The sequence below is a fragment of the Daphnia magna genome, linkage group LG7 (genome assembly GCF_020631705.1).
Source record: "Daphnia magna isolate NIES linkage group LG7, ASM2063170v1.1, whole genome shotgun sequence".
In the NCBI taxonomy this organism is placed as follows: Eukaryota; Metazoa; Arthropoda; class Branchiopoda; order Diplostraca; family Daphniidae; genus Daphnia; species Daphnia magna.
Genome location: NC_059188.1, coordinates 8,476,294 through 8,618,783, shown reverse-complemented (window position 1 = coordinate 8,618,783; position 142,490 = coordinate 8,476,294). Strand labels below are relative to the sequence as shown.

Genomic DNA, 142,490 nt, shown 5'->3' with positions numbered 1-142,490 from the left:
TATAACATGCAACAACGATTAATTTCATGTTGCAGACGACATATTATATACTTTGTATTTCATTCATTTTTTAAAGTTTGTAGTGTGTACATCTGTGTATTGGATTACACATATTTTGAAGGTAATTGTTCGTTGTTAATATTTTGGTAATAGAGTAGTGGTATTAGAGTAGTTTTTTTTTTAATTTATTTTTTTATTATTTGACTAATTTAATTACTTAACTTAATTATACATTACTTTATAAAGTTATTATTAACTCAATAGATTTACTTTACCTTACTGATTAGCAGAAATGTTACTTTTTACTTAACTTAAATGTGTTAATTTTACTTAATATTAAGAGTATTTAACCTAATTAGTTAACTTAACTTTACTATTTTACTTTATTACTTTACTATTCCATTACTTTACCCACCCAAAACCCTATTCCCCCTATTTCGCCTTGCATAGCTCGGGCTTGGTCCCGCTTAGTTACTTAAGTATAGTTAAGTTAAGTTATTTTAGTTTACTATTTTACTTTATTACTTTACTATTACATTACTTTACCCACCCAAAACCCCTATTTTGCCTCGCATAGCTCCGGCTTGGTCCCGTTTAGTTACTTAAGTATAGTTAAGTTAAGTTATTTTAGTTAAGTAAATATGGTCGGGTAAAATAGACTTTTACCCAAGTTTCTTTCACGTATATCTCTAGTTCTCTACAAATCGGATTGTTTCTTATTACTGTGCGTTCTGAAGAACTTGTATAATACCCACGGTTAGTGTTTAAGTTATTGAACATTCTTAAAATACGTAATGGCATAAACTAATAACTTGGCATATCCTCTGATTCAATGACAAGAATGTCGGCAAGACAGAACCTTGGACAGACAGTTAAAAATAAAGGAGTAAGAGGCGAATAAGAATAAAGGAAAAAAGTATTTTGTATTTGTGTTTGTATTTTATTTTATTTGGTATTTGAGGTTTTGGGAGAAAAAATGTATTTTGAAGGACGAGTATTTTAAAATACAGCATTTGTATTTTTAAAATTTCTCTTTACAAAAGTGAGTTTGATAGCAAACAAATGTGACTATTAAAGACAAGTAAATAGTGAATATAAAAAAAAATTCAGACAAAGAAAGAACAGTGAAGTGAAAATTAAATATACGCAATGCCTCTGCTAGAGTTGAAAGATAAAGGTAAGTAATCATTTAATACTGTTTTTACATATACGTTGTTTTAAAATCATGTATATTTATTAGAAGCATTGGCTTAGTTGAAGCGGGTTTGACTGATAATACAAAGGTCAGAAGTTCGAATCCTTATTCAGCTTTTTTTTCCTTTTTTTTATTATTATTATTTTTTAGTTTCTACACTAGAACTACACTTCGACAAATTTCCCGTTGTAACGGAAGAAGATTTTTTGTCCCTGTGTTCGATTGCTGGTACTATAACCATGGTCTAAGATTTGGGAGGTCCCCGAACTGTCGTCTGCTAGCTGTTTCGTCTGCTATTTTTGCGGACAAATTTTGGGGCACTCGCTAGGGGCGCTGACTGTCCGGATCAGTCATAACATTTCCCTCCAAAACGTTGTGAACAATAGGGAAAATAGTCGCTTTTGAGTTTTTCTACGCTGTTTTATTGATGATTAAAATTACAAAACAAAAAAAGAAACTTGAATCAATTCCTCTTTGTATTTCAAACGTTAATATACATTAATACAAATTATTTTACCATTTTAGACAGTTTGCGCAGCTTAAGGTTAGGGGTGGCCAATGTTTTTCCCTTTTTTAAATGGTATATGAAATATGAGATTTTCCAATTGTTTTAGATTAACTTACAACTATTTTATCTAAACTTTGAAGGATGCTCGTTATATTGCGTCAGTTGCTTCGCACTCGGCGAACCTCACTATTCGTCAACTTAAACCCCAAGATTGTGGGTCTTACATCTGCGAAGCGAAGCGCGGGGTGCAATAATTCAAAGTTCCATTGGTCAAGGTAATAACAGGATGAAACGACTCATAAATCGTCAAAGATGACCAGATGTTCGTAACTGTATCTCTGTAATGCAGCGTGGAACATTCCCGTCTTGCTGAAACATTTCTCTTTTTCTTTCGTTCGCATAGAAGGGAAAAGTTAAACAGATTATATCTTATTGCCCCAGAGAAAAAAAATCATCTACGGAACGTGTTCCACTGATTAATAAAAGGACTGAAACGTTTACAATTACACCCAGGCCCCATTCACCATTTTTTAAGCATCATCAAAAGAATCAATTTATTAATTGAATGGCTTCTTTCGTGGTGTTGACTTGAGGCATGAATGGTAATATTTGCTGTATTCTACAACACGTAGAGTAAACATTCTCCGCCGACAGCGGTGTCTTGGAGAAAGTGTTGGAGAAAGTTAAAATCTCCGGGCTGTGTCTTCTGACTTAAAAAGTCTTCAAAAACGTAATAGCTTCTAGGTGTCTGCCATCTATAAACATAGCCTTTAGCCAGAAATGGAAAATACCTTTTGTTTCACCAACAACAACAAAAATATGTTGCCATAAGACATAGAGAAGGTCGCAATCTTCTTTTTTGTCTACATTTTTTTCCCTCGCAGCTTCAACGTTGAATCAGGCTAGAATCCCTTGCAGCAACTTTTACACCTTTGTTAAAAATGGATATATTTAATAAATATTGACGAATTCTATTTATAATGAATTCTGCACTAGAGAGAAGACAAACGTGTTTAATATAATGAAATAGGCAATGTTGCGAAAGGCGCAAATTTCAAAAAATTTTGAATTTCAATCATAAATTTAACGTATAAATAATTGCCAAATCTAGATGAATTAGGTATTTAAGGATAGGGAATTCAATTAAGCTTAAATGAAATCAATTTCTGGACACATTGATTGGTAATTTTATAGATAACGAACGAAAAACCCCAATTTTTACTATACCCCCGATAGGCGAGGGGCCTCCTATACTAGCGAACCTGGCGGGGAATCTTGGGACCCTTTACTGAACACCCGCAGGTCTTGGGGATAGCCGAGAGTGTACCTTTCCTATTATATCGTGCTATAACATTAACCGCAACTATCCTAGAAGGCCGTGAACGCAACGATAATTATGGAAGCCTACCAGATTTCACCAACGAATCAGATTCAGAGCTAACAATGTCTGGGACTGGGGTCGATATATCTTTGAAGGTATCTGTATTTTAGATTATCCCATGCATTTTGTGTGCACTAATTTTTTTATTTCTAGGATTATTACCCTATTCGTGACATCATTCAAGGAAACGGTTGGGATAAAAGCCGCGTAGATACTTTATTATGCCGCTTAAGTATCGTTCACACGAGAGCTCTTTTCTGCGTATTGCGTACAACGTATTACGTTCTTCGTTTACGTCTTTCCTACGTAAATTTCATTTCGTTTTTTACGAACCAAAATTTAAGTTAAAATCTTCGTAGTCTGTTCACACTACAGCACTCTGCACTTACGTAAGTCGGTTTTTAACGTTAATTCAAACTTTCCCTTTCTACTTATAGATGTAGTGTTTGTCAATTTGAGTCCTAGTTAATAATATCAACATCAAAGAATAGAATAGAATAGCAGAATTTGAAAATTGAGATAACAGAAGTAAACAGTGGCGAGATTTAAGGTATAAGAACAGACTATAAACAGTAATAATACTGTAACAGTATGTTGTATTGACGATTCACAAGACTAAGACTGACTGCTGATACACGACTACAGGGGACAATATATGGGGGGGGGGAAACACTGACGTCACACGTCCGGTAGCATTGCATACCGGATCACATAACGTGGTCATTGGCCACGTGACATCCCCCCCTCTAGCTGCATTCTTCCCCGAATGCATTACTAAAAAAAACAAACATTACAAAAAAGACATACCGAAAGAAAACCGGGAACATTGCTACATGATATAGGACAAATGACCCCCCCCAAAAAAAAAAACACCATCCTTTTTCGGCGGTACTCCACCGTCGCGCACGTCGCTTCTTAGCTTCTTCTTCCACGAACTCCTCCACTATCCGTAGGCGTTCCCGAAGGTCGGCCCTATTAACGTCTCCTTTTCTCCCGCGGCACCACTGGATGCTGAACACAGCCACATTGGCCATAAACAACGCTGCTCCCACACCCCATAGCTCGGATGGGTATGTATGACGTTCCACCGCTCGTTTTTCCCTCTCCGAGTCGTCTACTGAGTCGTCTACCGACCGCAGTTGAGTAGGTGGGAAAAGTTCCCCCATCCGCGGTCCCAGTAGTCCTAGCAGAAGTAGAAGAGCCCCCACTGCCACCTGCGGCATTTGTCCGTATCGTACCGGTGGCATCCGGACTCGTGTCGATCGACGCACCTGATCGTCCACCCTTTCATTTCGAGCTTCTTGCACCTCCTCGTCCAGGGGTATAGTCTCTCTAGTTTCAGCCTCTTGGTCACGGATGTCCTTTCCCCTGGCCTCTATTGTCTGCTCTGCTGCCGTACACAGTCCTAGTTGGTCTCCTGGCCACGAAAAATAGTCGCCGTATTCCACTAACACTTCTCGGATCTTTTCTCTGTCTGTCGGCATTAATCCTTCTCCAATCCTGCTGTCAAATTTGTGCTCCCGACGCGCTTTCTTCTCTGCCCCTGCTGTCGCGACGGCTACTGGCGTTTCTCCCTCCTTGATTTCGGTCACTGGCTCGATTATTCCTAATCCCATCCCCTCTTCGATCCATTGTTTGTGGTCCGATAAGTGGGTTATCGCCATCTGTCCGATTGTTCCCACGCCGCTAACTAGGACCTTACCCGTCGACACCCTTTTCGTCCTCTGCAATGCCTGGGATGGTTCCACCAGTGCAACTTCGCCAAACCCATTCAAATCTAGTGGTTGAGTTGCGACCACTTTCCTCGATCGGGGTGGGACCCAGCATCCATCCCGGACTACTAGTTTCGGTGCTTCCTCCGTCATCTCTTCCACCAGTGCTCCCATGGCAGTGTTTCCAATGAAGATCTCCGGTAGCGCCCCAATCTTCATCCGCGTTCCCAGTTTTTCCAACATGTCCTTCCCCAGAAGTAAGTCGATGTCGCCGTCCAGAACCAAAGCCTCCCCCTCGACGGTCATCCTCCCATCTGATACTGACAGCATTGCGGCTCCTCCCGGTTGAATCTCCTTGCCGTCAACTGATACTAGACGATTTGCGCGCCATGGTGTCACTGTTATCCCTAGTTCTCTTACTAATTTGGGCGAACACACGGACACTCCCGCCCCTGTATCTATCACGGCAGCCACCCGTTTTCCCCAGCACCACACATCCAGTACTACCATCCTCTGGATGTCGATTTTCAGAATTGGCCATGCTAGCACCTCCGGGTCTACATGCTGTGTCCCTACTAGACCAATTACTTGCCTACCCTCTCCAGCGAATCGCACCTGCGTTCCTGTTGTGGTGCCCCTCCTTCTCGCTGGGAGCTCGGGCAGTCGCGACGTACCGATACTGTTGACTCTCCGCTCTTTCTCCTTTCTGTGCGGCTGCCCCTGATGCGTTCCTTAATGCAACGGCTCCCATCAGTCCCTCTAGCAATTTTTCTATTCGATTCATTCTCTCACTTCCCGCCGTTGGTGTTTGTTTTCCGACCACGCCCATCGCCCATTCCTCGTGTCTTGCTCGGGAAGTCATTTCCTGATACCGCTTAATTTCTTGAAGGAATTCGTCACATGAGTTGGGTTTCAAACTCCAGAGTTTCTCTAGTAAACTTGGCTTGAGTCCTCTCCATAGGTGCGCCAATTTCGTAGCTTCGGACATATTCGGGTCCACTCTGCGGCATAAATCCAGGATGTCGTAAAAATACTTGATCGTGGATTCCTCGATTCCTTGTTTGCGTTCTCTTAGTTTCGCTTCATTGAATCGATTCTGATTGACTGGCTTGAATTGCTCCAACAGCTGTGTTTTAACTCCTGGTACAATTGGCGGTCCTGCAACATCCTCCCATTCGGCTGCTAGTTGTCCCGCGGCCTCTTTGTATGAGTACCACTTCTGCGCTGCCCCGGACAGCGACAGCTCCACGTGGTCACGAAGTTCTTCATCTCCCCATCGATTATATCTCCTGATTCTTTCGTATCGATGCATCCACTGCACGACGTCTTCCCCGTCCTTCCCCCCCAAGGTGGGTGGGGATTGGAATTTTATCTGTGCGGCCATCGCGTGCCTTGCGCCTACTTGCTGTTGAGCTGCTCTGAATCCCCGGGTATAGCTACTGATATTCGATGATCTTCTTCTCAAATCCGTGAAATCCCACTCTGGCTGTTCTTCTCCGTGTTCTCCCGATCCTTCTTCCTCTTCGGCGTCCTCCCACCGCTCAGTTTCCTCCTCACTGAATGTGAGATGATACTCCTGCCGAACGGATGCCGGTCGCTGCTCCTGTTGGAGTTCGTTAGCCCCGTCCTCTATTTCTCCTCGCTCTTCAGTTCCGCTTTCCCTCAGCGGTCGACTGCGCGTCCTCGCCCGCCCCCAACTACCCCATGCCACGAACCGTCCCCGAGCGTCCCGGATTCTCTCCCCGCTCCTTACGTCCTCCTCTCCTATCATCTACTTCCCGCAATCCTCGAACCGCTTGTTTCTTGCCGAACTCTTCGGCTCCCGGTTCACTTCTCCGCTTCTTGCCGAACTCTTCGGCTCCCGGTTCACTTCTCCGCTTCTTGCTGAAAACTTCGGCTCACGGATCACTGCCCCGATTCTTGCCGAACACTTCGGCTCACGGTCCACTGCCCCGATTCTTGCCGACAACTTCGGCTCACGGTTCACTGCCCCGATTCTTGCCGAACACTTCGGCTCACGGTTCACTGCCCCGATTCTTGCCGAACACTTCGGCTCACGGTCCCTTCTCCGCTTCTTGCCGAACTCTTCGGCTCACGGTTCACTTCCCCGATTCTTGCCAAACACTTCGGCTCACGGTTTCCGCTATCCACGTTCCCTCAATGTACCCGTCTGCCCAACCTTAGCCCTTTTCACCGTTTTCCCCCCGGCGTCTCTCCTTCGTTATGCTTCCCCCAATTGCCCTACGGTCGGAGCCATGACCCCGTACCCCAACAATTTAAGGTGCTAAAACCAGTTGGGTCGTCGATTCTCAGGGGTCCCTGACAGCCACCGCCTCCGCAGCACAGAATCGAACAGAAACACAACCACAAAAGAGACTTACCGGAGGTTCTGCATCTCCACCATGTAACAGTATGTTGTATTGACGGTTCACAAGACTAAGACTGACTGCTGATACACGACTACGGGGGACTATATATGGGGGGGGGGGGAACACTGACGTCACACGTCCGGTAGCATTGCATACCGGATCACATAACGTGGTCATTGACCACGTGACAATACAAAAAAAAAAAGAATGAAGACAAGCGTATTAGATTTTGACTACGTAGTGCGTAAAACGTTCAAAAATCTTATGTAAAAATGAGATCAATCTCATTTTTACGTAGTTACGTTTTGACTTCGTTTTCACTCCGTTTTGAGTTAACGAATTACGTTCTACGTAGAGCGTTTTGTGTGAACACTTAGCCGTTTCTACAAACGCAATTTATAACGCAAAAACGCAATACGTATTACGTAAGACTGTACGTAAGACTGTCGTGTGAACTTACCTTTAGATGCCAAGGACGTGGAACTCAGTAAAAAAGATCGTTCTGCTATTAACATTGCAGTCGAAAAATGGCTTTACAAGCATAAGGGGATGTAAGTAAGGTTTTCGTGTACCGATTTTATCTCCATGTTTTTAATTTGATAAACATTATTAACAGGAATGGTATGCCCAAGCCCGCTGAATTCGACATAGTTGCTCAATCGGTTGTAGCACATTTTCCCATAGCCAAGGATGCTTCTAGCACTGACGATAACATCATTTACTCTTCATGGTATGACGTAAATTCAAACGTTGTACGTTTAGTCAATTACGTCAGGGATCGCAGATCAAACAATAAGAATAACGGTGCCGTTGTACGGATCTGTAATAAAAGTTACGTAGTTGAAAACCATATTTTTGACTCGGCGCTGATTACTTGAAACTGGTTTACTACCGAAAGGTACTGGCGCGACAAGTGAAAAAAAAAATTAAAACAGTTTGCGTATATGTCGCGCCAATAACTATCGGTAGCACAGAATCCCAGTTATTCATGGTCGAGAATAAACCTATTGAAGTATAAATTTTTTTACGTTATTTTTTTTTTGTGTATAGACAAACTAAAAATTCAGATGATGAAGTCGACATGAGTTTAGTAGAAAAAGAAAGATGATGCAAGAGATGCAGTTTCATCTTGACACGCTCGAATGCCGTAGAAAATGGATAATCCACAAGAAACCTACAGTGACAGATATTCTTAAAAGATTCCCCTGATTCACGTCGCTAAAGGGGGCGGTAATAAATAATAATTTTGTACCTCAAAATTATTTTAGTGATCATTCGGGCTCGGTACCGATTACCTAGATCCAGGCTTACTACCACATGGTACTGGAACAGCACATACACTTTTTTAAGCCGTTTTGTTCAACTTACCGCCAGCACCTTCCGGTAGTAAGCCGGTTTTAAATTATCGGGCCGATCCCTGGTGTTTATTTACAAAATATTTAAGTTTTTCTGATTGTAAATAGGTTGATTGGGATCTGAGATTTGTTGAAGGGTGGCAAACAGACAAATTTACGGAAAGATGGAAAAAAGTAGAAGAAACTTTGGCAATGGAGATATTTTAAAAACACCGGAGAATTTCTTGAGTCGTTTAGAGAGCTTACGATGGATCTACTAGATTCTTATGAGAACCCCCTCTTCGAACTTGGTAAACATTTAATAAATAATATATACATACATCTATTTATTGACATCAATTTAGTACAATTTTAGATTCGGCAAACGACAGGAAACTTGTCATATTCTTATCTCTTCCCATTCTTTTCCCACCTCGCCCATCTAGGTCCTCGAAAGGTTCGTCACTTCCGAATGTTAAAAATATTTCTCAAACACTTGTTCACCGATTCCCGGTAAGTCAAAATTGAAATAAAAATTAACTGACAAGAAATAAAAAATTTGCCTTTATTGCCTTAGGATGGAACTAACCTATCTGAAGCTTTGCAACAGTGTGAATCCGACGGAACGATCCAACTCGGATTAATTACTATTGGAAATCGCCGTTACATCAAAGCGGATCTTATCCCAATCAAAATTTATACTCCGTCGGCTGCTGAATCAGTTTCAATTTTGTTTGCTGTTTATTATATTTTTAATTTAAGTTTTCCCGACAATCTTAACCTAGTGTATAAATTTATGAAAAATATGATGGATTATGGGAGGGAGAAAGAGGCTTTGCCCAACACATAAAGAAAGAGAATCTGTAAATCTTTAGTCATTAAAGATTTTTCTTTGAAAATTCTCCAAGTTTTATCCCAGTCGGAATAAAACTATGCTCGACAAATAAAATACAAGTGTTTTGTTTCCAATTTCAGCCCCTTGAGCTTGTTATATATTCTATGATAAGTAACTAATATTTTACATGCTTGCACAAATCTATTGAATTAAATAAGTTTTATAAAATAACTATCAAATAAATGCAATATCATTATGATTAAATAAATGTTGTGTGATAACAATTAAATCAATTTTATCTAATGAAAATTAAATTAATTTCATCTAATAACAATTAAATATAGTTTATCTAATAACAATTAAATCTATTTTATCTAATAATTATAACATTTATTTTATGTAAAAACAATTAAATAATTAAGCCTTATGAAATACTACAGTATAATATAACAATGAAGGACATCTGCAAACATGCAGACAGGAAGTCCTTTAAAATACGAGACTTGGGGAAAAAGGGACTAGACACATTAACCTTGGAAGTAATATGGGAGGGGTGTTTGCCCTTTAGTCATACGCAAAAACCAATAATTAATATCGGTACAATGAAGCCATACCGAGAAAAAAGTTCGGAATATTTTCCGATTTCAATCTCGGCCAAAAATACCGACATTGAAGTCTGGACGTTGATTACCGAGTTTCTTCTCGGTAAAAATCCCGACATATTTCTTAGAGAGTAACGACACATCTGAACCAATGTGAAGTTCCTCACGAGCAACGAAAAGAGAGGCAATTGAGGTCCGACAGCAGAGTTGGGAGTAGCTCACTGCTTTGAGAGAGCGCTCAGAGCTTTCCGCTCAGTGCTGAAAAGTGAGCGTAGCTCAGCTCTCGCTCGCCAAAAAAAAAAGTGAGCGCGCTCTCGCTCGCGCTCGCGCTCTTCCCTCAAGTACAAAAAAAGCTATATGAAATCTGTATATTTCCGTCTTCATTTTGGCATTACAACTGCAATACAACTTACTTAGAAGATGAATCCTACGGGTTCTTACTGGAATTCCCGTTTTTTTTTCAAAAAAACTAATTTGTCAAAAGTGCTGTCCTTTAAATTTGTACGTTCGGGAACGAAAATTAGTCCCGCCGTGCTGAACAGCCGCTCGTATGCGGCGGATCAATCTCTTTCACCTGTCTTGTTACTTTTCTGATTGGAGGCCATGGATAAATAAAATGCCTGTTTGGGCTGCTTCTGAATTACTTGATTGGCACAAGCACAGAACGAGATGATAAATATGATTAGTGACTGCTGATGCTGAATTGCTGAGCCCAGTATTGAAGCGTTGTCTGAGTGAGAGTATGCATTTGGAAATATTCCGTCATCCAATTCGTTTTAAATATTGACCGCTAGATGGCGTTGCAGTCATTGAGCTTCCGCTCAGAAGGTCTTCGCTCGCGCTCCCGCTCACGTTTTTCCAGTTTGAGCGACTTCGCTCGTCGCTCTGAGCGCCGCTCAGAGCGCGCTCCCCCCAACTCTGTCCGACAGTTCTCTTAAATCAAGTAACACCCGAGGTATTTTAGAGGAAAGATGTATCTTTTGTGAGAAAAAAGACAGAAAGCACAAGGGATGTAAGGAAAAATTGCAGCTGTGCCAGTCAAGAAACATCGAAAGCAGCATAAGAGCAGATGCCGAAGCAGCAAATGATGTCGATTTTCTTGGGAAAATCAGTGCGCTGGACTTTGTAGCGTAAGAAGTTCGTTATCATCAGCTTTGCAGAATAGACTATTCAAACAAGGCTAAATCCGCAGCAAAATCTGAAAACTCAAACGACAAAGAAGAAGGATGGCACCAATCTCGAAAAGCTCACAACGTAGCGTTTGAATCACTTTCGTCCTTCATTGATAATGTTATAATCAAACAAGAGGAGGTACACGCTCTTGATGATCTCTACCGACACTATATGGCTGTTTTAGAAGAATTTTATGAAGGAACCGATATCATCATTGAGAATTATGCAATACATAATTTTTCACGCAAAATGATGAGCTTTTATGGAGAGAAAATAAAAATCGAAAATATTCCCAAAAATGGCCTAGGAAAGATTGTGTTCTCCGCTAAAATAACTTCAGAGCAAGCTGCAGAAAAGGCGATCGATTCGGTACAACTATCTCGCAACAAAACTCGTGAAATAGCATTACTTCTAAGAAAAAAAAATCTACGTGTAATTAAGAAACCACTTCCACGCGATTTAAGATTACAACATGTGTTTGATGGAGAGTTGAAGTTCCAAAATTGGTTGCTGATTTTTTCCAGTATTTGTTGTTGGCCCAAGGTATAATAGCAAGGTTTTATTTGAATTGTATTTATTAATGTGTGTTTCTCTTTCAAATAAATAAGGTACAAATGCACGTCGGACACAAAACAACGAAGAGTAGAAGCTTTATCTGAAGATGCAATGTTTGCCGTATGAAGTGGGAATGTTATGCCAGAAAAACACATTCAACTAGTCATTGCTCTAAAGTCGATAACCAGAAGTAAGAAAGTTATTACCATTCTAAACCGACTAGGATACTGTATTAGTTATCATGCTGTTGAAGAATTGGAAACGGAACTCGTTATCGTTTCATCAAAAACGGGTAAATTGTTGCCAGAAGGATTGAAGACAGCATCATATCTTCGGACAGGATTAGCGTTCGATAACTACGATCGTAACGATAACTCGATACGTCATCCGGAAAAGGTACAATGCACGACACAAACGAAATAGTATACCAGGATCGATTAGCTTGGCTTTCGGATGAAGGTGGGGACGACGATCAAAATAACGAAGACGGGAGAAGCGAAAACGCGATGGAAAGAAGAGGACGTCGACGACGTGAAATGGAGCCAATCCTTCGCATCATTGAGCCATATAAAAAAACAAACAAAAATGATTACGAATTGCATGGCGGCTATTGACGATCCCAGACGCTACAAACATTGTCAAAGTTTGAACGCAGCGAGGATTCTTGATTTTGCCTGGATGTTCTGTTTGTCAGCTGGAGTTCATGACACTTCAATGTGGGTTGGGTGGAACGAAATTCTTTCTCAGTACAGAATAGCAGAATTACCAATGCAAAAAATTTGCTACTAACCACAGATCAACGAGTCGCCGACATCGTTGTCCAAGAAACAATGAAGATCGCAATACAAATCGCTGAAGAATGTTGTCAAGAATACATTTCAGTTACGTAAGACTTTGCAATAGCGAAAATCGCATTTGCGATTCAAGGAGAGGATCCGTCATACAACAACCTCTTCATCCAGCTGGGGTCGTTTCACATACTTTTGTCATTTTTTAAGGGAATCGGAAAGTTGATCGCCGATTCCGGAGCCCCTTTTGTTCTAAATGAAACGGGAATCCTGGCGCAAGGTTCTCTCCTAGAATTTCTGCAAGGAAAGCACTACAACATATGCAAACGGATCCACCCCATCTTTTCCACAGCCTTGGAGACTCTCCACTTGATGGCTTTTCTTGCAACGCTTGATAAAAAAATGTACGAAGAACGATTATCATCGATTACAGCAATAGTAAGCAGCTCTCATTCGCAAACAATTACCTGGCCAAGCAGTGTTTGCCAAACGAACCTGTTCAACAAATACGAAGCGTACACGTCGGAAACTTTACTCGGAAAACATGGGAAAACCGCTCAGTTTTGGATGACTTACATCCACCTAATAAACAATTATCACCTTTTTGAAAGAGCTATCAGAACTGGCGACCACGAACTGTTTATCTACTGTCTTCCTGAAATGATGAAGATATTTTTTGCTCTTAATCATCAAAATTATGCGCGTTGGCTTGTGTATTTCCACCATCGTCTCATTCGTATGGAAGACACTCATCCTGGAATCAGTAAAGATTTTCAAGCCGGATTAATATCCATAAGAAGAACTTCGAAACCGTTTTCATGTCAGCCGATCGACATAACTCTTGAACAAACCATCAATGCGGATGCAGCTGGAAGATGTTCAGGTATATGCTATTGCGTATGCTTCCGATGTTTCAGTTGAGTTGAGTTTAAAACTATTTGTTAATTTTAGCTGGAGTCGCTTCGTTAACTAATTCCTTGGCCGCACGACAACGATGGGCCATGGCTCGTTATCTTCAAACTTCAGTGGTCTCGCATTTACTTGATAAAGTTGGGATGTCAACGAAGGACGATGCGTCACGTGAAAGCCATCCTAGCCGGATCAAGAAAGACAAAAAAGACTTTGACAGCGTCGACGTTTCCTGAGAGAACCTTATGCAAAAACGCCGTTTTTTCGGTCCTCTCAGTGCTACAATTTTCACCCAAATGGTACAATTTTTTGTGTGTACGTTCTCATAAATAGTGAGAACGTCCCTAATTTTTTCCAAACTTTTTTTATGGGAATTCTTCGGTGGGTAACTTTGGGTCACTGACTAGATTAGTAAAACCAGCACGCAAATCCTTTTCTCCAGCAGTGATGTTCGTCCCGTTATCGCTGTAGACTTCCGTTGGCGTCATGCCTCGAACGCGCGAAAACCTCGAAAACCTCGAACGCCATGATAAATGAATCCGTATCCATTTTATACACCATTTCCAGATGGACCGCTCTAGTCGTTAAGCATGTAAAAAGGCAGGCCCATCGCTTCTCCCTTCTCCGACCGATGACGACAGAGTATGGTCCAAAGAAGTCGAGCCCGATGCTGGAAAAGGCTGGCTGAAACGGTACAAGTCTGGGCCTTGGTAGTGGGGCCATCATAGGTGGGGCTGGTCTTGCCCGCTGTATCTTGCATTCTACGCATTTTTTGATTACTCTTCTAATCGCCCGCCTTCCTTTTAACGGCCAGTATTTCGCCCGCACTTCCACTAAAGTTCTTTCTACTCCGGCATGGGCCGTCTGAACATGAGCTTCGGTGATCAGCAGGATTGATAAAGGATGATCCGGGTCTATCACTATTGGATGACGACTGTCGTATAGCTCCGTCGCATTTTCCAATCGACCACCTACACGTAACATTTTATTTTTATCAATAAACGGGTGTCAATTTTAATAGTCGTGAAGTTTTCTTTAATTGCTTTCCAGCTATCAGCGTTTTCACATCTTTTTCGAAGCATGCTTCTTGCATTTTATGGATGAGGGTTCGCCGGGCTTCTTCTCTCTCTGCTACGGTAGTTGCTCTTTCTTGCTTTTCCTGGTCTTTGTCTTCAGTTCCCTTTTTTATGTCGATGACGGCTGAAATGAGTTCTTCTAAGCTCGAACGGTCGTTGAATAAATTAGCGATGGGGTCGGTCTGAATCGAAGTTGATAAGACGACCCTTTCCTTCATTACCTCTAGTTCTTCTGCTGTTGGCTCTTGTCGGTGGTCCTGCTGTGCCCATTGACTGACTGGCCTCTGTATAAAGGGTGGACCCGTAAACCATCGGTGTTGATTGTCCAGCTTTGTTGGGCGAAGACCACGGCTACAATCGTCGGCTGGGTTTTCACGCCCACTTATGAATCTCCATTCTTCATTGCTGGACGTCTCCGTGATTTCGTTAATTCGGTGGTGCACAAATTGAGAATAGCGCCGATGCTCTGATTTTAACCACTTTAACACTACTTCCGAGTCGGTCCAAAACAGGGTTGAATGGATTGGAAGTCTCAGTTCTTTCTTCACCGATACGGCAATCCGCGTCGCTAACACGGCAGCTTGTAATTCTAAACGTGGGATGGATAAACTTTTAATTGGCGCAACTCTTGACTTAGCAAATACAAACTTGGTGTCAACATTTTCTTCACACTCCATCCGTAAGTAACAGCATGCGCCAAATGCAACTTCTGATGCGTCACAGAAAACATGAAGCTCGAAACGAGTAGTTGATGATGGGAAAGGTTTATCACGGAAGCATCTTGGCACACGAACGTCTTCTAAATGCATCAATTCCATTCTCCAAAGATCCCATTTTTTGACCACATGATCGGGCAGCATCTCATCCCACTGAAGTGGTTCCCGTTTTGACGGATCATTCAGGTTTTGGCGCGTCATCTTCCATACCTGTTGGAACAATACTTTGGCGTACGTCGTAGTGGGAAGGAGAAATCCTAACGGGTCGAATATTCTTGCTATTTCTGCCAGCATTTCTCGCTTCGTTCGGACTATTCCTGGCTGGCGGGTGGTGATTTTGAAACAGTCGTGCTGGCAATCCCACAAAACACCAAGTGAGCGCTCAACTGGGAGGTCATCCAGATCCAAATTCAGGGTCTGATGTACTCTTTCACTTGCAGGTATCGAAGAAAGGACTGCACGTGACGACGAAACCCATTGGTTGAGCCTAAACCCTCCATCCGCTAATACTTTTATGACTTGAGAAACAGTCTCTATAGCTAGTTCCTCCGTCTCGAACGAGTCGATATAGTTATCAACATAGAAACTTTTAGCTATGATTCCTCCTACGTACCGGAATTTTTTGTGATTATTTGCTGCGTGCTGTAAAGCATACAAACACGACGTCGGAGACGAAATTAAACCGAATACCTGGACCATCATTTGGTAGGTTTTCGGCGCTTCTGTGCTGCCGGGTCTCCGCCACAAGAACCGTTGGAAGCTTTGATCTGGCGAGCGTACGCGAACTTGATTATACATCGCCTCAATGTCTCCTTATACTGCAATAGGCGCTTCTCTGGATCGTATCAGAACTCCTACCAAGTAAGCCAACAACACGGGTCCCCGAAGAAGACAATCATTTAGTGATGTACCTTCAAATTTGGCAGCTCCGTCAAACACCACTCTTATCTTCTTCGGTTTATTTGGGTTGATCACGTAGTGGTGTGGAAGGTACCACACTCTACCTTCGATTCCTTCTAGCTCTGTACTGGCTCACAGCCGAGCGTGGCCGTCGAGTACGTATTTTTCTATAGCTTTGGTGTACCGCTCTGCTATATCCTTATTCTTCAAAAGCCGTTTCTCCACTGACACCAACCGCTGGAATGCGCAATTTCGATTGTTTGGTAATCTAACAGCCGACGGTTTCCATAATAAGCTAACCTCAAACCGATTGCCAATATTCTTGATGGACGAATTTAAAATGTTGAGCGCTGCGGCGTCGTCTTCCGACAATTTCATATCGGTCACTGTTGTGCCGAATGCTTCCGTGGTGTAGAAACTCTCGACCATTTCCACAAAGCTAACACTCTCCGCACTTTCGATTCCGACTGCAAGGCACCGCATCTCCGTCTTCTTATTTGGACCCTTTAAAATAGATGATGGTATGCGTCCAACCACTGCCCATCCGAACGGTGTCAAAATTCCCTTTGGGGCCCCCGAACTTTCTTGAGACGTCCTAGTAGCTAGCCGAAGGTGAGCCTCGTCTACATCCATCCCGATGAGAACGCCCACGAAGTTTGAATTTATTTCCGGCAAATCCAAATCAGCCAGATGCTCCCAAAGAAACTTCATCTTTGGGCAGTCTATCTTCCTTTCTGAACCTTTGATAGAATGCACGACGATTGCTTCTTCCACGCAAAATTCGAACTTCCTATCCACCGAGAGTATGTCGAATTTTACCAGCTGCGTGTGAATAAGTTTGGACTCTAAGCACGAACCGAAGTACAACGAATCACTTGTTCCACTTAAACCGATTTTTGACGCCAAGTCTTCGAGAATCAAGGTAGCTTCGCTGCCTGGATCTAGTAGGCCCAATGTGTGAAAGATGCGACCCTTCACTCGGATTAGCATTGGCACAAGGGCAATATAAACAGGACGACTTATGTATAGACGATCGGATTTGCCAGTTAAATTACCTTGCCGACGAGGAAACACTCTTCCGGATCCATGCAATAGCGGGTGATGCCATTGATCGCAGTCGGTTACAGTGCACTTTTTTGATTTCTTGCAGCTGGCAGAATAATGATTTCTTCCAAGGCACCTGAAGCAATTATCCGTTTTCACCACCGCTTCAGCTCGTTGTGTAGGTGAGAGGTCAATAAACACCTGGCAGAATGCTAGCGGATGTCCTGGATCTGATTTGCACACTCCGCATGCATTACTTTTAGCCGGCGGTGATTTTAGGACCGTCGCCATGACCGTTGGCCCGAATTTTACTTGGCGGTTACTAGGAGGATGGGGTATTTTCGAACTAGTTGAACCGCCCATAAATTCTTCCGCTCCGACGATTCCTTCGATCCATCGGTCGAAATTTGCCAATCCAGGGATCTTGGGTCTAAGTGGATAGGCAAATCTGCCCCATTCTCTCTGCAGCTCATTCGGGAGGACTTGTACCAATTGGCTCACGATGTTCGAGTAGGACGTTGCGCCCTGCTGATCAACACTCGTTACTGCGTCTTTTACCAACGCGGCCATGTTGATAAGGGCTCTTAAGTCTCCTGACTTAAATGGCTGGAGCGCTAGCAATTCCTGGATGTGCGCATGAATAATCACTTGAACGTTCCCAAATCGATTGTTGAGTGTTTCCCAAGTTTCGTTGTATACGGCCGAAGAACTAAAAAGATTTGATACTCTTCTTCTAACCTCAGGATCCAGATTGTCGCGCAGGGCTATCATTTTCATTAAGTCAGGCATGCGACTATCATGAACTACAGCTTTAAATGATAGTGAGAATTCTGGCCATGTCCGTGGGTCCCCGTTGAACGGCTTGATGGTTATCTTGGGCCAACAACCTGTGGGTATCTTCTCTTCCTCCGGCGCAACATTCAGCATCGTCGATGACAAACCCGGTGTAAATGTAGATGTAAGGCCTTCCAACTGGCGGTGGAACTCGATCTGCAAGGTAAGGTCTTCTTGTTCTCGCTTGCTCCGTTGGCGCACGTCTTCCAATTTACGCTGCTCTTCAATGGCTACTTGTTGGCGTTGATGCTCCAACTCGATTCTTCTTTTCTTGGCATTTACCGGCCCATCGTCGCTGTCTGTCGGCTTGTCCCTCTTCTCCTTTCGTAGATATACTTGTGCTGCATTTCTGCATCCGTTAAACAGCTCCGACACTTCTGACTCCCATTGAGTGGCTGCTAATTGTTGCTCCTTGCTAAGATTCTCAGTTAGCTTGTATTTGCCATTCAATGTAGTCGCTTCAATATATGCTTCTTCTAGCACAGCTAGGGCTACTGCTACCTCTTCATTTGGGGCCGCTTGTTCAATCAACGAGCTCAATTTATTTGCTCTCCGAGTGTGAGCACGTTTCGCCTTCGTGCGAAGTGCCAAAGTTACTTTAGGATCGACGGCACCTCCGTCGCTTTCACTGGATGATGCCATGTTTTCTTTAGTCTTCGACACACGTTTAGCGTAATCTAGAGTTAACAACATGTTAATTTATTTTATCAAAATGAGTTAATCGTAATCGGTGTTACCAGAGCGACTTAAGAATCGATTAATATTACGAGGTCCGTCCACGATTTTCTGAATTTAAATCCAGTTACGAGTGCCCTTGGGCTTCGAATTTCCTGAACCCTGTTCAGAAGCGAGTATTTTATTACTGAGCCACCATGTATTTAGGATTATAAAATACCTCTGTTTGTATTCCGCTTGGGACTGACTGTTGACGAGCCCAACAGCTGTATTTTGACCGAGCCGGAATAGTGGTTATCAGTATTGTCGAATTACCTGAACAAAGTCCAGAAGCGATTAAAATGCGGGTTTATTTTCGAGGTAATACTGTCGAGTCGATCTTTTATATCTTTCGACGTCGAGTTGAAATCACGAAATTTCTGATTAAGACCAACTTTTCATATATTGGTAAAAATGCATACTTCTAAACTCTACAAATTATGGCCATCGACTTAGTATGGAATTAATTTAGAAAGTATATTAGACTTTGTTGGGGATTGAACAATCAACTTTGTAATTCACCAACCACTGTGCAGATCTTTCCGTATTTTACAGCTAGCAACAATATTCTTTAATCATTCATGCGATTTTGAGTTCTCAGTGCGCCACTCGCGGATGGCGTTAGAACCAGAGGTATAAGGGAGGTATTAGAGGCCAAGATAAGAACAAATGGCGAGGATCATTTTAGACGAAGCCGCTTCTGACCCGGCGGGAGAATTGTTCTATCCCTCACAGCAGAATAGCAGATATGAAAATTTCGATATCGACCACCAATCCTTATGACGTTGGAACCAGAGATGTACAAAACTCAATTTCCTTATACCCACTGATTTAGTTCACGTATAGAATTGTATTGCAAATCACAGCATGAATTTAACTTGCTTCAAATAAATTTACTTTAATTTTCTATTGCTAGACGATCCCAAAACCTGTGCGGCCTCCCTTACTAACTAGTGTTATTTACAATCATAATGAACTGACATCGTAATTAATAGACGAAACTTACCGATACGTCGAATAGAAAGGGGCGTATCCCAGCACGTGGAATTTTACACGAGTATCCGTTCCTGGGTTTCGGCACCAAAAATGTAACGAACCACAATAAATTTAGACGCCCGGTAATGCAGCCACGAAATATTTTATTCTCTCCCACGACTTGAACTAGCAAGAAGAAAAAACAGAGCAAAAAATGTGACCCTCTTGCCGCTACGTTTTCTTGTATATGAGCCGCCGCCGCCCCTTCGCCTTCCACATCTGTCCTCTTCCCCGGTTGCCGCATGTTTTATTTTGTGGCCAGCAATCTGGTCCGCAACAGGTGATGATGGTTAACTTACGAGAAATTCTTGTTCATATATAAAACAAATTTTCATCGAGCAATATGTGCTTTTTTTGTTTATTAAATAATTTTAAAAACAATAATCTCCCTTGTTCTAGATAAATTAGTATTCCCAGCAAATTCGAATGAAGAATATATAACGATACCAAATATTTTGCAATTCCTTATTGCGAATCGAAAACTGATCTACGGCGTCGCAATCAGAGGCTCTGCACATATACCTTCGGTATCGACATAGTTGTGCGCAGGCAGCTATCTAATTTATTCGGGTAAGGAGTATTACACAGCCTAAGTCCAACATTTCCAACTGTCGTTTAAAAAAAAACCGCCACCCTGGGGGTTGCAAAAATATCCCGACCTGTTACTTGCCTTTAAGCGTAATACCTTAAGGCGTAAAAAAAATGTCTAGACTTACCCAACCCTGCCCTATATGTCCATCACCCCGTCTAACCTCCCTCTTAAAGAAAAACAAACAAAAAACCCTTTACCCCGCCAATAGGTGGCTTTAAAAATTTAAATCGGTGTTCGGATTTTTGTGAAGGATACTGTACACACAAAAAATTGTACCATTTGGGTGAAAATTGTAGCACTGAGAGAACCGCAAAAACGGCGTTTTTGCATAAGGTTCTCTCAGGCTTCCAAAGACTTTTGGTAGGTACTGTATGTTCTACCCTGGTCTACCAACATTCCATTAACCAACATTGGACTTGTATATGACTGGTAGCCGTCGGGAAACTTGATTGTAATTTGGGTCCCTTTCTGACCATTCGACCCCCTCCCATACCCGACGGCATAGCCGCGGGTAGGGACAACGAATGCAGCACATGTCGGGGGTGATCCAATATTTCAAAATGATCCTTTTTCCCATATAACAACTATACTTTTTACAAATTAAAAATCAGAAAGATAAAGACTAGTTCTTTATCTTTCTGATAAAAAAAAATTAACCTCGTACGAGCAATCTTAGTATTTTTAAAAAGTTCACGCGCGAGACACCGTTAGGCCTATCTCGCGTGGGTTAAAACGCCGTGTTTGGACCGAGGTGATCCAATACCTGGCGTGGGTACTGTATGCGTTTATGCTCTTAAAATATGGAAAATATGCACGATAAAGGAAAAATATGTGCATTTAAATTAAACAATTTAAAAGGCTAAATTATAAAGAAATGACTCAAATTACCAAGGATTTATTAAGGAGACAACTAACAAGCATTACATTTCGTGACATACGTTTCACGAAGTTGTTCGAATGTAATAGACTGCCGTTTGTCAGCAAGTAGGGTTTTGTAAATAGAAAATGATTGCTCTACTTCGGCCGACGAAATTGGGGCAAATTTAAAGCAAGCAAGATCAGAAGGACTTAAATTCTCTTTAATTTCGGTGCGAGCTGACCCCTTCTAAGACTTTAGCAAAGTTTCGAATTGCTTTAAAGCCCCTATTTTTCTCTAACAAATAGTTCCCCTTGGTTTTTACAGCAATCCCAATTTTACCGCCTAAAGGATGATTGTCTTCAATGTTCAAAACTGTGTTAACAGCAGAAACAAGAGGTAGACCTTTTTTCTCGAGCTCAAGGATGGCATACTTGAGATGGGAGAAAATTTGCACAAATATAAGTCAATTGGGATTTAATGTTGGGCTTTGTCAGCATGCCTTGTGCAATCCAATCGATACGGCATCGTCATCCTACAGACTAAAAATAACTTCGTACACGTTGTCTAAATAATCGGCGTAATATTTCGCTGCATCAAGCCAGGTGCCTTTACAAAGTTAAAATATTAGAAAAACTACCAGAGATTTAAAAATTTAGAATATTTACTCCAACGAGTGACTATTGGTCTAGGAGGAAGGGGTACACCCGGAGTAAGTGTTTTAAACTTTTGGATCCTTGAAGGGCTTTTTCTGAAAATCTTTTTTTTTTTCGTTCGAAATTAGTTCGTTTACATCAGAATACAAAAATCTGACTGTTTCGCAGAGACGGTGCAACCCGTGGTCCAAACATGTAACATGGACAATTTTTGGATAAATATTGTAACGCACAAGTGGACAGTGACACTCACGTTGATTGGACTACTAACACGAATCGTTCACTGGGTCGCTGGCTGAATCGACACTACAGCCGGGCGGCAGGTTCACCGTTTGCTATCAGTAGCTACAGACTAATACTATACTGATAGCGCCCACCACCACTACACATAACAAGAACACACGGATCGCACACTACACTAACAATCCTTTAACTACACTCACTAGACTAAGATCAAGACTAAGACTAAGACTGCTACCCGAGTTGAGACCGAAAAGAAGTCCGTTCCCTTGTCTCCGTCCCGACGTTGGAACACATCTTTCTCCCAGAATACAAGGGCAAAATGGACAAATACGTTTGCATGAATACGTTACATATTACAGCCTCCACCATAAACGTTCTCTATACGTGACAATATCTTTGATGGTCTTCCCAAAAAGAAGCATGTAGGCGACTCCATCTGTTATTAAGAGCAAAATTTGGGTTTTGGCGTCGAAAGAATATCCCAAAAGCTTGATAGAGTCCAAAAATAAAGTGCACATTGTAGCGTGGTTTGTGTGCTCAAGATGCACAGAGTTTAGCAAATAAGTCTTGCCTGCTTCTTCAGCTGAAAAAATTCCAATAACCACGGTTCCAATCATTCGGCCCATTACGTCGGTGGTTTCATCAACAGACACCCAAATCTTTTTACCTTTCACTTCGTCAGCAATATTCTTCATAGTTTGATTGTAACATATTGAAAGATATCGTTTTATCAAAGTTGATTCATGCAGAATCGACTGATTAAAGCAGTACTTTTCCAAAAATGTACGCAATTCGGGGTTTTTAATTTTGAAAAATGGTATGTCGGCAGATGTAAGTGTCAGGGCCAAATCCAAATTAAACTGAGAAAGCTTCCCTTGGTTTTCGAATGCAGCATTAACAAACAACTGTTTCTCTTTAGGATTCTTTTGATTTTCGACTGCTTTGACATGCTTCCTTGTTGCAAAATGTTGCTCAACTTGAAATTTTGTATCGCTGGTGATATTGATTCCGCAGGGAACGCAATTCAATTTTATGCCATCAGTTGTCAATAAATTATCCCCAAATTGTTTTACAAATTGCCTTAATTGGGCCGATTTTGGGACTTCGACTTTAGGCATTCTATCTCATGCGACTATATGAGTAGCGAGTGAAATGACTTAATGAGTAGATAACTCTGGGGACTGTTGACAAGAGCCTAAACAGCAGTTCATCAGAGGTCAGTAAAACAAAGCCCTGAAGGAATCTTAAGAAAAAAAGGGGGGAATTTTCCTCTTTTTCTTTCAAGGTCGGTCTTTTTCTTTTAAAGAGTGAGGGGGGGTACCCTGTTCATCATTGTTGCAAAAACGGGCTGTTTTTATGGGAAAACCTCAAAATATGCATTTAAATATATAAAATATGCATCAATACATATAATATGGTCTTAAAATAAATAATCGGAATATATGCATGTATATGTAAAATAAAAACACCGGTTTTCGCATCGCTTTGATGTGAAATGCCGACATTTCTATGTTTGCATAAGTTTAGAGCCAATAAAAAAATATGTAATTACTTGAAAGCCCTAGCTCTGTACATAACACTCGGCATTAACTCAAAAATTGTCTTTTCAGGTATCCAGTTCATCGAAGCAAACCTGTAGTTGAGTTTTTATCTCAACATACCAGCATTTCTGTCCTTGAATGGCCAAGGTAGGGGAGACCGGACCCATCTTGGACACTGTACCATGTTGGACAGGGACGGGAAAATTAGTTTAAAAAGTTCTAAAAATCAAATTTTTACACCGTATGTTCCCATTTATGAAATCTTTAACTGTAGAAAATTTCATGTATCCCCGACTGTTATTTCACTAGATATTTAGAAAAAAAAAACACGCGAAAAAATCACATTTTTTTTGTTCTTTTACTGGCGTTGGGCCGATTTTGAGTTAAAAGGAATTGAGGATTTTGAGGAAAGGAAAACAAAAATTTTAAGTCCGTCATTACACAAATTACTTTCGCACAATATTTTTGAAATGGTTTTTTACATTTTTTTTCTCCTTTCTGGGCCGTGTCTAACCTGAAACAGGGGTTTGTCCAATCCCACCCCAGCTCGGCTCAAAAACACAAAAAAATTAAATTTGATTTAACTTCTACAATTTTGGAGTTACATCGTTGAAAAAAATCAAGGGGTTGCAAAGACCTCAATTGATTGATCCTGAAAAAAAAATAAAATTGCTTTTTAAAAAATGGAGATATAAGGGGAAAACCAGAACTGTTCAAGATGGGTCCGGTCTCCCCTATTTTGCAGACGTCATGCCCCTTGAGCCAGTTTGGTTGCAGATAATGGTTGAATTAACAGCTGGAAATGTCAAAGCTAGCAATTCTAACACCTTATGGAGCGAAGTCTCAGTAATGTGGCGAAAGGTCTGCAGCAATGTGTTCATCAAGAAACTACTTGAAGAAATGCAATTAAAGCTCAACAACATCGTATTAGATGGTTTCATATACGTCAATTAGCCTGGCATTGCAATACTGTATTAATGTCGTCATATTCATTTTGTTAGTGGTCAAAGGGAACAGATAAACTATGTTTGTCTTATATTGTAACCACTTTGTGATGTTCATGTAATGTGAAATAAATACAGAATGGTTAATTTCACAGTCATATGACATTGTATTTCAATGACTAGGCTATTGTAACTTATGCAGGGGCGAAAAAATATTCTGGAATTGCGAATCTATTGAAAGGGTGAATTCCGCATGCAGCGAATGCAGCCTTGATGTTGTCAATGGTAAAACCACGGTCTAACAGGAGAGGTAGACAAACGCCATAAGAGCAGACTGGCTCAGTAGGGTGGGAGGGTTCCATGGCATTCCGCTAGGAGCGCCACGAGCTGAAAAGGGCTAATGCGAAAAGACAAAAAAATATATCGTGCACCTCAACATCGCTCAAGCATCTATGAATGGCGGGTACAGGATTAATACGAACTAGAAAATAGTGTTATACAAAGTTTAAAAAGATTGCGATAGGCTTCAAATCTTGGTTTTATTGAACAGTTGAAAAATTAAAATAGGAATATCACAAATTAAATTGATTACAACATGAATAATACAATTGATATAAAAGTGAACATTGAAATCAGTTATTTTTTTGGCAGTTATTAAAATTGGCATGGTTATAATTTGGACATTTTTCGTGACTGATGTCGCTGACTATTTTTTTTTTCGAAACTTCTTGTTCCTTTTTCCACTTTGCCTGAAAACGAAAGCGAATTACGATATACTCGTATATCAGACTAGGGACAAGAATCTCCCTGTGAGCAGGGCAGCAAATTGAATTTAGGATGAGTTTCGAAGCTTTTGCAATAACCCTTTCAAAGGAATCCCTTATGTAACTCCCAGTCTCATTGAAATGCTTCATGAGCATGGTCTCAATCATTGAAATTACAAAAAACATATTAGGGGTTACTTTTTTTAAACCCCCTTTATCCCTGAGAACGAGAAATTTGTTTGGGGACGTATTTTCCGGCAGGTTTTCTGTTGTAACCAACGAAGCCCAGCATTCGGCACAAGATCTGATCAGATTTCGCCTTGAATGCACAACATACCCAGCAAGATCATAAACGACGTCATCGATGCATTTGTCGTAAGCAACCATATTATAAACACTCCCGTCGGTGATGTTGATACCTTTTGCGAATCTATCTTTGAGAGCTTGCTTCCTATCCTTAGTTTCCTTCTTGTTCTTTTTGAAGCGATTTAACATGCAGTCCTTGTATGATGTTAACAGCGACATGCGATCTTCCTCGACGTTTGAATGGGCTACAGTCGTTTTGGTTGGGTAGTACACGCATAACATACGGAAAAGCGCCAAGAAAGAATGCACGGTTAGGCCAACCGTGCAACACCATAACGGTTATGCCAACTACCATAACACATAACCTTGGGCTTCCCTGGCAGAAACGTCTTAATTGAAGATAACGCAAAACTATTAAGCCCAAATTTACAAGGCATGCAGCTCAATAGCCGACGAATAGTTTCTGCACTAGGAAGAGGGAGAATGTTGTTGGTTCTTAAGTGATTGTAAGTAGATTTGCTCTTAATGCGGAACATCACGCATTCTAGAAGAAATTCTGGATCGTACCGCATAGATCGCTAGTTCTTAGTCTCTGCTTTCCTTAATATAGTTTTGATCACCAGAATTTCCTGTAGATCAAATAATGCCACATTAAATAACTAGACAAAAAAACACATATTCCCAAAATTCAGATTTTGCCTGTATGAACAACATAATAAAGACAGAGAAAAGGCCGATAATCAAAGTTGAAGGGAAAATAGTGATTAAGTCAACTGTAATATAGTGTGAGTCAATGTTGAAGTATTAAAGAAGGAACGGTGTTAATTTAGACTATCCTTGTGTCACGAAAACTATCATCGCCTTCAGAGAATACCATAGAATAATTGGTATTAAAAAATACCTTAGGATTAAGGCTGGACAATTTCTCTTCAAGGGCATTCTCACACGCCTTTGCAACGCTTTTTCGTAAATCCTTTATTTCTTGTCTCAAATCCTAAATACAGAAGAAGCGATTAAAACAAGGATAATAAAAATGTCAATTCACAATTTCTACCTTGATCACTTTTTCTTTTCGGCGTAACTGACGTTTTAACAGACGATTTTGATGACTTGATTTCTGGCTTCGTTCAACGAGTCGTTCCATTTGGCTTGGCTTCGGTGACATACCAGCCACTAACTTATTGAGGTGTTCGCACCTATAGCAGGTCGATCCTTTCTGTAGAATTCGTAGGCAGAATTTCAATCGTCGCTCACCAAGCTGCTTCACTGTAGCTTTTTTAAGGCTAGGTGTTAGAGCGTCTTTACAAGGCAATTTAAAACCACTACAAATATTCGACGAGTCGAAGCGAATCAAGATGTCATTGAGCTCGTCAACTTTGCTGTAGGATTTTGGCAGAAAATTTGGTGTTTTGATTACTACTCCCATCACAGTGTAAAAGACTTCTTCACCAACAACTGTAAGCATCTTGATGGTCATGGTGATTTGATTTACAACACTGAATCTAACTGCAGTTATCTTGCTGTAAGCTATGGGATCGTCTTCTTGATAATCTTCACTAACAGAACACCATTTCCATGAATTTGGGAGCTTTGCTTCCGTTGGATCACAAATTATGTTCTGGACTGCTTCAATTAATGGTTGATCATCGATTTCTTCATTTTCGTTTTCTCGTAGAGAATCTGCAATCTCTTCATCAGCTCGTGTATAGGCTTGATTGTCATTATCTCCTACACACAATCGAGAAAGATGCATTATTAGTAAGAACAGAAACTGAACATTTTACTGATAGTACTTACTTTGGGTACTAGCATTATTTTCTCGAGGAACCAACATCTCTACATCAGCTTCTACATAAACTGTGTTGGGTATTTCTAGTGCTGACTCTTGAATACCATTTCCTTGTAAATGATCTGCAATCTTGACTTAAGCTACCCCGTAAACTGTGTTGGGTATTACAAGTGGTTCATGACTGTCGAGTAGTTGAAGTGAATGAGGACTGACAGGAAATTCCAAATCAACAGGCTCAACTTAGAATTATGTTTACTTCTTGCATTCCTTTTCTTTTTGGCTTGATTGTCACTATCTCCTACACACAATGAGAAAGATACATTATTAGTAAGAACAGAAACCGAACATTTTCTACTGATAGTACTTACTTAGGTTTAGAGTAGGAATGGCATCAGCTGCCAACTTCCAAACCTTCAATGGATAAGCTGTATTTAATATCGTTCTTGTTTTTATTATATATTCCTCTTTTAAATGTTTGGCACAAACAAAGTCCTTTCTGGAAAACTTTCGGTCAATCCTTGGGATGGATTTTTGCCATAACACAAAATTTGTGTCATTCTTGGGGGCCCTGAATATTGGCGTTTTCTCTTTGTTTGACTTATATCCTGTTGAACACCCCGCGACAAAGCACGTTGACACCATTTAAAAATAAACCAGATGCTGACAGAATAATAATTAATAATAATTAGGCAAGAAGCCTGACAGCACGGTTGACAGCTTGAGCGACCAAGCAGCCAAGCTTGCTGACTGCTGAGGTGCACGATATATTTTTTTTGTCTTTTCGCATTATCCCTTTTCTGCGCGTGGCGCTCCTAGCGGTATGCCATGGAACCCTCCCACCCCAGTGAACTATCCTAGCTGATGCCAGGGATAGCGCGTTTGTCTACCTCTCTGTTATGATGCTCGTAAGGACCTTAAGTCAATCCAGGTATGTCGTAAATACTAATTCTCTTTCCCGGATGGAGCCTCATTCTGTCACTGTGGGCTCGTTTTAGTTCTCCTTTCATAGGGCCAAATAAACCTCTGTCGAGTGGCTGTGTCACGTGAGAGGTGTGTGCTGGCAACGTGAAAAGGATGATTCCAACCTCTTTGCAGTACTCGACAACTGGCCAACTGATATGACTTATGTGAGTATCAAGGATTAAAAGTATTGGCTTCTCGGGTGAGCAAGTGATTTGACTAACAAAATGTTTTAGAGAAATCAAAAACAATTCTGCTGTCATCCAGACACTTGGCGTTGCTAATGGTATAAACCCGTCGGGAAGATTAACCATTTTCTTCAAGTTGACTTTCTTAACAGGATAAATGAATGTACCTGGGATGGCACGACCAGCGGCGTTAACAAATGCAAGCATAGTCACATTAGTGCCTATGCTTGAGATGAAGTGCTTGACACCTGAAATAACATTGGACTATTCTAAATTAACTACCAGCAAGAAAAAGTTTTCTGTTCAAATTTTTCAGCCAATACACACCTGTCTACTTCCTCTTGCAGCAACAACTTTAGGTAGGTCCAACACTGTTGGGTTGTTTGTTTCGTCAGTATTATATAGTTCAGAAGGTAGAAAGTTGTACTTTGTCAACAAAACTTGATAATTGTCATAGAAATTGTCGATCACAAGATGGTTTACTGCTGGTGCTCTTGCCTGGCTCGTTCTTTCTGGTTTACGAATCGAAAGGTTTGCGTTCCGCTTCAGGAAAGCAGCGAACCAATCTTCTCCAGCTGACTCGTTTTTATGCCACGGAAGAGGCATTTCGATTGCGTTTGCTTTACCATAAATAAATGCCAATTTCCTCGTTTGCCGTGGTGTAAGGCCATGATTTAACTTTTGGGTGACGATGAGATATAGTGCAAGTTCCTTTTCTTTTTCTGGTGTGAACGTTTGACGACGATGAAAATTCCTTTTCAATTTATATGAGCTTTGGTCACTTTGATTAATCTTGAGAGATAATCGATGAAGAGTTGACTTGGACAGCCCTGTCAAAGCTGCTTTACAAAAACTAATTCCACTCGTTGTAATTCTATGTAATACCCCTTTAGTTTCATATTCTGTAAGTACGTTGCCAGCATGTTTTTTTATATAGCTGCGAACCATCTGTAATAGAATGAACAAAGTCGTTTATAATGTAAAACAAAAAATGTACGTAGCCTATATGTTAAACTGGTTTACCATCAGAAGACTTTCCTTGCACGACAAATGTAGTACTAGTGCACAGTGAACATAACACATGTTGATGTGTACAGACTTGAAATAAAACACCTGTTGTATGAACAAGAATATATTATGAGAAGAATATAGAATATGTAATTCACTGAATCGCTGTGACAAAATAAATAAACATTTCAACAGTAGTTAGGCTTAAATACCATAGTGGGTTTATAATAATTAATTAATACATACCTTGGATGGGTTATTGCTTATCCAATACAATTACACAACGTTACCAACAATTTAAACCTTATCATATAATTAGCCCGTCTTCACGAGAAACATGTGACAAACCAAAACAACAAATGACAAAACATTTATCGATTCTGGAACCATCAATATCTATTTCTTGACAACCGATTTATTACTAGCCCCTCCTTCATGTGGAAATTAGTTCCTGTCCCACAATAATGGTCTTTTTGAAGAACATTTCGGTTTCACGCAGCTTTATACATTGTACTTGTAGTTTTACACGAATTTCGTATAACCAATGAATAGGAAATAAAATTTTTAACACAATGGCTTTCTCAGTTTTTTTATATGTTACTTAATAATAGCTAAAAAATAAAAAAATGCAAGTGTCCCAAGTAACCCAGGCACTCTTTCCCGTACGACAAAAAAAGATGTATTCGTTAAAACAATTGTAGTTAATTACAGAGTTTGAATTAATTAATCCTTAAAAAAAGATATTAAGAGGGGAGAAAATTTCCTATAACATTTGTACAAAAAAAGGGAAAATCCATGTAATTTTGTACTGCATAAAGCAGTTTGAAAATTTCTTTAAGAATTTGTCCCACATAGCCCCGGTCTCCCCTACTTCCGAATACGGTACCTACTCTACATTTTGGTATGGCAAATGCTTTTGGTATGGAGTAGTAAACATAAATTTTTTTCTTTTGTGAAGTATAGTATGGAAATTTCTTTACTTCATTTTATAAACCACTTGTGTCAACATGGAATCTATAAAACTAGACGCAGGTATCGACGCCGTATCCAATCCAAACCTGGCAATCGCTATCTCTATCGAGCCTAATCTAGTGAATAAAACACAAACAAATTCGAATATTGGTAAAACTAATGTCACCCTATTATCTTGCTATTAAAAGCATCTATCAGTAAAATTTTATATTTGTGTATTTCATGTAGTTGAGCTACAAGAGAAAATCCCACTACCAGAGGAGTTTATGAAGAGGCTACGTATGGAGACAACACTTCCTTGTGATGGGTCGTGGACAATTAGCGAATCTAAGGGAACAGCATACTGCCAAAGTTACACTTACGTAAACCACACTTGGTTTATAAGGACGCTACAGTTTGACTCCACCGATAAAGTATTATTTCTCTTGAATGGCAAAAAAATTCTCCCACGGGAAATGATCGGACATTCCAGCAGCTTTCAAGTCTTAAATGAAACAATCAGCAAATTTCATGCACAGAGTATATGCCAAGGTGTCATCGGAGGAAAGGGAATTCTCAACAGTATTTCAAACAATTAGGCATCTACTGTGAAAGACGTCGTCCGTTCAAAAAAATGCTTGCGTCTTTGTTCAACGAATAAGTCCTGCTGTATTCACTGCACGTAAAAGGCGTATTATATCCACAAGCTATTGAAAAACAAATCCGACCCGAAATTGACAGGAAAAATAAAAAACAAAGCAAGAATGCAAACAATAGAGCGTGGAAATCGTCGAGTGATGCAACGTAACAAGGTATTTTCCAGACTTATCAAACACAGACAATCAGTAGTAATACCCAATTTTTATTTTTCCTGTGTAGGAATTATTAAATGTTGTAAAGACGATTGAACAAGAAAAGGAGGAGCTGATGGTTCTTGCCAAAAAGGACAGTTTATCAATCCACCTAAAGACACTTCCAGCTCAGGTAATTTCTTTTAACAGAAACGTTGCTCTTACATGGAGAAAAGACAACATGGACTTTAATCAATTTTATTAATATAATATTTAACTTAATGCTACATAAAGAAAAAAATTAGAAGGAGTTTGGTGTGATCAATAAATTTTTAATGACCTATTTTTTTTTGCTCCATATCTAATAACTGTATTTTACGTGGTGTACAGAGAGAAAATTCTTTCCATACCCATGCTTTTGACTAGAAAATTTAGTTAATAAAGGTATTTTTTCTTTGGTTTTCAATAACTGGACATGAAATAAGTTGATAATTTTGCGAACATGAATTGTTTTTCAAGCAATATCAAATATTCGATTTTTCTATACATTGAACTTGAACATATCATCTAATGTTAGATTCATTTATTTTTTTAAAATTTTGTTAGGCACAACTGGTTGTAAAAATATTTCTAAAGAAGGCCACCTTGTCCAAAAACGATATTTCTGGTAAAGGAATGAGATGGGACAGTACTTATCTTGTCCAGTGCGCAATGATAAAAATGAAGAGTAGTTCTGTGTACAGAAGTTTAAGAGAAAAAGAATTACTCCCTTTACCCTCTGAAGAAACTCTTAGAAAGATTGTCAGTTCCATGGAGTGCTGTTTCGGTTGGAATGAACTTGCTTTGTTCAACGTCGGAGAAGACATGAAGGGTAAACATGAACCTGACTGCTGGTGTTCTGTTATGTGGGACGAAATCAAGCTCAAGCCTGATATGGATTGGGACCAAAGAAGCAAGAAGTTGAGGGGCATTGTGGAGTATGGAGAGACTCTTTTTTCAAAAACAAATTCAGCTATTCACAAAAACTCCGAAGTGTCAAAATGTACTTGAAAACAATAAAAGCAGACGAAAAGAAAATAAGTTTATATTTTTCTTAAGTAATATTATGTAGTCCAATTACACACTTGTTTGGTGGCGCGACTGCCGCTACAACATTTAGTAAAATGAGCGGAGCCCCCCCTTATGGGAACTTTAACATGGAGTTCCATCTCTCTTTACCCCTGCCGTGGACTGCTCTGACTTAAGGAAGGGATTCCTTCCTATCTCGCCTTGTAAAACGGTGTCGGGTGGGCTCTTTTCACGAAAAAAATTAAAAATATACCATTAAATGCAGCTTTAAAAGGCGATTCTAACCACCTAATTTTTTCTTTATAAAACGTATCATTTAAGAAGATATTGCGATTTTAATTTTGGAAGGAGGGGAAAAGGAGGGGCTGCTGGTGCCATCTATAAACCACAAACCAAGCCAAGTTGACAGTGCCTTGAGCCATCCGTATACATAAACACAAACAGATCTCCAATTTCAGAGCTGTAGGTTTCGACAGTTTATTATTGTGGCTATTTGAGGATAGATATTCACTTGCTTTGTTGTATTTACTATTTAGGTTGTACTGCTTCTTTATTGAATGAGCTTTGCAGGTAAAAATACTTTTTTTTTACAAATTCACCTTTCTACATAACATAATGTTGCTCAATTACAGATTTGAAAATTTACTCAAGTTTACATTTAAAACCTTGATCTGTTGGACTGAAGACTGTCTCGAATTCCTTAGCATGAGAAATGCGCTGTTTTTTCCTTGGCGGTTGTACGGACAAATCTGCTGCAGCTAGAGAAATAGCAAACTCTTAGATACCTCAGAACCCAAAAAAATTGATGGAACCGCATTAGGTCGTAATTTTTTTTCGGACACTACATCGTTTTGAAAACTGTCATCACCCTAAAAGGTTTTCCGCAGACTACCGCTCTTTGCAAATAGCAGTCTTTCCGCAGAGATCTTAGCCCACTACGGTCCTCTATTACTTTCAGCCACGATTGCCTTCGTTTTTCATCCAAAGGTAATAGGTGAAAAGTAGTTTGTTTAACATTTCCTTTGCCCTGTACAGAGCCGCAACCACTGACAATACACTTTGGAGGCCTAATTGCTACTCACCAAAGTTGCATTTTTACGTTATTTGCTGCTAAACGTATTTTTGCTTTCTTTGCGTAGATTTTGGGGATGGGTTCGCAATAAGAAAGAAAAAAGGTCAAAAGGTTTTGTTTTTCGAACATTTATTGGTGAAACATCGAAAATTATGGTAATGATCATTCCGAAATAGTGGATACAAAAAAGCAATGGATTATGATTTTGGCTCCTAGATGGCAACGGCAACCCGCCCTATTTCCCTATTTTCTGATAAAAAATAATTAATATTTCGTTAAGGGTTAATTTTCAATCTGAACATTTGGTTGATAAGTCAATAATTATTTTTAAAAATTAAATTTAATAAAAAATAAAAAATAAATAACATGGCCGACATAGGAATTGTCGAAGATTCCCGTCCTTAAGTTAGAGTAGTCCATGACCCTACCACCTTTCTGTGTACTCTTGAAAAACGATAGGGTTCACCCCAGCGACCGAGATCAAGTTGCAAACAAGCATGGTTCACAGTTCACAGGTTTTATCTAAAACGGCAACAAGGCCAACCGGTGGAAGACTTATACTTTTTACATGTGATTTAGCACTTCACTTTACAGCAACGAGAATGGCGTCTATAGATAAGCTACAGAAACGGTGTGTATTTGTAGAAGTAATCAACGGTAGAGCTAATGCCCCATACGAAATTATTTTAGAAAATAGCTCAACTGAGAAGGTGACTTACAACACTGTAAAGAACGTATGGTGGCTAAAAATAAAGAGTTAGCTATAGTGTATTTCAATCAGGGAAATGTAGTTATCAAAGACTGAATGAGTTACGAGTGGGTAAATGGGTTGCAATCAACGAGGAGTCGCCCATAAAACATTTAGCTGAAGTGTGTTGTGTCGTGTCAAAAATGCTACAACTAACTTTTGAAGATACTCTAGTTCCTTTCATTTGTGAATAGCAGTCGTCACAAGATTTTGATGATATACTCAACTGAATTCCAATTCTGAACAAAAATACTTTACAAGAAAGACCTCCTTTTTTAGAAGACTCAAATTCAGGTATGCATAATGAATTATTTTACAGAAAATTTTCACTTAAATTGTGTATGATTTACTTCCGTAGAAAATCTGGTGAATGCTACTACACTTAGGCTTCTAAATACTAATTCGCTGGATTCTGACCATTTATCTAGTGGTAAATTTATTTGAGCTATGGAAAATAATTTGGTCGTAATCATTCTTTTTTCCATAGACTTTGCTGAAGAAGTCAATGGCCAGGAAGTTTTAAGTCAAGTTTTTTTTAGTATCGTCGTATCGATACTTCAACTAACAAATTACCAACATTTTTGGGACAGTCCTGACAACGAAGATGAACGATTCTAAGCCCCTGTTGTCTGAAATGAGTACAAAGCTATTTATCGGACAATAGCTGACTCCATTGAATCACATACACTTCATCCTCATCCAGACTCAATTTGATTTGTTGCCAACACAATGTTGGCAAAATTTCCATTTGCAGGCCATCTTTTACTTGAAATTAAAAAGAATTATGGAGTACAGAAGACGAGTGTCAAAACAGCAATTCAGTTCGAAAGGTGGTCGTGTAACAAATAGAAGCAGCAGTGACAATCACGGACCAGCTGTAAAAAAAATCAAGAAGAGAGATTAAAAAAGACGCAGATAAAGATGCAATAGGCATAAAGGAATATTCAAGTGTTGAATGATGTCATAGCTGACAAATTTTGTAATATGTAGAAGCTGTTGATATGGCATCATATGCCAAAAATGTTAAAAAAAAATTACATGTGTGTCGTACTTTCGGTTTACCTCAAAGTATCAAGGCTCTGTACCTAATAACTTTCAAAGGGAGGAGAAAGGAAATTTTGGCCAATAAGTTTGAAAATGTTGCTTACATTTTACAGAGAGCCTGTCTTGTCTTTAACCATTATTCATACATAAATATTGTTTATCATCTAGCATTTAGCAATCTAACTGATAAAATGTTTCTACTTAAAGCTTCTACGTGAGTTTGAACTCATCAAAGGAAAAATCATTTGCAATGTTTTCATGAAAAACTGGAAAAATATGGTTCTTCGAATTCCCAAATTGGCTAATAATAAGAATACATTGGAGATTAGCAAAGTTATTTGCTTGTACCAAAAGAGAGATCTTCAAGAATCATTCGGTGAATTAATGAATCCTCAATTAATTTCCATTTACTTAATTTTTATTAATTTTTCCAGATGTTAGTACTTGCGTAGCACTAGATGGTTATGTTTTAAATATAGAAATAGATTCTCCACAAATGCGAAAATCTCATTTGTGTCGAAGTTGGTCTGCTGCAGCTGCAGCGTCTTATGGAGAAACCAACTTCTTCATGTTAAAAAATAAGTTTTCATAAATATAATTAAGATTTTCCCTCTTTTCTTCCTAGCAGTTGGTACCCTATTCATTTTATCATTTCCCAATTTTTGTTTTAGCCCTAGTTCTACCTGGTTTATTTTTATTTACCTATTGTTTGTGAATGGTTTTTTGTTCATCCACTTGTAGCAGACGAATTTCTGGCAGAAAACGAAATTCTTCGGCTAAAACAAACGAGCAACTTACAATGAAAAATAAAATAAAAATAAAGTAGATAGAACTGGAGCTAGAAAAAAAATTGAGAAATGAAAAGATGAATAGCCGGTGGCCGGCTGCCTACCGGTTTGGAGGCTCATTGTCAAGAAATATAAAAGAGTAGGAATAAAAAATAGGCCTATCCCTAAGGAGAAATAGGACTGGTCAAAGGAGAAATAGGACTGTTCAAAACCAAAATGTGTTTAAAAATCAGTCCTATTTCTACAGGAAAAATAGGACTGGAAATTTTCAGACCTATTTCTCCAGTCCTGTTTCGTTTCGGTTCTATTTCACCGGCTACCCTCACACACACACAGTACTAACAAACAGTTACAACTAGACTGGGAGGCACTAAGGGACAAATACAAGTATTTATGCACTTTTGTGGACAGCAGCTACCGGGGGAAATTTCCGCAGACAAGACTCCCGGACATCTCGGGTATGGTTACGGTCAATAGCTGATACATGAGTGCCGGACGTTACAACTAGTCCATGGGGCCTCAATAACCGCGACAATAGTTCTGGACAATAAGCCTCCAGGACGGTAGGAAAGATGGGATGAAGATAATCGAAAAAAGCGGGTTGGCTTATATCCTTCAGTCCTTGAAAATTACCGTTGACAAAATTTCAGCGCTTAATTCACTTGCAGATTAAGAACTCCTTATAATAAATTGTTTTTTTCTTCAGTATTTTAACCGAAATTTTTTACAATATAAATTTCATTTATCAAAAAATTAATCATTTCATAAATGTGAATGCGATTTTACTTTGGTTATTATTCATTCTTCTTACGACTTGCATCATAGAGGGGCTACGATGGGTGTGTTCCTCACCCTTCTAGTGCGGGGGATGGGATGATTCACCAAAGGGGCTGAGATTCCAAGATACAAATGAACCCCGAAACCCCCTCTGTGTTGCAAGATGAAAGAAGAATTTACAATAGAAAAAGTTTAACAACATTTAGATTTATTAAATTTAATTATTTGTTAAATGAACTGTATTCAGTCAAAAACGACGGTTAATATTCTGCAATAAAAAGTTAAATAGGATAAGGAATTCTTAACATGCAAGAGAAGTAAGCGTTGACATTTTGTCAACCGTCATTTTCAAGGGCGTAGGCATATAAAGTCAACTTTTCTTGTTGCAATGAATTTCTATTCTTCCATTTTTTTCGGCTCGATTGGAGCTTTGTTAGGGCTGGGCCCCGATCACATTATTATTAGGCAGCCTACAGCGCGATGCATTGTTTTGCACAGCGTGATGCATTTTCCGGTGCACACTCTCCACAGTGAAGTTTTCTGCTGCGCTGCCGTTTCATTGGTTTTTTCTTACCTCTATTTTTATTATGTAGTTTATTGTTTATTATTTATTTTTTCATATCAATACAATGTTTTTATCTATTTTAAATCTTTTTTTTAATTTTATGAATATAATTTATTACACATCGGTGTGTTTTGATTTGATTTACTGTAATGTTACCCAAATGTGAATGGGTCATCCCCTTTCATGGGGATATAAATTTTTTATGGGAAAACTTTAAGTCAAAAATTTTAAACTTTTACAGAAATGGTTATATTTTGATAATATCTGCCCATTTCAGAAAACTCCACTGTGGAGAGTGTGCACCGGAAAATGCATCGCGCTGTGCAAAAAAGTGCATCGCGCTGTGCAAAAAAGTGCATCGCGCTGTGCAAAAAAAGTGCATCGCGCTGTAGGCTGCCATCGCTGGGAATCACCACGAAACGTCTCTGAGAGCAATCGCGATGATCGATATCTAGTTGGGAGTGGGACTAAAGGAGTACGGTATCTGCGAGGGGTAACCGACTCTATTTCTCGAGGGGTTACCCCCTGAGAAAAATCGGAAAAAGGGGTAGAAATTAGGGAAATTTAGGGAAATCGTGGAAATTAAGGGAAGTCGCGGAAATTTAGGGCAATCGCGGAAATTTAGGGAAATCACGGAAATAAAAATCAGTGTCTTTTAAACGTCCGATGAAGTGTTTTTGGATGAATATTTAAGTTAATTTTAACAAATTCAGGTTTATTACAGGTGTATTACTCGTGGATTGTTGGAAATTCTGTAAAATTTTTTTACAAAATACCATTACTTGGAAGCATTCTTTTGATATGTAGATATATGGCAACTCTGTAGTCGCAAGATAACAAATATAGCAGACGACGTAAAGACTAGAAAATGGCGCTATGAAAAATCTAGAATTGGACGTTTTTTGTCTTTTGAGGAAGAATAGACTAAATCTGGCGTCTCACATGGTCAATATCCTTAAACAACTAAGATATAATAACTAGGGATCAACTTTGAGCCAATCGGGGCACTTTTTTCAATCGGGGTTCACATTTCAGTGCATTGGGGTGGGGTATTCGGGGTTCAATCGGGGTAGGTAATCAGCGATGCAACCCCGATTGGAATCAATCGATTTATGGTGAAACCTAATTATTCTGCCCGCCTACCCCGATTTTTTTATCATTTTCTTTAACTTGATTCCATTTTCTCTTGTTTTATCCAGTGGATAATAGTAGAAATCACAAAAAATAGAAAAATCTCAGAAAAATAGGGAAACCAAGGAAAATTTTGGAAAAAAAACGGGAATTGCGGAAATTTACGGTATTTTTAAAAACTTGAAATTACGGAAATTTACGGAAATCACGGAAATAGAAAATAAGGGAAATACAGAAAATTTGTTCGAGGTTGCCCCTGGAAAAGAGTCGGCGACCCCTCAATATCTGATAGTTGCTTAGGTAAAGGACGGCAGGACGGCTGTTGAGGTTAGAAGGCGAAAATGTCTTGTTCAGTTGCGAGATAGTATGTTGAGAAATGTTCTTTTCAGAAGAGGTTCAAGATGGAATTTATACATCCTTTGTGAAAGCTACAAGTAAATTTAAAAACTTTGGCTAAGGTAAAACTCAAATTCTCCAAATTTAATCTTTAAAAAAAAACTTGTATCAGTATCAACTTTAAATTTTCTTCCTTTTTTCATCGTTTTGCTGTGAAGGTGAAAAAAAATAATGTATTACAATTTCTGGTGGTTTACTTTGAATCAAATTTTAATGAAAACCTCGTGATGACCAATAGCGTGGTCATGACGACCACGTCATCTAATCAAACATTGATCATTGAATGAGAGAACTATGGTAAAAATTTCCTTCTCAACAAACTAGATCCTCTAGAAGGAATAGAGAAGACATGGGGGTGTATGGCATGGCCCAGGTAAACCACCCTTTACTGACCCCTCTCCCAGGGGTGCGCGCAGTTCTTCCACCCACTCGACCACCCTTCTGGCCAGCTTGGGCAGCGCGTCAGCCCCGTACAACTCAAAAGTAATTTTGGTTTCGTACTTTCATAAAATTAAATTATTTATAAAATTTTAAAAAATAAGTCCGTAAGAGTTATTTCATCAATTATGTTTCATTTCCCACTTCACCCGAGCACTGACATGGGCATCGGTAGAGGGGGGGAGACGCGTTCAAGGCTGAGCCGCTGAAGGGGGGATCGAGCTTGGGGAGAAAAAAATGGCAAAGAAAGCACGGAAATTTGTTCATTTTTAAAATTTACGATAATTATGAAGCAAAAACGACATTTGTAAAACATGCACTTTATAGTTAATATCAAGGGGAATATGTTCATGAAATAATTAAGACGGAAATCGGCTAACTATCATATGAATAACGAGACGGCAATGTGTGAATTTCACTCATCATGGATTGAGCTATAGCAAAGTATATAGAGGGTGACGGTAGTAACGCGAATCATTCCACCTTTTCTCTCATGGAAATCAGATTGGATATTTTTTTAAAATTTATTTTAGAGATCCTTATGGAACTTAAAAATAAAAGGGAGAAATAGGCCCACTTTGACAAAGATAAAGGACCACTTTAAAAGTTTAAAAAAAGTGGGCCTATTTCGTAGGGTCCTATTTCGTCCATTTCTATTTGTCGGGCCTATTTTGTCGGGGCCTATTGCGCCCGATTCTATTAGTTGGAGAGCCAGCGAGCAAAACTATCAAAACCTTTGATGAGAAGGTTTTGATAGTTCGTTCGCTTCATCTCAATGAATAAAGATTTTAAATGCCCGTCTGTCTGCTGCCAGTGGGGGCGTTCGGGAGTTATAGCCTCCCAAAGGGGTCTAGGTTTTGATAAATAATCAAATCTTTTTACGGTGAATTATATTTACACCAAAAAAAAGAGTGGAAAAAGCTGTAATAGGTGGTATCAAGACAGACGGTGAAATCTGGGGCCAAATATGGATCAGTCGCAGGTGTGTAACGGTTTTCTCACCCCATTCACATAATTTTTTCAAATGGCAACACCGCATCCTAGGCACGAAATTTAAAATCCTTAATTACTATGGGAATATCAATAGTTTTATTTGGTTGGTTGTCAATGATTTTTTAATTCTATCTAATGTGGTTATTAAAGTTTACAATGTAATTAAATAAAATTTAAAGATTGTATTTTTTTTAAATATTTTATGAAAAACTGTAAGTTAAATCTTAGTTATAATATAATGAATAAATTAATTTTGTTGGTTCACTTTTTGGTTGAACATTATAACAGAAAACGTCAATTTCACGCAAAAGAATTATTCTAAGGTTGTTTATAAGGTTGGTGGTCTAGCACTGTCAAACGGAAATACATTGAGTGAATCCTGTAATACCTAATAGATAATAATTAAAAAAAACGACTATTACCGTAAGATCATTTGACCTGAGATAGACTGTAATAGGCCTACCTGTCAATTGGCTAGCAGCATCTGCAGTGATCGTCTGTTCCAATGTAAGATCTATCGGTAACCAAGAGAAAAGTTTCCTAGTGAAGAACTGGGAAACCATGAATGAAATTATTCCATTTTCAAATAATTACGTAATGCGTTTGTCTTCTTTCTCATCATAGAAGTTCGCATTTTGCTGCAAACTGTAAGGTTAGTCTTTATTAAGATAGATGTCCAAGACACTGTCTTCGGAAGCCGTTATGGCGAGAATTTCTTCCTGACATTTCACCATCGGAAAAAGGGTTCTTATAGGAGGACAACGAGTAGCCCAAAAAATAAAGAAAAAATTAAGGGAAGAATTGAAAGATGACGGAAAGGTTATTTGCCAATTGAAGTTAGTTGTTCGTAGGCAAGCTTACATCTTGCCGTAAATCGTAGCCTTCCAGGTGGGAGAAGACGGTCGGTTTTTTTGCTTTGTCGATTCATTTGCTTAATTTTAAGTTGTTAACACCATCCAAGGTTAGGTCAGGACATTCCAAACGAACAGGAAACCCGTCAAGAAGGTCCTTTGCAGCCGCTTTACGGTTTTCTGCATCATCTCCCGATATTGTGAAGTTGTAATCACGATGGACAGATTCTCCCGCTTTTGTCTGTATTCGTAAACCGAATTTTAAGTTGAAGCGATCTATGTTTTTACCTCCTTTTTCAACAATGTGTGGGTAATTTCCCTGGGATACTTTTAGCAGCATCGCCTTATCAAGGAATGTCTCCATTTTTTTTGCGTGGTAACGATTTTAAAATTCGGAGTTGAAACGCTATTAGGATTCGCCGTTTGGGCTCTGGTATTTACTGACACGTTAGTTCTTACGTTGCTGGGCTTGCCTTTTTGTGTATTGTTTGGGCAAGCAAGAGGTCGTTATTCCTCCTGATCAAGAAGCTCCTCTTTCATATCACCTTTGACTTTACAGTCCAACAGGCTTCTTGGTTTTCTTTGCCTTTTCACCACCAAAAAACTTTATGATCTCTGTAAACACAAAACCTTCATGTTCGTCATTTTCTACGGACGGAAGTTGTTTGTCCTCTGATTTCTCACATTCATCCGCCAGTAGTTGAAACGGCTTTGAGTTAACATTTGGCTTCATTGAACCACTACCTTTTGTCCTGGCTTGGGAAGTGGGCACTTTAGGCGTTCTGTTGTTAATCGTGTTCTTAACTTGTTTGACAGGTCGGGATTCTTTTAGTATTTTCTCCTGTTTTTGTGGAACAGGTAACAGTTTTTGCTGTCCCTTGAGCTCTTGGTTAACTTCTTTATGTATCTCCCCGATAGTTATGGGTCCGTTTTCCGTTCGAAGAGGTTTCTATCCAGTTTTGATCTACTAATCTCGAATCATGATGCGGATACGGCTAGATAATTTCCTCTCACCAGCTATAGTCTGTAAAGTTTTGATGTATGAGGTCATAATTTGAGCGTCGGTAAAATTTTGCCTAACTCTATTGTTTGGAAGTGTAGGACTCTCTGATGGCTTGCCAACAGCAGTCAGTAGCTTTCAGAGACACTCAATCGAGTCTTCGTCTTCCTTGTGACTCAGTCACTTTTGAATGTATTAATGCATAACGTTCGAAGAAATAACGTTGACTTTGAATAGTTCGCCAATGAATCTAATGTTTCCAAGCGATGTTCTTCTATTCTTGTCAACGATTTCTTTTAATTCCTCTAGTAACTTATGCTGTTCTGTTTCTGCTTCGGTGTCTTCAAACTGATGTCGTCTGTTCTGTCTTGACTAATCCTGCACAATCCTTTTCAAATTCCCTCTGGCAATGGGATAGGATGAGTTTGCGGCAAATAACCGTTTCCGCAGGATCGGATGAAGATGCAACGTCTTTGGTCGACATTGCCAAACACATTTTTGCGTAGATGGAGGCAAAAATGGATTATTCGGCCGCTTTTGCAAAAAAGATTATAATGGCCCCGGCCAAACCATCTTGGCAGTCAATATCGGTTTCTTGGATCTTTGTTAATAAGCGTTGGTAGTTGGATGGTGTAAGCTCATTTAAGATTCCACGAACAGTTCTCAAATTCTCTTCGCTAGATGGCTTGTTGCCGTCCTTAGATTTTGCAGACAGCCTTTTGGGTATCCAAACATTGGGATTGTTTGCCTTTCTCGGTTCTTCCTGTGAACTCATCAGTCTTATTTCTCGTTTTCTTGGTCGACCATGTTCTGTTGCAGGTAACAGCGGATGATAAGAACGAGTCATAAATTTAACTCCCTGGTTGGTCGGGGTTGATTTTTCACTGTCTGAATCACGAAGAATATCGAAATCTAGCAGACGTTTGGCGTTGGTGGTCCCAACGCTGTCTTTCAGTTCCATGATCGCACGCCAATCATACATGCTTCTCATTGTCTTTGTTTCCGGAAGAGTGTTTGGTTCTGCTTCGATATCCTGTCGCTGTATACTGGGTGGTGCAAACACAGCTACTTCGGGCTCCTTATTCTGCTCTTGATGAATTTGGCCAGCAGGAGACGAATTGGCTTCGGTCTTCGCAAGCTTTCCCGTAAGTTTTTCGTTGGATTTTCGTAGTCAGACAATTTCTTCTTGCATTTATTTAATTAAACGGTCTTGATCTGAAAGCAATGTTCGTGCCCTCTTCAACTGCAGGTCCTTCAAAGCCAATGCCTGAGTTCACTTTTGGTTCAGCAGGGCGTAACGCTGCCTCAAGTTTTCAAATTCCTTCTGATATTCCTCTGTTTGGTGTTTCAGATCGCTACGAAGTTCGGAGATTTTTTTGTGAAGAACATCAATATGGCACGGTTGGAGTTTCCTTGTGTTCTCCAACTCCTGGTCTTTGTTGGACCAAAAGTTGGGTCGTTTTGTCCTCTAGGTCAATTCGACTAATCGTTTTGTCCTTGCCATTAAATGGAATTGCTTGAATTACTTAAATAAATGGAAACAAGTAGGTAATTGGTATTAGAGCAACAACCAAATAAAGTTGAGTTAGTTATTTGACTTCCCAGATACTTATATTCCTAACAGAACTATTTTTTGTGTTTTAAATTCATTAGGTGAAGAAACTTTGCAGAATTGCCAAAATGCCATGTGATTGACAGCAGTATACCTGAAATGCCTCGGTTTGTTGCTGGCATTTTTTGCTACATTGCTAGTTGGAGTATTGGAAACCTTATCCACTTCTTTATTCTTACGTTTCTTAGACAACTTTTGTCGAACACATCATTTCCAACTAAAGGATGGTCATGGCTGTCATCCAGGTTAAGATCCATCTCCATTACCTGGAATCTTACCACTAGAAAGTACACATAATCCTTTTTTGGTCTCTAATAATGCACGTGTATTTTATTCTCAAAGTTTTTCTTGTATTTAATTTTACTGATGAAGGTACTCAATTAAATGCGGTGCTGATCAAGTTTAACTATTTATACCCCTCTTAGTGGATGTCTCTATATTTACCTACAGAAATCATCTTGAATTGAAGCAAAATTATTCTGTGATTGTTGGACTGGTCATTGCCATTTCTTCTTTAAGTAGTCTTTATTTCCCTTTTATACCAGTTTTTCCTTGGTTAATAGTTTTGGTTATTTTTCTTACTCATTAACAGTTTGTTTTTTATAAAGATGTAACAACAGGAAAGCCTATTGTAGCGCCAATGTACAGTATGTTCCAAAAAAATCTGACCACCCTTTTCAAATAAAAATGCCCCCTATTGTCAAATAGCACAATTGCATCGAGTTTTAGGCCAAATTGAAGCACATGGTAAAATGTGGAAAAACCATGTAAGAAATTGCCATGGAAACGAGACAACCATTAGTTAGCTCGCATCCTTACATCAGTGTGTGCTGGGAATACTTGCCGTTAGGCATAGCAAAGAATTTAAAAAAGTTTTATCATTTTTCTACTCTACTGTTCTACGCGAGACAGACCAAAGGAATGGAAGTTTCGCTTTTATGGCAACCAAACATTTGTTGTAGGCGGATTTGCTTAACCTACAAAAACAAAAGAATACTTTAATTATATCATTAGTAAATTATAAAAATATAAACACGGGGTTTCTTCTACCTAATATTTGAGGATTAAACTACCAAATTTTGGGATTTTATCTCATTGTTTTTCAATAAATAGTTGTCACGGAAGGGATTTGAACCACTAAACCTTGGAACTGATGATTGGATTTCCAGCACAGCGTTTTACCACTGAGTTATGTTAGATATATGACTAGTTCCAAATATCTTTTCAAGTACAATTTATGTGCGTGGATGGTAGAAAAAATTTTGCGAAAAGTTTGAAAAGATTTTGAAACATTTGATATTACGTCATAAAATTTTGTTTTCGAACATCACCGTTGGATACAAATTTATATTGTAAAATTTATAATTTTCAATTTACGACTTATTCGAAGGGTTTAAAATTTTTTGGGGTGAAAACCTTTTGCTGTCATTATTTGAAAGTCCGTGAACACAATAAAATTATGAGCAAAAATTATATTTTACAATATTTTTATGTACTATTAGTTTCTTTTCTCTCTATTTGTAAAACACTGATTTTTTGAGTTCTAATTTATGGGGTTTAAGCCCCAAAAATTTCGTGTTACAAAAAAATGTATTTTATATCCCAGTTATTTCGTATCCGCTACGAATTTTTTGTAGCGGGTACGAAAAATTCGATCGGTGACAATTTTTTCGTGGTTACAACCCCCGAAAACCTTATAACCTTTTTAACAGTGTTCGGTCCGCGGTCGGTCGATTCGGAGCTGCACCAGTTAATCACTTCTGAATCTGGTCGTAGACTATCAGCCGCCATGACTATCTCTTTGCCGTAGTTACACAGCAGAGAAGAAATGTACCTAGATGGACTAGACTGGGCGTACTGACTACTACTTTTAAATACAAATACATTGAAGTGGCCCCATACTGAATCTGGATCTTGTACCAGAGACCGACTAACGTGAATAACGCAATGAACACGAAGAATTGTAACGGACGTATCTGACTCGAAACCAGTTCGTAACAGTTTGCGTTATCATCATTTCGGATTCCCCACTTTTTGTTACATTTATATATAAGATAAAGGACAGTGTTTACAGGTCGTGTGGTTGGGAACGAATGGTAACCGAGGAACTGCTAAACAGCAGTTTAACCACTGTGTTCGTTCTTTAGCCACACCTACGTCCATTTACAAGGAAAGAGGCAGGGTTTAAAGGGGTAATTGAAACAAGGTGTTCCAATTGCCCATAGCGTGGGTATTTACGGAATTTAATTATTTTTAGGAAATAAAAAGAAGATAGGAAAAAAATAACTATATAATAACTAAGAATCATGTAATACGTGTTTTTTATCATTTTTTCTAGGGTTTAGGGGTGAAAATGAAAAAAATTGTACGACCAAAAATAGAAATGGACAGTAAAAACCACTTGTTGGAATAACTCTAAAACTTGAATAGTCTAAAACTTAAAAAATTTTCTAAAAATAAGTAGTCTAACCCTTATTCCTATCAGCCCAAATCTTTTGGAAAAATCTCTTTCATACGTCGAGAGGTAGAATTTTTGTTACAATTGTCCCAGGTTCCATTTACGCTCATTCTCCTCTACAATAATAACTTTTAAATATCTTTTAAAATGCAAAATTTGAAAATTTCTGTTATACACTTTATCGAGCACAAATTTATTGATGGAATATAAACCAGTGGATGCATTTGTCGTTTGTTGCCGTTCCACGGTTAGGGATTCCCCGATGTCGTGGACGTTTTATCCAGAACTTGTTTGAGATGATTTGCAATTCCTTTGATTAGATGACAGTGGGACCATGTTGATGCCATTTGCCGTTGTCGTTGTTACACTCAAATGTTTTACAGAGAAAATTTTAAAGCTGCGTTTAAAGAAAAAAATTTGAGCGCCTGAAACTGATCCCAGTGCCCCTGGTGGCGCAAGCACAAATCATAATTTTCTCAGTGAAACATTTCAGTGTAAAAACTTTGGGGTTCTTTAGTTAAAATAATTCAAAAGACATGCACTATATTCTAATAAAGTAAAGAAAAAGGCGTCGTTCGGCATAAAAAAATGTATTTAAGATGTTTTGAAGTATTTAATTATATTTTTGGAATTCCCGGTATTAACATGGCGTTTATGGGGAGAAAAGTGGTGTACTTAATCATGTGAACGATACTTTAGTGCCCTGGGTGTAACTTCTACAATTTTTTCATGTTAAGATAACTTTTAGAGCACGATAGAGGAAAAAAAAATTAGTCCTTATCAGTAAAAAGATATTCAAGTTTTCCTAAACCCCCGTAGCGCCATAAGAATGCACTAAAAAAACAGGGGTGTACCTAATCGTTTGGTGGGTACTGTATATCCAACGATGGAAAGCCATCTGTGGATGGCCGTTAGAGCCTCATGGGGAGGCAGTAATCCAGCCGATTGAAAATTTCGTTTCTTGAAAATGCCACATTACTGCAAATTTATAATAAATCTCTTTTACTTAAAATTACATTAATTTTTTTAAAAAATAAAATAGGATGTCATAAAACAATAATTTTTTAAATATTGAAAATAAAAGTTTTTTTCTAACTACCTGGCAACCGGCTTTGTTACTGCCTTGAACCCCTGAACCTTCGACGCCATTTGCACTACCGCTCAGCCACTACTGAATCGCACGTTATTGAAGGCTCCAGTCTTACGTCTCCTTTCTCAACTGTTTTCTCGCCTTTTCCCACGGCATATCAAGGTAAATTCTTTGTTCGATTGTTTTAGCCCACGGTGGTATGGTATTGATTTGTAAGGGCTCTCAAAATTGTTGTTGAGCTGGTTTTCAAAAGTGGCTTTTGGGTCTGTGCGGCGTGTCCTCATGCAGTTCATGCAGTTCATGGCCCAAATGACTGTTAGAGTAGACACCATTTTGGTTCAAGTGTTTCAACGTGTTGAATTGCTCTTTACTGCTGCTCAGCATCGTATAAAAACTCTAATTGTTTTACCAATTTCATTTAATGTAGATTGGCGTGCCTTGGAACACTATCAGCATCAAGCACTGCTCGATCTCTCCACTGCTAGTTTCTGCAAATATCTTCCGCTGACCATCCTAACACACGAGACGGTTCATTTTTAAAAAATATAGTTCATAAGGTGAAATTTTGGTTAAGCAGTTGTAGGCCGCGTTCCGTCACAGTTTGGCAGTTTGTACTATAGGAATTATTATACAGTGACTGTGTGTGTTAGAACATGGCTAGTGCGAGGCTAGCCAGCGTTAAACGTAGAAAGAGGAGAGACATTCAACGTAACGTTCGAGAATTAAATTTTTTATTATTGGAGGATAAGAGTGAAGAGGAAATTTATACCGAAATTGCTGATATCGTGTTAAACGCAGGGGGGTTTGATCGGGACGCTGAAGTTGAGCTTGACACTGCTGTTGTTATGGAAACTGACAAAATAGCTGAAAATTTTGAAGACAATTGCTCAGATATAAATGATATCAAGGTGATGTATTTTTTAAACCATTACATCGTTTCTTTTATAACTAATCATCAAATTTTTACTCAGATTTTTGTTCCTACGTCAAGCAAAAATTTGAATACATCAAAGTTCATTTAAGACGACGTAAAAACTCGATTGGTAAATTATGTCATCGGCATGTATGGTGTACTTTATACGCAAATACTTAAATTTACCTTTTCCAGGTTCTCTTGCTTGGACTTGTCGGTGGGGATGTCATAAGCAGCACGACTTATCGTGTCATGGCCAAGTTAATGACCAACAGACTTGGAACTGAAATCACTTGGACTGGTCGGTCAAAAACCAACGAATTTAAGCATAAAATGGTGGATATGCCGAGGATCTTGGCTGCCATCTGTGGTAATAGTGCCAACCAAATCTTATTGCCTTTTTTGCCACTTAAATCATATTATTTTTATTCATCAGACGCAGTACGCCTTCATCCTCCTCCTGAAGTTAACACTTCCGTGAAGGAATGGCTGTGCCACTCCATCGATCGATACAAAGTAAGGGTATCCGCTATCCTTCCGTCCATAGAATAGAATTAATCTGTCAAAGTTTCCTATCTTTATAGAAAGAAAAGTGATCGAATTTGTGACCGTTTGATAATGAGCGTGTTAACTATTAATCAATATGAACTAATACCAGATGTTGCTGTGTGATCTTGACTTCGATCTGATAGCTTCTGTATTTCACAAATAGACAGAGATAAAGCCTGTCAGAGAGAAGAGACACAATACATAAGATTGGTGATTGACACCCACTGACTTCACTTGCTTATGGACTGGCAGAGCCAACTAGTGGTCTCTCAAGGCACTCTGACAGATAGAAGGGGGGGGGAAGGGAAGTTTGGTTATAGACAACAAATCAACAAACCCACTCAAACTGAACTGAATACACCAATACTTTGAACAAGATACTGAAATCTTCCGGCTTCCAATCCTTTGGTGAAAAGGTCGGCAAGTTGACCTTTCGTGCTGATATGTGTCACGTCAATGACACCTGCTTCTTGAAGATCACGGATATGATGGTATTTAATATCAATGTGCTTCGTGCGCTGGTGATATTCCGGATTCCGCACCAGACGGACGGCACTTTGGTTATCACACCAAAGTGTTGTTGGAAAAGTTTGTTGATGTCCCACGTCCTCTAGTAGTTGACGAAACCAGGTGATGTCTTTAGCCGTAGAACTTGCCGCCACGTACTCAGCCTCCGTTGTTGATAGGGAAGTGCACTTCTGCTTTCTACTGGCCCAAGCCACAGGTCCGCCGTTTAGAATTAACACGGTTCCACTGATGGAGCGTCGATCGTCGGTATTTCCGGCAAAGTCAGAGTCAGAATACGCCGTCAGCCTGAAGTCGTCACTGCTTCCATAGGAAACACCATGGTCTTGAGTTCCTTTTAGATACCCTAGAATTCTTTTTACAGCTTCCCAGTGGCTTTTGGTGGGACTGCTACAAAATTGTGACACTTGGCCTATAGAGAAAGCAATGTCAGGACGAGTACAGGTCATGGCATACATTATCGATCCGACGGCTTCACGAAACGGGCAGGAATATTCTTCTTCAATCGTGCTGACCCTTTTAGAAAGTCGTGAGTGTGGATCAGCGGGAACACCTCTTGGATTGCATTCTTCCATCTGAAATTTAGTGAGCACTCGTTTGATGTACGCTTCTTGATGCAGATGAATGGTCTTCTTTTCCCGGTCTCTCACAATTTGAATGCCGACGAAACAACCTGCTGGCCCCGAGGTCATCTCGAACTGGTTACTTAGAAACTGCACGATGTCGTCCAGCTTGGAGTGATGATTGCTACACACCAACCCATCATCAACCCAGATGGCCATGATGATGATGACACCGTCGGAATTGAGAGAATAGACACACGGATCTGCTACACTCGGCTTAAGTCCGTATTTTGTTATGAACTCGTTGAATTTTGAATTCCAGGATCGGGACGCTTGTTTTAAACCGTACAAACCGCGTTTCAGGCGACACACTAGTTTTTCTTGACCTTTGCTGAGGAAACCGGTAGGTTGGGACATAAACAGTTCTTCATTAAAATCACCATATAAAAAGGCAGTTTTTACATCCAATTGGGCGATTTCTAAATCCAGGGCTGCAGCGATGGCAAAAACTGCTCTTAAAGAATCGTAGCGAACAACTGGGCTGTAAGTTTCTTCATAATCAATTCCGGCACGCTGAGGATAGCCTTTCGCTACTAGTCGGGCCTTGAAACGTACGACGCCTCCACTGTTGTCACGTTTTAGTTTGTATACCCACCGATTCTCGATGATGTTCCTATTTGGTGGGATTTCGGTGAGCTCCCACGCGTCATTTTTCTTCAATGATGCCAGCTCTTCACCCATAGCAGCCACCCACTCATTTGCTTGAGGGGAATCCATTGCCTCTTGATACGTCAATGGCTCTGATAATTCAGCGTCTACTGCAGCGAGGCCGGCATAGGTTGGCGTTTGAGATTCATCGGCCCAAGAGACGGCCGGTCTTCCTTTGTTCACTCTTGCTGACACTCGAATCGGGTGGACTGGATCAGGCCTATCAACAGGAGCGATGTCCAGTTCTTCTTCACTAATTTCTTCGGAAGGAACAAAAATGTCGTTAAGCTCTCCAGCTAATTCTTCTTCGACTGGTTCGAAAGCAGGAGTAGACGTCGATTCAAACTCGGGAATAGTATCTAAATGATCAGAGGTAAATTCATCAAATAATACGTCTCTAGAAATTCTAACTTTTCTTGCAGACGGATCCCAAAGCCGAAAGGCTTTCTGAGTTTCACAGTAGCCGACCAAGACACATTTTCTTCCAGTGGGATCGAATTTTCCCCTTTCCTTTTTGGGCACATGTGAATAAACTGTCGATCCAAAAATTCGAACGTGAGCCAGATTGGGTCTCTTCCCGTGCCACATTTCATATGGCGTCTTCTCTTCTAGGGCAGTGCTGCTGTAGACTCGGTTAAGAATATAAACTGCTGCGTTTGATGCCTCCGCCCAGAGCTCAGTTGAAAGATTTGCTCCATGTAGCATGCTTCTGGCCATCTCTACTATAGTCCGCATCTGCCTTTCCGCTACTCCATTCTGCTGAGGGGTTTGCGGCACACTAGTCTCGTGTCTGATGCCCATTTTCTTCATCCAGTTTTGTAGTTCATGGCTCTCGTACTCCCCTCCATTATCTGAACGGAGTGTCTTCACCTTCTGTCCTGTCTCCGCTTCTACTCTCAAGACGAAATGTTGAAAGAGTTCTGCAACCTCCGACTTCTTCTTGATGAAACGAATGACGCAGTACCCACTGTAGTCGTCTTTAAAAGTAACAAAAAAACGTGCTCCACCAGGTGATGCCTTCGACATAGGGCCACAAACGTCTGAATGAATGAGGTCGCCGACTTTAAGTGCCCGACTCCTGCCTGTTGGAAATGGTAAACGATGCAATTTTCGGAAAGCACAACCAGAGCAAACATGGTGAACATCTGAACCGGGTGCGATTATTAAATCGTTAACCATACCCTTTTGCTCCATTTTCTTGATGGTGGAAACGCTGACATGGCCAAGACGTTGATGCCACACAGTCATCGAATGAGTCTTTGTTTTGGCCAACTGGGCTACCGATGAAACAACAACTGGTTCAGGTCTCCTTGCAGGTTGGATGTCAAGACGGTAGAGGTTGGTGGACTGGCAGACGCCCACAGCTAAAACATTTTCTTCTCTGGCAATGGTTAGCATTTTTCCAGAAAACGTGCATACCGCCCCGAGTTTAGTGGCGCATCGAATAGAAAAAAGATTTGCCCCCAACCCTGGGACATAAACGGCATCGTGAATGACAGCGTTGAACCAGTTGCCATCGACTCGACACCGAATTGGAATGTCGCCGACGCCATGCACCTGTAATGGATCGTTGTCCAGACCGATGCCCTTCACTGGCCAGCTGCCAGGCTTGACTGAATTGTAGTTCTGGAACTGCCATAACTGATCACTCATATGCTGCGAAGCTCCAGAATCCGCGTACCAATCAGTTTGATTGCACTTCTTGACATTGGACAGCAAAGACAGAGAAGTGAAAGCGTAGCCGGGTGGCCAATCTGGATTGCTAGAGGCGATGTTGGCTCTGGCGTCTCCTTGTTGCCTTTTATCTTTCTTCTTCTTCCAGCATCTTGACTCATCGTGATTATTGCTTCTTCGTCCAAGTCCTTCGCAGTAGTAACAAACAGGAGCCGGTCTGCTGGGTTCTTGTGCACCGGAATAAGATGCCCCTCCAGTTGGTCGATTGACTCTCCTAGCAAAGAAAGCAGCATCAGCACTGTCTACCTCACCGTATTGTTGATTCATGGCTTCCTGCTTCATAAGTCGAGCTCGCAAGAGATTGACTGTCTTTTTGCTGTCGTCCAGATTCTCCCAGGCTGCAATGACGTGTCGGTAAGAGGGAGGAAGAGTTGAAGCAATTGTGGTGATGACCTGGTCGTCCGAAACTGGAGATCCGACATCTTGTAGTTGGCTGGCCATTAATTCAATGGCCGTGACGTGACTGGAGATATCGTGACCTTCCTTATACTGGTAGTTCAGGAACTGTTGAAGAAGAAACATTTTGTTTTCTGCAGCATATTGTTCGAACTGACTGATGACTCGTTTCCACATTTCTGTGGCTGATGTACAGGTAATGAGGGAACGTTGTTGGTCAGAGCAGATGGTGGACGAAATCAGTAACTGTGCTGTGTTGTCTTTTTGCTTCCAACTGGTGATTGCTGCTTGATTGGTGGTGACGCCTGAAGCCACGATTGGATCTGGTTTAGCTTCTGTTCCAATTACTAGATCCATCAAGCTGTGATTGCGAAGCATCAGGCATGTCTGGAACTTCCATACTTGGAAGTTGGCTCCGTTGAGCTTGTCAATGTGGGCAACATCTTTCGCAGTGAAAACTGACATGCTGGTCTTGGCAAGCTACAGGAATGTTCTTGAAATAATAGATGTGCGGTGAATATTATAGCACTGGGCCCATAACCTGTTAACTATTAATCAATATGAACTAATACCAGAGGTTGCTGTGTGATCTTGACTTCGATCTGATAGCTTCTGTATTTCACAAATAGACAGAGATAAAGCCTGTCAGAGAGAAGAGACACAATACATAAGATTGGTGATTGACACCCACTGACTTCACTTGCTTATGGACTGGCAGAGCCAACTAGTGGTCTCTCAAGGCACTCTGACAGATAGAAGGGGGGGGGAGGGAAGTTTGGTTATAGACAACATATCAACAGAGCGGTGTGGTGATTGCATTACAGGCTTATTCAAAATGACCGCGTCTGATTTATAGTTACTGGACGTAATATATAATAATAAATATAAATATAAAATTAAATATTAAACTTTAAATTTTTTTAAACAATAAAAATTACTTTGCATTGCGTTTCTTTTGTTATATTATTCATCTTAGGTAACAAATATTAACAAATTAATTTATATATAGGTAAAAAACAATCTGTATAAGAAAGGTACTGTTCTGGCATACCGGAGGTATATTACAGGGCGGACAGATGGTACAAATCTGGCCTTAAAAAGGAAGGGGTATGGGACGGAAATGGATTGCCATGGGATATCCGTGACATCCAGGTGGGCTCATCTATGGAGCACAATCGGCAGAATTTGTGTTGAGTGGGTCTTACCATTCAACGAATTTTATTTAGGTTTAGTGAAATGCATAAACGTCTTACGGTGTTACTCAGGCAAAGCTTTATATTTGCATTCAGTGTGTTGGACACAGATAAAGAACACTGGATCCTTATCTCCGTATGTTTTAGCCCTATCCCTACTGACGCCAGATGCTACACCTGATTGCACCGCCTCTAGCGGAGAATGTAGCGTACTGCATTGTGACTACAAAAACGGGTGGAGTGGTTTTTGATGGCTGGCTGCAGACCAGCAGATGAATTTGGTAACTTAAACAAGAGTTCCCTTTCATTCTCAAGTTAAACTTATTTCAAATTCGGGTGTATTTTTTTTTAGTTTGTTTGTCTGTTCCTGAAAGAAAGTGTTTTCATAACTACGCTTCTTATTATGCAACTTGAACACTTGTTATACCGTGCAGTGAATTATGTCTCTTTTCTTATGCCCTCTGTCTTGCCTTAATTTCTGATGCTGGTTATGAAACGTAATGATTGAGTCACGAATGAGTATTGTCATTTATATTTTTGTTAATTATTGAATCAGTTATCTTAAACGAACTAATTGCAAGCAATTCGAATTTGAGTCATAATAGTAAGTAGTCATAATCAAAATCATAATCATAATAGTAAATATTTTTTTGATGGAATTTTGATTTTGGTTTGATGGAATGGTTAGGAGAGATGAAAAAAGTAAATGAGTGGTTCAAAGGAAGTAGGTAATCGTGAAATAACAACCTGATGGGGTTGATGTTTAATATTTTCGGTTAGTTCCCAGATAACACACACCTGAGCCAAAGACGTCCCATAGATGTCATGTTGGTACGATTGTGACGTCCCATGGACTCCCCGTTATTTAACGTTCTTGTGTTTGGGACTGGTTTTGGATGTGGCAATATCCGCCTTGCCAGCATCCAATTCCTGTTCCTAGTACAGCCCATGGGACGACTCTTGGACGAGGGATGTACGAACTTTACACCAGTTTTTAACACTGAGTCCACCACTCAATCAGGCCAAAATTGGGGGTTTTGGGGGTTTACGATTTTCGGAAAAGGGTGACGAAAGCATCGCAGCCAGTCCCCGTATAAACCATTTTGTGCGGAATTTTGCGGAAAACACAATGGTGAAATCCGCAATGTTGTAGCTAGCATAGTTTTTAAATTATTTAATAAAAACTAAGGGACCCCCCCAGAAATTGTAGTGTTTTTTCTGATTTTTGACATCAGTTTTCGGGCAAACCAGACCTTTAAAAAAAAATCTAATTTTTTAGAATGAAAGATTTTGCCCCCCTCCAGAGACATCTCGCCCCGTTTTTATTTTAAACGGTTATTAGCAGAGATATTGGCAAATGAAAATCTTGAAAATTTTTCTTCATTTTCTGAAGATTTTCGCCATTGACAGACGTCATTTCGCCACGCCATCTAGCGGCCGATTTTGGAACACATAGAGTTGGCCGAAGTTGCCAGTTCGATGAAAATGTGAAAAAAAATTGGACACGAACTAGTACAGTGCCGGTCCAGTTAAAGAACCGCCTAGCTATGGAACCGGCTCGGTTATCGAACCGATTTTTCTTTGCCGTGTTTCAGCGCCACCGTTGGCCGTATTATGTACTATATCGATTTTCTATGGCGGGAATGAATGGGTTTTGCCTTTTAAAACATGAAAAAAATAGTACTGTAATAGGTTTTATCTTTTTAGGCAATGTTGTACATTGGTTCAATGACCTTACTAATAATAATAGGCGGTAAAGTTTTTCATACCAAATAGAGCAGTAAAACATCCTGCTTTGCGCGTTTTTCACAAATGCGAAAATCTCATTTGTGTCCAAGTTGGTCTGCTGCGGCTGCAGCGTCTTATGGAGAAACCATCTTCTTCACGTTAAAAATTAAGTTTTCATAACTATAATTTAGATTTCCCCCTTTTCTTCCTAGCAGTGATACCCTATTCATCTTTTCATTTCCCAATTTTTTTTCTAGCTCCAGTTCTATCTACTTTATTTTTATTTTATTTTTGTTTGTAAGTTGCTCGTCTCTTTTAGCCGAAGAATTTCGTTTGCTGCCAGAAATTCGTCTGCTACGAGGGGATGAACAACAAACCATTCACAAACAATAGCTAAAATCAGGAACTTATTCAGATGCAAAATCATTGCTTCCACTTTCCAACATATCAGACACTAGAGGTATTTCATTATGCTAGAAATGAAGATAAAGTTTTAGTTTTTCGACTTTCGACAAAGCAATAAAATGTTTCATTAATATACTGTACATCATGTTTGTTGTTTACCACTGCATTGGGCACATCATTATCTTGTCTATTGGCGGCATTCTTTCCATTGTTTACGAAAGCCTAATAATACATGAACAAAAGCATTAATGACTGTTATCACAAACTTTAAATAATAGAATGAATGTCACATTGATCTGTTCCAATGTTCTTGATTTCCTTTCAAGCCTTCTGGAATGTCGACTAATGTTTCTCTGTACAACCCTGTCAAAAATGGAATTTCTGATGTGTAGTGAAGGTGCCCAGTCTGGGTGAGAGTTATCGAAAGAATTCTTACATGGCCTACCTGTTATGAAAATGATATTTAAAACACTGTGATTGATGCAAATGATTATAAACTACATTCATTTATAAACCAGATGCAAAATGACGAGAGCAAACACGAGTGTTGTTGTTTAAGTCACATTCCTTCACGTTAAGCTTTTGAAGCCAAACAATTCTTCGTTCCTTTTTTTTTCTTTCAAAGCAGTTTTTAAACTTTCATTAAATTTTGGAATACGAAATAAAGGTACTCCTTCGGAACCACAACCAGAAACACAACACCTCCAAGACATGTCGAAGAAGAACCAAAACACTTTGTCAGATGCGGACGACAGATGAAAGAGATCACTCAAACAAAATGTAGGACTACAAAAACATTAATAATAAATAAAGTACAGTCTATATCGAGGTCAAATAAAAATTAGAAGATTACCTGATAACGAAGGAATTTCGTAATCCAATTATAAATGGAACGGAAAAAAATTTCAATGGAAAAAATTAAAACTAAAACTACAACGGGCGAAACTCCGTAAGCCGCCATGCAAGAACTGTTACTAGTTCGTGTCCAATTTTTTTTTCACAATTTCATCGAACTGGCAACTTTGGACGTTAGCCAACTCTATAGTATTCTCCGTCGCTTTCACTCAATGGATCAAAATCACTTCCATTAATTCCACTTTCTTTTTCTGTTTTGCCAGAGTTTACGTCAATATTTAAATGGTCACTAAAGTCACTCTCGGGAACCACATCTCCATTTTCCCACACATTTACCAGAGAAATAGAGTTGTTTTCAACAAATACGTCGTTATCATACAATCCTTTAGTTGAAACCAGATGATTCTGGAGTTTTCTTCTTTTTTTCCGTCCAGTTAAAGCTATAGTAGTCATAACGATCACAAGTCAAGGCGATGACGTAAAATAATCAAATTGTTTCGTCGACGACTCCATAAGCTTTACATTGCTCACATGAGGTTGCAAGCAGACGACAACTGAAGTGGAACAGTAAAGAGGAGAAGCGTTGCCATATCATAGCTTTCTATGACCAAAGAAATTGAAATATTTGAAAAAATTATGCGTATAGACCTATACCGTCCCTGATTATAAATTTTGAATATGGAGAAATTTAAAGAACGACGTTGACGAGAATTTTAATAGATGAGTTGTGAAAAAAACTATTGGTTGATGAAGCTGAAGCCATCAAGTGAGCATGACGTCAAAAACGATGGGTATGAAAAATTTACCCGCGTAAAAACAAAGGACTCGATTAGTGTAAACATTTCCTATGTGTTTTGTTGGAGCCCAAATTTAATAAATGGTACGGATAAGGTACATCCACAAGGGACTGTGAGAATTTATCGCAAAACGATGCAAATGACTTTATTTTTGTTTTAGAATGGACCGCTTTGAGATGTCTTATACTTGAGCCTGTCTCAGACGTCCCATTGATACGTCTTTGGGGCTCGATTGGGACAAAAATTCCTATCTGGGTTGATTGGCCGACAGACACTCGATACTGCGACGTAGATGTTGCACTGTAATTCCAGCATTCTTTTAAAAGAATTAAATAATTTATAGAATTTATAAAGAATGAATTGAAAAAATTGGATGTACTTTTCCGTAGGTAATTAATCCCTGAATTCGTCTCTGATTGGCTTTAAGTCTTTTGGTTTGAAAAGCCACCGTTTGAGCCTGAGTCATCTTGATGTATTTGATTTTCCCTTCATCTATTTGGTAGTTGGTACATTACTTCTCGTCCCTGTTGCAGACTTTTTTGCATTTTAATGAACGTAATTCAGTTAAGAGTGGACTCTTAACGTTGCGATAGGAGTACAACGTGTGGTCCAGCATGCCGGAACAGGGATGAAGTGTGTCGAATTCAACAAGAGATCTTTGCAAATCTATGTGTGCCCACATCTTGTTTTTGAGAAATGGAAAGATGAACTCTCTTCCGTTCATGAAGAAGGTAAGCAATGTGCTTGTTATTAAAACGATCTTGTGCACAAACTCCTTCCCAGACATAATCGAGCTGTAGCAGCTGTGGTCGACTGTATCCCAACGCCATTTGCTGGGAAGGTTAACAACGCGTGTTAACAAATCGAAGTCGAAACTCGTTGTGCTTGACTCCAATAATTAAAACCTTGTTATAGTTTAAGGGAAAATCGATTCAACAAAAGCTACTCACCATTCCGAACAGAGGACTCATTTTCGTGTAAAGTGACAGGAACGTCAGAAACGGACTGAGGATCGGCAACACTGAGTGCTGGTGCTTCAATAATTTGGTGGCAACCAGCATCTGTTGCTACGGATTCAACCGGAGTTAACATGTCCGAGAGTGGTTGACCGTAACGAATATCATGGACTGTCACACCTTGCCCGGCTGGAATACTAAGAACAAAAGGAAATACAATTAGCAGGGTGAAATACGAGAAAAAGGTTTCAAATTATTCCTTGGTCGCCTTGAAACTCCATGTTGGTGGAAGGAACTTCATCCATGGGACAACAATTGGAATCTGTTTCTACTTCCTTGGTTTCAGTGGGATGAGTGAAACTTCCACAGGCTGGTTGACGGGGAGCGCAAAGATTACGTTTTGCCACACTCTTACCGGCTTGGATCACTTTTACAAATAAAAAAATCAGCATGATAAAAATGAGATTCAATATAAACTCTTTAAAATTCAATAATAGTTTACATTGGTCTCCTAAAATATAAGTTGCGAGATTCAACTCATCACCTGTAGAACTAGTGGTGTCTTGTGAAACAAATTCAAATCCAGGATTGGCATCGACCATCAATTGGTCATGAGGACTAGAAGTATTACATACACCTGTAGAAAATAGTTCTGTCAATTTATGCTTTTGTTTTGACATACAAGTTGCATGTACCAATCTTAAAAGCTTTGGATGTGACGAGAGGCTGGTGATTTGCAGTGTTGCACTCGGCAAAAGGGTTCCGTTTAGTTAGCACACCTAAGATTACATAATAGTATTATTCTGGGAGTTATGGATTTGAAACAAAGTACCTTTTTTAGTTTTGGAAGTACTGGAAAATCAAGCAAGACGATCATCACCAAACTCGCCTGGATAAAAATAATCAAGTAATGTCTCGACTCTCATCACACTTTTCAAATGAAATAAAATTACTGAGTAAGTGTTCAGGTATAGCTTGGTCTTTAAGCTTCCACATCTTAAATGGATAGAAAACTCCTCCGATTTCTTTCCCTTTCACAATGTCTGCGATATAAAAATGCCGACCACAGATGAGGGAGCCAATTTTCAATCCAGGTTTAGGAATAACTTTCCCCAACTCAGAAAATCTCTTCTTGGTAACTTCAAAACGCCCAAATGTAACACTAACACCATTTTCTTTATCGTCAATTATTCCACAAATAAAACAGAATCTACCGCGTTTCTTCATATTTGTTGCTGACAACGACATTCTTAAGGTGCTAGTCAGACCTCAAGACGCCACAAAATGGCTGATGAACGTTGCTTTGCCCAAGCTAACGCAGTAATCAACTCCTCCACTAGAGAGCAGGATAATCAGGTTGAGCATTCAAAAAATCGTAGAAAGGGTATTTAAAATGTCGGCGTCAGCACCCCATGTTATCCCCCTTATGGAGAGAAGGAACCAGTGTTCTTTATCTGTGGTGTTGGATGTGTTTTCCATCCACGTTTGGAATTACACTATCTGATAAAGAAGGTAATCCATTGTGGCATTATAAAAAAACTTAACACACTTATCAAACAGGTAACTTATTTCAAAAAATTTTTATATTATAGCCCTGATATCACTCTTTTATTTTCCCTTTTCCAGGTATCGGAATCTGGTTTGAAAATGGGGCAAACAACCAATATTTGAATAGTCAGTTGGACAGCAACCTCCCGAGCCTACCATAAACAACTTAGGGTACACTTTTTAAAGCTAATTAGGTACAGTACCTACAAGAACTCTTTGGAAACCTGAGAGAACGCTATGTAAAAACGCCGTTTTTGCGTTTCTCTCAGGGTGGAAACGGTAGGTAAAAATTCAATGAGAAAGTCTTATGCAAAGGACCTTATGCAAATGACGTCATTTTGGCTTGTTTTTTTTAACCAACAGCTAGGGCTACGAAGACGCAAAAGAGCTTTTAAAAAAGAGCTGCATTAGTTGTACTTTTTTTCTTTTTATTCAATGATTTTAGATTAGGTTAAAAAAGGAAATTATGGAAATCCTTTTTTTGCGGCATCAACCAGAGTTCCCGAATTCTTAGAAACCCTTTTTCGTTACGGTTTTGCCAGAGTAATAGAATACTATATATATATAATATAGTATTCTATTACTCTGGTATACATATATAGTATTCTATTATATATATAGTATTCTATTATTATTGGTATGTCATTATTTTAAAAATCGCCTAAAACTTAAAAAACGTCAGTTTTATTTGGAATTTGACACCCTTCGTAGACGAAGCTGTTATCTACTTATTGTGAAAGTTTCAATTAAAAATAACGTTTTTTAGAATTTTAGCAATTTTTATAGTCGCCCTTATTTAATCCGTAGTCTTATTAGGGAAATTGAAGTGCTTCCAAACTTTTTCACTTGCCTTTTCGAAATAACTATAACAACCCGGGATTGAAAAAATTATGGGGATACATTGTTCTTTTGCCAAAAAAGTGTATTAAAAAAATAAGATGCGATTAATAGAAGAAAAAAAATTGCAAAAAACTGAAGGTGCATTATCCCATAAGGAGCCATGGTAAACGCGCGGAAAACCACCGCGCATTTCCAAACTTTCTTCCGGTAGTGTATAGTTTTTCAATATAGTATACTGTAGATATATTTAAATTCCATTAACAATTAAGTACATGTCATACGTCTATACTATTGTAACAGAATTCCCATTCTGCAAGCATGGCTTCTTCACTTTATCTCCTTCACTTGAACCTACCATAAGACTGCAAGCAGCAACAGAATAGACCTTTTTCCCATCGACTCCCCAAAAGACACCTGCGCCGCCCGAAGACATATTCTTACATCAGCCGACTAACACGGGAGCACCCTCATCTAGCCGGAAACTCCTCGAAAATCTTCTTACCTGTTCCCGTTAGAATATTCATGCACCTGCACCACACGCGCCAGAACATTCAACCCCTTTTTAGATTAAGATCACAATGCACAAATAACCGTAGATATAGAAATATTTTTACTAATTATTCACTTAAACCCTAGTTAAGTGACCTGTCCGAACTGTCACCACAGTTCGTGGGTGGCTTTAACACAAGACTATTAAATACAAATTTATACCTCAAACTGACGCTTTCTCCCGTAAATCTCACGACTTAAAACTATAATTCTTCCTACACCTCCGTGACTCATCCTAGCGGATGGGTACCCTTTAACCTGCCTAAAATTCGACTTAAGTGAGTTGACAGAACTGTCAACTCGAGTCGGGGGTGGCTTTGCACGGAGTCTTCTTTCCCTATGGTTTTCTTTATTCAGGTCACGGCCGCATCTTTTCCATATAAAAGGCCGTGACTTTCCTCTCATAGTTCAGTTCTGTTAGTGCAGACAGTTCCGTTAGCTCTGTCCAGCTCGTTAATTCCTTTAGTTCCTCTTGAGCACCTTGCAGCTCCTGCCGGGCTCTGAGACTCAGTTTAAGGTACCAGTCAGTTCAGTTAAGTTAATTCTGTGAATTGGACCCTTCCCTCACGTATTGCTCAACTGTTACAATTGGTATGTCACACCTCTATTTATTTATGTCTGTAGATTAGACTTAGTAGCCAATACACTTGCATTGTGGATCAGCCGTCTCCTTTTTATTTATTTAAACTGCTTTTAATTTAATTATTCCGTAAAGGGAAGAATGAGTAAATCCATGATCCCTTTACACCTGTTGGTAGCGGTATTTGAACTTATCCACAATGTCATTGTATGCGGGTGCTAAGCCTAAATTTTTTAGTAAACCAATAAAGAGTACTGTCTGTCACGGATCTGAACCTTTTTTGCCCACCTTTAATAATCTTACTTCTGTACCTGTCTCTAAAGTAAATCTTGATTTATCTGAACCATCTCCTCACTAAAAGAGATCCACTCGTTCAACTTTTAGCCTTAAAACAGCGAAGTTATTACAGCTTGGGTAAAAAAATTCTAAAACTATTAGGAAACCAAAATCTTTTAAGTGGCAAGATATTAAGAAATCTATTAGTAATAGTCCTTCACTTCTTGCTCGCACTATTGACTAGCTTCGGCAATCCCCTTCTACTTCAAATTTTGAAAGCGACAGCGAAAAACCGCCGTGCGCTTTATTACAGGGCCCCTCTCCACAACTCCCCTTCTCCCTACCGTTAGTTAATGACCCTAAGATAACCTTTACAATTCAACCGACAGACACTGAAATAAATAAAGTTGAAATTCAGGAACCTTTACCCTCGCCTAATTCTAGCGACTTTAATTTTGACAGCACTTTACTTAGCACGTTAAATGAACGTCAACGCGTCGATTCTACAGATATATGTGAAGCACGCGCCGTCATTAAACGACCCTGTCAATTACCAACCGCATTCCCCATTACCTGTAGAACATTTACGGCTAGCCCTATTTGCACTCAAGAAAGCCTTACAATCCAAGCAAATTTTACAGGTTCACGAACAAAAAATTAAAATCAATCAGCCATTATTCCCAACTATCAGACCCGAAACCGTTAAAACCATTGCCCAACCTATTCTCCTTGCTAGGCGAAATTCACTCCCTTCTAAATCAACCGTTAGACCACACACGCCCCTTACGGCCGTTGTCAGCAACAATTATCAAAATCTTTGTCGATCGCTTGACGAACTACACGGAGCATACAATAAAAAATCAGACAGCGATCCTCAAATTTTTGAACGAAGCCAATCGTTACACTCACTTCATCAAGACGCTGACTCCAGCGGAGACTCAGAGTAGCAGGAAGAGACAGCATCCAATTTCTCACGGCATTCTCCGTCACCTATCCTTGGGCCTCATAAAAAAAATTTGCACAGCTCACTCAACGACATTCATCAACGATTTTGTGCAGCTCCCATCCCTATTTCGGCGCCTAATCAACCTTGCAGCCGTTCAGACCTAACCCACCAACAAGTTTTAAATCTCCTCTCACACCTGGAAAACCTAGCGGATCTTCCGGAAGCAATACTAAACACGGTACAATTCAAGGCCCAGCAGCTAAAAGTCCTCATCAAACGAGAAGACCAGCGCACTTTAACGCCAACGTTATCATCCGACAACACAGTACAAGTCAAAGCAGCTGCGAAAGCCTCAGTCCCATTCTCACAGCCCAGCAGGCATACACACAACCACCCTCTGACGGAGAATAATCAAAACAAACTACAGATAAACAAGACAGCCAGCAAATTCTACACAACGCCACATACACCACCACGCGGAGACTTAACGCAACTTCAATCAAATCAAAGCAGCCAGCACCACCCGTCGCGCAATCGACGCCAACAGAAAACAACAAGCAATTCCACAGAAAACAAACAATAAAAATGGATCACTTCAGTATTCATTGGTGACAAATGTCATCCCGATAGGAGATCTGCAAGAATTACAAAAAGGACAACGCACGAAAACTATGCTCATCCAACTGCAAAATTTTACAGGAGGACCATCAACTCGTTTCGACCGCTGGATTAAACTATTCGAAAATATTGTCGCTATGTCAAACTGGAACGAAAAAGAAAAAAATGAATATGTTGGTGACCGAAATGGCCGGCTCTGCTCATGATATTCTACAAAATATCCTAGAAAGCGTCACTCAAGATTATAAAGAAGTAAAACGGCTGCTACAAGAACGTTTCCATGGAAACGAAAATCAAGAATTTTTCCAAACCCAATTTGAAGAAGTAAAACGACATCCAGGCGAAGCTATTCTTGACTATGGTTTCCGCCTCAACAGTACTCCACAAAATTACAACACTCCACCTCCCCATTTTGTGAGCAACCCTCCAAACAGGTACCAGATTAATAACCCTCCACCGCGACCCTTCTCCACATCACAATATTCCGCGCGCTCAGATATGACTACCTGTCATGCTTGTGGCATGAAAGGCCACGTAAAAAGGGATTGTAGAAACAATCGAGAACAAAATACAGATATACGACAGCCCCTCAAATGCTATTCTTGTCAGCAGATAGGACATAGAGCGAATGAATGCATCCATAGACGAATGCAGCAAAAGCCTAATATTCCTGGTCCATCTTATGGACAGGTACCAACTGCAGCTTTGGGTCAGTTGGTAGGCAAACGTCTTTTTATGGAAAAACCCGGCAGATTTCTCACATTACAATTATTTAAAATAGTTCAGCACCCCGTATTTCCCTTTTTATTGATAAGATTCAATTTGATGCGCTGTTTGATACAGGCGCTGCAAGAAGTCTTATACACGAAAAAGTTTATAGATTATTACCGTCGGAAATGCAAGTGGCCAGTGCTGATACCGACACAGATTTATTTGACGTACAGAATAGAAAATTACAGACCTTAGGGAAGGTAAAGCTACCTGTCCAATATGAAGAATATATACTTGAACAAGAATTTATTATTACAAGCGGAATTTCTGAAGCATGCATTTTAGGCGTTGACGCTGCTTTTAAACATGAGTTCGTACTATGTGGGGGAACTAAGACTATTTTTTTGGCGAGAGACAAAGCAGGAAGAGCAGATCTTTATTCAAGCAATAATTTAATGAAATCAGTCAAAAAGGTTACGACGTTCCCATTGACTTGCATGGTTATTAGAGCCAGAATGAGTAGGTCACAATATCAATTGCTTCCTGGCTTTCCGTTTCTGTTTACTCCTAGCAAAGAGCTACTGGAGGGAATTACAGTAGATCAATTTTTAGGCGAGACAAATGATAAAGGGGAATACAATTTGCTGATTCGTAATATTTCAAGTAAATTCATTAATTTACCGCGTGGAATTTTATTGGGCAATGTAGAAACAGCTTGTCAGTTAATTGGAAAAATTGACGTAAAAGATGAAAATGACACAATGCCAAATGAAGAACAAGCGGAAATCGACACTTACATTTCTAACGTAGAATTTCAATATAAAAAACCTTTAATTAAATTATTAAACGATTTCAAAGACATTTTCGCTACAACGGATTCTCAATTAGGATATACCGGTTTAATTAAGCATAGTATAGACACCCAAGGAAGAGGCCCTATCAGACTTAGACCTTATCGAGCAGCAAGGAAGCATCGGGAAGAGTTAAGACGAAAAATTAAGGAGATGTTGGATAAAGACAACCCCGAGTTATCTACCTCTCCCTGGGCGGCAACTGTTGTACTCGTGGAAAAAAAAGACGGACGGTTATGATTTTGCGTAGACTATCGTAAATTAAACAGCGTCACTGTAAAAGATTCATTCCCTTTACCAAGAATAGATACCACTCTCTATACCAACTAGACGAAAACAAGTTTTTTACGACTCTTGACCTAGCATCTGGCTACTGGCAGATAGAACTAGAAGATTCAGCTAAAGAAAAAACAGCATTTATCGTACAAAATAATTTATACCAATTTAAAAGAATGGCTTTTAGATTGTGTAACGCTCCGGCAACATTTCAAAGAACAATGAATTACGTTGTAAGAGACGTCTTAGGAAAGAAAGCATTAGTTAATTTGGATGATGTCATAATTTTTTCAGACACATTCGAAGCCCACTAAGAAGACATACGCGAAGTATTCAACTTTTTGAAAATCGCGAACCTTAAACTTAAACTCAAAAAATGCCAGTTTATTAAACGTTCAGTAAATTATTTAGGCCACATCATTTCTAAAGAAGGCATCGCACCAGATCCCGAAAAAATTTATAAAATTCTTAATTATCCAGTTCCTCAGTCATCTGACGACAATAGATATTTTTTGGGACTAGCAGGATACTATAGACGTTTTATTAAAGGATTTGGTTCGATTGCCCAGCCACTAACAAAGAAAATTCATAAATTAGCTTTAAAAGAACCTTTCGTTTGGACTGACGAAGATCAGGTAGCTTTTGAGAACCTCCGAACGTGCCTTACAACTAAGCCTATTCTGGCATATCCCGACTTTAGCAAGCAATTTTTACTTTTTACTGACGCATGTAATTATGGAATTGGGACGAATATTGTCTCAAATTCAAGACGGTAATGAAGTAGTCATTGCGTATGCAAGTAGACAGCTTAGAAAACCAGAATTAAATTACGCTACCGTAAAAAATAAGCCCTCGCAGTGATCTTTGCCATAAAATCTTTCCGTCACTACCTTCTTGACGAACCCTTTTTGGTCATCAGCGACCATAGCTCTCTTCAATGGCTGCAAAATCAAAAAATAATAATAATGGAAGGCTAGGTCGGTGGGCAATACAGCAAGCAAGTACAAATTATAGAATACAATACAAGCCAGGTAGAGTACATCAAAACGCAGACTGTTTATCTCGGATAAAAGTCGCGGTCATTCAAGAAAAAGGCAACAAAAGGAAATCTGTCTAAGACAAGCTGAAGATCCTCTTTGTATGCACATTAGAAATTACCTAGATAACGGCGAATTAACTGACGAACCTCAAAATCCTGTTTGGGTTCAAGAAATCGAATTTTATCAAGTAATCGACGGTGTGCTCTACCATAAAGACTTCTCCACCAAAATAAAAAAAAGAAACGAAGTAAAACTTCAGGTAGTTCTACCCCTTTCCCTTCATCCACTAGTATTGAAAGAACTTCATGATGAACCTCTATCAGGCCATCTTGCCTATCAAAGAACGTACCTCAAAGTCAAAAATTATTATTATTGGCCATATATGAAGGCCGACATCAAAGAATATTGTAGAGTTTGTGAGGCTTTTTTAGCCAATACAAAGTCTACTTTACGCACTTTCTTACACCCTCATGAGCTAGCAAAAAAACCATTTGACGTGGTGGGAATGGATTTTATGGGTCCTTTCACGCCACCGTCAACAAATGGTAACAAATACACTATGGTCATTACTGATTATTTTTCGAAATGGACAGAAATAGCAGCTCTTCCTGATCAAACAGCTGTCACAACAGCTGATTGTTTCATGAAATTAATAGTACAAAGGCACAGTCTACCAAAAGCGATAGTGTCCGATAGAGGAACGAATTTTTCATCTGCAATTTTTCGCCACTTATGTAAAACATTAGAAATTGATCAACGGTTAACAACAGCGTATAATCCTGCTAGTAACGGACAAACCGAAAGATGCAATGGTACGTTAACAACGATGCTCTGAAAAGAATTAAAAGATGGACAGCATGAAAATTGGGGACAAATGATGGGAGACGTATGCTTTGCTTATCGTAATTCCGTTCATTCATCAACATTAGAAACGCCATTTTTTCTTTTGTATGGACGTGATCCCAACCTCCCTATTCACAATTTTCTCGATGCTGTACCACTTTCTACACACTCTCCCACAGATTATACGGCCCTTATGCTAGAACGACTTAGAATAGGCTTTCAAATCGCTCGCGAAGAAAATCGAAAGGCAAGAGAAAAACAAAGGGAGCAATATAACAAAAGAGCAGTATTGTACGAATATAAAGTAGGGGATAGAGTATTGATAGATAGTTCTTCCCCAAGGAGAAAGCAGGAAATTCGTCTCGAAATTTAAAGGCCCATACAGAGTAATAAAACTGTCCGATAATAAAACGGTCGACATCGCCGATAACTCTTTCATGCCAAGACGAGTCCATGTCAACCGACTCCGTCCCATGTTTGACAGCATGATATGGCGAGACGAATTTTGCCGTGAATTCGAGATTGTTGTCAGTTAGACTTGAACACCGCGTACTTGATGTTTCACAGGTTTTATCTAACCTTGCTCTTTTTAACGGACTAGCAGAATCTACGATGAGTCTTCTTCGAACAGAGGGTAAAGAAACCACGGGAGAAATATTATGTTGAACACTGTTGTTGATAGCAGAGCAGCTGGCGTCCGATTCAATGTGAGATACTGAGACCTAAACAGGTGTGTTTAAATTGACGATATCCAACTCTTCTTGAGGTTCAGCTTCGGGATGATTGTCGAGATCAATCGGATTGAGTTTACTGTTAGCTAATCTATTTGATTAACGTCGAGGTGTCCATGTCATCAAAGACTGATCAAAATGAGGTGAGCATAACACAGAATGCTTTGAAGGTTTGAATCCAGGCACACAATATTTAAGCCATATAACCAGTCGCAAAGCGTCACTAGGAAACGTATGGAATGAAATTGATTTGTCACTTCTCTTTGATAAACAGTTAACAGCACTGCAATTTGGAGGCATTTCAACTTTTACAAAACAACGCGAATGTGAAACATCACCTCTTGAACTACAGAGAACAACTGGTAACTGAAACTGTGTATTTCTCAAGGTAACTTCTGTTAACAAGCACACCAAGTACCTTTGGGAATAAACCCCAAACATCTTTTGATTACTGGAATTTTCTTCATATAAACTCCGTGTGTTCTGAGTCATACCATACAGGAAAATTCGTCTTTTGGTCCAGACGGGCGAAACCATGTCGAATCCGTATCCTGTCTTCTCTTTTGAAATTCAAATCATCTGCCTTATACATTTAAGGAATTTGTCTGCCAATGATAAAGGGAGGGCATTAGCCACTAGATGGCGGGCCAAAATGTGTCATGGCGGCTTTCCCTATTCCATGTCCCTTATCTTGTTTGCTTATCGTGTCCTTATCTCTGCTTCCCAGCCCGACCTAATTATCGTAACAACTGATCCCACTTTTACCGTCCAACAAGCACGCAGTAAACGGATTGTAAAGAAACCTCAAAGGCTAATAGAGGAATAATAGAGTCTGTAAATATTTATAGCTCTCGGTTCTCGCGTGCATGTTCTTGCAAACACAAAAAAATGTAGAAACAAAACTAAATAAAACTAAAGTAATAAAATTAGAAAAAAAAGGAAGATCTCGTGATTATGAAAACCCAACCCACGCTATTATTTTTTTGAGGCACACCAAACGTGGCCTAATCCAGGGGAAGCTAGGACTATATAAACGGCAGTTAGCTTTGAAAAGTCAGTCCATTCCTCCCACTATGGAAGAACATTACTCTGACGTAGAGTCTAGCGAGGAACTAAATCAAATTAGTTCCTTTTGGAATAACGACTGGGATTCCTACAGGCATGAGCTTGCTACTTGGAATTTTAAGCTTGTGCTCACAATTGTTCCACCATCTCAAGGCTAAACTTTTTCATTTTATTTTAAACTCCTCCTCATTATGTCCGTTAGTTCCCCTATAACCCCTGTAATAGAAATAAACAAACAAACAAAAAAAAACAATCCTTTTTCTAGATAATAGAAATGCGTTGTCCGTCACTATTTAAAAAAAATTAACAAAAAAATTATATAAAAATAAATAAAAATAAAAATAGATAAATAAATGACAAACAGAAAATATAATAAAATGAAATAAAATGAAATAAAATATAAAATAAACATATGTGTACATATATATATATATACAAAAACAAACCCGTACAAACTAGGGAAAATCTTAACTTTCCCTTTCAAACTTGAATCAGAAAATAGTCACAACATTAACTACCATCTAGCGGTAAATTTTAAAACCTACTAAAAAAATGAAAGAAAAAAAATAAAAGAAAACAATTTTTTATATTACACCAAATTTAAAAACACTTCAAAACAAAATACCTTTATGATACTCCCCATTCAACCGTAAAGAAACAAAACCCTGAAATTCAAGAAAAAAAAACTATTTAAATGAAAAAACAAAAATATATATAACAGTAAATTCCACCAACGTTAACCAAACGAAACCACCATTTTGGACGTAATATATCTTAAACACTCACACTCTCAATAAATAACTGAAACATTGTAAAAAAAAAGAAATCTCAGCAGAGAACACATACACAAACTATACCTATCACAATTCCCTAATAGTCGCGACATCCTTGTCCCTACCAACACAAACATGGCGAATAGAAGCCAAACGAAAGCAGAGGTTGCTCCAACGTTGCCAAATTAATTTTCATTTTTCCAATTTTCATTATTTTGTCCCTAATTAATATTTAAAAAAAAAATACCAATATATATCTCTGCATTTTTCCATTCAAACTACACATCCACGACACCTATCGGTCAATCCAACATCTTTATGTACACTATAGAGCAAGTGACTGAAGTAACCCTACTGTCTTACGGACGCACCTTACTATTGTCACGTGGTCAATGACCACGTTATGTGACCCGGTATGCAATGCTACCGGACGTGTGACGTCAGTGTTTCCCCCCCCCCATATATAGTCCCCCGTGGTCGTGTATCGGCCCCCAGTCTTAGTCTTGTGAACCGTCAATACAACGTACTGTTACATGGTGGAGATGCAAAACCTCCGGTAAGTCTCTTTTGTGGTTGTGTTTCTGTTCGATTCTGTGCTGCGGAGGCGGTGGCTGTCAGGGACCCCTGAGAATCGACGACCCAACTGGTTTTAGCACCTTAAATTGTTGGGGTACGGGGTCACGGCTCCGACCGTAGGGCAATCGGGGGAAGCATAACGAAGGAGAGACGCCGGGGGGAAAACGGTGAAAAGGGCTAAGGTGGGGCAGACGGGTACATTGAGGGGACGTGGATAGCGGAAACCGTGAGCCGAAGTGTTCGGCAAGAATCGGGGAAGTGAACCGTGAGCCGAAGAGTTCGGCAAGAAGCGGAGAAGGGACCGTGAGCCGAAGTGTTCGGCAAGAATCGGGGCAGTGAACCGTGAGCCGAGTGTTCGGCAAGAATCGGGGCAGTGAACCGTGAGCCGAAGTTTTCGGCAAGAATCGGGAGAGTGGACCGTGAGCCGAAGTGTTCGGCAAGAATCGGGGCAGTGAACCGTGAGCCGAAGTTTTCGGCAAGAAGCGGAGAAGTGTACCGGGAGCCGAAGAGTTCGGCAAGAAACAAGCGGTGCGAGGATTGCGGGAAGTAGATGATAGGAGAGGAGGACGTAAGGAGCGGGGAGAGAATCCGGGACGCTCGAGGACGTTTCGTGGCACGGGGTAGTTGGGGGTGGGCGAGGACGCGCAGTCGACCGCTGAGGGAAAGCGGAACGGAAGAGCGAGGAGAAATAGAGGACGGGGCTAACGAACTCCAACAGGAGCAGCGACCAGCATCCGTTCGGCAGGAGTAGCATCTCACATTCAGTGAGGAGGAAACTGAGCGGTGGGAGGACGCCGAAGAGGAAGAAGGATCGGGAGAACACGGAGAAGAACAGCCAGAGTAGGATTTCACGGATTTGAGAAGAAGATCATCGAATATCAGTAGCTACATCCGGGGATTCAGAGCAGCTCAACAGCAAGTAGGCGCAAGGCACGTGATGGCCGCAGAGATAAAATTCCAATCCCCACCCACCTTCGGGGGAAAGGACGGGGAAGACGTCGTGCAGTGGATGCATCGATACGAAAGAATCGGGAGATATAATCGATGGGGAGATGAAGAACTTCGTGACCACGTGGAGCTGTCGCTGTCCGGGGCAGCGCAGAAGTGGTACTCATACAAAGAGGCCGCGGGACAACTAGCAGCCGAATGGGAGGATGTTGCAAGTCCGCCAATTGTACCAGGAGTTAAAACACAGCTGTTGGAGCAATTCAAGCAAGTCAATCAGAATCGATTCAATGAAGCGAAACTAAGAGAACGCAAACAAGGAATCGAGGAATCCACGATCGAGTATTTTTACGACATCCTGGATTTATGCCGCAGAGTGGACCCGAATATGTCCGAAGCTACGAAATTGGCGCACCTATGGAGAGGACTCAAGCCAAGTTTACTAGAGAAACTCTGGAGTTTGAAACCCAACTCATGTGACGAATTCCTTCAAGAAATTAAGCGGTATCAGGAAATGACTTCCCGAGCAAGACACGAGGAATGGGCGATGGGCGTGGTCGGAAAACCAACACCAACGGGGGGAAGTGAGAGAATGGATCGAATAGGAAAATTGCTAGAGGGACTGATGGGAGCCGTTGCATTAAGGAACGCAAGGGCAGCCGCACAGCAAGGAGAAAGAGCGGAGAGTCAACAGTATCGGTTGGATAACCGATCGATACTGAAATGGACTTCGGATGGGGAGCCTATCTGCAGCAGATGTAAGACGGAGGGACACATCGGAAGAGAGTGTCCAACAAGAACAAACGGTCAGGGAGGCCTGAGGGGTCGGACGCCGGACGGACAGGTCGTATACTACGGTTGTGAAGGGATAGGACACATACGTCGCGACTGCCCGAGCTCCCAGCGAGAAGGAGGGGCACCACAACAGGAACGGCAGGTGCGATTCGCTGGAGAGGGTAGGCAAGTAATTGGTCTAGTAGGGACACAGCATGTAGACCCGGAGGTGCTAGCATGGCCAATTCTGAAAATCGACATCCAGAGGATGGTAGTACTGGATGTGTGGAGCTGGGGAAAATGGGTGGCTGCCGTGATAGATACAGGGGCGGTAGTGTCCGTGTGTTCGCCCAAATTAGTGAGAGAACTAGGGATAACAGTGACACCATGGCGCGCAAATCGTCTAGTATCAGTTGACGGCAAGGAGATTCAACCGGGAGGAGCCGCAATGCTGTCAGTATCAGATGGGAGGATGACCGTCGAGGGGGAGGCTTTGGTTCTGGACGGCGACATCGACTTACTTCTGGGGAAGGACATGTTGGAAAAACTGGGAACGTGGATGAAGATTGGGGCGCTACCGGAGATCTTCATTGGAGACACTGCCATGGGAGCACTGGTGGAAGAGATGACGGAGGAAGCACCGAAACTAGTAGTCCGGGATGGATGCTGGGTCCCACCCCGATCGAGGAAAGTGGTCGCAACTCAACCACTAGATTTGAATGGGTTTGGCGAAGGTGCACTGGTGGAACCATCCCAGGCATTGCAGAGGACGAAAAGGGTGTCGACGGGTAAGGTCCTAGTTAGCGGCGTGGGAACAATCGGACAGATGGCGATAACCCACTTATCGGACCACAAACAATGGATCGAAGAGGGGACGGGATTAGGAATAATCGAGCCAGTGACCGAAATCAAGGAGGGAGACACGCCAGTAGCCGTCGCGACAGCAGGGGCAGAGAAGAAAGCGCGTCGGGAGCACAAATTTGACAGCAGGATTGGAGAAGGATTAATGCCGACAGACAGAGAAAAGATCCGAGAAGTGTTAGTGGAATACGGCGACTATTTTTCGTGGCCAGGAGACCAACTAGGACTGTGTACGGCAGCAGAGCAGACAATAGAGGCCAGGGGAAAGGACATCCGTGACCAAGAGGCTGAAACTAGAGAGACTATACCCCTGGACGAGGAGGTGCAAGAAGCTCGAAATGAAAGGGTGGACGATCAGGTGCGTCGATCGACACGAGTCCGGATGCCACCGGTACGATACGGACAAATGCCGCAGGTGGCAGTGGGGGCTCTTCTCCTTCTGCTAGGACTACTGGGACCGCGGATGGGGGAACTTTTCCCACCTACTCAACTGTGGTCGGTAGACGACTCAGTAGACGACTCGGAGAGGGAAAAACGAGCGGTTGAACGTCATACATACCCATTCGAGCTATGGGGTGTGGGAGCAGCGTTGTTTATGGCCAATGTGGCTGTGTTCAGCATCCAGTGGTGCCGCGGGAGAAAAGGAGACGTTAATAGGGCCGACCTTCGGAACGCCTACGGATAGTGGAGGAGTTCGTAGAAGAAGAAGCTAAGAAGCGACGTCCGCGACGGTGGAGTACCACCGAAAAAAAAGGATGATGTTTTTTTTTGGGGGGTGTCATGTGGCCTGTATCATGTACCAATGTTCCCGGTTTTCTTTCGGTTTATATCTTTTTTTGTGTTGTTTTTTTTTTTTAGTAATGCATTCGGGGACGAATGCAGCTAGAGGGGGGGATGTCACGTGGTCAATGACCACGTTATGTGATCCGGTATGCAATGCTATCGGACGTGTGACGTCAGTGTCTCCCCCCCCCCATATATAGTCCCCCGTGGTCGTGTATCGGCCCCCAGTCTTAGTCTTGTGAACCGTCAATACAACGTACTGTAACACTATTTTAAGAGAAAAATTTCGGCTGGCGGCCATGTTTATTGCGAAACAAACATGGCTTCCAGCCACAAAAGCTAATCTTAAAACACCAAGGTGCGTTCGTTAAACAATGGGGGTACGCGTCAGTCACTTGCTCTATTTCCCTTTCACTAACTGTCATTTTTCCACATTCCTTCGAGAAATTGTATATTAAAACAAAACAAAAACACAACACAAAAAAACAAAAAAAAAACAAAAAAAAAAGAAAAACTGAAAATTAACAAAACAAAAGAAGAAACAAAAGAAAAGAATCATTTTATATTTTCTGAAAATGTAAATTACCTTCCATTTCTACATTTTATCCTTCCTTCTAACTAATTTTCCATATCTCCTACCAAATCCGTCTTCCTAAAAATTTCTTATGACGGATAGTATTTCATCGAACAAATACAACCATGAAGTCTACAACATCAAACTTATTCAAGTTTATCTTCAGAAAATGTTGCTGTACTTCATGCTAACAACAATATTATGCACCACTGCATTGGCATTCGAGACTATAATCTGCAACTGCGATAATCCATCAGCAAAAGAACATTTACGAACAAATGACGAGAATTGCCCGTAATTGCTGAAACCGACGCAAAAAGAAGTCGATTACATGCTATGGACAAACAGAAGAGCTGGAATTAAATTCCAAGCGTCAATCTGCAGAAGATGCATGAAAATCAACCACATCACGACAGATTTCTTCGGTCAACAAATAATCGTTCCAGAAACAGTTGCGCTGGAAACATCATTAACCGAATGCACCATTATGGCTAAAACAAAACGATGCAACGACGTCCAAATGAATTTAACCGACGACAAATGTGGCTGGTGGAACGAATGGAACGAATGGAAGCTGGTTCTCAACCGTCTCCCCATATGTAATTAATTGCATTATGGAAGAAACTAGACTCATTCGACAAGGAGAAGATGACATCATCGAAACTCCTCTTGGAAAAGCAAAGTTTTCAGACGGAATTCATACACACAATCATCTCACGATTATCTGGGTTATCACAGTAGCTACTGCATTCGACAACACTCCCAGACTTGTCAGTAGCGGAGAAGGCGCTCTCATCAAAACATCGACTCCAGGAACATTTCGCCTCAAAGACGAGAAACAGCAGTTGGCATTACATATTAAACCAGAAGGCAGATGCCTCACAACTGCCTGTCGCCATAAAAACGAATCATTTACAGTTAATGGAGAAGAACACCTGTTCATCTCAATCCCCCACCTCGACGACGATAGCGAAGAATCCGACTACAAACCTTCTCAACAAGAAACGACAACTTTATCAAACACTAGTAAAAATAACACAGTAACTGCCCTGGAACAAATACTCAACACTCAAGTCGGTTTGGCCGCACACGTCCAATGTGTACGCGACAAACTGACTGAACAAGACAGTGATATTCTGAGAATCATGAGGAACACTCAATGCGAATTAGTTCGGACTAAAAGAGCTCTTGCAACCTCAGCTGCTCAATACGACGGATGGCTAGCAGCCAGCATTCTACAACTTCCCGAATGCATGAATCTTCAAGCACAAGGAGAAACTGTATTGTTGAAGCAATGCAGAGCCATTAGAACAACATTCGCTACCGAAACGACAAGCTGTGGACCTCAACCTAGATTCAAAAACTTCACCATCGCCACAAACGGCTGGGAACTTGCCCCGTACAGCCCATGCTACTGGAGAGACCATTACGTCAATTTTAATGGAAGGCATCATGTCTATCGTAACGGTACTTGGAAGAAAGCCAAAGCAACCCTTTTACAACCAGAACGGGATTTGCCTACGTCCTTCCGCTACGATAACGATAATACACATGACTATGAACCACAGGCTAATCCTGCCTACGAAACGATATCTACCTCCTCTACTGCAAACTCAAATTTGGACTAGACCGATTACGGGACGTAATCTTAAGGGCTCGGGAGTCATGTAACAGAATTCCAATTCTGCAAGCATGGCTTCTTCACTTTATCTCCCCCACTTGAACCTACCATTAGACTGCAAGCAGCAACAGAATAGACCTTTTTCCCATCGACTCCCCAAAAGAGTTTTACAGTCGCCCTAATTTAATCCGTAGTCTTATTAGGGAAATTGAAGTGCTTCCAAACTTTTTCACTTGCCTTTTCGAAATAACTATAACAACCCGGGATTGAAAAAATTATGGGGATACATTGTTCTTTTGCCAAAACTGTATTTAAAAAAAAAGATGCGATTTATAGAAGAAAAAAAATTGTAAAAAACTGAAGGTGCATTATCCCATAAGGAGCCATGGTAAACGCGCGGAAAACCACCGCGCATTTCCAAACTTTCTTCCGGTAGTGTATAGTTTTTCAATATAGTATACTGTAGATATATTTAAATTCCATTAACAATTAAGTACATGTCATACGTCTATACTATTGTAACAGAATTCCCATTCTGCAAGCATGGCTTCTTCACTTTATCTCCTTCACTTGAACCTACCATAAGACTGCAAGCAGCAACAGAATAGACCTTTTTCCCATCGACTCCCCAAAAGACACCTGCGCCGCCCGAAGACATATTCTTACATCAGCCGACTAACACGGGAGCACCCTCATCTAGCCGGAAACTCCTCGAACTCGAACTCCGTTAGCTCTGTCCAGCTCGTTAATTCCTTTAGTCCCTCTTGAGCACCTTGCAGCTCCTGCCGGGCTCTGAGACTCAGTTTAAGGTACCAGTCAGTTCAGTTAAGTTAATTCTGTGAATTGGACCCTTCCCTCACGTATTGCTCAACTGTTACAATTGGTATGTCACACCTCTATTTATTTATGTCTGTAGATTAGACTTAGTAGCCAATACACTTGCATTGTGGATCAGCCGTCTCCTTTTTATTTATTTAAACCGCTTTTAATTTAATTATTTCGTAAAGGGAAGAATCAGTAAATCCATGATCCCTTTACACATATTGATAAATTATATGCAGAACTATATATACTCTAATCATATGACCTATGATTCTATTGTAAGGAACGGTCAGCCGCGTTCCTTACATCCCTTTCTCCTTTCCCACGCTTACCACCCTCTTCCCCTCTTCCACCGATAGGTCACCTACCGATGGCTCCGGACTTCGAACGTGTGAATTCTCCACCTAGGTGTAACATTTACACACAAAATATTAATTCCCTTTGCGACACCTAACCCTAAGTGACCTTGCTCCTTCGTATAAATGTTGCCCCTTTCCAGATTGTCAGTCAGTCTCTCTTGCTGTCTTCTGCAGTCTTCATCAGCAGTCTTGTGTCAGTCTTGTGTCAGTCTTGTGCCCTATTTGTGCCAGTCATGTTCCAGTCGCTTTTCGTTAATCTTTGAGTCTCTTTGCAGTCTTCGTCAGTAAGTCTCTTTTAATCGGACTCGTCTCGTTAACTGTTATCTCGGTCTTTGGCAAAAACGTTGTGCAACAATAAACTCATCATCATCACACACAACTTATTTCCCCCTATTCCAATATTAAAAGTAAGGAAAAGTAAGAAAACCATTCCCCATCCTTACACTATGCATTTTTAATACCAATCATTTTGCATAACCAATTATTTTTCCCATTACAACTTGTGAGTTTGTTCTCATTTAAATTTTTTAGTGGATTAGTCAATGTTCCAAGCTGAACAATGGATAATAAAAGAGTAACAAATTATCAAAGAATGTGGAAAGTGTCAAACTGCAGGAAAAGGAAAATTGAATATGTAAAATTATTCAGCTTACCAAAGGAGGGTAGAAGCCGTATGGTTGCAAAGAATGGACATAACTCTAAATAATTTTACTATACATTGTTCAGCTTGAAACATCGACTAGTCCACTAAACAAACCAAAAAACCAACCACAAAATTGTTTTGTTTTAGGTGCCTCCCGTGTGGCGTTGCCATAACAACACAAGTTCTAATGAAAAAAAATATTCGGTCTTAGCAGATAAAATGTTCCATCGATTGCTGCGTTGCACGATCTGGGAAGGGTAACAAAAAGATGTCGAAAAGTCCTATGGGGGGTAGGGATCGGCCCCGATCTCGGGAGATCGGGGACGCCGCAAACCCTCACCGAATAAAAGAGAATCGGGGACGTTCGGTGCAATGATTTTTTTTTGTGTGTGGTATGGTTCCAGCACCAGCGCTTCCACTTCTAGGGTAATCGAAAATTGGAAATTGCCATCTAGGGTCCTAGGGACTTTCTATGGATATCGTCTTTATTGGGAATCTAGAGATTTTGTATTTTCCCTCTCAGAAATGGGGTACCCTTTTACTGGGAACATGTTTTCCACCCGACGAGAGTGCCTCTTGCAGGTATGTTGGTTCTCATTCGACGCAGAGACTCATTTGTAGTCAGACGGCACTCGCAACGGGCGAAAAATCTCCGCCCTGAAATCCTCGTTTTTTTCCAAAAGTTTTCCTCGCAGGACGGTACCCCTTTTCTGAGAGGAAAAATACAAAATTGCCATAGTGGAGCAACCAGGGATCTATGACTCTGACCTACGCAAAAAAACAAAAGTTAAAAGTGGTGACCGTGACCAGCTTAAAAACTGACACGATGGTGAAAAAATGACACATTTAATGTGTGTCGCGCCAGTACTTTCTGTTATTAAGCTGGTCAAGGGCAACCCATATTTGCATCGGGGCCGAGCACTTTTTTTATGTGTGTGTTATGTTATGTGTAATATTAAAATAGGAAACATTTATGGCAGAAAGCGGTGCTAGAAAGGGTCTAGTGGGGGATTGAAATCGGGGATTGTAATCGGGGATGGCCTTACATTCAAGTCGGGATTTGCACCAGGCACCGAAATCACCGCACTGAAAAATAATTATCCCCGCACCGAATCGATGAAAAAACTCCACGATCAACGTGGAGCCGAGCCCTAATAGGGGGTTATAGACGATAGTAGTCTTCTACAGCGTAGTTTGTGATTTTACTGTGAAAGGGGACGGAGAAATAAAAAAAAAATTGTAGCCGAAGTAAGAGAAAAATAAGAACATCGGTATATGAAATCCAATATCTGCAAAACAACTTGAGTAAAATATACGAATTTTACCCATATTTTTTTTATTGCAATCATTTATCATGCATAAATTTTCTTAAAAATCCAATAGAGCAGTAAAACATCCTGTGTTGCGCGTTCTCCATAAATGCGCAAAATCTCATTTGTGTCCAGGATGGTCTGCTGCGGCTGCAGCGTCTTATGGAGAAACCATCTTCTTCACGTTAGAAAAATTCGCTTTTCTAACTATAATTTAGATTTCCCTTTTTTTCCCTAGTGTAAAGACGGGGAACGAAGATAGTTTTCCTTACTTTTTATATTGAATATGGGGAATAGTTGTGTGTGATGATGATGAGTTTATTGTCTGACATCAGGAATTATACGGTTAAGTCTAGAAGAGTGTTTAAGGAAAATACAGGAATAGGAGTATATTGATTATAGGAACACAGTGGCGAATTTATTGCATTAGACATCAATTTGCTCAATTATGTGGGAGGATTGATTCGATTTTCTTGGAGGAATGATTCGGCTTCTGGCTGATTAGGGCGTTGGCGGTTTCGTTGCCTCTTCTTTCTCCGTGGGGGCTCTGTCGATCGTTCTGAGGCTGTGGATTGGGTTGAATATGAACTCGTAAGAGGCATAATGATTTGGATCGGTGGTGGTGTGGCTGTTGCAGTAATGGCTGGTGGTGTTTTGTTGAAGCAGTTGAGTTGAAATATTTTTGACATGATTGGGAAGGCTTTGAGTAGGAGGGACCCGATACCACAAAATCTTACAGCGAATACTGAAATCATCCCAAAGCCTGAAATGGCTCCGAAATTTTTTATCCAACCCCCCATTTTAGCTACAAAATCTACGTGAGGGGCATCGCTATGGTGAATTAGGACATTGGAAGTGAGAAGTTTTTTTGTGTTGTCTTCTTTGAGTGATGCTCATGAATGGTGGCGAGAATGTCAGCCATTACCGACACATGACTCAAAGGGTTATTTTGAATTGCTGGGTGCATTTGCCGGAGGGTTGCTAGAGTATTGTCGGCTTCGAATTTCTCTGTTTCAATGATTTTTCTACCTTGAACTTGGATGTTTGCAAACACCGGAATCCATTCCCCATTTTTGTGAGCGTGAGTTTTCCCGTTAAAATTTACAAAATTTGAATACCAATAGCAGTCGGTGAAGGGTACGAGCTCCCAACCTTCGACTGCAATTGTAAAATTGAGATAACGTGGTTGAGGACCACATTTTGTAAATTCTTATTAAATTCTTATTTGCAACACAAATACCATTTGTGTTGGCCAATTTCAAACACTTGACATCTAAATATAATCCATAGTACCATTTTCAACTAATTGCTTTAGACACTACACATTCTGGCAAAAGCCAAACATCAATTAGTGAAGGTTTTAGTTAAATAATAGGAAAAATAAGAAAATTACCAATATTGTTTTTGTTGTTAACACTATAAACAACAGCAGACGAGATCTACAAAACGTTAAATTAAAATTACTTCAAAAACACTTACGGTAAAAAATTTGTATTCTAAATTTAACCTGAATAATCTAGTTTATTACCTTGTGTCTAACTATTTTCTATCACTAACTGTGATGACTCGACCGCTTGAGACCAACCGTGGGATCACCCGCTTCACCGATTGCCAAGATCCTCTTGGGAACAAACCAGCTCACCCCTCCAACCCCAGGCTCTGTAATGGGTGTCTTGCCAGTCACCTAGAAATACATTCAGTTGAAACCAAGTCATCACATTAACCACTTTTGAAATAATTCAACTAGAAAAAATAATCCCATAAGACACCCTGTTAAAAAAGGGTGTGGTTTTCCTACGATGGCGGATAGAGACATTGCCGGACTACAGGAATCCTGCTATCCGCATTCTGCAAGAGGTCTATTATTACAGCAGAGTCATAGAACCCTGGTTGGTTCACTATGGCATTCCCCCCTTGCAAAAAAGGGGATGCCTTGAGCAAGCCAAAGGTCGAAAAAAACTAGGTTTTGGGGGCGGAGCTTATTTTTTCCGCCAACGGTCGTAGCGCCGTCTGGGAGAATACTAAGAAACTTTCGGTAGTGAAGAGAACCGAGAGAACAAAGGGAAAAAATGGCGGCTAAGCGTCGGTGCGCTGTAGCTGGCTGTCAAGTGATGTATGGAAAAGAAAACTCTAAAGAAAACGGAATAACTTTTTTCCAGATTCCACCATCCTCTTTCACTGATTGAAAGTCGTTGGTTTCTTCCAGTAATTTGACGTCTAATTCCCGTTTGTGTAGTCGTCATTTTGACGATGCCGACATTGTGAAGGGTAGGACAATTGGAGGAACTTTTTTTCGCATTTCAACGTTGGAACTTGAAAAGTGATGCAAAGCCCAAGCATTTACTGAACCTTGGTAAGGAAAACAAGTCACCCTTTTAACTTTTCTCTCTGATAATAATACTTTTTAATGTAGATCAACCAGTGCCAACCCGAGGACTGAAGAGTTTTAGACAGCCATTTCAAGAGAGGCCCAACGATAACCACAAAGGTAGTTGATGTCACACTACAATTATTATTTTAACAGAGAAAATTGCATTTTGTATATTCATTACCATAATTTGAACCATCATTAGGGAAAACCCTGGTCCATCGGAACAATGTAAAACAGGGACTACAGACCAAGACCTTTTATCAATGTGGGCCTCGAGCACTAAAGAAAGAAGTTGGGCATGCTGGTGGCGGCAGTTGGTCTTGTCTATCGTTGCAAAGAAAAGATAAAGAAACGGTTTCATCAACGTCTTTTCTTGTTCCTCGCAAGATTCAAAATATTTATTTTTTTACAATAACTAACGGGTAATTTTTTTTTTTGTTTTTAAGTGAAGAATAAAAAGATCTCCAACCTGATATCCCATTCCGAAATTTTGCTAGTCGTAACGAAGGAAAATTCAAAAAAGAAAGAAGGAGACGTAAGAAAACATGCTAATAAATAACACTGGACGTAGAGGTGCATATTGCATTGCATGCAACTGTCTCATTAAGAAACGAAAAAAAGATAAATAAATCTCGCCTGTGTGATCAGCCCGGTGGCATTTGACCAAATGTCGGTTAGAATTTTTCCGCATTTTTCGTTCAGGGTTCCTTGTTTGCTACAAGTTAAGTGACATAAGTCACTTTTCCATCAACTTTCTGTACCTGTTAAGTGTTTGTAATTCACAGATAAAGCTTTAAACTAATTTAAGCCTGTGCCGTATGCTCTTTTTACGAATGTATTTGAAAACAAAATTTAAAACACATTTGAACAATATCAATTTGTGATTGTTTGTCGTGTGTTTGGCGGTTTCACTTTAAAGACTTAGAAAATTCTCTGTGTTTATGTTAGAGACTCCTCCCAAACTTGATGGCTAAGTAAAATCCTTCGCAATTGGCCCAGTTGTTTTACAAAGGGATATTGTGATTGGCGAATGCCTAACAAGCCCGGTAGAGGCAGTGCAAGCGTCGGAGCAAAAACTGCCATATGGCTTGCACAAGGTATCCCCTTTTTTGCAAGGGGGGAATGCCATAGTGAACCAACCAGGGTTCTATGACTCTGATTACAGTAATTTTAATGAAATTATACCGTTGCTTAATTAAGTAATATTCTAAGAAATGAAAAAAAATTTTAAAGTTAAAATGTATTGTATTACGGAAAGGAAACAGAAAGAAAAATAAACAACAAACATAAATAATAACAAACACAAAACAAAAAAATAACGGCTCGGGGATTTTGTGTTTTTGCCTGACAGGGTTCAGGTCCCTGAACGAGATGGAGTCGCAACTGAATGCGTAAGGCAAGTTGCGCTAGTATAGCGAATTGAGCTGCCTATCTCTTGCTGCAAATTGAGGCCAGGGACCTGAACCCTACCAGGAGTTGTCGTCATGTTTTGCCTGTCAGCGTTCAGGCCCCTGAACGAGATGGAGTTGCTAAGAAGAAACCTCTGCATGATTGCAAGATCTGTTTGCCCTACACTATTACCAGTTTTTATCAAGTTTCGCTAAAAAGATAGAGCTCAAAGTCCCCATGAAGTTAAAAAAAAATTGAAGTTAAAATTACGTCTTGAATTTACAAAAAACCATCTAGATGCACAACTTACGCATTCCAATTGTGGCTAAAACGTAACTTGGACACTTTGTTGCGGAAAAGACTAAAGACAATTTCTAGATTATTTTGCGATTCTGATGTACCAGTCCCTAACAAATAAAACAGAAAAAAGAAAAAAAAAATTATATTCTATAGAAAGCTCAAAGTGATAATAAAATAAAAATAATTTGAACTCCTGAATGAGCCTGATTAATCTTGGATAAAGTACAAAACAGCTATGAATTGTAATCTACAAATGAAATGTGCAACAAAATCTTTAGTGTTTGGTGATATGATAAGTTCTCAAGTTTATCTTGAAGTTTAATTACACCAGAAATCAACAAGTGCCATAGAATTTAAGCCCAGAACAAAATATTAATAGCCATAAAAACACAGGATACTGCAATATACTGACTCTTTCTCTCTCCAATTCGGGCACTTTTCCAAAACAAGCCCAGAAATCTGAAAAAAAAAAGAATATATTATATTGAGCAAGCTGAAACATGGGACTTTGTTCATTTTACATTATGTCTATGTTCATCTTACATTATCTAAATGTACATTTTTCTACAGCTGTACATAGATTTTAAGCATTTGTTTAACAAACTTAGGTACACATACCATTAATGGATCGAAATATAAGAGAATATCAGATGATTGTTATCAGTACATAGGAAACAAGGGCTCAAGCAAAGATACACAACTATCTATATGTAAACTCACCCTGTTTTGTTACGATCTAGTAGACTAGTCAATGATCGAATATATGCACATGTGCAAATAAGGAGTAATGTGATTGTGAGAAGAGACTGGAAGTTAAACAATGCAGACTGCAGATAATGAGAAAAACACATGAAGCAGTTATAAAGGCAAGATTTGTTATGTTTTGGCCAATCATTTTAATACCATATCGAAGTTATGCAGAGCCAATATTGGGAATAATTCTATGAAATAAACTAAGTTGAAGTACAGGTTGTTGGAGAGACTTCAAACGAAAAAAAAAACAAATGACAAGGGTAAATTGCGGAACGGAAAAGTATGTGATAAATTAAAGGGTAGTGCGCACTGCGAAGTCTAAGCTCGGGTAAATTGCGGGATCGAATGAAAGAGAGGAAAAACCGAAAACAAATGTAACAAATGTAATGTTATACTAAATCTTTTCTTTTCAATATTTTGTAACAAATTTTACGCCCCTAAGAAATAGCTATTATTTTATTTTTTCCTTACTTGTGATTTCATTCCTATGAGTATGATTTTTCTGGGAGTAGGTGTAGGAGAGAGGAACAAAAACCATCACAAGAAATTAGGCCCACCGCTTGAGTCTAATTACTCATCAAGTCGACAAAACTCTAAACTATTAAAATTCTTCGTGTTTCCTGGGATATTCTGACACTAATTCAAAAATGTGTTTAATAATATCGTCTAAGGACCGAAAAAATTTCATGTGATTTGACCCTTTGATGACAACAACGATACTGGACATTTTGGCTACACGCTTCAATTGAATGTTAATTCTCACCACCAAAATCCACTTTCCTTTCGACATTCTTTTCAGTTATGTATTCGTTTCATTTCATTCTTTAGATTTCACATCACAAGTAGTACTTGTGTGCATAATCCATCAGTTCTTCTGCATTGATTCTAACTTTTGTCCCCCATTAACTGCATATATGAGAACCCTATGGGAGAATGCCGTTTTTGTGGCGCTTCCAGAAAACGACTTTTTATCCAAACTCGATGGAAACTGTTTTTGAAGACTCTATATGGTAGTGGGTACATGGTAATTTTTTTTTTCGAAATTTCGTTTACAGCAGAGCTTAACGCGCACTGAAGCCAAAGTATTTGTATACAGCCGTGAAGACTTCATGTAAATGGCTACTTTGGCTACCTCGTGTGGCTTAACGACTAGAGATTGGGAAGAAACGAAAAGATCTATAAAAACATCTGAATTAGGCTTATTACAGCATTTACTCCTAGGCTCTCGTGATTTTTAAAAATACTACGGAAATCTAAGTTAAAAATCGAAAAAGTTTGATTCCTCATTTTTGCAGTGTCTTTTAAGTGCAATACAGCCTCAATAGGTGGCGATGTGAGCGGTAAATACCGAAAAAAAAATTTGTTTTGTCAGGTTATCCAACTAAAATTGCCTAGCCTTTTTCAGCTTCAAAAGGAAATCAAAATTAAATTTTCAATCACTCCCTGTCTTTCAATTATTATGTGAAAAAAGCGTCGACGTTGTCTTATCATTATCCAAATGAATTGGAGTCCAGAAAGTTTTTGATGATTTAAATACGTTGACGTATCGTTTCATTACAAAACAAATTACTAACGGAAATGGAGGAAAAACAGGAACATATTGAAGATCCAGCTCTTGCTGGTGATATTGATGGTGTTAAAGATGTGATATTTAAGGTGGTTTTTAATAAGAAGAAACATGATGTTAGCTTTCCTTTGGATGCCACAATTGCTCAGTTAAAGGATCACTTGCATACCATTATAGGTAAGATGAGCATACTATTCATTTACATTTAGTGGGGAAAGTATTTGATGAAGAAATGGAAATTTAAGGTGTACCAAAAGAAATGCAGAAAGTCATGGTCAAAGGGCTTGCCCATGATCAAAAATCTTTAAGAGAATCTGGAATTGTTTCAGGATCCAAAGTCATGGTCATTGGATCAACATTCAATGATGTTCTAGCTCTGTCCCATCAGACTGCACAAGTATTTTCCCAATACAGTAAAAAATTTATAAGTATCAATAAATATCATGCATAAAATACTTCCTTAGTTGATTCCTGAAGATAAGGTAAAACCAAGTGTTATCAAAGAACCATTGTCACAGCAAAAAATACATAGGAAAATTTTGGAAAAAGGACCCCCTGAGGATGCAATGCCTGGTTTAAAGAATGTGAAGGTTTGTTTGTGAAAAATAATCACAAAAAAATATTGTTTAAATTGTGCTCTTTTCTAGGAAGCATTACCACCTCATCCATTGTATGGAATGTGTAGTCGTGGGAAAGTAAGACTGACTTTTAAGATGGAAAATGATCAGATTTGGATAGGTGGAAAAAGTTTTCAATTTGAACTATTGAAACACAATTAACTGTATTTCATATTTAGGGACAAAAGAAAGAACAGAAAAAATTAGTATGTCTACAATCAAAACCATTGTGAGTGAGCCAATAGAAGGTCATGAAGAATACCACATACTTGTAAGACAGTTTGCAATATGTTGCCATCCTGTTTCCTTCTCTAAGCACCGTTTTGACGGCCGAATAATCAAGTAATTTTATAAAAACTCTTGTACCATCCAGGGGATCCAGCTTGGTCCAACTGAAGCTTCAAGATATTGGATCTATTGGATACCATCTCAGTTTGTGGATGCAATAAAAGAAACCATTTTAGGAAAATGGCACTATTTTTAATTTAGAAATATGGTCCTTTTCCTGAAGTTTTCAATTGTTTCAAATGCTATTTAAGACTGCCTCTACCAATAAAAATTTATGGTGTTTGGCGCGTGAAAAGAATTTGTCAGTTACTTTTAACTTGGAAGTTACCCAATTTTCAACGCTTTCTTCTTCGAAGTGTAACATCAGGTTAGTAGCGATATATTTCACTAACGTATCTGCTGGTGCTTGTTTTTGAACCGCTTAAAATGCTTTCGAATAAGAAATATGCAACGGGTGTCTTTTTTAAATTCCAAAACAAGTTCCTGACAGTAGGCTAGGCACTAAATTAAAACAAAGGTGAGATGTTAACAGACGAAAAGTCTCGGATGGGACTAATGCTGGTAGTATGGCCATTTTAGCTGAAAAAGGGGGGTATACCTAGGACAATTAGTAATTTGAATTTTTTTTTTGCACTATTTCTACTTACTTTTTAAGGAAGTGTAAAAAACCCGTACAAAATCGTACTGTGGGATCACATATAAATTTGCAATTGAAAATTTGAAAATCGGAAATGGGGGTCTAATTGTAAATATTTTATTGTTTTGAGTACATGTAATCAAACTTTATATGTTAATAAACGTGTGTTTCAAATTTCGATGTTTTTTATGTAGATTTACTATTTTTTTGTTAATTCAGGAGTTACTCAAATCGGTTTCCGCGTCGAAATTTTTTCGCCGTGTTTAACACGGCGCTTATGGCGGTACGCGTCATCTTAAAATTAATGCTGCATATAAACGAAATAACATTAAAATCCCCAAATACTCTAGTTTTTTAGCCCATATAACCTAGTTTACTTTTTATTTATTAGATTTTATGAGAATAACACAGCAGAAAAGTTATTTATATTAGAAAAAACTACCCTTTTTCAAAATTCCCAAATGTTTGACAACACACCCGCCGGGTGTGTTGTGGCGAAAGGGGTTGTTGAAAAAGGGTAGTTTTTTCTAATGTAAATAACTTTTCTGCATAAAAAACATAAAAACATAATTAATTTCTTTAAACACAGCTAGATTTTTTTTATTTAAAAAATGAAATAGAAAATAATAGATTTTTTTATCATAAGAAGAAAGTATTTAATCAGTTTTGATTGTTGCCGTAATGTATAACAACAAATTCACAGACATTCTTTTAGTTGTTATACATTACAGCAACAATCAAAATAGATTAAATTCATTCTTCTTATGATCAAATTAAATTTTTTTATATTTTTTTTATACGAATAATCTAGCTGTGTTTAAAGAAAAAAAATCTGAGCACTTGAAATTGATCCCAGTGCCCCTGGTGGCGCAAGCACAAATCTTAATTTTCTCTGTAAAACATTTTGTGTAACAACTTTGGGGTGTAGGGAAGCATTTTTTTAGTTCAAATAATTCAAAAACATGCACTATATTCTAATAGACCAAGATCGGATGCTGAGTTGCCAAGGCTGAATTCCGACCTGCGGTATTTGTCCTCTCGGGCCCTATAGGAGGGAAATGAAAAATAATATATTTAATTAAGTTGTAGTTAGTTTTATTACAAAATCTTTTGGAATCGTGTACTATACCTCTGTGCTGATATAATACAAAAAATTTTATCTCCAAAAAAGCTGTTATTTTTCCAGGAAACTTTTTGAAAGGTACTTGTTTACATTTTTACAATGTACCGTAGCAGACGTTAAGTGATTGACTGTGACTAGTGACTGTAGTGTCAAACTGTTTTCGTTTTTTATGTCATGAGTAGTGTAGTTTGTGATGTCGGTAATGAGTTGTTTGACACAATTAGTCTTTTTAAGTTATCTGATTATGCTAAAGGACTTATTCATAAGGAAACAGAAATTTACTTAGAAAAACGTCTGCTTCTTGTTCTACAGTTGTAATACGGGGAGGGGGGTGTTGTGGAAAGGTAAACAAGTACCTTTCAAAAAGTTTCCTGGAAAAATAACAGCTTTTTTGGAGATCAAATTTTTTGTATTATATCAGCACAGAGGTATAGTACACGATTCCAAAAGATTTTGTAATAAAACTAACTACAACTTAATTAAATATATTATTTTTCATTTCCCTCCTATAGGGCCCGAGAGGACAAATACCGCAGGTCGGAATTCAGCCTTGGCAACTCAGCATCCGATCTTGGTCTATAGAGTTAAGAAAAACGCGTCGTTCGTTCCCCCGACCCCTGAGCCCCGACCCCCGAGTTTTAGTTACGCCCGGCGGCAGCACTACAATTAGATACAGAAAAAATTGGAACGCGATTCCACCTCCCATTTTACCGACCCTTCGTTGGTGTCCACCACGGAGGCAATGTTGTTTCGCATTGGCCCAACAATGTAGCTGTTGTTGTTGATGTAAAGTAGGTAAAAGGCTCTGTAGCATTCTGGAACCCAACTTTTTCTTGATTCTGCAAATTAATGTAATTTATTGTAACCATAATTATCATTTCTAACTTTACCTAAAAACTTTTAAACTATACGAAATAAAGCTGTCTTCCTGAATTAGGTCATCGTGAGCAGCGGGCATGGCATTTTCTTTCATTGGAGCAGGAGCACTTTCCTCGGATAGGGCAGCCGGCTGACCATCTGCTTCTCTTTCAGGAAAAATACCAGCAGACACATCAACACGCACACCATCCTCTTCAGGATCACCTTCCATGCTGCTGTCATGGCTACGAAGCCTTCTTCTGGTGACAGGGTTTTCACTTAACACAGAATTAGGAGGATTCTTCCATTTTAGCTTAACTTCTAAAAAAAAATTTGGAAAATTTCTTCTCCTCTCACACTAAATTTTTCATTTCCTCCCCTTCCACGTAGAGGTAATGAGAGGGATTACCCCTTGGGTTTGGGTATGTTAAGAAAACTGCATATTGAACTTCATTCTCCTCATGAAGTCTTTCTCAATTTTTTTTTTTTAGTTTTTACCCTATCCCATCTTTTCCAACAACTCCATTTTGATCCAGTTGCCCTCTTCTCGTTAAGTCTACTTTCTGTGATAAGTTGCTAATAATGCAGAAATACAATTTTAATTTTAAAATGTACTTATTGTATTGAAAATCTAGTTATATTACCTTTAGCGTCTCCGACAAAGGCATTTAAAATGGAAAAGGAAACCAACTGATGGGGAAACTGACAAGTTTTTCACACAAAAAAATCTTGATCAAAAACTGACCTGTTGAAATTTGAATTCAGCACATGCGTAAACAAACAGTGCGCAGAAACAAATCCGTTCCAACTTTTTAAAAAAGAAAACGGTTTCAAATCAGACCAGTCCTTAACGGAAATGAATCTGCTCAAACTTTTAAGAAAGAAAACGGTTTCAAATCAGACCAGTCCTTAAGACAATTTTATAAAGTAATATATCCGCGAACGGAAATGAATCTGCTCAAACTTTTAAGAAAGAAAGCGGATTCTAAATCAGTTTTACTACTTTTACTAAGTTTAATTTCATCTATTAACGGAAATTCACGTTTGAAACGGCAAAAAGCGAACAGAGTTCAAACATCGGCGAACGGATTCAAATCTGAATTATTTCGAGCCATTGTACTTACAGTACCCGCCCTAAGTGTCCGAACACTCGCTGTTTTCAGAGCTTTTTAACAAGGGCTCTTACGGCGAGTTTTGCGCGGACGGCTAGTCGGGAGAGAAATAATTTACGCACGCCAATGAAACTTTTGTGTGTCGTTCAGAAAAGAACGGAGTATTTTTTAATATATTTTTTTTATTACCAATCGCTGTGGAGCAGCATGCTAGTTATCAAACATTCGAACACCGCTGTTCGGTAACATGGGAGCTTATGGCATTACCTAATTTTTTTTTTTTTATATTTTCTTAACAAAAGAAATATTTTTGAAACATAATTCTTAGGCTGTTCGATAAAGCACCCATTTAAGAATACCCCTTATAAGTTAAGTTTAATATAATCAACGTAGCATGTTCAAGGGATTTTTTTTTAGATTTTGGCGGTCTAGTTTTTTTACCGCCGAATATTGTGTTTCCCCTTGCCGGCAGAGGCATGTTTGTTTCTATTGCTTTTTTACCCGCCTCGGTCGAGTTGGGATGGGAAACAAAACACGTATGGGGTTTTATGTTACCCTTGAATTTCGATGCCTATTCCGGCAACGGGATAGGCACTAGCATGATGGTGTGCGGTGGCTGTGTTGATGGTCGGCCGGTCGCCAAAAATAGTCGCCCATGGGCGATCCGGGTAGCTTATTTTCCAAGGATGGTAGGCTGGGCCGGTTTTGATGGTAAACCGGGTATACCCACCACCATCTTGAAAAATGGCGACTTGGGGGCGCCAAGTTTTTAAAAATGGAGGAAAGCAAAAAAAGTTTGTTTCATAGTAAATGAATGTCATCTTGTGGCGGAAATTGAAAGCGCATGGCAAAATTTCGGGGAAAAACCAGGGGAATCGGGTTTAACCGGGTTTTGGAACAGGTTTCGAAATTGTATTACCCACGTAAAACCCGGTTAGGTAGTGGGTACAAAGTCTCAAGAACCATTACCCACCGTATCCATTTTTTTAGCTGAGAAGACCTACACCTACCCATTCTCCCAAATACCTACCCATTGGACGTGGGGCCGAGCCCTATGGTCGGTTGTGCTGTTCTCTTTTGTCGATAGTTTTTCAATTGCTACTTCCACAATGCAAGAATTTGCTTTCATGAAAAAAAAAGAATCACAGAGACCTGCTCTGACTCTGATGAGAATTTTAAAAAATAATAATAAATAAATAAAATCAGAGTCATAGACCCCTGGTTCCCCCACTATGGCTATTTTCCCTCTCAGAAAAGGGGTGCCCTCTTGCTCAAACCAAATCAAAAGAAAAAAACAAAAACAATAAACGTAAATAATGGCTGCGACAACTGGCAGCTAGACGATAAGTTTCATCTACTGAATAAGTGTCAGCTAGACGATAACTATCACTCACCTTTACAGAAAAAGTACCGGTGCAGCTTTGCCATAGGCTTCGTCTAGTAGTGCGCGACCATGTTGCATTCGGCATCATTGGGTGTTGACAAACTCTGCAGACGATGTTCTGATCCGTTTGTCAGCAATTTGGTTTTTTTTCTTTCGGTTCATCTCACGTGTTCAAAAATTTAATTCATAAGACAGTATGGAAACACAAATGGAAAATATTCCTGAGCGTGAGTATTTATGCACTAAACAAATAAAGTCTTCGTTTATTACCATGAGAAGTACGGCTTAAATCTTTGAATGTTACTTGTAACCTTGTAATTTGAACATGTTATTGTGTTTGTCTGGGTTAAACTCAGTTTACTGTGCTTATTTACCGATAGAATCTATCTTCTTTACTGATTCACGTACCTTTGAATACATATTATTTAAGTGCCCTCTTATTCCATCCCTTAGATTGCCCAGGTATTCAAAGTGAATCTGCTGGTAAAGCATCCACTTGTGCTGGTAAAGCTGAGTTTTATTATTTTTCTGTTAAAGAATAGAGTGATTATATTTCATGACTTTCAATGTTGGAAGGATGCCCAAATCAAAAAATATGTGAATCTGGTGAAGCAAAATTAGAAGATCCAAAGATAATTGCTGGCATTCAACAACGCATGTTGAATGTAAAACACAAGGTCAGCTGTTTTGTTAAATTTTTTATCATAAATTTTTTATAATAAATGGTAATGTTAATTTAGGTCCTTATTCTCTCCGGGAAGGGTGGAGTAGGTAAAAGCACAATAACTACCATGATAGCACGGGTGTTTGCCCAGGATCTAGCCAAAAATGTATACATTTTTGTGAAAGGTTTTTTCTTCATCATCATTGTTATTTTGAAATAGATTGCTGTTATGGATGTTGATATTTGTGGCCCATCAACTCCTCGAATCATGGGTGTTGAAGGTGAAACTGGTAAAGAATATTTATTTTATATTTAGTTTAACTTGGCACTAACCATTTATTACAATTACAATTTAGTTCACCAAAGTGGTTCAGGCTGGTCTCCCGTTGTAAGTTTAGTCAATTTAATAACACAAGCATTTACCTTAATCATCAGAATAGTATATAGGTGAAAACTTATCTCTTATGTCTGTTGGACTACTACTGGGAAGCCCTGATGATGCAGTGATTTGGAGAGGACCCAAGAAGAATGGTACAATGCTTTATTTTATAATTATATCTTGCCATTTACGACCTTGTAAGTTTTTCGGCAAATTCGTTGGGAATAGTGTAATGGTTTGCAATGATTCAACGTAAAATTTCAAAAGTTACAGGTCATGTTCACCAAAGATTCGTTTTTTTTTTAATTATTATTTAGGTTTGATCAAACAGTTCCTTACTGAAGTTGACTGGGGATCATTAGATTACTTGTTCATGGATACTCCTCCTGGAACATCAGATGAACACTTGTCGATTGCGCAGTACATGATTCCTTGCCAACTTACAGGAGCTATAATCGTCACATCACCCCAAGAGATTTCGCTTTTGGATGTTCGTAAAGAAATAAATTTTTGTAGAAAGGTCAATATTCCTATAATTGGCATCGTTGAAAACATGAGTTGGTTAGTTTTTTTTGTTTTTTATTTCCTTTTTTACGTGAATATTTCTACTAACCAACGTACCTTTATTTTAGGTTTGTGTGCCCAAAATGTACCAAAGAAAGCATAATATTTCCTGCTAGTACAGGGGGTGCGCGGCAAATGGCAAGTGAGTTCCACTTGCCCTTCCTTGGTCAAATTCCCCTTGATCATCGTCTAGCACAATCATGTGATGAAGGAAATGATTTCTTCGAAGCATATTCTGATTCAGCAACTGCTACAGCCTTTATTGATCTAGGCAAAGGTACAATTAAAATTATTTTTTTTTTTATTTATTTATTTTTTTTTTTTCGTCTTTCTTTTTTCCTTTGAATGGAATGTCTCAATGCGTGGAGTTGTTCTAACCAAAGAGCTTGCTATAGTTTTGTCTTAACATTTTGTCGTTTACGCTTAGTATCTTTTTTAAGGGGTGGGGAGGGGGAGAGGGAAACGAACAAGATCTTCTGGATTTTTCATCCTCGTATTGTCAAGTTAGGCTAAAATTAAATATACGGAGAAACGTAAAAAAAATATATATATATTTTAAGAGGCATAAGCATCATTGCAGTGTATTGCAGAAAAATGTGTCAGTTTTCCCTATGCTTTGTTTGACATACCTAACACATTTTTCTGCAACCTCCTGTATAATCACTATACTGGTTTCCGTCAAAATATACATTATTGGCTGAACTAACCTTTTGGCACATTGTACTTGCAGCGATTGACGCGGAAATAAGGAAACTGTGATATATGCCGAGCTTCAGCTTCCTCAAGAAAAATTCCTTATGACTTCCTACGTTTGGCATTTCGCTCACACAGAATCCATCGTAAGTTTCTTCGTTTTCTTTTAACATGGTTAAATCGTGTCTGTGCTTAATACACTCACTAGTACTTGTAGAAAGATGCCCAAACACTCTTTCGCCACCAGTCCAAGAGGTATGGATATGAGAGCATCAGGTATTTTTCCGATTCAGTTTAGGTTATACTTAAAAATATTTGTCATCTTAGGTTAAATGTAGTCGTAAAGTGAAAAATCAAATTATGTCTACGCCATGAGTTAATTTATTTCTCAAATTTTATTAACAATAATTAATGGTTATCGTTATCATTGGGTAAAGATAAATTCCTATTAATGGAGGTGACAGCGGGTGCATTAGTTTCAGTACCGTTAAACGGTGTCATATGGTCAAAGTTACATAATCCAGATTGAATGTGCTGCACGTGAACTAAAACATGGTTCCTTAAAGAAGTTAAGTTCGATTGATCTAAGGATTTCCGCAGCTCGTCCAAGGAATCGTGTAAAGCCTGAAGCTCGTATGCATTGCGTTCACTTTCCGCAAGGCACTGCAAATATAAATGCAACAGTAAAAAAAAAACATTATTTGAAAATTCAGACTCAAATTTCTCATCTGTTCTTTATGTTATGGTATGAAATTGCCCATCAAATGCCCGACCGAGTAAGATAGGTGGTATTATTAAAACAAGCTTAAATTTGTGAACATCGAGTAAAACGAGTCGAACAACCTATATAATTGTACCTTGATTTGGAGCATCAGCGATGTGAGGCCGGTGACAAGTGCAATAATCGGTGTTGAGGTAACGTTTGGATGTGCTCCACTTTGGCTATCCAACTGAGTTTCAACCAAATCTCTAGCTTCTTGGTAGCAAAGCTGGCGGATACTATCTGGTCCGGCTAATGGAGATAGACCATGTTCAGAATCTGGGGCGATCTAAGTAATCAAGTTAGAGACTTTTAGTTCTCATCTTCACCACAACGCAACAAAAATAAAAAATAATAATAAAAAAAAAAAAAAAATACCTCGTGGCATTGCTGTCTGACCTTAACTAAGAGGCTATTGAGCTCTGTATTTAGCTCCTCCAAATCAAGAATAGTACGGGCGTAGCGACGTTGGAAATCCCGTGCCACGGTTTCACCGACTGACTCTCTTCGCTCAACCTCCGTATTCATATCTCTGAGTCTTCGAATTTTTTCTTTCTTCATATTTAAAATCTTCGACAATCGTACCTTTCAAAAAGAAGTTTAACTGATTAATACACATAAAACTTAGAAAACTGACGATGCTTTAGGGATTTTTCAGGACGTTGGTTGCTTTACTGTTTTGGGAGGAAGTTCTTCCCAAATACATGCGGCCACCTTTCCTCCTTAACCCCCAAAAAGGAAAAAAAAAACACAAAAAACAAAACAAAACAAAAAACCAACGGTTGTTGGGAGTCGGCTCATCATATATGAAAATACGCGAAGACTTCATTTTAAAAAACGTGCTACATAATTATTTTTGCGCAATTGTTAATTACGGATGACTTACTATAGGTGTCAAAACGTGTATAGGCAAAGAGCCAAAAGCGCTTTCTTGAGATGCCAATCTCGAATTCGAAGACCCCAAGACAGGATCGCTGACTAAATTTGATGTATCGGAATTGGCATTTTGTCCAATACGTCCGCCGCTGGCATGCGGAGTCAGTGTAAAAGTATGCATTGAAGCTTCAAGTGAAGAGTGCTTCAATGGCTGCTGCTGGTGACCTGTGGTTGTCTGTGTTTGTTGTTGCTGAGAACCCATTAATGGTATTATTGCAGGAGTTGGTGGTAAGACAGCAGGACGTGGGCGGAAGCGCTGAGCCAAGCTCGATATGGAAATCATGTCTACCGTTTCATTTGACTATTTCAAAAAGTTAAATTAAATGGTGACGCTTGCTTGATGAACAACATACTTACTAAGACTTCGTAGTCTGGAACAGAATGGGTTCCTAAACCTTGCCTGTCGAACGTGATTCGGTATGTATTATTGGAAGTATCCACTGCATCGATTTGGCCAACAAATAACCCATCCTTTAAATAAATAAATAATAATAAAAAAAGTAGGTTTAGTTGAAGTTACACCAAACCATCTCCCTATCAGCACTGTTTCATTCTTTCCTTTTTTTCTCTTTTCTTTCCGATGTTCTCTTTGGTTAAACGAGAGGGAGCAAAGATTTTTTTTCTTTTTTACTTTCATCTTTTCACGCTCATAGATCCGTAAATTTTATGGGCTAGAATAACTGCAGCTTTTATCTGACATGAATCTTGAAACATAGAATAGGGCGAGTGGAATGCTTCGATAGAGATGAGGATGTTATCGATGGGTATTTACGTAAATCGAGAACAGACCAATTCCAAAATAAAACAGAAAAATGAAAGTTTTGTATACCTGCGGTTGACGAAGTCTGGCGGTCACTTTCGTGCCAATTACCAATGGCATCGGGATCAGATCCGGTAGATCCCGACAAAGAGACACCATATCGCTTACTTTGCGCTGTTGGACTAGACGGATCTTTTGTCTCTTTTTGGCCAATTCCCCCCTTTCTTCATTGAAAAACGCCTGAAACAAAGAAAATCAATGACTAACGAGGTCAACAACAATAAATTTAGCCATTTGCACTAAAACTACATTTACCTGAGAGCAACGTCTTGGTCTTCCCATCAGTCGCCGTATTGTACACCACTGGGACCTGGTGAGCTGTCTCAATTTCAAGCTGGGAAATGATTCTCGCAAGCATAGCATGAAGTCGTTGTCACCTTCAAATAATGCTCTTAAATACACGAAAAATAATAAAAATAAAAAATAAATAAATAAAATGCCTTAAAAATTTACCATTGTAATGCGTAAAACTACTTTTTTTTTTTACTTTTTGGAAACGGAAATAATACAGTTTACTTACTGGTCCAGATTACTGTAGAACCATTCATAGCAGACCCATTTGTGCGCTTTCGGTAATTTCAGTAAATTGCGTAAGCGCACTCCTAGTTTCTTTAGGTCTTCGGCTTCTTGTTCAACTGCTATTGCCGCAACCGAAGGTAAGGCGGCCACACTGACGATATTTCGAGGCCGACGTCCCACAGCTAAGGACTCACTTTTTTGTTTTTCTGGTAACTATTTTCAAAATGATAACACAATTTTGATGTGGTTCTACAATAGTAAACTTACTTTAAATGATGGTTTCACTTTCATTTTCTTTAGTTTTGCCTTCATTCTACTAGTGCTTTTGACGGGTGTCGACGCATTTGATCCACTACGACGTTCTGGAGTACCAGTTGCGCTGCCAGGTGCGGATCTGGTATGGCCTGTGAAGTTTTACTGTTTAGCTATGACTATATTTTAAAAAAGTAGAAAAAACTGTGGAAATATTACCCCGCTTTATTATCTTTGCTGTACTAGTCTGGGATGCTGATTGAATTGCATGGGATGATGCACTTACACCACTGTTAGATTTTGTAGATTTTCTTGGAGATTTATTTGTGGATTGATTGACAATTGTATCATCATCAAAAAATAAAGGGTTTTTCTTCCGAATTCTTGCTGGCTAAAATAAACATCAATAGTTTTTAAACTATCAGTGAAAACAAATTGCTTTAGATCTTACAATGCCTCTTCTGTTCAATGTGATTGGATTTGAAGTGATACTTCCAGTTACTCTTGAATTGGAGGAGGAATTAACATCACTAATTCGCTTTAGGCCAAACATTTCTGGACCTAAGGTCATTGCTTGATTGGCTTGTTCTGAGTCATCTCCAAAGTCAAGCTCTCTTTTCACTTTAAATCCTCCATTTTTGAATGAAAGTAAAGCTTCTGCTGATTCAGCTAGGCAATAAATAATATTTCAAATCAATTTAATAAACAATTAAAATCTGTACACATTTTGATAAAAAAGTTTGGTTGAACAAAAAGTATGATGCGTTCGAATACATGCGAAGTGCTTGGTTTACTTCAAAATTGTTTTTAAACAAATTTGTAGTATGTAAAGTACATTTGAAGCAACAATAAACAAATCGAAAAGTTTGCTTAGAAATTAACCTTAAAAGTTTCAGCTATTATTCCATAATGTGGCACTAAAATAACGAAAGATTTTTTTTTAACTGAACCAAAAAACAATAAAGTAACAAGGGAGAAATGTTTGTTTACGTTTTGCAGTTAACATAACTTACTTTCAAGCGAGTCCGCCATGATTCTCTTTTTCAACTTTCAATCGCCTCGTCAAACAGCTTGGTTGTAACGTTGCCGCATTTACGAATTGAGAATTGCATACAGTTAGGCAAGGCAGGCGCGCAGGCCGCAGCCCGCAGGTCCAGTTAGCCAGTAAGAGTTACTACTTACTAGTCTGGTTACTTAGCTAGTCAGCTAGCTATAAACTTATAATTATTATCGTCAATTCGTCATTTCGTTAGGCTTTTCCATATGAAATCGGGTTCTTTGATTTGAAATTTCAACAGGACTTTGAATTATCAATTACTTTTAACTATTAACTTGTTGGTCATTTTACTTCTACAATACGTTGTCATTTCGTCCTTGTAACGAAAAATTCAAATTGCTGCAATTCTTGGTAGTTTTTTATTGTTACCACCCCGATTTTTTCAGTCAGTTCATGCAAGGCTCAGACTATGCGTAAATCCTTATGTGCGATGCGTTAATATAGTTTTGATTTTATCTAATTTTTTTTTATCACGCACGGTAATCTTACCTGTAGGACAAATGTAGAATTACATAAACCGGTACACTCTTGTCGGGGTTATTGCTCTTTGAACGATATTTTCGTTGGAATTGAAATTCAAACGCCTTCTAATACACGTTTTTATTGCATTTTTATAGGCATCTTATTATTATATAACTGTCTGGGCAATTCTATCACCATTCGCACTAGGTTTGACGGAGAAGAATAGCGTCAGGATTTATATTCTATTTTAGCAGTGGCAAGTTTCTGTTAAAACTAGTCTAACTTGAAAGCCCTGGTATCCCGCAGAACAGGCCTTTCACACTCACTTAAAATTTTCCTACGTCCGGAAAATGTTTAATTACGAAAATATCCTTGCAAATAATCGCTTCTCCGTAGCTGCGGCAATATACTTCGACGTGTTTTATTAGATCAATCAAAAAATGCGTGGAGTTATAACAGACTACTGGAGTAGCCAGACGGGGCGGACGCTGCCCGCTGCCGTCCCGGGCTCATTTTCTTTTTTGGGTTTTCTTCACTTGTCTGTTTCTGTCTTAGGAACAACATAGTGTTACAACACTATATGCAAAACGTATCATAGTAAGCCGAATAGAAAATAATACCTCCATGGTAAACTTGATTTAGATGAAGTGCAGACTACGAGGCAATTCCTCAATAAGGGTGTTGATAATGATGGTAGAAGTAATGTCGTAATAACTGTCAAGCATACTTGGTCATAAATGTGAACGGTGAAATAATATTGAGAAGGCAGTATGATTAGGTTTCTTTCTCCTCAGTCGCGTGTTGGTGGGTAAATTATTTTTCTCTCACTCTCAGGCAGCTATTGGCGAACAAAATCATTTTGGTTTGGAATTTTGCATTAGTGGATGAGACACATGTGACATCGGTAGCCGTTGGAATTTTTCTCGAGTTGATCTACCACGATAAAATGCTGCAAACGTCGATTAAAATTTTGATCCATCTCGGCAGAATGCTTTATTATAACATCAGATTTTTCAAAACTAAACTTTCTTATTTTATTTTCCGACGAAAGAATAAATGGTGTGCTAAACTAGCGAAAAATGAAGCATATAATAGATATAACCTTAGAAGACTTAAAGCGGAATCTGGCATGCAAGTTGAATAATCTCAAAGACATTCGAAAAAAAGCAATCATACGAATCTTAGTTTACTGATAAAAAAGAATAATTAAATGGCAGTAACGTTAAGAATCGTGTGACGGCGAGAAATCTGATACGTTGAAACGAACCGATTTGACGGTTATAGCTTGTTCTACGTTTCCATTCGATTTTAAGCTCGATTTCAAAGGAACACGGAACAATAGTGCTTTCTTTATGGCTGACGGTGAAATCGATACATTTTCCAAAGATTCCTCATCACTCTGAACCTGTAATTACATATTTAAAAAAAGAAAAAAAGGATGTGGATGTTAAAACATAGCTAAGCAACCAAATAGTATCTCAAAAAAACAAACCCAACAACATACTGTTTCAGATGCTGAGCCGCTGGTCTCAGATTCCATAACATCATCGAAGTGTGAAGACTTGCGGGGTGAAGGGGCAAGCAGTCGTGCAGGAAGTGGACTATAGCTTATGTCCCGTCCTCTTCTCAATGCAGTCATCCTTCTTCTTTCTGCGACGATTTTGTGTACAGAGTTGACAGCAAATGAAACGTCGCAAAGGACTGATGTTACATCAGAAGTGACACCCATTTGATTTGTGTACGCAGTGGTCTGGACTTCCAATGCTGCGGCGCACATTTTAATTTGGGACAGATCAGCAAGTTCCAGATAGGAAAGCAAATTTTCTATGGTGGTGCCCATGCGCAGCAAAATATCGATACGTTGATGAAATTTTGAATAAACAACAGCCAGTTCCTTTTCATTCCAACATTCACTACCAATGGTTTCAGTGAATTGTTCGAGAAGAATTTGAACTTGTGTTACGACGTCATGCGAAGCTTTCACTAGCCAAGATTCTCTAGTCGTGAAACTGGAATTATCGAGAGAATCCAATGAATTTTCATCTGGAAGCTGTGCAATTTTCATCCGGACATTATCAGCTAGATCGACGATTGATTCGTGTACTTTGGTTTGAGCTGTAACAAAGCCTGTAATTGCAGTGGATGCCGTTATAACTTCCAAATTGGGAACTTCATCGCAAAATACGACAGAAAGTTCGGAATAACTAGCAAAAATGGAATTCAACGTGTTCTGCGTACGCTGAACCCATTCCTTAAAAAGGCCAGCCGAGTCTAATGTAATACCCTAGGGATATAAACAAATAAACAAAGGAACATTAGAATAAAGTTAATTAACAAAATTAACTTCTGGTTATTAGAAAACAGACGCACCTGCATGACGAACTCTAGCGAATTTTGCAGTCTTTGGCCGAGTTCTTTTGTGGTGTGAAACCAATTGTTTCGGATATTTGGCGGTACATCTCTTTTGTTAACCAAGAAACTGACTAATCCTGGGTACACAGACAAGAGGGAAAAGGCGTGAACTGTTAAAGGAATTGCGAAGCTGTATGTGCGATCGGGATGGTCCAGCGCACATTTAAGGGATGAAGCCGCGGAACAAAACGTCGAATTTAAGTCTCCATCGCGAAACGTGTGAATCAACTCTTTGCATGTCTCAGCGGCTCCAGTATTAATGGTGGGAGATCTCGAAAGACGTAAGCTAGATCGTCTGGAAGAGTCGATACTAAATCTGCTATCATCCAAAACACTCATACTGCTGTCATGGCATTTCAGCAATTTATCAAGCTTTTCTTTCAAGGCAGGAACAAAAAGTGCAGATGCGCCATCTTCCAACTGCCACACATCACCTCTCTCAAAAACAGTAGAAGTGGGGAATTTTCCTGATTCATCAATAGCTTCTCGCAAAACTTCCAACCGTTTTCGCATTGTATCAATGCTCCAGTACATCACCAACTGGCGATCCAAATCTTGAACGCAGATCATGGGCTGCAGATCATCGGTAAGTGCATCTCTGCGCGTAAACGCATAAGGCTGTTGGAATCGCCGGCAAATGGCATTGGTCTCATTTAACATGGATTGAATAACAAATGACGATTCCTATTACGAATAAAAAAGATATTAAATATATTTGTAAACTACGGCTGAAAAATTTACATACGTCCGAGCTTTCCGTCGGCAGTGCAAGTTTTCGTTGCGTATCTTGAAGCAGTGATTCGATCTCTTCCAAATTTGTAGATTTTGTTATAGAAGGAGAACAGGAGGGAGGCGAAGTGATACCGTTGACTTGTCGTTCTTCCAATACTCGATTGAGCGAAGCAATTTCATCTTCGTAGCTATGGCGTTGCAAGGAAATTTCTAAAGCCGCTTCTTGACGAAGTTCTTCCATTTCAGCCATCAGCTGAACTCTTGCCTTTTCCTGTGCATCCTTAATAGCTAATTGCAAACGATGTTCTTGACATAGTCTTAGCTCTTCATGCGCAGTTTCGAAATCGGGAATCTAAACGAGAACGATACTTCATTCTAGTAAGTAGATTAACACTTTAGGAGCTTTAAGACAAAATTACCTTATTGTTAGCACTTTGGCTACCGAGAAATTTGGAATCAGACGGGTTGTATAAATGAAAATAGTGGGTTCCTCCAATTATAATTCTATCTCCATGATGAAGCTGTAGTCCAGGCGAGGATACAAGCTGTCCATTTACATATGTTTCGCCATTAGCAACCAGTGTAAGGTGATCACCTGAACGCTCAATATAACAATGGCTCTCCTCGATCATTAACCCAGTCAACTGTATTGTAGGAGAATCCGCTGAAGCAACTGATGGGCCTACCCAATTTTGTCCCGGCTTCAAGGGGAAAAATAGAGTTCCAGATAGCAGCGGATCCTAGTGATCACAAATTTTCTCTTTAGTTACACGTGTACATAATGCTTTTCAATGGGAACTTTCACTACAAAATTTTCGAAAGATTTACATATGAGATTTGTTTTAGAAGGTAATTTAACCAAAAGAAAATTTCACAGAAACCCCACACTGCTGAATAAATGCAGTTAATAAATAGTTAAATACCCTTCATCTTCACCTGATTTACGTTGACTAGACAAGGTTGTTTAGGATCCTGGATAGTAGAAACACCAGACTTTGCTAGGGCCTCTTCAGCTTCTATCCGTCTTAATTCTGCCTGGGTTACTTTCTCTTGCCAAGAAACATCTTTCTGACTTTCAACTTCAGTTAGGCGACTCTTCAGGCAGCGAATTTCTGATTCTAGTTGTTGCACACGCGAGGACGACTCACTGATGTGACCGTCAGCTACTGCCGTATCGGAACGTGCATTGGCTTCATTCAAACGGTTTTCCATTAGCTTAATTTGGTGCCGTAGATTTCGAATATGAACAGAATTTGGATCCTCGCCAATTCTTGCCGTATTAACGATCTTCCGAGCCTATGTTGAATCAATAAGCTCAAGTTTCCTACAAATCCTTATCTTGATGTGTTCAATACCTGGCATGCGTAGCGCAAGGTAGATAAAGTTTCTTCCACGTGGGACGCGCATGGACTAACCGTAGCGAGCATAACTGTTTTTGAGTCACCACCCAAGCTCTCTTTCAAAAGCCAAGTCAAAACCGACTCCCTGTTACAAAAAATTCGAAAACATTCAGTGTTACGCACAAGGTTGACTATATACACGACTATTTAGAAACCAAAAGAATTTATTTTACCTATACGGTACGAATTTTTGCTCAGCTAACGCGGTAATGACTCTACCCAGTGTTAGCAATGATTGGTTGATAGTTAAACCTTCCTCTCGGCGATCACCTACAGCGTGACAGGAAGCTACCCTTTCACTTCCCGCCAAATCAATGAAGTTTATGCGGCTTTGCTTTCGCGCCTCGTGCGATTTCCCATCCAACAATTCTTCATGGCCTAGACAAAGAAATACATATATTAAGTAGGGAAATCAAAATTTTCTCTGTTAACTGGCTTACTTTGAGATAAAATTATGGTAAAGATGGCATGAGAACGTGAACTATGTTCATTCGCAGATGTCGATGCAGTGGCCCTTTGTCGGTTTCCAACCACAAGCCAACGTTGTACTTCTTCAAACGAATTAACAGCATGTTTTGAAAGATCAACTACATATGGACCCTACAGAACATTTTTCCTTTCTGTTTTAAATCAGGCAGTAGTAAGTATAATGAGAAATGTTGTTACGTGTTGCGGATGTTCGCGTACGCGCAAGCTTCCTCCCAATTTCCTTGCAGGACACAAAAGATCTTGAATTTTTTCTTTATAAATTTCAAAATAACTTATTTGAATTTCAATGGAAACATTTTCAACAGGATCTTTTAAAAGTAATTCCACTTCACGAAAAAGGTCATGGCAAAAGCGCGGCACAATTCCACTTTCAGAATGCAATTCGTTTTCACATCCAATATTACCCATTACACTGTAACTCTTTCCAGAACCTGTCTGTCCATAAGCAAATAAAGAGGTATTGAATCCTTTGAAAGCCTGGGAGAGTAATGGCTTAGCCAAACTGTCATAAATGTTGCCTTGGTCATGTTCTTTATTTTGATGGAGAGATGTATTTGATAAGAAGCAGTAATCATAATTAAATGAGTGGGTTTGTCCATGATCTGTTAGTATGATCACTTCATTTTCCTTCACATTGATAATGGGCTTCATTTCTTTATCAGTTTTCTCCTTTTCAGTTTGGGGACGAACTCTTACAGCAACTACTAGATTGCTGGTTTCAACTCCAGAGCCAGGTAGCTCAGGGATGATGTTTCTTTTTGGTGTCTCAAACCGGACAGTAGAAAAAACTTCTGGTGTTCTCACAAAAGTTAAATTTGAAACTTCTGAGCTTCTTAAGGTAGATCTAATGGGTGTGTTTAGTTTTGGACTTCCCGTAGAATGTCTTTCTTGCCTACTTGGTGGAGGTCCTGACTTTCTTGATTGTTGGCCTCCTGAACGAACAGTTGGATCTCTGGATATGTTTTCTAAATTCAAATATTTTTCTTTTTTCTCCATTCTTTCTATTTTAGGGCTCTGTGGGATTACAGAAAATGACTTTTGTTTTGGGTTACCCTCCATTGCTGCTACCTTTGTCAAAGGATTTGATGTAGAATAACATCTTGGAGTTTGATTTGACCTTGATCCTGTTGAAGTCATAGAACTTTTCATTTTAAAAATTGCTATAGGACTTGTGGTTCTTATTTGCTTCTGTTTCTTTTTAATTGGCTTTCCGTAAAAGTGGGATACATCGAGAACTACCAGTCTGATAGGAGGATTTCATGCTTCACCAACGAAGGCTATACGCAAAAATAAACTAGCCTGATAATGACTAAATAATTTTTTATAGCCTACACTGCACTAAAACATTTTTTAGATTGTATGGTGGATTATGTTTGCGGATACGTTTCTTTCACTGAGCGAATTCAAATGCGAGCAAACTTTTACCATACAGTTCAGCATTTGTACTGCAGACTACAAAAAAAACCGTTGACAAAGTGAAGCTGAACACAGAAAAACTGGCTTCTGCTTTTTCGCGCTACACAGTTTGATTTTACAATTTCCCGACGTTGCCAGATACTCCAATTTCATATCAAAACTAGGGACCGGCCCCGACCCTAAACAGGGCGCATTCTGCCAATCGGGTTTCGAAATTCGGGGCTCGGGGAGGGACGTTCAGGGTTCAGGGTGAAAATTTTTGAGCCATTATCTCAATCGGGGTGACAGATCGGGGATGCAACCCCGATTGCAATCAATCGATCGACGTAAAAACATAATCAATCGAGTCGAAATCGTTTATTATGATGAAAATCGGGGAGTTCGCCCCAGTTGCCCCGATAAAAATTCGACCCAACTTCGAAGTTAGAATTCGGACGCAATTTTTGAAAATGTCGTCGGGGCAAGTGGGTTAACCTTGATTTTTGCCCCGCCCCGCTCCGGCTGGCGAAGTGGCACTCTGATTGCCCATTTCCAGGGCGGGGTGGGGTGATTTACCCGATTTTGGCTAATCGGGGCCGATCACTAATCAAAACCAGAGTAATAGAATAATGGTGTAGCCACGGCCATGTTAACTCCCCCTCTCGGATTTTTTCCCAAAAGTTGTTGTCAATTTTTTTTGAAATTTGCGCCTTTCGCAACATTGCCAATTTCATTATATTAAACACGTTTGTCTTCTCTCTAGTGCAGCAACTTTTACACCTTTGTTAAAAAATGGATATATTTAATAAATATTGACGAATTCTATTTATAATGAATTCTGCAAAAGGCGCAAATTTCAAAAAATTGTGAATTTCAATCATAAATTTAACATATAAATAATTGCCTAATCTAGATGAATTAGGTATTTAAGGATAGGGAATTAAATTAAGCTTAAATGAAATCAATTTCTGGACACATTGATTGGTAATTTTATAGATAACGAACGAAAAACTCCAATTTTTCCTATACCCCCGAGAGGCGAGGGTCCTCCTATACTAGCGAACCTGGCGGGGAATCTTGGGACCCTTTACTGAACACCCGCCGGTCTTGGGGATAGCCGAGAGTGTACCTTTCCTATTATATCGTGGTGACACCCGTGAAATTACTGTTCAAAGAAATGATTCACAGTTTTAAGTTAAAAAAAATCTTTTCGTTACAAGTTTATTGAATTTTCAGGAATACCAGTACCATGTCAGGTCCCTTCCTCCTGCCCGTTATGTTGCAAGATCGGGACGTTACTTCTGAATGCGAGTGTCAAAGACAAGTATGTCGTCACTTTGCAGGGTAATTATTTTTTTGTATTGCCAAGAACTTTGCAATTTTCTAAATCTTTTCTTAATCTTTTTAGGGCGTTTTGACCTAGCAGCATCAATAATTGTTTGTTCTACTTGCAACAGCATTTGTACTTCACCAAGAGCTCGTCCGCATGAAGAAATTGAAGACTGAAGCAAAAAGTCTTTTTGAATTACCTGATTACGGAATGTATCATGATGTGCCTTCTGAATCTGAGTCGGAAGATGACTTCAGTGAGGTGTATTAAAGATTATAAAAGAACTGGGTGTACAGGCGCGTTTAATTTTTTATAAACAATTTCCTTGTACAAAATCAAAGTGCTGTTTCGGTTCTAAATAAATTTATCCCTGAGGGATTTAGTTTACTAAATTACCGAAGGTTTAGGGGCTCTTAACGCAGCACAAGTTACAGTAGTCTGCTGAGAGAGGCCCACCGAAAGTCTTTATTGGAAATTTTCTCGACCAATCAGAATCGAGGAAATCCGAAAAATACGATTTAGGGTATTTTTAATTTAAAGTTTTTAACTATAAGGCATGACAAAGTTAGGTATAGAGCTTATTAGACACTGCATAACCTAAAAAAAGAAACTATGTGATTCTTTTAACCTTTTCGATGCATTTAAACAGTGAAGTAGCGCCTATTGACTTTTTGATAGCTGTTGTTTTCTGAGATTGTTCATAATTTGACAGCAGATGGCGTTACATTAACTTCAACATAGTAGCAACTAACTAAACAAAACCTCAATCCCGAAGGCGCCAAAGGGGCTTTTTATTCCCAAACTGAATGCGGAAATGCAATTATTGTTTATTTTATTAAACCGCTACCAGTTTAATTTTTTATTAGGAATTTTTATGATGCCAGTATGTTTGGTGTCAAAAGATTTTACCCTAATTCAATATAATGTGACTGAACGCTGAAGTACAAACAACCGTTAAATTTAGTTTTCGTCAAGGAGCGTCAACGCGCTGAAATTTATATTAATTTTCCAATAAAAAGAGTGCAACAATCTGAAATAAAGATTCATTTTTGAAAAAAATCGATTAAGAAACGGCGATAGCAAAAGGTTTTAACCATTTTTGATTTACCAAAAAAGTCGAGTTGCAACCATATAGCCTACAACCTGACGTGATTGGCCGTAAAAAAGAAAGCTAACTGAACAAAACAAAATCTTGTTTATAAATATTTTTTTATTTGATTATTTTAGCTCAGAAATTTACGAGAAATTTTTGTGTCTAATAAAAATATCTACGTAAAGGCTAAGTATTTTTTTATTTTATTTTGAATATTAAGTATTTTAAGTGAATCAGTGCCAAAGGCCTTAACTTTCCCATTTTTTCCCTACGTCGTTCGTATTTAATCCCTTACGATATCCTAATAATATTTTCAAATTGTAATAGAGGGTTTTGTGGAGCGCAACTTGTGCTATTTTCATTATTTTTGAAGATTTATTTCTTCATTTATTTGATGTTGAAAAGGTTGACATTTTTCAACAATACCCCTCGTTTCAACACAATCTGCCCTACGGCTACCTGACGACGAGAGTCACGTGATTTGTGAAAATGAGAACTAGAAGCTAGAATAGAACAGTCTTATAACTCGTATTGGTAATATAATGAATTCTTTGCTATTCCATTATAAATTTGATTTTAAAACGAGAGTACACGGCACAAATACCTGAAAATTCGTATTTGTCTTTGACACTCGCATTCAGAAGTAAGGTCCCGGACTTACAACATAATGTGCAGGAGGAAGGGACCTGACATGGCACTGGTATTCCTGAAAATTCAATAAACTTGTAACGAAAAGATTATTTATAACTTAAAGATGTGAATCATTTCATTGAACAGTAATTTCACGAGTGTCACAGTCAACAAAGTTGGTAGGCAACGGCTTACTGGATGAAACTGTATCCTTTATGTAAAATGTGCGCTGATGAAAGGACGTGATAAATGAAATTTTTTGTCACATGAAACACACAATTCTCTTTTGAATGTGCTACAACAAACAGCATAGTTGCTTACAGAGTTACAGCAAATAGTGCAGCAATCTAAATCAGGACATTCTGTACTTGTGCGAGCTATAGTGCCTTTTGTTGTTGTTTTTCGTCAACACAGTCTTCATCTGTCCACGGAAACCGATCCGTTTAGATTGTCGGTCAAAAACGGATCCTCCAAGTGGTGGGGAACGGAATTGTTTCCGATAACATTGCGTACGGCTTATTCCGATTCGTTTCCGTTCAATTTAGTCTCCGTGGCGGGCGTTCCAATTTTGTGTGATTGTTTAGCTATGTTGTCATTATTTACGTTTATTGTTTTTGTTTTTTTCTTCTGATTTGGTTTTAAAGTTAGTTATATTTGTGTTTGTATTTTTAAAATCTATATATATGTTTAAAAAGAATAAATTTTTTTAGTGAAAAAAAATTGCTGTATTTCATTTCTTTTAGAACCACGAAACAAATTTTATATTAGAACAGAAGTAAGAATATATTATTATTTGATAGGTAATATCCCTGAGAGATTTACCTTGGTAAAGATGGAATGCTATGCCGTGGTTATTGGGCCCCAAAATGTTTATTGTTTCCCCAGGGATTCCAGCCGGGTTTTGGTTGGCTGAAAATTATTGTGCGTAAACAGGGGAGTTGTTCGTTTTCATTTATTTTTTTTCTGATTCGCCGTATTCAATTTCGTGCCAATGGGTTGTTTCTAAATATATAGGTTTGTTTGTTAATTTTATATTTTTTTTTGATCGAAATTCAAATTTCGGTCGTGAAAGTTGGGTTCTGATTGGTTGGTGGCAGGTTGGTGGATTTAGGGACCCTCCTGTGCCGCGGATTTTCGTTTTTTGGGTGAAATTTTATTACAGTTGGATTCTCCATGTAATACTGTATGTGATAGGGTATTTTTGGTGATGAAAGGTTGGTTTGTTCATTTTTAATTTGTGTTGGTTTAGAAACGACGAGGGCGGCTGTCGTTTGTCATTTGTTTTTTATGCTGTCATGGAGAGAAGCGGAAAACGTCAGGTTTTTCGACGGTTCAGCCCACGCAGCCCCACATAAATCTCGATGGCCGACACCCAGTGGCGTTATTAATGAATTTCTTACCACTTTACGAATTTTATTTAGGATTAGTGAAATGCATAAAATTTTTACAATGTTACTCGGCCAAAGCTTTAAATTTGCATTCAGTGTGTTGGCTGCGTTTTTCATCCACGTTGGGAAGTACACTTTTTTATTAAGAAGGTAATCTATTGTGGCATTGTAAAAAAATTAACACACTTATCAAACAGGTAACTTATTTCACAAAATTTTAATGTTATAGCCCTGACATCACTCTTTTATTTTCCCTTTTCCAGGTATCGGAATCCCACTAGGTTGACCGGAGCAACAACCAACAATTGAATAGTCAATTAGAAAGCAACCTTATAAGCCTAGCATCAATAACCAAGAATAAACCATTAAAGCTAATTAGGTATTTTTCAATGTAAAAATGTAATTAAATAATGAAATAATCAAAAAATTTGTTCTTGTCACTCTTCACTCATTGTATTTGCTTTATGTTGTTTATGAATAAAACACTTGCTGCTTACTCTTTAAAACATATTGAGTTTTTATTAAAAATGTACTTGTGTTTACATACATTTTTGGTAATTTAAAACGTTGAAATAACAATAATTAGAAGTTAGAATTCAAATTTGAATTACGCGCGTCATCAAAATGGCCGCCGCAATGGATGCCGGGAAGGGGCCAAGGACGGGACTCTTTCCCTATCTCGCCTTGTTAAAGGGTGTCGTTGTGGGCTATTTTCCTGAAAAAATAGAAAATACACCATTAAATGCAGCTTTAAAAGGCGATTGTAACCATCAAATTTTTTCTTGATAAAACTAATCATTTAAGAAGATATTGCGATTCTAATTTTGGTAGTAGGGAGAATTGGGCGGGCCGCCGGTGCCATCTATCAACCAAAAATCGCGAGTTCTTGCTGATTGACAATTGAACTCGAAATTGTCGGGTGCCATCTATATCAACTAAAATCGCATGATCTTGCTGATTGACAACTGAACTTGAAATTGTAGAAAGAAAACGAGCAATGAGTTAGGATTTTTGGCTCCCAGATTTCACCGGCGGCCCGCCCAATTTCCCTATTTTCTGATAGAAAATATTTAATATCTCTTTAAGGGTTAATTTTCAATATAGGGACATTTGGTAAGTCGATAATTATTTTTAAAAACAGAATTTAATAAAAAATTGAAAAAAATTACATGGGTGGCGTAGGAAATGTCGAAGAGTCCCGTCCTTTAGTTAGAGTAGTCCATGGTTCGAAGACGGCCATTTTATGTTTGAATGCGATGTAACCGTTTGATTGATGAGTGGTTTAAAAGTTATCCAAAAATGGTGAAACGGTGCTTTATTGAAGACTGTTGTACTGGAAAAGACAAAGAAAATGGCCCAGCTATATTCTTTAGAATAGGGACATTCCACGCCAAAAAAACCAATCGATGGCGCGTCAAAATTTAGATTTTGATAAAAATTGGAGTGTGTATTGGAAAATACACCAACAATTTATTGCCCAATTTTTGGATTTTTCATTTAATAAGTTTATGAGTTACTGCGATGTAAAACTCGCATTTTTTCATTTTGCCGTGAAGGCAGAAAAAATGTTTATTTTTCTTTTCTCTTATTCTTGTCTCTATTTTTCACTCGATTGTGATTTAAAAAATGTCAGTTGATTCCTTATTACTTTCTTTATAAAGTTCATAAAATAAATTTCTTTTTAATAAAAAATTTAATGTATAGTTAAAAGAATGAAAAAAAATTTCTCCCAACTTCAAAATTCTGCATCACAGAATGCTTGTCGATTGAGAAACTTTAATTTTAACCAAACGAAAGAAGAACTTTCATTTATCATTATATAAAAAATCCACGTGACTTTTTTTCTTTATAGCTTATAATTAATTCTATCTATAAAGGGCTCTTTTTGCATTTCAAGACTTTTTTTTTAGCCCTGAGCATTCTCCCCCCATGAATGTCGGCCATTTTGGGAGGGGAGCGATTCCCCCCTTCATATCGTAAAAACGACCTTGAGACAAGCCTCGGAAAAGTTCCAATCTTCGCGCCAAAAATGGGGTTACTTATATTTGAAATTCTATAGAAACTATGATGAATTCAATAATGCTGAAAAATTAGCATTCTTTGTAGATTAATTAGGTATATTATTGCTTAATCTTACATTTTTAGCTAGAAGTGCAGTTGTGATGCGCATTTAATTATTTTTATTCCATCGAAATTTACGAGTTTCACATTCCAATTTCTTCGAATTTCACATTTATCACATTCCGTTTGCCATAAGATTAGAGAATCTATTTTCAATTGCTTCATACTCAGACAAATCAATTTTGAAAGTTCTTCCTCTGCGAGTTGTTGCCGCGAATGACGATGAAATTATGATGACGTTTTCTAAGGCAACTGTTGCTGTGTCGTTTTGGTGTGACAATTGGAATCCTGTAAGTTTTGCTTCCTCTCCAGCTGGTTTATAGAAATGGATCTTCATCTCCATATTAATATCATCTTTTGACAAAACCTTTCCCAGATACCATTTACCATCTTCATAAACTGAAGCGACAACTGAACCGATTTTCACATCACAAAAATCAAAATTCGAAGACGAAATATTCATGACAACAAATTCTTTTGAAACAATAGACAAAGAAACATCACGAACTTTTATAGAACAGCAATCAGAGTTAGGGGTGAACGAATGATAAGAAAGCGTACCCGGGATTCTTTTAGTCTTATCAAATCTCGATTCCAAAGATCTTTTATTCTCATCAATGGCACTTGAAGATACGTAAAAAGATTTTATATTCATGATATTTTCATCACACCATTCAAATAAAGCTTGCGGTGTCTGAATAGTTGCCCCCCCTTGAAGACTTGCTCTTCTAGCCATCCTCTTAACAGTACCTCCAATCCCATCACAGGGTCCTTTGCCATGGCTAGTGGCAAAAAAGTGCCATTCCGCTTCAACATTGAAATCTTTTTTGTGGAATAGAAGGTTGCAAAAATTTTTGTAATTCTTATATTGGGCACCTGCCCCGTCAGTAAAATGGGTGATTTTTTTAAGATTGGGCGCAAGAGTAAAAATGTGTTTTATGACATGTTTTAAAAATTCGTGGACGGCAACAGTATTATGGACCATGCAATCAGAGAAAACACACATGCTGTGGTGTGAAATTGTTCCGTTAATATTAATGTACGCAAGAAAAGTATGAATTGTACATTGCTGAGGGGGGGGGGGAAAGAAAGAAGATTGTATAGAATCTTGGCAAATCATGGAGTAGTTTTGAGAGAAATCGCCTTGTAAAAGGCATTCATTAAGTGGCAAAGACTGCTTAAGTTCACGACAAAACTTTGATTGGGCTTTTGAAACGTAGTGATGTACTGTTAAACAATCAATTTTGTTAACGAGTAGAGTCAGAAATTCAGTAGTTGGCAACTCAGTGTCTACAATAATTGTTCTATCTGTTGATTCCCATTGTTTGAATTTGATAACGGATAAGTCCCCAATTTGGCTCTTTAAAAAAAAAATTAGCGGTTCAGTTCCTGGACAAGATTCACACCGCTTCATCATACAAACATAATTTTTTACATCACAAACAATCATGTTCATACAAAGATATTTTTCTGTAGTATCACTTACTGCATCAAGCATTAACTTGATGTTCTGGTGTTTCTCACAAACACAGACGTTATGTATTCCAGCTGCTCCTACTTCGATGACGTGTATTGGTCTAAGTTCGAAGAATTTTGACTTTCCGCAACTTTTCATACATAACTGATTCAAACAGTATTCTTTATATTTGAAAAAAAGTTCATCTATGTTGATCAAAAGCAACCTCTTTTGGACTTTCACTTTTTTTTCTCCTGCTGTTTGTCTTACGGACACGTAATCTTTCATACCAGGCATCATACGAGAATAATCATCAGATAAATAGAAATCTTGAACGATTTCTATTTCATCAAGAGATATTTTACGACCAATCTTTTTGTCTGGAACAGATAGAATTCCTTTTTCTTTTTTTAGTATGCGGGAACGTTTAACTTGTGATATCGAAACTGAAAAAAAATCTGCACATGTTTGTTGACTCCAAGAGGATGGAGCTAAAGTAAGCAAACTTATGATTCCACTTGCATTATCGTCACTTTTTAGTTTTAAACATTTCAACCTAATCTCGTCCATTTGCTTTTTAAAATCATCCACTACAAAAAGAGAATCATCCGCAATTTTTTTTTATGTTGTAACACTACGCTCACTAGGGATGAAATTAGAATGTAGCTTGATGAATGCGCACCTCACTTGATTGGCTTTATTTATGATGTCTGGTTCACGTCGAAATTTAGATTTCTTTTGGTTGACCTGAACAGGCGTAACATCCAGTGTATTTGTTACTAAGATAGATTTCTGAAGTTCTTTTAAAGGAGAATTCATTGGGCTTGAAAAAGCATCGTCACTTCCTATTTCTTGCAAAGCACTATCAATGTCACCCATAGCTGAACTCGATGAACTTTTTTTTTTAGGATTGTCAATAACTTTACTGTTGTACATTTGAGAATAACATGTAACACAAAAACGTTGGCCTGGATAAATGTGAAGATTAGGTTTTTTGGAAGCAATGTTAACGCAATTTGCAAGAGTGACAATATTGTTGCCAGTTGGAACAAAGCTCTTGTGTTTCCCAAATATATTAGAACACTTAACACTTTGGTGGTATAATGAGAACCGAGTTGTGAAGGCCACTTTATGGTGCTTACAAATGGAAGAGACATGCGACATGTTAACTCTTAACTCTACTGTTTTACGATTGCTATCGTCCAAGTCATCTAAAGTATCCAATTCATAGTTTTCTTCCACAAACCGTTTCAAGTAACATGCTGATTTAAGATGAATACCAACCGAACACTGAGTCACAGAACTTGGTCCAGCCATTCTTTTAGCACACTGACGACTGACGAACTGCCGTTACCAAACTCAGGGCTGTTTCAAGGTCGTTTTTACGATATGAAGGGGGGAATCGCTCCCCTCCCAAAATGGCCGACATTCATGGGGGGAGAATGCTCAGGGCTAAAAAAAAAGTCTTGAAATGCAAAAAGAGCCCTTTATAGATAGAATTAATTATCAGCTATAAAGAAAAAAAGTCACGTGGATTTTTTATATAATGGTAAATGAAAGTTCTTCTTTCTTGTGGTTAAAATTAAAGTTTCTCAATCGACAAGCATTCTGTGATACAGAATTTTGAAGTTGGGAGAAATTTTTTTTCATTCTTTTAACTATACATTAAATTTTTTATTAAAAAGAAATTTATTTTATGAACTTTATAAAGAAAGTAATAAGGAATGGACTGACATTTTTAAAATCACAATCGAGTGAAAAATAGAGACAAGAATAAGAGAAAAGTAAAAAAAACATTTTTTCTGCCTTCACGGCAAAATGAAAAAATGCGATTTTTACATCGCAATAACTCTTAAACTTATTAAATGAAAAATCCAAAAATTGGGCAATAAATTGTTGGTGTATTTTCCAATACACACTCCAATTTTTATCAAAATCTAAATTTTGACGCGCCATCGATTGGTTTTTTTGGCGTGGAATGTCCCAATACCCAAACATCGTCTAGAGGAATGGAGAGGGATACCTCCAAAAATGTGGCTTTTGGACTCGTCACGCTCGTGCTGGCGTCATTTTGATGAAGATGTCACCAGTAAATTTATTTTAGGCAAATTTTATCCACAACAACTATGGCGACTGAGAGATGGAGCTACACCAAAGCATCTGTTAGGTAACTATGTACAGTATCCTGCACAATAAGGTGAACACCGATTTGTTTTGAAAAAGCCATCTCTGGGTAGAAAAAATTAATAGTTTACCTTTTTAAGGAGAGGTAGGGTGGTTTTGGCGCAAAATTATTATAAGGGGGGTTGGGTAATGTCAGTCCAGACACCTTTTTTTTTGCCCTAGGTATTAAATGTCTGGAAAAGTGTAGACTCGGTAGACTCCCCTACCCCCCGGCTAAGTAGAAAAATTTTTGCATTACCCGACCCGATAATGACAATAACAAGTAATGGAAAGACTCTACTTTGTAATGCATAAATAGTTCTACTTAGCCGGGGGGTAGGGGAGTCTACCGAGTCTACACTTTTCCAGACATTTAATACCTAGGGCAAAAAAAAAGGTGTCTGGACTGACATTACCCAACCCCCCTTATGATGATTTTGCGCCAAAACCACCCTACCTCTCCTTAAAAAGGTATACTATTAATATTTTCTACCCACAGATGGCTTTTTCAAACCAAATCGGTGTTCACCTTTTTGTGCAGGATACTGTACATCATAATTGCTTCACTCTTCAGTATAACTCACTCGCAACATATTTTTTCAGGCCCTAAAAGACAACAGAACAATAGGCGCCCAGCATTGGAAGATTTGACTCAAAATGGTCCTGAAGTGAAGAAGAAGAAACAGCAGTCGAGATGCAAAACAATTACATCAATTTTAGGGACACCTATTTCCAGCCTTGTTCAAAATCAGTTAACTACTCTTCCCCACACAGATTGTACGAATAGTTCGCAACCTATAACTGAATCGCTTTGCACAAAGGCTCTCTCAGGTATAACTGTATTGTAAGGAACGATCAGCCACGAACCTTTTTTACCAACGCCGATTTCACACCTCCGATGTGCGACCTTGGTTCCCACGGAGAACCCTAACCCGAAAACCCTTACCCGGTACCTTTTTACACTTTAGTGTTAAATTTACACTAAAATATTCTCTACCTTTCCCCGTATGTTAAATTAAACTGACCTTGTTTTCCCGTATAAAATGTTTCCCCAAAACCCTGACGAATTCAGTCTTTATCTAGTGCTCGACTCGACAAGTTCTTTTAATTTTGTAAGTGTAAGTGTTTGTGTGAATAAACTGTTTTATGCCCCGACCCGCCGCGTTCTACTCTACCGCCGCTAGTTGTCACTATGCACACACTGTAAGTCTACCTAAAATTCCCCCCCTCTATCTCGTCTTATTTTGGAAGCCTACTCTCACCCGGAGAGTCAAGCTTCACATTGGTGACAGTGAAATTCGAACCCCGAACCCCCGTTAGAGACTTGAATTTTCCTATACCTTTCCGGTATCTCAGATAGCGCCACCTTTAATTTTTTCCCACATTGCCAAATATCTATTGATTTTTTACCAATAAGCGCCACTGCTAAAGGAAATTAGAACTTATTCGCCTAAAAAAAGTAAATGGATAATTTTACAAAAGTATTTCGAAGCGCTGGGAAAATAGTTACAGGATTCACGACCAAAAATAAAGTAGCCAAAAAAAATCAGGGTCCTACAAGCGAAATAGTAAATTCTCAGATACAGCCACAAATCGCCCCAGATAACGAATCCCCTAGCAATATCAACCTACTAACGGACAACGAAGTAGAAGAGCACAACCTCGTCGCTCAGTGGGATAGAATTAGGGAAGAAGAAACAACGCACCTAGAGAGCGACCAATACGGAACACCCCCTTTAGAAATTCTAAGACAAGCTCAAGCACTTATCGCAGAAGATCGTGGTCAGCAGGGAATAGAAAACGAAGCCACACAACTTTTCTTCAACGAGAACCTTACAACACTAAAAACAGACACAACAGGCACCCCAAGCTTCAACAAACAATACGCCGATTTACAACTTGAAGACGTACCAGAAGAAGAGATCTTACACGAACTACTATTTTTGAGGGAACTTAATTGCCAACCTGAACTGTCTTACGAACAAATCAGAAAATCATACCAAGCAGTGATACAGCAGTACGGCGAGCATTTTTATACACCAAAGGAACTTTTCCGATTTTTGAACCTCAGAACATACCTAACTCCGATACCAGAAGCTCTCTACCCAAACCCTTCACCAGTAACCGCAGGTCAGACGGAATCGACCACACTGGCTTCCCGACAAAACCCTAACCTGGAACTAACCAGTTTTAAGGCAGACATACCGCACTCCGTCCTCACACCACACCCGATCCGTGTAACTAGTAGAGGAAACCCCTTTTCAACAACCCAGGACCAAGAAACCGGGGCAAGAAGCAAAACAACAAGCAGACTAGCAGAAAGAGAGTTACGATCTTCTACAGTAGCAACACATAGGGAAACACCGAGAAACGCAGAAAACCTCCCACCTCCGGTTCCAAAGAGAGTATCATTCACCCCTCAATTATCAACGACAACAAGACAGAACACCACAAACACAATGAACTATAACCCGCGCCCTCAAGCCAGTACTAACTCAAGCAATCCCGAAGACGACTTGGTAGCGGTATTCCGAGCTTTAACCAGAAATAACTGGTCAACTGACGAAGCCGCAAATTTCGTAGCCACCCTAGTAGGAAACAACACAACCCGAGCATCCAACCCTCCCCAGTATACGTCTACACCGAACCCCACCTTGTGGCAAAATCCGATGAGCAGTACCATCGCCCCTACCTTGCAGAACTACCGAACGACGGCATCAACAATAGCCTCTCAACCAAGCTACACGACCTCAAACACGCACCAACCACAGCCTCACTACAGACACCACCAATCAACAATCAGCGAACTAGATATACAAGCAACCCGGCTGCTGACACAAATTAGCGTATTCTCCACACCAGGAAACAACGCCGACTTCAACTCCTGGCTAAGACATTTCGAAAATACCTTGGACATTGGCGATTTCGAAGAACCCAAAAAAATTAAATATCTCCGATCCAAACTAGTGGGTCCAGCAGGAGACTTCTTGGAACAGTACCAACTCGATCACCCAGTCGAAGCAACCTGCTATGAAACCCTCAAGCGAGCGCTCAAAGAAAGATTCATGGGAAAAAACATGGAACACAAATACCGAACCTCGTTCAACAGCTGCAAAAAGGAACCTGGAGAATCAATCAGGAACTTCGCACACCGAATCCAGAAACTTGCAAGAGGAGGCTACCCGAACGTAAGCCACGAAGTAATCGAACAGTTGAGCAGGGATAAATTCATGAACGGACTAGCCCCCCAGCTTCACGATCGACTATTCTGCAAGGATTTCCCCTCATTCGACCAGATGATCTAGACAGCAGAACGACACGATTCAGCTCTGGAAATCATAAATTCAAGAGAAAACCCAGGCACAGGAGACGCAGCAGGGCCCCTAGCAAGGAAAGAAGACGAAGCAAAGGACATCTCCGACCTCATGAGGGAAGTAATTAGATCGGAACTCGCCAAGAACGCCGAAACGAGGAGACCAGAGCGAAGGGAGCCGAGAAATGGGCAATACGACACGTCCGATAAATTCTGTACATACCACAACATGTACGGACACGACACCAATAACTGTGCAGCGAGGCAATACCAGATGAGACTAGTGTGCGAAATATGCGGACGTAGGGGACACAACCGCAATTCCTGTCGCGCTCCCGGAAACCACCCGTCATCAGGGCAGCAACCTCCAAACAATCCACCGCCGAGGGACTATTATAATCAGCCCCCGAGACCGCAGCAGCAACAAACGCCGCAATACCCACCACCTACTGCAAACAACCCTCCAACAAATAACACCGCAACCGGACAGTTAAACGAGTAACCACCGATAGACATGTCGGGCCAAACGGTGGAAACGATCCTAAGCCCCGCCAATACGTAAGAAGTGTGCAAAATAAAGTCAGACCTCCAAGAATAACACTAAAAGCAGGGGAAGTAACATTCGAAGCCCTTTTCGACAGTGGTGCAGGACAAAGCTTACTAAACAACAATTTATACTCGGCACTCGGTGGAAACGTAGTGAATTTTTCTCCAGAAGTAGCGGTAGAGCTATTTGATATAAATAACAGGCGCTTAAAAACCCTGGGTACAGTAACCCTTCAATTTCAGCTAGTGGACGAAGAAAGTCCCGATCTCCTAGTTCAATCGTTCATCGTAGTGGACGATATTACCGAGAACTGCGTACTAGGTTTAGACGCACTCTACGGTCACAAGTTCATCTTCAACGGCAGTGAGAAGACGATTTATCGGTTGAGAAAATCGGATCAACCTACTCATGAGCCCGTTATGATAACTCCGCGCAAAATCACTATTCCTCCATACACAGCCCAAGTGGTGGAGAGCGAACGGGGGCGGAAAGCTACCCCCGAACATCGCCTGTTCATTTATACCAGCTCCAGAACTCCCGAAGGGAGTCCGCCTTGACCCCTTCGTTTCGAAGAAACAAGGGAATGGATTATTTCGCATCGTCATCATCAACGAGACCGACAAACAAATCACGATACCAGCCTTTCAAGTATTAGGTACAGTAGTCTTCACCGAAGAAAAAACACAGCACACAGTTGCCTCCTGCTCCTACCAAAACACGCCGACTGACCCCAACGTCTTCGACGAAGCCCTGGCAGAAATTCCGAGCAAAGAAAAACAAGCCCTACTGGAGCTCCTCGAAAATCACGCCCATCTGTTTGCTTTCAAAACAGAAGATCTCGGAAAGACAGGGCTAGTCAAGCACACGATCGACACGCAAGGCAAAGGACCACTCCGCTCACGGCCCTATCGGAACTCCCCACGACAAAAAGAAGTCGCGGAGGAAATCATCCAAGAACTACTCAGACACAAGATTATCATCTGTTTCTCCTTGGGCATCGCCCATTGTTTTGGTACGGAAAAAATCGGGTGAAGAAAGACTTTGTATCGACTACAGGAAACTAAATTCCATCACGAAAAAAGACTCATTTCCGCTGCCAAGAATCGACGACGTATTGGACCTCCTGCAAGGACAGAAACTATTCTCCACCTTAGATCTCGCTTCAGGGTACTGGCAAATAGAGATGGATGAGCAATCCAAAGAGAAGACTGCTTTTATTGTGGACAATAATTTGTACGAATGGAATAGATTAGCATTTGGGCTAACAAACGCCCCAGGAACATTTCAACGTTTGATGAATTTTGTGTTAACAAGCGTCCTCGGTAAAAGTTGCCTCGTTTACTTAGACGACATTATAGTATTTTCCAAAACCATCGAAGAACACGTTCTGCACCTGCGAGAAATTTTTGGACTATTGGAGAGAGCTAACTTAAAACTCAAGTTATCTAAATGCAAATTCCTGCAAGAGAAGGTAAATTATCTTGGCCACATCATATCAGCCGAAGGAGTAGCCCCCGACCCAACAAAAATTGAAGCAATAGCCAATTACAAACGCCCATGCACCGTGAGAGAACTTCAATCATTCCTAGGGCTAGCCTCATACTACCGTCGGTTCATCGAGAAATTTTCAACCATAGCACACCCCCTGCTAGTACAGTCAAAAGGGCAACCCAAAGATGAGATCAAATGGGGATTGGAGGAGGAAAAAGCCTTTGAAACCCTCAGGAAGAGCCTGATAACAGAACCAGCGCTGTCATACCCGGATTTTGGTAAAGAGTTCATAATCTTCACGGACGCAAGCGATCACGGACTAGGTGCCGTCCTATCTCAAGAAATCGACGGAAAGGACAAGCCAATTGCGTATGCCAGCAGACATCTTAATGACAGTGAAAGAAAATACTCAACGGTAGAAAAAGAAGCAGCAGCCCTGATATTCGGGATAAAACGTTTCAAATATTACCTACAAGACGAACCCTTCGTGATAGTAAGCGATCACCGGCCCCTGCAATGGCTTCAGACCTTCAAGGACGAAACAGGGAGACTAGGCAGATGGTCGATAATGCTCGGTAACCTAAAATACACGGTACGATATCAGCCAGGACGGATAAACGAAAACGCCGACTTCCTATCACGGATTCCAGTGGCAGCCGTGCAAGTGCAGCCCAAAGACGCCGATAGTATAAAACAGGAACAGAGGAACGACCCCTTATGCCAAGACATCCAGGCGTACCTAGAAAATGGGCTTTTATGGGAAGAAGATCGACGACAAATGCCAACCTGGGCAAGAGAAATCGAACTATTTACCGTCGAGGATGGCATATTATGCAGGTGGTACACGCCTCACTCCGAGAAGAGGCGACAATTTGTGCAGAAACAAGTGGTGGTACCAGCATCCTTACGAAAGGCGCTAATGGAAGAATATCACGACTCACCGCTTTCTGGCCACCTCGCTTACCGAAGAACCTGCCAGAGGTTACGTGATAAGTATTATTGGCCAAGCATGCTCGAAGACGTTAAAGAATACTGCCGGAAATGTGAAACGTGCGCTCGACAACGACGATCAGACAACAGAGCGCTTCTACATTCGCTCCAACCCGCCCAAGCCCCATTCGAAACATAAGGACTAGATTTCTTGGGCCCTATTAACCCTACATCCTTCGAAGGAAATAACCACATACTTGTGATAACAGATTACTTTACCAAATGGGTGGAGGTCGTGGCGCTTCCAGACCAAACCGCAGTAACAACATGTAAGGCCCTAGTGGACAAAGTCATAAACTACCATGGCCCTCCTCGGGTAATCATCTCAGACCGTGGCACGAATTTTACATCGGAGCTATTCAACGAACTTTGCAAGGCTCTTCGCATCAAACACTGCACCACCACCGCGTATCATCCACAAACCAATGGATTAACCGAACGTTTCAATAAAACCGTCGTAGAAATGCTAAGAAAGTACATCTCCGAAGGATACGAAGACTGGGAAGACATGTTGGGACACGTAGCATTCGCTTATCGTCATTCAATCAACTCTTCAACGCACGAAACACCGTATTTCCTGAATCATGGACGGGATGCAGTCATGCCTATCGACCGATGGTTACAGCCAACCTCCTCCGATCCTATTACACCACAAGACTACAAGAGCCAAACGATGAAACGCCTCCTTAAGGCTTTTGACCTCGTAAAGGAAAATCTAGAGAAAGCAAGAACCCAGCAAAAGGAACAATACAACAAACGAGCTAAAACGTTCGAATACCAAATAGGGGATAAAGTACTCCTCGACGTACGAACCGTCAAACCCGGGACCAGCCGTAAACTAAATCCCAGATACCAAGGCCCGTATCGAGTGACCAAAATTAACCCGAACCACACAGTGGAGATACAGGCAACACCAGGTACGGCCCCGCAGCTAGTTCACACCAACCGAATCAAACCACTACTAGAAGCTATGATCTGGAGGGCCGACCCCTGTCCCGACTTTGAAGACCTCCGGCTAAATCCCGCAAGACAAGTAATTGAAGAGAAAGAGGAAGAAGAGCTCACACCGGTAGAAGACGACACAGCCGAGTCCTCTTACCCTCTGGAGGCGTTTTCCCTAGACCTCCCGACAGATGAAAATGAAATAAACATCTCAAACCCGTTTTTCGGATTCACGCCGCCAGACCAGGGCGACGAAGAGTTGGCACAGCCAGCCAGACCGGAAAGACGCGTAGGGCTACGGCCATGGTCGTCAATACGCCCGCCAAGAAGATAGTCGAAAAAGTTTTGCCGTATATACATGTGTCGCATGCTGAAGAAGGAACTGTTGACTATGATCATATAACTCATGAGCTTCTCCACCTTACAGTGTTCTTCAGATCCTCACGTTAGCCGCCTGTTGTGGACTGAATTTAGCGTTCAACGCTACGACCTGCGATTGCGACAATGCCATTCATAAAGGATTCATTCAGTTTGCTGACGAAGGATGTAAACACAAAATCACTTCAACGGCCCCTGTTCGAGTATATTATAACGTGTATTCCACACTCCCGGTCGCGCAGAGATTTTTAGCACACACATGTACCATGTGGAAGATGAGCAAAACCGTGTATCGTGACTTTTTACAGTGGGACCACGTGAAGGAACACCGCACGCCGCTAGACGTCACCGCGGCCGAATGCCGAAGATTACGTGACTCACGGCTGTGCGACAGACAGCCTATGAACACTTTAGGTTCCAACAAATGGTCCTTGGAAGGCTCGCCCCATGTGCAAGGTAGTTGGCTGCAAACCAGCACGGACTATCTGATAAACTGCCGATTAGAAGAAGTGGTCCTCGAAACAGAATGCTCGGACTGCGTTATTAGCTCTCCCATAGGAGACATTCCGGCATCCGCCAACGGCTCCTTCGCGCACAATCTCGTGATCATAGTGTGGGACAATTCATTGAAAGAATCCTAAAAATGCCAAGCCAAGCAAGTTGAAGAAGGACTAGCAATGCTGTACGAAACAACAGACCCCAAAATTTTTCGAATCCGTGATTCTAACAAACAACTAGACTTGGTAGTGAAAAATGTCAGCGTCGGACTTTGCAAGCCGGCCACCAATTTTTCAAACTTTCGACCGGTATTAGGAATGGATCGCGTGTAACATGTAACGGACACGACACCAATAACTGTGCAGCGAGGCAATACCAGATGAGACTAGTGTGCGAAATATGCGGACGTAGGGGACACAACCGCAATTCCTGTCGCGCTCCCGGAAACCACCCGTCATCAGGGCAGCAACCTCCAAACAATCCACCGCCGAGGGACTATTATAATCAGCCCCCGAGACCGCAGCAGCAACAAACGCCGCAATACCCACCACCTACTGCAAACAACCCTCCAACAAATAACACCGCAACCGGACAGTTAAACGAGTAACCACCGATAGACATGTCGGGTCAAACGGTGGAAACGATCCTAAGCCCCGCCAATACGTAAGAAGTGTGCAAAATAAAGTCAGACCTCCAAGAATAACACTAAAAGCAGGGGAAGTAACATTCGAAGCCCTTTTCGACAGTGGTGCAGGACAAAGCTTACTAAACAACAATTTATACTCGGCACTCGGTGGAAACGTAGTGAATTTTTCTCCAGAAGTAGCGGTAGAGCTATTTGATATAAATAACAGGCGCTTAAAAACCCTGGGTACAGTAACCCTTCAATTTCAGCTAGTGGACGAAGAAAGTCCCGATCTCCTAGTTCAATCGTTCATCGTAGTGGACGATATTACCGAGAACTGCGTACTAGGTTTAGACGCACTCTACGGTCACAAGTTCATCTTCAACGGCAGTGAGAAGACGATTTATCGGTTGAGAAAATCGGATCAACCTACTCATGAGCCCGTTATGATAACTCCGCGCAAAATCACTATTCCTCCATACACAGCCCAAGTGGTGGAGAGCGAACGGGGGGCGGAAAGCTACCCCCGAACATCGCCTGTTCATTTATACCAGCTCCAGAACTCCCGAAGGGAGTCCGCCTTGACCCCTTCGTTTCGAAGAAACAAGGGAATGGATTATTTCGCATCGTCATCATCAACGAGACCGACAAACAAATCACGATACCAGCCTTTCAAGTATTAGGTACAGTAGTCTTCACCGAAGAAAAAACACAGCACACAGTTGCCTCCTGCTCCTACCAAAACACGCCGACTGACCCCAACGTCTTCGACGAAGCCCTGGCAGAAATTCCGAGCAAAGAAAAACAAGCCCTACTGGAGCTCCTCGAAAATCACGCCCATCTGTTTGCTTTCAAAACAGAAGATCGCGGAAAGACAGGGCTAGTCAAGCACACGATCGACACGCAAGGCAAAGGACCACTCCGCTCACGGCCCTATCGGAACTCCCCACGACAAAAAGAAGTCGCGGAGGAAATCATCCAAGAACTACTCAGACACAAGATTATCATCTGTTTCTCCTTGGGCATCGCCCATTGTTTTGGTACGGAAAAAATCGGGTGAAGAAAGACTTTGTATCGACTACAGGAAACTAAATTCCATCACGAAAAAAGACTCATTTCCGCTGCCAAGAATCGACGACGTATTGGACCTCCTGCAAGGACAGAAACTATTCTCCACCTTAGATCTCGCTTCAGGGTACTGGCAAATAGAGATGGATGAGCAATCCAAAGAGAAGACTGCTTTTATTGTGGACAATAATTTGTACGAATGGAATAGATTAGCATTTGGGCTAACAAACGCCCCAGGAACATTTCAACGTTTGATGAATTTTGTGTTAACAAGCGTCCTCGGTAAAAGTTGCCTCGTTTACTTAGACGACATTATAGTATTTTCCAAAACCATCGAAGAACACGTTCTGCACCTGCGAGAAATTTTTGGACTATTGGAGAGAGCTAACTTAAAACTCAAGTTATCTAAATGCAAATTCCTGCAAGAGAAGGTAAATTATCTTGGCCACATCATATCAGCCGAAGGAGTAGCCCCCGACCCAACAAAAATTGAAGCAATAGCCAATTACAAACGCCCATGCACCGTGAGAGAACTTCAATCATTCCTAGGGCTAGCCTCATACTACCGTCGGTTCATCGAGAAATTTTCAACCATAGCACACCCCCTGCTAGTACAGTCAAAAGGGCAACCCAAAGATGAGATCAAATGGGGATTGGAGGAGGAAAAAGCCTTTGAAACCCTCAGGAAGAGCCTGATAACAGAACCAGCGCTGTCATACCCGGATTTTGGTAAAGAGTTCATAATCTTCACGGACGCAAGCGATCACGGACTAGGTGCCGTCCTATCTCAAGAAATCGACGGAAAGGACAAGCCAATTGCGTATGCCAGCAGACATCTTAATGACAGTGAAAGAAAATACTCAACGGTAGAAAAAGAAGCAGCAGCCCTGATATTCGGGATAAAACGTTTCAAATATTACCTACAAGACGAACCCTTCGTGATAGTAAGCGATCACCGGCCCCTGCAATGGCTTCAGACCTTCAAGGACGAAACAGGGAGACTAGGCAGATGGTCGATAATGCTCGGTAACCTAAAATACACGGTACGATATCAGCCAGGACGGATAAACGAAAACGCCGACTTCCTATCACGGATTCCAGTGGCAGCCGTGCAAGTGCAGCCCAAAGACGCCGATAGTATAAAACAGGAACAGAGGAACGACCCCTTATGCCAAGACATCCAGGCGTACCTAGAAAATGGGCTTTTATGGGAAGAAGATCGACGACAAATGCCAACCTGGGCAAGAGAAATCGAACTATTTACCGTCGAGGATGGCATATTATGCAGGTGGTACACGCCTCACTCCGAGAAGAGGCGACAATTTGTGCAGAAACAAGTGGTGGTACCAGCATCCTTACGAAAGGCGCTAATGGAAGAATATCACGACTCACCGCTTTCTGGCCACCTCGCTTACCGAAGAACCTGCCAGAGGTTACGTGATAAGTATTATTGGCCAAGCATGCTCGAAGACGTTAAAGAATACTGCCGGAAATGTGAAACGTGCGCTCGACAACGACGATCAGACAACAGAGCGCTTCTACATTCGCTCCAACCCGCCCAAGCCCCATTCGAAACATAAGGACTAGATTTCTTGGGCCCTATTAACCCTACATCCTTCGAAGGAAATAACCACATACTTGTGATAACAGATTACTTTACCAAATGGGTGGAGGTCGTGGCGCTTCCAGACCAAACCGCAGTAACAACATGTAAGGCCCTAGTGGACAAAGTCATAAACTACCATGGCCCTCCTCGGGTAATCATCTCAGACCGTGGCACGAATTTTACATCGGAGCTATTCAACGAACTTTGCAAGGCTCTTCGCATCAAACACTGCACCACCACCGCGTATCATCCACAAACCAATGGATTAACCGAACGTTTCAATAAAACCGTCGTAGAAATGCTAAGAAAGTACATCTCCGAAGGATACGAAGACTGGGAAGACATGTTGGGACACGTAGCATTCGCTTATCGTCATTCAATCAACTCTTCAACGCACGAAACACCGTATTTCCTGAATCATGGACGGGATGCAGTCATGCCTATCGACCGATGGTTACAGCCAACCTCCTCCGATCCTATTACACCACAAGACTACAAGAGCCAAACGATGAAACGCCTCCTTAAGGCTTTTGACCTCGTAAAGGAAAATCTAGAGAAAGCAAGAACCCAGCAAAAGGAACAATACAACAAACGAGCTAAAACGTTCGAATACCAAATAGGGGATAAAGTACTCCTCGACGTACGAACCGTCAAACCCGGGACCAGCCGTAAACTAAATCCCAGATACCAAGGCCCGTATCGAGTGACCAAAATTAACCCGAACCACACAGTGGAGATACAGGCAACACCAGGTACGGCCCCGCAGCTAGTTCACACCAACCGAATCAAACCACTACTAGAAGCTATGATCTGGAGGGCCGACCCCTGTCCCGACTTTGAAGACCTCCGGCTAAATCCCGCAAGACAAGTAATTGAAGAAGAAGAGGAAGAAGAGCTCACACCGGTAGAAGACGACACAGCCGAGTCCTCTTACCCTCTGGAGGCGTTTTCCCTAGACCTCCCGACAGATGAAAATGAAATAAACATCTCAAACCCGTTTTTCGGATTCACGCCGCCAGACCAGGGCGACGAAGAGTTGGCACAGCCAGCCAGACCGGAAAGACGCGTAGGGCTACGGCCATGGTCGTCAATACGCCCGCCAAGAAGATAGTCGAAAAAGTTTTGCCGTATATACATGTGTCGCATGCTGAAGAAGGAACTGTTGACTATGATCATATAACTCATGAGCTTCTCCACCTTACAGTGTTTTTCAGATCCTCACGTTAGCCGCCTGTTGTGGACTGAATTTAGCGTTCAACGCTACGACCTGCGATTGCGACAATGCCATTCATAAAGGATTCATTCAGTTTGCTGACGAAGGATGTAAACACAAAATCACTTCAACGGCCCCTGTTCGAGTATATTATAACGTGTATTCCACACTCCCGGTCGCGCAGAGATTTTTAGCACACACATGTACCATGTGGAAGATGAGCAAAACCGTGTATCGTGACTTTTTACAGTGGGACCACGTGAAGGAACACCGCACGCCGCTAGACGTCACCGCGGCCGAATGCCGAAGATTACGTGACTCACGGCTGTGCGACAGACAGCCTATGAACACTTTAGGTTCCAACAAATGGTCCTTGGAAGGCTCGCCCCATGTGCAAGGTAGTTGGCTGCAAACCAGCACGGACTATCTGATAAACTGCCGATTAGAAGAAGTGGTCCTCGAAACAGAATGCTCGGACTGCGTTATTAGCTCTCCCATAGGAGACATTCCGGCATCCGCCAACGGCTCCTTCGCGCACAATCTCGTGATCATAGTGTGGGACAATTCATTGAAAGAATCCTAAAAATGCCAAGCCAAGCAAGTTGAAGAAGGACTAGCAATGCTGTACGAAACAACAGACCCCAAAATTTTTCGAATCCGTGATTCTAACAAACAACTAGACTTGGTAGTGAAAAATGTCAGCGTCGGACTTTGCAAGCCGGCCACCAATTTTTCAAACTTTCGACCGGTATTAGGAATGGATCGCGTAGTCGCTTCTTGGATTTACGCGAACAGTTCCAAAAGTGATGCGAAAATAGGCAATAAAAATATGAACATCTCAACTCTGTTGCGCGCAGAAATAGACGCCGTAGCGCACACGCAGTACATCCGAGATGTCGCAGTAGAAATGTCAAATGGACTAGCGGAAGAAATCCGAGCACTCCAGTGTCAAATTCGGGAGACTGCGCATAAAAATGCTATTGCCACCGCCCAGTACAACGGCTGGCTAGCCGCCAGTTATCTTAATCTTCCCAATTGCACGAAACTACAACCAACCGGTAAAGACGTCTCAGTGCTTCAGTGCACCCCCGGGTAGTCACCTTCTCAACAGCCATTACTGACTGCGGTCCCCAGCCAAAAGTAGGAAACTCCACCATCAGTGTGGGAGGATGGGAGCTAACGGAGTACAGGGAGTGCTACTGGCATTCCGATTTCGTCAACTTTAACGGCCGCGCTCACAGCTACAGGAATGGAACTTGGGAACCCATCGTGCCCTCTGTAGCAATCAAAGGCACCAAGCTAATTAACGCCTTATCGTACGAAGTGGATAATACGCTCGGCACAGTACTACAACTACATCCCGCATTAAAACAGAACCCGCTGAGCCCAGCCGAAGTCATGGCGGACATTCTAGCAACGGTCCACGAACACAGCACTAATGACATAAGACTCACGCGCCGGGTCAGCAACGTCTTACTAAGCGCTTACGACGCACCACACGTCTCCTTTATGGCAAGAGTCGGAAGCTGGCTTAGAACCTTCGGCTCATTATCCGGAATAGGTATCGTCCTAGCCCTAGGATTTCGGTTCTGTGGACTAGGATCCATTCTGTCGAGATTCATCCCATGTCTACCCTGTTTATCGACATGCAACCCCTTCAGTTGGCTGGCAACAAGAGCCACAAGAGAAGCGGATATAGAAACAGGCGGCCGAAGCGCCACGAACAGTACACCATCGGTGCCAATAAATATCATCAACGTCCCTCCGGTAATGCCGCAAAGCAACACTTCCGAGACATCCCAGACAATAAATAGGATATCAGATGGAAGAGCAGGTTCCTCACACCGGCAAGCCGCCCTTCTACTCCAGCGACAATAAAAAAAAAAAAAAAAAAACCCTCGTTTCACCTAGACAACAAAATAAAAAATTCCGTTCTATTGTCAAAAGTAGCGCTAACCGTAACCATCAGCCACCAGGTAGCGGCACTAGACATCACAAATGCACTAACAGAATTTTTCATTCAAAATATAGCACCATTGTTCCTCCTAAAATAGCGTAAAACCATGTAATTCGTTTAATAATTCCGCAATATGTGTTCCCACTCTTTCACGGGTTCAAAATTCCAATCCACCTCCTGCAGATTACCCGCTCCATATCTACGACCTTCTCCCATGGTAGTAACCCTTTTCCCACGGACGACCTTACCTGGACATAACCCCCTTCCACCTTACATTTTTTCCCACGGTTGACCTTCCGCAGTCCGTTTTTTCCCACGATCCGCGATTGGCTCACCTAACCATTGCCCCGCCCGCTTACCTAACCCTGTTCACCCGTTCGCGTTATTTAAGCCACGACGTGTCTTCAAAAAATCAGTCCACACCAAACCCGTAGCAGCTAGAGGAACCATGGCCAACGCCTACGAAACCTGCCCCGTCTGCAACCATAGCCATACGGAAGATTCCTGCCCGTGGTGCCAACCCGCCGTACCCAGTCCTCAACCCGAGAAGAAAATCTCATATCATCGAACTACCCTCGGGTGGCGCACTCATCAAAACTATCGGAACTGCTCGGGCGCCACCTTCATCTGCGTCCGGTATCACGGAGGAGGAGACGACAAAGACGATCATCAACCCTCTGCCGGCAAGCGTAATTTACAATCGGCAGCGCTAAACCACAGCATCGAGCGCCACCACAGCAAGAAAAGAAAGGCGGTAACCATGGAAGAGGATAAAAATTCATGGCTTGTTACGGTCACCCCAGGGCACTTCATCACTGACGACGAAGACTATCGCATACAAGAATACGTGCCCACCCGTTACCATGTCAACACCTGTTACGCGAAAGAGAACGTCTACGAAGACCATCTTCCCAGGTGCTCCACTCCATCGTCCGAAAGGTACGATCACGTCAACCCTATGGAAGAAACCATCTGGGGCCGCCATCATCTCCCATTCGGGCACAAGAAGATGCCCCAGCGCACGACGAGATAGAAGTCATCAATATATCCGATTCACCGAGCGAAACTTCGGGGTACTCGTTCGACAGCGAAACCACTCTTCCCCTAAACCCTGCAACATGATTGCGGGACGCAATCTTTCACGGCCGTAAGGTATGTAAGGAACGATCAGCCGCGAACCTTTTTTACCACCGCCGATTTCACACCTCCGATGTGCGACCTTGGTTCCCACGGAGAACCCTAACCCGAAAACCCTTACCCGGTACCTTTTTACACTTTAGTGTTAAATTTACACTAAAATATTCTCTACCTTTCCCCGTATGTTAAATTAAACTGACCTTGTTTTCCCGTATAAAATGTTTCCCCAAAACCCTGACGAATTCAGTCTTTATCTAGTGCTCGACTCGACAAGTTCTTTAAATTTTGTAAGTGTAAGTGTTTGTGTGAATAAACTGTTTTGTGCCCCGACCCGCCGCGTTCTACTCTACCGCCGCTAGTTGTCACTATGCACACACTGTAAGTCTACCTAAAATTCCCCCCCTCTATCTCGTCTTATTTTGGAAGCCTACTCTCACCCGGAGAGTCAAGCTTCACAGTATTAACAAGTTTTATTGATGGAGCCATTTCCTTTAAGTCGAGTTTTTTTTATTTTTTATTTTATAATTAGATTCTGGTTGCAGCCAAGTGACGACCTTTGACGTCTCGCTGATGGATTCTGCTCCTGTGTCTATCACTACTGCTCTCCCTGGTATTTTAACACACTTTACAGTGATTCGATCTGTTGTTAAAATTCATTTCTTTAAATTATATCCTGGGTCCAGCCAAGTGACGACCTTTGACGACTCCCTTTTGGATTCTGCTCTTGTGCCTTTCACTACTGCTTTCCCTGGTATTTTAACACACTATACAGTAATTCGATCTGGATTCCTTCCAAGATTGCATCGCCAAAGTGTCGCTTATCAATGTGTTACCCCCTATTTTGTGATAATCACCGTGATAATAATATAGGAATGCTGATATTAGAATATGTAAAAGTCAGGTACTTTTTCGAATCAAAGCGACTGAACAAACTCTCGTTATCCAAAGAAAAGGCTAGTGTTCAAGCTAGTTTCAAACTCGGAACTACAGCGCATACTAAGGATGTAAATACAAAGTGATGTGAAATCCCAATTTAATTTCTTTTTTTACAATTTAATTTCATATTTTTGGTTCTTTCATATAATTGTAATATAATAAAAATCAACTCAGTCGAATAACAATCAAAATAGGCTATTATAGCTTTATAAGTACACAAGCAATACGCAATCGAACTTAGAAAATTTTCAAACAATTGAGAGCATTCAGGGGGAGGGGCTTATAGCTCATAATTGACCCAATTGTCCACCAGGCAGCGCTGATCAGTGGCGACAACTGGCTTCAGCCAAGATAGCCTATTCCAAGCATTAGTTACCCCAACATATTTATACACCATGCCATGACTAATAGAGCAGTAAAACATCCAGGGTTGTGCGTTCTCCACAAATGCGGAAAATCTCTTTCGTGTCCAAGTTGGTCTGCTGTGGCTGCACCCTCTTATGGTTATGGAGAACAAACTCCTTCACGTCAAAACATAATTTTTAGTAACTATCATTTAGATATCCCCCCTTTTCTTTATTACAGTGGGTATGCTATTCATTTTTTCATTTTCTGAATTTTTGACTAGCCCCAATTCTATCTAGTTTATTTTTATTTTATTATTGTTTGTGAGTAACTGTATTTTGCTCGTGGCTTGTTCCTTGAAAACTAGGAAAAAGACTGTGAAGATGAAGTAACAAGTTTGAAAACATGGGATTGGACCGTAATATTACCAATTAATGCCCTGAATTATCAATCTGTTTGTTACATGATGCAACAAACTGAAAATACATTGTTATTGTAAAACGATCGAGATCGAGATGGATTCATTCCATTCGATCAAATAAAACTCTTGATTGATTTCGATCATTTCGATCAAAAATTTGGTTGGGATCGATATCGAGATCATCGATCACAATGTGGTGATAGATCGCCAACTCTGGGTAATAGAAATAAGAGGTTAAGGAATAGATAATTTTCTACACGATGGTATACTGTTTTGCTGAATTAAATCAGTACTTTAGTCGGGGGACTGTTACGTATGCTATTATTTAGCGTGTATTGAGACTCGATGGGACCCAGGTCCAAACCCCAGGGAAGCGGTCACGACACTCCCGTGAGGGGCCCAGCCTTTCTTAGGGGAACTCGGGCCGAGGGCGATGCCTCTTCTGGATACTACAAACACGTACGGAAGCCTCTTCTGGGTACACATACATACAGACACAACAACCCTCTCCCAAGCTGTTAACATAAAACAGCTTAACTAACAAAATACAGACAATTTTCAAAAGTAAAAAGTATATGTTAAACATCGACGATGGTACGTGGACGGCGGAACCGGACGCTCCGGCGGGGGGCGTAGTTGCCTGGGGGGCCGACGCCCCGTCTGCTTCCACGACTTCGGGTGTCTCCTGGGCTGCACTCGGGGTATTAACCAAACTGGCATGTTCAGAATTACCGGATTCCTTTTCCACTTGATCCATGGGAGGAGGGTTGGGTTGGATCGCCGAAGGTACTATTAGGCGACGCCGAAGGAACCGGCGATTGCGCCACATAACACTTCCGCTAGGGGATTTGATGCGGTAGGATCGGTATCGCCCGATGCCTACGATTACTCCTATTCCATCCCACGATTTGGTTTTCGGGTTTTGGACCTGTACAGTTGCTCCAATGGACAGCGGTGATAGGCTTTTGGCAGACTCGTCGTAGCGTTCCTTGGAAGCGTCGTTTAAATCCGATTGACGGTCGCGTGCTGCCATGGCCTCCTTCCAATTAACGGCAAATGTTTAACGGTTGGCAGGGAGAATGGAGCGTTGGGGGTGACCAAATACCATTTGCGCCGGGGAGACCCCGCCTGATCTCACTGTTACGGCGCCTTGACATGAAGAAAGGATTCCACAAATGGCGGCCCCCAATATTCAGGCAGATAACGGCCTTGAATGGGGACCAGCTATGTGTGTGCTATATAAGAGATTCACAAAATGGCGGCCCACACTATTCAAGTCGATAACGACCTTGAATGGGGACCAGCTATGTGTGTGCGAAATAATGGAAAGATAGATGCTTGTCAGATCCACACACGCGAAAATAGGGTGACGAAAGTCAACGCCACAGAAAAAGAACTCAAAGAATCCACGGCCCACAATATTCGAGCCGATAACGACTTTGAATGAGGACCAGTACAACAAATGCAAAGTAGAATAAAAAAAATCAGTGGGAGGATTCAACAGGCACTACACCCCATTTCTTGCATCAACGATTGCAAAATGGCGGCACCAAGCTGGTCTGCCGGCACACTACGCCAATGTGGAAGGAATGGAAATGGTGGCTACGGCAAGCTAACAATACCGAAATTTTTCGATCGTTTCTGTTTGCCCACGGACAAAGTTTCCAATTTGTTGTTCTGAGTGTAAGATTGTTAGAAGGGTTAAACCATCTGCGCCATGTTACGTATGCTATTACTTATCGTGTATTGAGACTTGATGGGACCCAGGTCCAAACCCCAGGGAAGCGGTCACGTCACTCCCGTGAGAGGCTCAGCCTTTCTTAGGGGAACACGGGCCGAGGGCGAAGCCTCTTCTGGATACTACAAACACGTATGGAAGCCTCTTCTGGGTACACATACATACAGACACAACAGGGACCAAAAACACATTTTCATTTGAACCCATTCTACCCTACACTGATTTTGCCCTTTGGGATCGTTCACAAAATACGTAACGCGAAAGGGGGGAGGGGTCATTGGTTTTGTTACGCTTTGTTACAATGGGGGGAGGGGGGTTTCATAAAATGTTACGTACCAGAAAAATTATTTCGTGGAACCAAAATTCTCCTTAACGATGGTGATGGCACCTAGTGGATTTTAACTAAACTACATGTCAATCATAGGCTAGCTTGTACCAATATATTTAAAAAGGAGTTTAAACGTAAGATATTCTTTAAATTTTGCAACGGTTTTGATTCATACATTTCCAATTCCAAGCTAAAGTTACCTTCATAAGCTAAATTCTAGCTACCCAAGCCTTTCTTTTAGTGTTTTTCCTTAACTACTATGCTGCCCTCTGTTGTATCAGTTAAAAACTGGAAAAAATGCTTTAAAAAGCCTCGAAAATTGACGACCTAGCCTTATGGCAAAAGTCGTCGCAATGAACGAACCATCCCTCTATGACTGGTGGAACTTTTAAATTCTGCACAAAAAGAAAAAAAAATGCTGTTTAGCTTCTTTTTTTGTTGTTGCATGACAACTGTTGTCTGCTAAATGGTATTTTCTCCATTGCAATCATTTTCTCTCAATTATATGAGCCTGGTTTTTTATTATGATTTTTCTTAACCAGCAATAAATATAAATGAATAAAACTGAACTTTATAATCGGTTGTTTAAAGCGTACAAAGAAGCGTACCCGTTGAAGGCTAAAAACATTGCTCAAAACGAAACTAACGAACTTTGGCTTAAAGTAAAAAATGATCCAAACGTTAAAACCAAAGTGGAAGAGATCATCAACGACTTGAAATGTAAAGCACTATAAGTCCAGAGCAGTCTTTTATCGATCTGGTCCAATTATGCATTAAAAAAACAAGAAACCTGACGAGCACAATGCACAAGCTGCTCAACAGCCTATTCAGTTCCAGCTTCCAGCCCAATGTTAAAGGGGGGGGGGGTTTGAACATTTGTTACGTATTTTTAGGAGGGGGGTGGAAGTAAACTTTGTTACGGACCGTTACAAGGGGGAAGGGGGGGTTCAAACATCGACCAAAAACGCGTTACATATTTTGTAGACGGCCCCTTGCTATCAATCAATTGCAAAAAAAATAAATAATAATACAGAAAATAACCACGAGTTTGTGGATGAAAATGACGAAGAGATTTTCTATTGCTTTGCTAACAAACATATGGTTATTTTCAAGCAAAAAATGTAGAAGGGATTTTGATTTTGATTTCGAAATTGATTTTAATCACGATTTAAATCCTTTTTTGCATGATTTTTATTTATGATTTAAATTGCGATTTAAATCCATTCTAGAAAATGATTTGATTTGATTTAAGATTAAGATTTTAGCAATTTTGGAAAATGATTTGATTTAGATTCTTTTCATTTGATTTTACAACGCTGTAAAAAATTGCATCAGACAATTGAAATCCACTGTCCAACAATAGCAATCCATCGCCCGACAATAGAACTACACTGATTTTTATCACCGACAATGGAACAGTAGTGATTTTGGTTATTAAAATAGGTGAGTCTATTTCTTTCATATTGTCACATGGGTTGTATTTAAACGAGTGCAGATGAATACAACAAGTGATGACTTAAATCTAATCAATCGTTTTACTTAAACAAAAAAGGGGATAACCATTACCAAAAGTTGGAGAAGCGTCTGAAGACCTCTAGAAAAACCAGGGAACTCGTTTTTAACTGAATTTTACACTCGTATTTATACTGCTATGCTAATTACGCCCCTTCCAGAGCGCATGTCTCCGTATCTAATTCTAGTGCTGATTATTTGCCATGATTCATTCCCACGGTCGCAGCGTAGTTCAATGAGCGGATGAATCATCTCTGTGAAGAGATAAACATTTTCCAATTTTCACCCGTGACAGGCCCCCTACTTCAAGACAGGCGACCCGACTGTACTAATCTACCTGCGATAAAGCATGAAGGTTACCCTTGTTAACACGCCGTTGCTTTGTAACCGTGCTAACTATAACACCAATGTAAAAAAGGGAATTGATTGCCAATGATTGTGATCCACGAAGGTTGTTGAAACTGAATAAAAATCGGGCACTTCCTTTCTGCTTGCACAGTTAATTTTCAGTCTTGGTGTGATACAGGTCTTCCAAGATGTCCACCCTTTCCGATGTATTGTCTGATTGGCGGTATTTCGACATTGTGCGCTTCGCTGAGATTGTCTTCCGTAATCCTGTGAGCCGGTATCGTCGCCTCAACGTGAGGGTTCGAAGGCTGTTTGCGACACTCCTAAACGAGGCTAAGGATACGGGTACCTGTTTGGATTTTACGCCGTTTTCAGGGAAAGTTTTGAGAATTGGATTTCTATTACAGGTATGTTCCTCTTTGGGTCATTCCATTCAAAAACGACAAATTTTTCCGCGACCAACTACGAAAATTTTTATTTTTTAACAGGGTGTTGTTTATAGCGTTAGAAAACATTTCCCAAATTTTCAGCAATATTCGTTGAGCTGGAAGCGAAATAGAGAGGCTTAAAGTTTCCCGTTTTTTGTATTTCCGGATGGACGTTTTTTCTCTAGAAATCATATAACTCAGCACCCGTTTGAGTTAAATTTAATTTTTAAAAACGAAATTAAAGAGCTTTTTATTTTCTTAATTACTATGTAGTTGCGATCGACATTTGAATAAAAATATTTATACTTATTAGCATTTCAAATATTTTTATTAAACATTTAATTCCGGCTATATACGATCTAAGTCGGGTAAAAAAATTTCACTACTTTGAAGATCATTATCTCCCTATCGAGAAGAAAAAGGCCCCGTGCTGTTACCGTGATCCGTTATTTAATAATAAATTTTTAAAGTTTGGACCTATTGGCCATACAGCCTATGCGCGTTGCAGCGCCATAGATGCGCGCTAGCCGCTTCCCTCGAGGGACAACCGCGGGTGGAGCGGCTGCGTAGAATTTTTCTGTGATAATTTTTACATTCTTTTGCATACAAAATATACAAGGAAAGAAAACATAACCATCAATTTAATTGCCATCAGCCATAAGCTGTGTATATTTTGAACAAATTTTATCGAATTCATCTTGGTTAAATTTTAACATCCTTGATCGAACAGTAGTTTTATGAATAGAATTAATTTTTAACAATACTGATTGGGTGCGCATCATCGCCTGTTCATTGTTTTCTTTGAATCCTTTTCGGAATCCGGACTCTCCGTCAGGGGAAAGGAAATTTACAAGATATTCTTGGTTAACAACATCGATTTCAGATATTTTGGCAACATACCACATCCCATCCTCATCATATATACAGGCTATATAATCATTTACATTACATGATTCAAATGAAAATAAACTACGGTTCGGTAATACATCAAAAGTGGAAAATTCGGAATCTAAACCAGAAAGAGGTGAAGCGCTGACCTGGAATAGGTTAAGTGGAATGTAGCTATGAAACCCGCGCGTTCCTCGTACAGGCGTCGCCTCATCCATTCTTTTTTTAAGTAAATCCTGATTACTTATTTCTTCGTCCGAGCTCACGTAAAAAGTTTTAATATCAACATTATCTTTTGCCCAGATAAATAGTTCCATCGGTGTCGTAATTTGGTTTGTTGAATGGCGCTGGAGACTTGCTAATCTAGCTAGACGTTTAAGGGTGCCACCTATGCCATCACACGCGCTCTTGCCGTGGCATGACGCAAAAAAATGCCACTCAGCGGCTAACCCAAAATCTTGTTCATGGCAACACAAATTTGAAAAATTTTTCTTATTTTTATACTGGCTTGCTGCTCCGTCAGTCCAGTAAACTATTTTTTAAGTAAAGGATTAATAGTTTTTAGATATAAAAGAACGGGACGAAGAAAAGCATGGACGGCGATGGTATCATGTGTCATATGATTACTGATGACGCAAAGCGAAACATTAAAAACAGAGCCGTCTGTGTTTTTCATATAAGCCATAAACGGTAATAATGTTGCATGATCTGTCATCCAATAGTATCCTTGTACGGCATCTTGTATAACAAACGCAAAGTTCTCGGAGAAATCACTAACTAAAACGCATGAATCCGACTCTACCTCACTTTTGCAGCGGGAAAAATAAGCGCTTTGACAGCGGGCGATGTAGTGATGCTTGGTTAGGTTACCGATTTGTTTCACTAACGATTCAATAAATTCTTCCTTGTCTTCTGTTACTGTTTCTAATTTTGTTCCGTCCGTCTGAGTCCATTTTTTATATGAAATATCGTCGTCTTCTTCCGCCGTCAATTCTAAGAGATAATCCCGTAAAGATCCTTCTCCTGGACATGACAGGCAGCGGTCCATCATGCAGTCCTACAATATTAGTCAATTAACTTAAGAAATTTTGGTTGCTTTTATTATTTTTCTTTTTCCTACTGACCTTGTTATAAACGGAGCATACAATTTTATTCATGAAGCAGTGGCGCTCGTCGTGTATATGAAGAGCTGATAACATGAGCTTCACGTTCTGATGATACACGCACACGCAAACAGAATGGGTCCCGCTGGAACCCACAGTCACAACATTAGCCGGCCTCTTTGATGCGAATAAAGAGAATCCGAACGTTTTATATGCCAAGACGGAAGATTGTTTCTTATATTCTGCGTACAACTCGTTCAAGTTAAGCAGAAGTAAACGCTTCTGGACTTTCACTCTTTTATTTCCTTGCTTAACACTTTTCACGTTTTTCATCCCGGGTAGTTGGCGACTATATTCGTCGGAGTTATAAAAATCAATAATCCTTTGAATATCCTCTTCTGTCAAAATTCTTCCGCGCACGCTTGAATTTCGGATTTTTGGTAATATCCCGCTCTCGCGCTTAAGTTGAGATGATTTTTTGGCTGCATGATTACTAACGTTGAAATAACTGGCAACTTGATTGCTAGACCAACTTTGGGGCGCCAAGGTTAGTAAAGAATAACGCTCTTAGCGGTCGTCTGATGATGAAATCTTGTTGCGAATTTCCTCTAGTAGACTAGAATAATCATCCAGTTTCAAAGACGAGTGGGAGGCAGATTCGTTCAAAATATTTTGTCGAACAGAATGAATAACTTTATCAAAAATGGCCAGTCTTCCTTCTTTAGAGGATTTTGTTAGATTTTTCACCGGAGCAATCACAGATACGTCCTCCAGTGCGTGTATCACTTTAGTGGGGGTAAACGTACTGTTATTACATGAAAGAACGGACGTGGATATGTTGCACTCAGTTTCCCAATCATCGTCCGGTATAACCGGAGAATCACACGGCGGATTGTTTTCGAGATCACTGTCGGGCGAAACAGATTCGTTATTACACTCTAAAACATTTTTTACTTCATTTAAACACCTCGAACAAAGTTTTTTCCCTGGAATGAGAGGAAACGGCAACACGCACTTAAAAGAATCACTGAAATTTAATGATATTTTATAATGCCCCTTGATTTTCTTCTTGTGTTTCGAAAAGGGATCACAACACACAGTTTGTCTTTTTTCGTAGGAAGTATAATAAATATAAAAATGGTGAGCACAAATTGTTTTGATGTCACACTGAACGCGCAGTTTAACTATACGTTGTTCAGATTCGGTCAAATCATCCAAAAGTATGAGTTTCTTGTCTTTGATATAACAAGTTTGATGACACGCACAGTTCGGAACCAATAACTGAACACAACATTTCGGAATATCACTAGCCATATCCAAAATTGCGACAACCTTACTGATGTAGAACTTTCGAGAGACTAAAGGCTGGCAGCTTTTTTTACTGTTACATTTTTCAGAATTCAAATTGAAAAAAAAAATGTTCGATAACAACAAACAAGCTATTGGAAAATATAGATCTGAAGTTTTTTTAGCTTGTTAACGGATAACTATAAAAAGGGTTTGCCGCAGCCGCTCCCCCCGCGGTTGTCCCTCGAGGGAAGCGGCTAGCGCGCATCTATGGCGCTGCAACGCGCATAGGCTGTATGGCCAATAGGTCCAAACTTTAAAAATTTATTATTAAATAACGGATCACGGTAACAGCACGGGGTCTTTTTCTTCTCGTTAGGGAGATAATGATCTTCAAAGCAGTGAAATATTTTTTCCCGACTTAGGTCGTATATAGCCGGAATTAAATGTTTAATAAAAATATTTGAAATGCTAATAAGTATAAATATTTTTATTCAAATGTCGATCGCAACTACATAGTAATAAAGAAAATAAAAAGCTCTTTAATTTCGTTTTTAAAAATTAAATTTAACTCAAACGGGTGCTGAGTTATATGATTTCAAGAGAAAAAACATCCATCCGGAAATACAAAAAACGGGAAACTTTGAGCCTCTCTATTTTGCTTCCGGCTCAACGAATATTGCTGAAAATTTGGGAAATGTTTTCTAATGCTATAAACAACACCCTGTTAAAAAATAAAAATTTTCGTAGGTGGTCGCGGAAAAATTGGTCGTTTTTGAATGGAATGACCCCTTTGTGTTCTGAGCAGTTTGTTCCTTATGATTTTAATTTTGGTTTTCACTTTCTTCCTCCTTAAGCACGTATCCCGGCTACGCGAAGTATTGCGATTTTTATTGCAACAACTATGCTAGATTTCTGTGGTGGCTTGAGTCAGGAGAAGATATTTATCATCCGACCCCACGACGTTCCGACTTCCATCCAGAAGTTTTGTTCTCCACGGTGGAGGATCGGCTGTCAGCCCGCCTGGTCACACGGGAAGTTTTGGACCTCTGGGGAAGAATACGGAATCCGAAGCCTTATAATTTTTTCCTTTGTCAATTGCAATCCGGTATTCCTTTTTTTGGAATTTTAATACATTTTTTAAACACAACTCTTTTTTCTCTTAGGAAGCAAAAGTATTTAGAATCTTCTTCGTTTAGGCGGAACCGGCTGAACATTGCTTCAATGTCTGAAGCCCAAGCAATCTCGCCTTCGCGAAACCGAAGGATGATGTTGACTAGTGATGGTTGCAGAGCAGGGCCGCTGATTATAGCATCATTAAGACATTTTCCTTTGAAGGGAGCAGCCGCGTCGAAAACCACGCGCAACTTTGGACCCTTGTATACTCCATGATGAGCCAGGAAGTAATTAGCGTCGGAGGGGTCTGTAAGACGGGAAGCCTTTCCTTGATCAAAGGTTTTTTGCATTGCTGCTTCGTAGTCTTTCTTAAAGCTGGGTTGTCACTGGAACCTCCGCAGCAACTCTTCGAAGCGATTTTCCGCCCTCTGACGATTGTTTACAAGGTCAGGCTCCCCGTCTCTCCAGGTGATGGGCCCCTCATATCCTTTATTAAATTTCCGAGTCTTCAGTTTGACGATAGACAGAGCTCTTTCATCAGTTGGAGAAACACAGCTGGTAACGTGCTCTGTTCCGAAGGACTCAGTGTCGCAGAACCTGCGCATTCCGTGGGCTAGGCTAGCT

At 40.0% G+C, this 142,490-nt stretch overlaps 8 protein-coding genes, 8 long non-coding RNA genes and 5 pseudogenes across 25 annotated transcripts; 9 read left to right on the top strand and 12 right to left on the bottom strand.

Annotated features, from left to right (window-relative positions):
- The first annotated feature begins 1,149 nt into the window (after window positions 1–1,149).
- Window positions 1,150–9,349, top strand: LOC116926857 (annotated as a pseudogene).
- A 5,006-nt stretch (window positions 9,350–14,355) lies between these two features.
- On the bottom strand, window positions 14,356–15,951 carry LOC123474542. Its single transcript, XM_045176756.1, has one exon. It carries the CDS (start codon window positions 15,949–15,951, stop codon window positions 14,356–14,358), a length of 1,596 nt encoding a protein of 531 aa, XP_045032691.1.
- A 234-nt stretch (window positions 15,952–16,185) lies between these two features.
- Window positions 16,186–18,573, bottom strand: LOC116935592. The gene has a single exon (XM_045176755.1). It carries the CDS (start codon window positions 18,571–18,573, stop codon window positions 16,186–16,188), a length of 2,388 nt encoding a protein of 795 aa, XP_045032690.1.
- Window positions 18,574–25,043: 6,470 nt separating this feature from the next.
- LOC116935673 lies at window positions 25,044–28,213 on the bottom strand (annotated as a pseudogene).
- Window positions 28,214–28,217: 4 nt separating this feature from the next.
- Window positions 28,218–29,666, top strand: LOC123474306. Its single transcript, XR_006648922.1, has 4 exons — window positions 28,218–28,299; window positions 28,367–28,498; window positions 28,568–28,878; window positions 28,977–29,666. It is a non-coding gene; the product is annotated as an uncharacterized LOC123474306 (long non-coding RNA).
- A 4,938-nt stretch (window positions 29,667–34,604) lies between these two features.
- Window positions 34,605–35,419, top strand: LOC116926920 (annotated as a pseudogene).
- A 20,894-nt stretch (window positions 35,420–56,313) lies between these two features.
- On the bottom strand, window positions 56,314–56,989 carry LOC116934641. Its single transcript, XR_006648829.1, has 3 exons — window positions 56,868–56,989; window positions 56,530–56,800; window positions 56,314–56,459 (listed from the first exon to the last, which is right to left on the bottom strand). It is a non-coding gene; the product is annotated as an uncharacterized LOC116934641 (long non-coding RNA).
- A 10,480-nt stretch (window positions 56,990–67,469) lies between these two features.
- LOC123474541 lies at window positions 67,470–68,811 on the bottom strand (annotated as a pseudogene).
- An 11,026-nt stretch (window positions 68,812–79,837) lies between these two features.
- Window positions 79,838–80,810, bottom strand: LOC116926916 (annotated as a pseudogene).
- Window positions 80,811–80,944: 134 nt separating this feature from the next.
- On the bottom strand, window positions 80,945–81,491 carry LOC123474145. Its single transcript, XR_006648791.1, has 2 exons — window positions 81,066–81,491; window positions 80,945–80,976 (listed from the first exon to the last, which is right to left on the bottom strand). It is a non-coding gene; the product is annotated as an uncharacterized LOC123474145 (long non-coding RNA).
- Window positions 81,492–81,598: 107 nt separating this feature from the next.
- Window positions 81,599–82,781, top strand: LOC116929835. 2 transcript variants are annotated; one of them, XR_006648790.1, is made up of 4 exons: window positions 81,747–81,890; window positions 81,951–82,025; window positions 82,111–82,330; window positions 82,406–82,781. It is a non-coding gene; the product is annotated as an uncharacterized LOC116929835 (long non-coding RNA). The 2 variants fall into 2 exon arrangements; XR_004398078.2 differs by lacking the exon at window positions 82,406–82,781 and having other exon boundaries at window positions 81,599–81,890; window positions 82,111–82,381.
- Window positions 82,782–85,688: 2,907 nt separating this feature from the next.
- Window positions 85,689–87,117, top strand: LOC116928038 (ubiquitin domain-containing protein UBFD1). Of its 2 annotated transcripts, none has more exons than XM_032935092.2 (6): window positions 85,689–86,094; window positions 86,163–86,314; window positions 86,382–86,507; window positions 86,565–86,655; window positions 86,723–86,805; window positions 86,908–87,117. In XM_032935092.2, the coding sequence occupies exons 1-6, from the start codon at window positions 85,929–85,931 to the stop codon at window positions 87,016–87,018; spliced, it is 729 nt and encodes a 242-aa protein (XP_032790983.2). In that variant the 5' UTR covers window positions 85,689–85,928; the 3' UTR covers window positions 87,019–87,117. The 2 variants fall into 2 exon arrangements, with proteins under 2 accessions (XP_032790983.2, XP_032790982.2); XM_032935091.2 differs by having other exon boundaries at window positions 85,690–86,094; window positions 86,714–86,805.
- LOC116928039 lies at window positions 86,680–87,815 on the bottom strand. The gene is made up of 2 exons (XR_004396923.2): window positions 87,151–87,815; window positions 86,680–87,080 (listed from the first exon to the last, which is right to left on the bottom strand). It is a non-coding gene; the product is annotated as an uncharacterized LOC116928039 (long non-coding RNA).
- A 1,154-nt stretch (window positions 87,816–88,969) lies between these two features.
- LOC116929775 lies at window positions 88,970–90,054 on the top strand. The gene is made up of 3 exons (XR_006648686.1): window positions 88,970–89,010; window positions 89,095–89,433; window positions 89,520–90,054. It is a non-coding gene; the product is annotated as an uncharacterized LOC116929775 (long non-coding RNA).
- Window positions 90,055–92,011: 1,957 nt separating this feature from the next.
- On the top strand, window positions 92,012–94,611 carry LOC116919730 (cytosolic Fe-S cluster assembly factor nubp1). 4 transcript variants are annotated; one of them, XR_006649800.1, is made up of 11 exons: window positions 92,090–92,214; window positions 92,390–92,440; window positions 92,513–92,613; window positions 92,677–92,766; window positions 92,821–92,890; window positions 92,957–92,988; window positions 93,041–93,131; window positions 93,297–93,540; window positions 93,612–93,820; window positions 94,274–94,382; window positions 94,454–94,611. XR_006649800.1 is itself a non-coding variant. In XM_045177358.1 (10 exons), the coding sequence occupies exons 1-10, from the start codon at window positions 92,133–92,135 to the stop codon at window positions 94,300–94,302; spliced, it is 948 nt and encodes a 315-aa protein (XP_045033293.1). In that variant the 5' UTR covers window positions 92,012–92,132; the 3' UTR covers window positions 94,303–94,452. The 4 variants fall into 4 exon arrangements, 2 of the variants coding, with proteins under 2 accessions (XP_045033293.1, XP_045033292.1); XR_006649799.1 differs by having other exon boundaries at window positions 94,445–94,611; XM_045177358.1 differs by lacking the exon at window positions 94,454–94,611 and having other exon boundaries at window positions 92,012–92,163; window positions 94,274–94,452.
- On the bottom strand, window positions 94,600–98,682 carry LOC116919728 (protein lin-9 homolog). 3 transcript variants are annotated; one of them, XM_045177354.1, is made up of 12 exons: window positions 98,537–98,682; window positions 97,975–98,192; window positions 97,743–97,914; window positions 97,539–97,675; window positions 97,273–97,484; window positions 97,008–97,143; window positions 96,762–96,932; window positions 96,290–96,403; window positions 95,883–96,233; window positions 95,375–95,581; window positions 95,094–95,285; window positions 94,600–94,899 (listed from the first exon to the last, which is right to left on the bottom strand). In XM_045177354.1, exons 1-12 carry the CDS (start codon window positions 98,553–98,555, stop codon window positions 94,645–94,647), a joined length of 2,184 nt encoding a protein of 727 aa, XP_045033289.1. In that variant the 5' UTR covers window positions 98,556–98,682; the 3' UTR covers window positions 94,600–94,644. The 3 variants fall into 3 exon arrangements, with proteins under 3 accessions (XP_045033289.1, XP_045033290.1, XP_045033291.1); XM_045177355.1 differs by having other exon boundaries at window positions 95,396–95,581; XM_045177356.1 differs by lacking the exon at window positions 98,537–98,682 and adding an exon at window positions 98,406–98,520.
- Window positions 98,683–100,004: 1,322 nt separating this feature from the next.
- Window positions 100,005–105,577, bottom strand: LOC116919724 (kinesin-like protein KIF14). Of its 2 annotated transcripts, none has more exons than XM_045177352.1 (10): window positions 104,253–105,577; window positions 104,027–104,186; window positions 103,760–103,964; window positions 103,542–103,671; window positions 103,123–103,482; window positions 102,606–102,926; window positions 102,200–102,538; window positions 101,413–102,138; window positions 100,535–101,326; window positions 100,005–100,447 (listed from the first exon to the last, which is right to left on the bottom strand). In XM_045177352.1, exons 1-10 carry the CDS (start codon window positions 105,222–105,224, stop codon window positions 100,265–100,267), a joined length of 4,188 nt encoding a protein of 1,395 aa, XP_045033287.1. In that variant the 5' UTR covers window positions 105,225–105,577; the 3' UTR covers window positions 100,005–100,264. The 2 variants fall into 2 exon arrangements, with proteins under 2 accessions (XP_045033287.1, XP_032781633.2); XM_032925742.2 differs by having other exon boundaries at window positions 100,547–101,326; window positions 104,253–105,576.
- Window positions 101,177–109,983, top strand: LOC123474768. 2 transcript variants are annotated; one of them, XR_006649797.1, is made up of 4 exons: window positions 101,177–101,318; window positions 101,400–102,040; window positions 106,707–106,814; window positions 106,879–107,084. It is a non-coding gene; the product is annotated as an uncharacterized LOC123474768 (long non-coding RNA). The 2 variants fall into 2 exon arrangements; XR_006649798.1 differs by lacking the exons at window positions 106,707–106,814; window positions 106,879–107,084 and adding an exon at window positions 109,773–109,983.
- A 494-nt stretch (window positions 109,984–110,477) lies between these two features.
- On the bottom strand, window positions 110,478–115,638 carry LOC116935430. The gene is made up of 3 exons (XR_006649796.1): window positions 115,512–115,638; window positions 111,081–111,244; window positions 110,478–110,626 (listed from the first exon to the last, which is right to left on the bottom strand). It is a non-coding gene; the product is annotated as an uncharacterized LOC116935430 (long non-coding RNA).
- Window positions 115,374–132,420, top strand: LOC116935428. Its single transcript, XM_045177351.1, has 3 exons — window positions 115,374–115,655; window positions 116,255–116,482; window positions 131,946–132,420. The coding sequence occupies exons 1-3, from the start codon at window positions 115,520–115,522 to the stop codon at window positions 132,284–132,286; spliced, it is 705 nt and encodes a 234-aa protein (XP_045033286.1). The 5' UTR covers window positions 115,374–115,519; the 3' UTR covers window positions 132,287–132,420.
- A 1,005-nt stretch (window positions 132,421–133,425) lies between these two features.
- Window positions 133,426–134,966, bottom strand: LOC123474089. Its single transcript, XM_045175928.1, has 2 exons — window positions 134,224–134,966; window positions 133,426–134,157 (listed from the first exon to the last, which is right to left on the bottom strand). Exons 1-2 carry the CDS (start codon window positions 134,224–134,226, stop codon window positions 133,528–133,530), a joined length of 633 nt encoding a protein of 210 aa, XP_045031863.1. The 5' UTR covers window positions 134,227–134,966; the 3' UTR covers window positions 133,426–133,527.
- Between the last annotated feature and the right edge of the window lie 7,524 nt (window positions 134,967–142,490).

Bases quoted from the DNA above. Each gene is read 5' to 3' on its own strand.
- LOC116935428 (XM_045177351.1), top strand. From the start codon at position 115,520: ATGTGGCTTTTGGACTCGTCACGCTCGTGCTGGCGTCATTTTGATGAA. The intron at 115,656-116,254 runs GTAACTATGTAC...ATATTTTTTCAG, and splicing joins TACACCAAAGCATCTGTTAG to GCCCTAAAAGACAACAGAAC. The intron at 116,483-131,945 runs GTATAACTGTAT...TTTTATAATTAG, and splicing joins TTGCACAAAGGCTCTCTCAG to ATTCTGGTTGCAGCCAAGTG.
- LOC116928038 (XM_032935091.2), top strand. From the start codon at position 85,929: ATGGAGGAAAAACAGGAACATATTGAAGATCCAGCTCTTGCTGGTGAT. The intron at 86,095-86,162 runs GTAAGATGAGCA...TGGAAATTTAAG, and splicing joins TCACTTGCATACCATTATAG to GTGTACCAAAAGAAATGCAG. The intron at 86,806-86,907 runs GTAAGACAGTTT...TGTACCATCCAG, and splicing joins ATGAAGAATACCACATACTT to GGGATCCAGCTTGGTCCAAC.
- LOC116935592 (XM_045176755.1), bottom strand. From the start codon at position 18,573: ATGGCATCATCCAGTGAAAGCGACGGAGGTGCCGTCGATCCTAAAGTA.
- LOC116919728 (XM_045177354.1), bottom strand. The intron at 97,676-97,742 runs GTAATATTTCCA...AAAACTTCACAG, and splicing joins AGCAAAGATAATAAAGCGGG to GCCATACCAGATCCGCACCT. The intron at 95,286-95,374 runs GTATTTTTTTTT...TTGATTACTTAG, and splicing joins TCAGACAGCAATGCCACGAG to ATCGCCCCAGATTCTGAACA.
- LOC123474542 (XM_045176756.1), bottom strand. From the start codon at position 15,951: ATGTATAATCAAGTTCGCGTACGCTCGCCAGATCAAAGCTTCCAACGG.
- LOC116919730 (XM_045177357.1), top strand. From the start codon at position 92,133: ATGGAAACACAAATGGAAAATATTCCTGAGCGTGAGTATTTATGCACT. The intron at 92,767-92,820 runs GTATACATTTTT...ATTTTGAAATAG, and splicing joins CCCAGGATCTAGCCAAAAAT to ATTGCTGTTATGGATGTTGA. The intron at 92,989-93,040 runs GTAAGTTTAGTC...TCATCAGAATAG, and splicing joins GTTCAGGCTGGTCTCCCGTT to TATATAGGTGAAAACTTATC.
- LOC116919724 (XM_045177352.1), bottom strand. From the start codon at position 105,224: ATGAAAAGTTCTATGACTTCAACAGGATCAAGGTCAAATCAAACTCCA. The intron at 104,187-104,252 runs GTAACAACATTT...AATGTTCTGTAG, and splicing joins TACGCGAACATCCGCAACAC to GGTCCATATGTAGTTGATCT. The intron at 100,448-100,534 runs GTTTGTTTTTTT...ATGTAATTACAG, and splicing joins CTGAAACAGTATGTTGTTGG to GTTCAGAGTGATGAGGAATC.